This window comes from Carcharodon carcharias, chromosome 6 (genome assembly GCF_017639515.1).
Source record: "Carcharodon carcharias isolate sCarCar2 chromosome 6, sCarCar2.pri, whole genome shotgun sequence".
Taxonomy (NCBI): Eukaryota; Metazoa; Chordata; class Chondrichthyes; order Lamniformes; family Lamnidae; genus Carcharodon; species Carcharodon carcharias.
In genome coordinates, this window is record NC_054472.1 from 90,451,605 (window position 1) to 90,595,783 (window position 144,179).

Genomic DNA, 144,179 nt, shown 5'->3' on the forward strand with positions numbered 1-144,179 from the left:
ACTCTTATGTGAAAATGTTTGGCAATGTATAACTTACTTATTACCCATAAATAAGCCAATAGAATTTACATTTTAATGTAAAAATTTGTTTTTAAATTTCAGTTTGTTATACCAAGAGTGAGCTTGTGTTGCGAGTCATGGCTATAACTGCAAATTACTTTTTTTGAAAAAAAAACACTGATGGTGAACCAGTAGATAACATAAACCATGGCTTTGTTCCTTCAATTCCTGGTGTGAGTAAGGTGGGTTAAGGTGGTGGGTGGGGGGCGGGGGGGGGGGGGGGGGGGGGGGGGGGGGGTGCGGAAGAGAAAGAACAAGGTGAGAAGAATTGGAGAGGATGATTACACAGAACACTATTACATTTCCCCTGAAATCTGGTGAAAAAACTGATATTAGCAATGGTAAGGGAGCAGATGCCCCATTTTGTTGCGAAAAGTGAGGCATGTCTCAAGTTAATATGGCTGAATTACATGTTTTTAAACACACTTCGCCTTTTAAAACTAACTTTCCTTTTTCTACATCGTTCGCCTTTAGCTAAAGCTCAGATAATTTTATTGCGTGTTGGAGCTGGTACACCTTTTAAAAAAAAATTAACACCGTGCTCATCCTTCCTAACTCCACTCCACCCCACCCCCCCAACTAAGTTACACAAAATACATTACATCTAAAATCTAGATTAAAACATACTTCCCACTGTGGAAGTTAAAATAAAATATAAATTCTTCAGCATACCTACATTTCTGTGCAGGAATTTTTTTTTGTATAACAAACATGGGAATTTAAAAAAAGTGTTATACAATCTTCTTAGGTCTTCTGAAGTTAAGTTAATGTCTACCCTTATTCTATTACTACAAGTGGGTCTGGGGAATTCCAGCAGTTGTAGTGTAGTTGTAACAAATATATTTTATGCCATAAGTTACTTTGGTCCTATATGAAGCAGCACTGTACTGCAGAAGCCCTTAACTTTCCTTATTTTAAAACTTTTACTTCCAGGCTACCATCCATATAAAAATACCACTGGTATTAGACTAAGTTTTACACTTTGCACCCAATTATTAAAATGATGGAAATGCATGTCTGCTGTAACCATCTAGAGTATTCCCTTTTTTGAATAAATCATTGATGTACTGGATTTTCAGGATAGGCATTTGAAACAAGAGAGATCTACCATCAAGGCTTTTTACAAATTCGTTATCAAGAATTATAATTAACATTTCATATATTTTTTAGATGCTTTCATCCTTTAGTCACTTTTTAAACTTTGTTTAAGCAGGAAGAGCTGGTTGAAAGGAGTGAAAGTCAGTGAGGGAGGTTAATTGTAAGCAACAATAGACAAGAGATGACTCAACATTAACTGCATATGGTAGATCAGGCCTCACACCTATTACTGCAGTATCCCAGTACATCATTATCAGCGTTCATATCTCAAATAAAAAAACATAGTAAGACATTGAAAGCCTCTAACAACTTTTAAACGGGTCCTGTGATGTGTTATTTAGGTTTCAAGATAGTTATACAGCATAATTTCTTTGCCATATGACCTCATTAACTATAAATCTACAGTACTTGCTTTTAAGGGACTACCACAGCTTACTATTATTTAGATGACAATGTGAACGCCAAAGTGGAAAGAAAACACTGGCTTACTTAAAGCACAATTAAAACTACTATCTAATTCAACTTAGTCAGTCCAGGTGCCTTATTTAAGACAAATGTATAAACAACAACAATAATTTCAAACTTCAGAATTCAGCTATAGAAATGCATTCTCATTGTGAGTACATGTAAAACACCAACTGGCATATAAAAGCAAGTCAGTAAACCTAATGTTAAAATTTACATTTTAAAACCTGATTTTAGAAGTATTGCTTACGTAAACTACAGAAGATTTTGTAGTAGCAGTATTTCTTCATACTTTTTCAAGTCTAATGTGAATTGAAGTTCCAACTAGAGGAAAAGTACAAGCCTTTCCCTCCCACCCTGAGCTTCCAATCAGGACTGAGATGTATTTCCTAACAATGGTTTTCTCTTTCCTGTTGGCTTCAGCAAGTGTTGCCCAAACTATAAGAAAAATAGTATAAAATTTTATGACAAAGTCTTATGTTCTAGTTATTGTCAGTTTGCTTTATTAAGCACTTTACTATGTTAGCAGGGGAGATAAACTTTTGAGGAGTTAAATTTTTCAAATAATATAAATTCATAGGAAGCCATTATCATTTTTAACTGGACAAATCATCATAGCACCAACAACGTATAAGTAACAATTACTTGTGCTCATACCACACTACTAACATAGAGAAGTAGTTGGCAGGAACTGATGGAGTATTTCGAAAGACTGGTGTTCTTTCTATAAAGTAAAAAAGGGACTTCACAAGAGAAAGGAGAGAAAATTTAAAGGCATTACCTCAAAAATATATATTTGGCTTCATATTTCTGCAATGCTTTATTTGAAAGAACTGAACTGTGAATAACTGCCTTATATTTCCACTTACCTTTGGGGGATCTGTGTTTGCCTGGAAGTCAGAGTTTGAAGATTGATTTTCACTACAGCTATCGTTTTTGTAGCGATGTGCAAATTTTCGTTTCAAAGCTGCTGCTATTAATGCTGTTGGATCTGCTGTACATTGGTCTTGTTTGGGCTTTAAATCATCCAAAGATCTGAAACAAAATTATATTTTATTTTGCATTCAAGTCTTTTCTAATAGTACTGTAATACTGTTTCAATTGTTCTCCAATCTGAGCCACCCCCATTTATTCTAAATTTTATTTCCTGCCCAATCAACTTTCTATCCATACCACGCACCTAAATTCTGCTGTAAACTTTGTGAGGCACCTTCTAAAAATCTACATTTACACACCACAGCTACTCCATTCCTTTCATCTTTGAAATAATCTTAAATTTGTGAAATATTACTTTAATAATCTGTGCTGGCCCCTCTCCAATACCTCTTGGTTTTTTAACTGCTCGTTAATTTGAACTCTAAATGAAGTCTAAGAGTTTACCTACAACTGATAGTTTACAGTTTACCCCTTTCTCCTTCCCCATTGTATTGGCTATCCTCCAATTACCCAATATAATTTAGATTTCTAAGGAATATTGATAAATAGTCATTCTCTTACCTTTTGCCTTCCTCAACAGTGAATGGAAATACCATTAGGACTCAGTTATTTTCTGAACCAATTACCTTTATACAAATATCTCAATTTTTTCAACATTCTTATCCACCTCCATTTTTCAAAAATTGTCATGAAATGTTTAAGATCTACACAACTTCCTCATCCTTCATCACCAAAATTCCTCCTTATCCTCAAAAGGTCCTATCCTCCCATTTTGTTAATTAGATTTATGTCACAGCTTTTTATAAACATTTCCTTTTAGATCTTCTAATCTCCATTTTCACCTCCCCACTATAATCCTCATAATTATCTTTAGAATTTTTAAGTTTCAGTCTGCTTTTCATCTATCTTCAGACTGCACTATCCTTTGTCTTGCACCGCTCCATCAGATAGGAATCTATTTGGTACTCTAAGCAGATCATATCTGATAATTCCCAATGCAAAATTCTTTTGTCCGATTTGCTAAGTTTTGAGCCAATCAATGTGGGCGCAATCCCTTCGCTAACCAAACTTCATCTTTTGCCAGTCCACATCCCAATCTTAAACTTATAATTAGGTTCCATGAGGAAATAGATTTGTGTTTTTTTTTAAAAACCAACTGTTTTTTTGAATTCAGTTATTTCATTTCCAAGAATCAAATCAAGCCTCTTTCCAAGTATGAAGACACTGATCTAAGAAATACTTTTGGATGCATTCTCAAAAGTATTCTCCAGTTTTCAAAGTATGTCTTGGAATAATTAAAATCATTTACTACCATTATTCTGTTGTTCTTACACATCTCTACAAATTCTGTCTTCCTTCTCATCTCTACTCTTTGATGGCCTACCGTGCACATCAAGATTTACACTATTTACTTTCCTATGCCTCAAGGCAGAATCCATTAAAAAAAAAGCTAGCTAGAAAAACAAAGGCTGATTGTAAAAGTTTCTACAGATATTTAAATAAGAATAGTTAATAAAGTGAAGGGGAGGTGATGGCATAGTAGTATTGTCACAGGACTAGTAATCCAGTAATAAATTTTTCATTCTAATGAAACCATTATCAATTATTGTAAAAACCCAGCTGGTTCACTATTGCCTTTCGGGAAGGAAACGCGCCGTCGACTGCCTTTCGGGAAGGAAACGCGCCGTCGACTGCCTTTCGGGAAGGAAACGCGCCGTCGACTGCCTTTCGGGAAGGAAACGTGCCGTCGACTGCCTTTCGGGAAGGAAACGCGCCGTCGACTGCCTTTCGGGAAGGAAACGTGCCGTCGACTGCCTTTCGGGAAGGAAACGCGCCGTCGACTGCCTTTCGGGAAGGAAACGCGCCGTCGACTGCCTTTCGGGAAACACCTGCAAGTTTCTCTCCAAATTACTCAACATCCTGACTTGGAAATGCATCATCATTCCTTCACTGTCGCTGGGTCAAAATCCTGGAACTCCCTTCCTAAGAGCACTGTGGGTTACCTACACCACATGGACTGCAGCGGTTCAAGAAGGCAGCTCACCAGCACCTTCTCATGGGGGACCTAGAGATGAGCAACATATGCTGGCCCAACTAGTGAAGTCCACATTCTCTGAATGAATTTAAAAATTAACGTTGATCCTATAGAAAGTCTGGTATTTTAATAATGGAAAATAAGGAGATAGCAAATTAACTAAAAAGGTATTTTGCACTGGTTTGTAGGAACTCAGGAAAATTAATATCACCAGTGAAGTGGAAATTGTTGGGGCTGTGGACTGACGAATCCCCAGATTCTGATGGGCTTCATCTTAGGGTTTTTAAAAGAAGTGGATGCGTTGGTCCCAAAATTCCCTAGGTTCAGGGAAGATTACATTTGATTGGAAAATGGTAAATGTAACTCCTTTATTCAAAAAGGGAGGGAGACAGAAAGTAGGAAACTACAGGCCAGTTAGCTTAACATCTGTCACAGGGAAAATGTTAGAAGCCATTATTAAAGATGTTGTGGCAGGGCACTTAGAAAAATTAAAGGCAATCAGGTAGAGTCAACATGGCTTTGTGAAAGGGAAATCATATTTAACCAATTTATTGCAGCTCTCTGAAGTAGTCACATGTGCTGTGGATAAAGAAGAACCGGCGGATGTACTGTACTTAGATTCCAGAAGGCATTTAATAAAGTGCCACATCAAAGGTTATTGTGGAAAATAAAAGCTCATGGTGTGGGGGTAACATATTGGCATAGATTGAAGCTTGGCTAGCTAACATGAAACAGAGCATGCATAATTTTTCTGGTTGACAGAATGTAACAAGTGGTGTGCTACAAGAATCAGTGCTGGGGCTTCAACTTTTTACCATTTATATAAATGACTTGAAGGGACCGAAGGAATGGTTTGCTAAATTTGCTGATGACACAAAGATAGGTAGGAAAGAAAATTGTGAAGAGGACGTAAGGAGACTACAAAGGGACATAGATTGGTTAAGTGAGTGGGTAAAGATCCGGCAAATGGAGTATAATGTGGGCAAATATGAAATTGCCCTTTTTGGCAGGAAGAATAACAAAGCATATTATCTAAATTGAGAGAGATTGCGGGATCTCTGTCCTAGTGCATAAATCACAAAAGGTTAGTATGCAGTACAGCAAGTAATTAGGAAAGCTAACAGAGTGTTATCATTTATTGCAAGGGGAATTGAATACAAAAATAGGGAGGTTATGCTGTTGTACAGGGCATTGATGAGACCACATCTGCAGTACTATGTACACTATTGGTCTCCCGATTTAAGGATGGATGTAAATGTGTTAGAAGCAGTTCAGAGAATGTTTACTGGACTAATACCAGGAATGGGTGGGTTGTCTTACAAGGAAAGGTTGGACAGGCTAGGCTTGTCCACTTGAGTTCAGAAGAGTAAGAGGCAAATTGATCCAAACCTTTAAGATCGTGAGGGTTCTTGACAGGTGGATGTGGAGAGGGTGTTTCCTCTTGCAGAAGAATCTAGAGCTAAGGGTCATTGTTTAAAAATAAGGGGTTGCTCATTTAACACAGGAGGAGGAGAATTTTTTTTCTCTGAGGATCATGAGGCTTTGGAACTCTGCTTCCACAGCCTTTTGAGGAAGAGAGTCTTTGAATAATTTTAAGGCAGAGGTAGATAGATTTTTGATAATTAAGGGGGTGAAGGGTTACCGGGGCGGGGGTGGGGGGGAAGTTATGATCGGATTAGCCATGATCTTGTTGAACGGTGGAGCAGGTTAGGAGGAGCCGAGTGGCCTATTCCTGCTCCTAATTTGCACAATGTTTGCACAATTCCTTAATACACCCTTGCATTCAGTTGCTGTGGTACAGCACAAACAGGCCATTCAGCCCGACAAATCCGTGCCAAGGTTTTTATGCTCCACATGAGCCTCCTCCCATCTTTTCTCATCCAAATTCACAATAGAAACCATATATTCCCTTCTCCCTCATGCTTGTCTAGTTTCCATTAATTAAATGCACCTATGCTGTTCGTTTCAACCACTTCCTTTGGTAGCAAGTTCCATATTACTCAAAGAGTGGCAAGAAAGAAGTTTCTTCTGAATTTCTTGGTGACTATCTTATATTGATGGCCTCTAGTTAGGTTTTTCCCCACAAGAGAAAACAATCCTCCTATATCCTATCAAAACCTTTCATAATTTTAAAGACCTTTATTAGGTCACCTCTTGGCTTCTTTTATCAAGAGGGAAGTGACCCAGTCTGTCAATCCCATCCGGATATGTATACCCACACATTTCTGGTATCATCCTTGTAAACTCCTCATTCTCTGACCTTATTCATTAATCTGTAATGAGGCAACTTACAGAAGGCCTTTAGAAAATTCAGATAAATTGCATTATCACTGTTTACTCGGTTATCTCAAAAAATTCAATAAGGTTGATCAAGCAATATTTTCTTTTGAAATCCATTATTCATTACTATATTTTTAATTTCTATATACTCTTCTATTCTCTCCTTTAGTAAGGGTCTGTTATTTTTCCGACCACCAATCGTAAGCTGACTGGTCTCCCGAAATACATTAGCTATCCGTCAGTCCTCCGGCACTGCACCTTTTTTTAAACGAATTAATAAATAGTAATAATGCCCCTACTATCTCTTCCTTAGATTCTTTTAAAATATGTGGATGCAATCCATTTTGGGCCAGGGACTTTAACCTTTTTTGAGTTTTAGTTTATTTGATACATTCCCCCCCACCACTTTTTATTTTAAATGTACTTATCTCATAATTCAATGTCATGTCCTCCTCTGTTCCATCTCCCTGGTAAATAACCAAGCGAAATTATGGCCCAAAACTTCTGTTCAGGGTCAGAACCAGAGCCTGACACTGATTAGACAGAAAAGTGGCCACTTAACCACTTAGGTTGAAAAGGCTCCAACTTCCGATGAAGAATCCAACAAAACTCCCTCAACACAGGAATCCTTGTACAGAGCAGTGGAGAATCTGCACAGAAGCCACCACCTCTTTTTACGGCACCAGCTGCCATATTCTGGCAAATGTTTAAAGGTCAAGCTTCTAAGTGTGTTAGTGAATGGGTAAGCGGGTAGGGTGGTAGCTGGGTCAGGGTAGTTGGGTCAGATACATCAGTTCTATAGTTACACAGGAGTTAGACTAAGAATTTTCTGTCAAAATTTCCTGAATAACTTTTCAGTCAGAACTGTCCAAATTCTCCGAATCTAACTTTTACAGAGGAACCTGGAGAGCAGGGGAATTGCCCATCGGAAGTGCAAACTGCTTGGGCAATTCCCACAGTCATTGTGTCAGGGCTTCCACAAGATCCCTTAATGGTCCTATTCCCAACAAATCCTTTTTCTTAAAGACTGATGTTCTATTAAAAATATTTTACTATTTTGTTTCATGTTCCTTGACAATTTAGTTCATAGTTCCACTTTGCCTTCCTACTTTTTTTTTTACTTCTCTCCTAATCCCCTTGCATTCTCTCAACATGCACTCCTTAACAGTCTACTTTCTTAATGTATTCCTAAGAACATAGATCTTAGGAGCAGGAGAAGACCATTCGGCCATTCAAGCCTGCTCAGCCATACAATTAGGTTATGACTGAACTGGTTGTGGTCTCAGCTCCATTTTCCTGTCTGCCCCCCATAACCCTGGACTCCCTCATCTATCAAAAATCTATCCAACTCTTCCTTGAAAATATTCAATGACCCAGCTTCCACTGCTTGGTTTTCTTCACACTGAACTGTTCCCTTATGTCTTTATTCATCCATGTATGCCCTTGGTCTTTGCCCGGTATCATCTCAGATTGAGCAGCTTCCTGATTTCTATTCCAGGAGCACCATCACGGAAGATGGAGAGCATGGCGGAGAAAAATATGCTTAAGATGGTTGGCGCTCGCATGCAGCCCTGTTTTAACTCTATTAATGACTGGGAATGGTCAGAAACTTATCATCCAGGGCATGCGTAAGCATACAGTCATGGAACTGTAGAACTATGATGATGAATTTCCCAGGGCAGCCAAATTTATCCATTACTTTCCAAAAACCCTCACAGCTGATTGTCAAAGGCCTTAGTCAGGTCAACAAACGTGATGTAGAGGTCCATGTTCTGTTCTTGGTATTTCTCCTGGAGCTAACTGCAAACACTACATTAGTGATCCTTCAACCTCTTCTGAAATTCAACAGATTCTGGTCGAGACGTTGCACTAAGCGATTCAGAAGGATAATGGCGAAGCTTTTGCCAGTGATAGAGATCAAAGAAAGCACTACAAGAACGCTCTGAAGGTTTCACTTGGGAATTTTCACATTGATCTTCAAGTCCTGGGAGAAGCTCACCAGGATCGCTGCAGCTGGCACAAACAAATAAATGGTGGGGCCACTTCAAAAGCAAGCACATATCAGAGAGAAAATGCAAGGAGAAGAAATCTCAAGGCAGCAACTCTATCAAAACTCAACTATTTCGGCATCTTATCCTATTTGCAGCAGGACTTTCTGGATGCAGATCGGCAAGGGAATTCACCGATGGATCCACCAGAACCCTACCAAACACCTCAGATAAAGAACATGTTCTTCCTTTGGAGCGAAGGTGACCAAGATTCATCCATGTAGTCCCATTAGTATTGAGTTTGTTCTTTCCTTTTAATGGAATATATTTTTCATATATATGTGTCCAACACAAAGTCATTTGCTTGATATTGTTACTATATCATATCTCTCCATAGTTATCAAAATATCTAACTCAACTTTTAAGTGCTTGTAGATTCACAATCATTCCTGACTCCAATTCTTTGGCAATCTTACTCTTGCTAATTGCTCCTTCTCTCATCGCATCTTTATTTCTTTCCGGTTCTTTTCTTAGTCACCTTGAACCCTTTTTGGGCTTTTATCTTTTTTTTGTTATTCCCCAAGCATATATTTGTTTAGACATAAAAATTAAAATAAAAACAGAATTACCTGGAAAAACTCAGCAGGTCTGGCAGCATCGGCGGAGAAGAAAAGAGTTGACGTTTCGAGTCCTCATGACCCTTCGACAGAACTTCGATGCTGCCAGACCTGCTGAGTTTTTCCAGGTAATTCTGTTTTTGTTTTGGATTTCCAGCATCCGCAGTTTTTTTGTTTTTATTTTTTGTTTTTATAAAAATTAAAATGCTGCTTTTAACTTTATTCAAATACCGGACTGGAGATTTTAGAAGCAGATACAAAGTTAAACATGAGATATGCTAATTTTATTACTTAGACACGAACTTGATGGTCATAGGAGCTAAAATAGTAGTTGGTTATTAAACAACTGCTGCATTCCCAACAACATTATTTTAAAATGTTTTTCCTCTTCCCCATCTTATTTTTGTGCCTCAATAAGAAAGGGTTTTCTCCTTCCATTTATTTTTCTGTTTTAGTTTTCTTAAAATCTTTAATCATCTTTCCTTGTTTTCCCCCCATTTTGCTTTCTGCCATTCCCCTTATACTGTTGTTTATTTGCTTACAAGCACCATGGGCTGAATTTTCTGGTTGGCGGGGGAGCAGAGCAGAAGCGGGCGAGCTCGGACCCGATAGTCACCCGTGATCGGGTCCGCGCCGCCACTTTACGTTGCCGGGCCAATTAAGGCCCGCCCAACGTAATGCGTGACTCCCGAGGATAGCAGAAGTGGGCAGGCGGCGGGAGTGCATTGACCGCTGGGTCCAATGGTAACCCGGCGGCCTGTTTAAATGAAGCGCTGGCAGCCTTTGCAAGGCTGCTCACAGTGGCAAGTGGAAGAGCTCACCAGAGGGCTTCTGGTGACGAGGCCAGGCTGCAGGGTAGGGCAGCAGAGCAGGCCAGGCTGCAGGGTAGGGCAGCAGAGCAGGCCAGGCTGCAGGGTAGGGCAGCAGAGCAGGCCAGGCTGCAGGGTAGGGCAGCAGAGCAGGCCAGGCTGCAGGGTAGGGCAGCAGAGCAGGCCAGGCTGCAGGGTAGGGCAGCAGAGCAGGCCAGGCTGCAGGGTAGGGCAGCAGAGCAGGCCAGGCTGCAGGGTAGGGCAGCAGAGCAGGCCAGGCTGCAGGGTAGGGCAGCAGAGCAGGCCAGGCTGCAGGGTAGGGCAGCAGAGCAGGCCAGGCTGCAGGGTAGGGCAGCAGAGCAGGCCAGGCTGCAGGGTAGGGCAGCAGAGCAGGCCAGGCTGCAGGGTAGGGCAGCAGAGCAGGCCAGGCTGCAGGGTAGGGCAGCAGAGCAGGCCAGGCTGCAGGGTAGGGCAGCAGAGCAGGCCAGGCTGCAGGGTAGGGCAGCAGAGCAGGCCAGGCTGCAGGGTAGGGCAGCAGAGCAGGCCAGGCTGCAGGGTAGGGCAGCAGAGCAGGCCAGGCTGCAGGGTAGGGCAGCAGAGCAGGCCAGGCTGCAGGGTCGGGCAGCAGAGCAGGCCAGGCTGCAGGGTCGGGCAGCAGAGCAGGCCAGGCCAGAGGGTAGGGCAGCAGAGCAGGCCAGGCCAGAGGGTAGGGCAGCAGAGCAGGCCAGGCCAGAGGGTAGGGCAGCAGAGCAGGCCAGGCCAGAGGGTAGGGCAGCAGAGCAGGCCAGGCCGCAGGCTAGGGCAGCAGAGCAGGCCAGGCCGCAGGGTAGGGCAGCAGAGCAGGCCAGGCCGCAGGGTAGGGCAGCAGAGCAGGCCAGGCCAGAGGGTAGGGCAGCAGAGCAGGCCAGGCCAGAGGGTAGGGCAGCAGAGCAGGCCAGGCCAGAGGGTAGGGCAGCAGAGCAGGCCAGGCCAGAGGGTAGGGCAGCAGAGCAGGCCAGGCCAGAGGGTAGGGCAGCAGAGCAGGCCAGGCCAGAGGGTAGGGCAGCAGAGCAGGCCAGGCCAGAGGGTAGGGCAGCAGAGCAGGCCAGGCCAGAGGGTAGGGCAGCAGAGCAGGCCAGGCCAGAGGGTAGGGCAGCAGAGCAGGCCAGGCCAGAGGGTAGGGCAGCAGAGCAGGCCAGGCCAGAGGGTAGGGCAGCAGAGCAGGCCAGGCCAGAGGGTAGGGCAGCAGAGCAGGCCAGGCCAGAGGGTAGGGCAGCAGAGCAGGCCAGGCCAGAGGGTAGGGCAGCAGAGCAGGCCAGGCCAGAGGGTAGGGCAGCAGAGCAGGCCAGGCCAGAGGGTAGGGCAGCAGAGCAGGCCAGGCCAGAGGGTAGGGCAGCAGAGCAGGCCAGGCCAGAGGGTAGGGCAGCAGAGCAGGCCAGGCCAGAGGGTAGGGCAGCAGAGCAGGCCAGGCCAGAGGGTAGGGCAGCAGAGCAGGCCAGGCCAGAGGGTAGGGCAGCAGAGCAGGCCAGGCCAGAGGGTAGGGCAGCAGAGCAGGCCAGGCCAGAGGGTAGGGCAGCAGAGCAGGCCAGGCCAGAGGGTAGGGCAGCAGAGCAGGCCAGGCCAGAGGGTAGGGCAGCAGAGCAGGCCAGGCCAGAGGGTAGGGCAGCAGAGCAGGCCAGGCCAGAGGGTAGGGCAGCAGAGCAGGCCAGGCCAGAGGGTAGGGCAGCAGAGCAGGCCAGGCCAGAGGGTAGGGCAGCAGAGCAGGCCAGGCCAGAGGGTAGGGCAGCAGAGCAGGCCAGGCCAGAGGGTAGGGCAGCAGAGCAGGCCAGGCCAGAGGGTAGGGCAGCAGAGCAGGCCAGGCCAGAGGGTAGGGCAGCAGAGCAGGCCAGGCCAGAGGGTAGGGCAGCAGAGCAGGCCAGGCCAGAGGGTAGGGCAGCAGAGCAGGCCAGGCCAGAGGGTAGGGCAGCAGAGCAGGCCAGGCCAGAGGGTAGGGCAGCAGAGCAGGCCAGGCCAGAGGGTAGGGCAGCAGAGCAGGCCAGGCCAGAGGGTAGGGCAGCAGAGCAGGCCAGGCCAGAGGGTAGGGCAGCAGAGCAGGCCAGGCCAGAGGGTAGGGCAGCAGAGCAGGCCAGGCCAGAGGGTAGGGCAGCAGAGCAGGCCAGGCCAGAGGGTAGGGCAGCAGAGCAGGCCAGGCCAGAGGGTAGGGCAGCAGAGCAGGCCAGGCCAGAGGGTAGGGCAGCAGAGCAGGCCAGGCCAGAGGGTAGGGCAGCAGAGCAGGCCAGGCCAGAGGGTAGGGCAGCAGAGCAGGCCAGGCCAGAGGGTAGGGCAGCAGAGCAGGCCAGGCCAGAGGGTAGGGCAGCAGAGCAGGCCAGGCCAGAGGGTAGGGCAGCAGAGCAGGCCAGGCCAGAGGGTAGGGCAGCAGAGCAGGCCAGGCCAGAGGGTAGGGCAGCAGAGCAGGCCAGGCCAGAGGGTAGGGCAGCAGAGCAGGCCAGGCCAGAGGGTAGGGCAGCAGAGCAGGCCAGGCCAGAGGGTAGGGCAGCGGGACAGGCCAGGCCAGAGGGTAGGGCAGCGGGACAGGCCAGGCCAGAGGGTAGGGTAGGGGGTCAGTGTGACCCTTGTTTTTCAGATGTCTGCCTTGATGCCCGCCTCGAGCAGGTGGCAGCATGACGGGAGGTGCTGATTCCCAGGATGGGAGGAGGAAGGCCCCCCCCATGACAAAGCATGCCTGGGAGGAGGTGGCAAGCTCCTGCGACGTGGTGTGGCGCACCTGGATCCTGTGTCACAAGCACTTCAACAACTTGTTGCACTCTGGCAGGGTGAGTACAATGTTGGCTTTGGTCATTTAACCCAGTAGGTTGGCTTACCCCGCTCCTGCACCCCCCCCACCAACCCCCCAAGTCAGAGTGTAGTGACTGCATTGGATCATTGCCGGCATTTGTCCTTTGCTGGGTGGGCCAGCAGATACTGCCCTTGCTGAGGTCGGCTTGAGAAGGTGAAGAAGAGATGTGTATTGCCCCCGCAGCATGTGTTACACTGAGTCCCACTTGACTGGTTTTGGGGCAACCTGGAGGAGCTGCACCTAGGCGCTGTGTTTGAATTCCAGGGCATGTCCTAGACAGGGTGATGACCTGCTGGGAGGGAAGCTTCAAGGTGGCATGGCAACGAGCCATCTGCTGCACTCGGCACTCCACGTGCCTTCTTGCAATGGAAGGATATACCATGTGGTGCCTAATGTGATGTAGGCAGCACGTGTCCAAGGGGGGCGGTGGGGAGCCGGCGTAGTATCTTTGAGTGTTCATCAGCAGGGGATTGAGGAGGCACTGGAGCACTGATATGTCCCACTCTGATTGGGGAGGGCTGTGCGCAAAGAGAGTCCATGTGCAATTTGCACTAATCAATGCTCGCGTCTCATTTTCAGGAGAAGAATGCTCATAACGCGGCAGAGCGTGCAAAGACTGGCGGCGGCCAGGCACAGGACACCATTCTTAGTCGGTTCGAGCAAGAGGCCCTGGATCTGGGTAGGCGCCATGTGCCCAGATCCACTAGTGTCGGTGAGGCTGGTGCCACGGCCAGGTATTTATGCCCAACAGTGAGGTCAGCATTGTTCTCCCAACAGCCATAACACTGCTGAATTTAATTTTGCAACATGGCTTGACCATTGGTTATGGAAGGATGAGCGCGTAATGATCTGGGGGTACAGGGATGCACTTTGTCATTGTCTCCACGTTAACTGATCCACTGTCCATGTTCTTCCTTTTGGCATCATCGGAGCAGGGCCCGGAGGAGCAGCAGAGGCCCCCTCTCACACTTGAGGGGCCTGAAGTCTCACCAGCATCACACCATTTCTGCGAGGCAGGCATCAGCGCAGATACGAGCACCTCGGTGGGAATTTGAACATCAGCTAGTGTCCTGGGGCACCGTGGTGAGGGCACATCATAGTCACTGGAGGAGCTGGCAGAGACCGAGTGCCCATGGCGACAGGGGTCGGAGTGCTGCAGGGGACCAGGCATATGCTCAATCGGTGCCTGATGATGTGCCTCTGGAGTTGTCAGCAATGCAGCAGTGCAGGATATGCAGCCAGGTGTGTGGGAACATCTGGGGGAGATACATGAGGCTATGCTTGGCTTGGTCTCTGTGGTGGAGTCGTCTACGCGGACGATTGCCTAAGCAATGAGCCACATGGCCGAGCACCACACGTCCTCCATGGAGAGAGTGGCAACTCTTGTGGAGAGGCTACTCCAGGAGACCCAAGCCCTCACATCGGCATTGACCTCAGCTGGTCAGTGTCAGTGTGGGAGATGGTCTGGGCATCAAGTTTCCCAGATCGGTGCCCATCCATCCACAGTGAGCACGGAGGTCCGAAGCGACCTCACGTCAGCACAGCAGCTGCCTGGCATCTCTGCAGGCACCTCTCAGGGCGCTCCGGATGAGGGTGGCAGCTCCTCTGCCTCTCTGCCAATGACCGTAGCATCCGGTGAGGCTGCAACGACTGGGGAAATGCCAGCTGTGGAACTGGAAGCTCCCTCCCAGGCAGGGCCAGCACAGGCTCCACGGGCCAGAGGACGACTGCCAAGGTCAGAGGCCAACAGGACAGCAGTCAGCAGTCTGTCTCAGGTGTCACTCCGAGCAATGGGGCAGCACTGAGATGTAGCACCTGGAAACAAAAGCATAAGGCACCTTAGGCACACCACGGATTTTTCATTGGTGCTTTTGTGTTGGCCTGAGATGAGGTCCTTATGATTTTTTGATTTGTAACACTATTGTCTCTTTTTTGGAATAAGTTGGTTTGCTTGACGTATTAAATTCAGATATGTCACCATGGCTGAGGGTGCCTCTTTTCTTCTGCATGTGTATGGTTCCAAAACTGTAATGAGTACTTTGCTGGACATTCAGCTTTATTAACAAGGTCCTTAGTTACTGTTCCTAACCTGGCAGGTTTTGCATTTGAATGTCAAGTATTGAACGTACAGCCCAGGCTTGTCCTGGTGGTCCATTTGTGGTGTGCTAGCTGAAAGTCCGTTGGATTAAAGTCTCCCAGGTGTCCCTGCCTCCCTGGAGTATGCCTGGGTCAGTGTTTACCCCCTCAGCATTTCCCTGTGCGTGCTCATCCTCGGACTCACTGCTGGACTCATCATGTGCAGCTGCAGCCACTGCATCGACGCCTTCATTGTCCACTGCGTCCCCCCTTTCCAGCGCAAGATTGTGGAGAGTGCAGCATGCAACCACTATCACCGAGACATGATCTGGGGGATGCTGGAGTTCGCCCCCTGAGCAGTCCAGGCATTGGAAGCACATCTTGAGAAGAGCATTGGTTCTCTCCTTCACAGCCCTTCTGGAGGCGTGGCTCCCATTGTACCAATGCTCAGCTTCTGTTCTTGGATGGCGGAGAGGCGTCATGAGCCACCTTCGGAGGGGATAGCCTTGTCATCCAGAAGCCATCCATCAAGCCGGGCTGGAATACTGAAGAGCCCCTTCACCTGGGAGTGTCTGAGGATGTAGGGGTCATGGGAACTGCCTGAGTACCTTGCGCAAACTTGTATGCCTTGATGGCCGCATGTGTGCAGTCTATTGCACCCTGGATGCGGGGGAAGGCAGCAATCGCCATGAAGCCTCTGGCTCGCTGTGCCTGGCTTGCCTGGTCGCAGCAGTAGTGGATGAAGGTCAATGCCTGTCTGAACAGAACGTCTGTGACCTGCTTGACACAAATGTGGACAGCTGATTGGGAAGCACCGTGAAGATCACCCCCAAGCCCTGGAAGGAGCCAGAGGCATAAAGGTTGAGGCAGCTGTGACCTTCAGAGCCATTGGCAGTGGATGTTCACAAACGCAGTTAGCGGAGATCTCAGGCCCAATCATCTGACAGATATAGTTCACTGTCTCCCTTGAGATGCGGAGCCTCCTTCGGCACTGCACCTCAGACATATTGAGGTAGCTGCTTCGCCACTTGTATACCTGGCAGCAGGATAGTGGAGTCTTCTGCGACCCCTTCTGCCTTGGACTACCTCTTGGCCCTGCACTACTTGCACCTGTCCTCCCAAAGGTGGCTCCCCTGGAGGCAGAATCTGCACTCCTGGTCTCCTCCCCCTTCTAGCCCTCCCTTCCTCCTCAGAGGAGCTGCCTCCAGTGGACAGTTCAGCTCCCATTCCCAGGCTAAGGGAAGGCTTCTGGACACCTGCAGCCCAGAAAAGATTACTCACTGCAGAGTGCTGACCTGAAGGTTAAGAGTCCAGAAAAAGCAGCTGGTATGCGTTTTTAAGTACCACAGATCACAAAGGCAAGTTTCAAAAACTTTCAAGAATAAATACTTGACTGTGCACACTTGCGCCCCCAGTGAGCCTTTTTATCCCACCTGTGGATGAGGTTAATACAAATGTGTTCTACCCACCTGCCCATTGCGCCGACCCGAAGATTGAGCAGGCGCCAAAAAATCGGCGTCGAGTGGTGAGTCTAGGGCCTTAAGTGGACCATTAATTAATGGCTGGCACGCGTCGGATATCATCGTGCGCCTGCCCAGCGAAATAACACAATGATGCGCGGTGAGGTCGGGACACTCGCCTGACGTCACCGTGCGTCATTTTACACACGGACGTGCGGGGCCCACCCCTGCACGCCAACGGGAAAATTCTGCCCCATGTTTAGAGCATGCTGTTACCTGACCACTAGCTATGAAACCCTTAAACACAAGAGGTTCTTTCTATTTGCTATGCCAAATCTACCTTCCCCTCCAACCAATTAAAATTTTAAAGCATTTATTTAAAATACCCAAAATAAAAAACTAAAAAAACACTGGAAATACTCAGCAGGTCTGGCTACGTATGTGGCAGAAGAAACACAGTTAGCATTTCAGGTTGATTATCTTTTGTCACAACTGGAAAAAGTTACGCTCAACTGCTGCCTGCCAGCTAAGTATTTCCAGCATTTTGTTTTCATTTCAGAGTTCCAGGATCTACAGCATTTTGCCTTTGTATTTTGAACACCTATTGCATAAATAGATTATATAATTTCCAATAATTCTGAAATAATCTTTAAACTTGACTAGCTAAAAATAACATAGGCAATGGTTACAAGTTTTGTATGGCTTTATATATACACTCTTGCTAAAATTGAAAAAGTCTCGGTGGTAAAAATAAAATCTCTTCAGTGAACTGGGAACAAAACTACATAAGTATAAGGAAAGGAATTTTAAAAATACATACTTCCTCACAGATCGTAGTTTCACCTTATTGATGTCTTTTAGAACATCTAACATGTTTGGTATAGTTTTGTGTTTAGGACTAGCTGTAATCTGACTATCAGCTTTCTTTCCTCTTCTTTCTTTGATGAGATCAATTGCAGACGCACTTCGCTGGACCGCAGGCGGTGGTGGTAGAGGTGGGGGAGGTGGTGGCGGTGGCAGCAGTGAAGGAGCAGGAGGAGGAACACCACCAGATGTCCCTGGACCTGAGGAAAAAAGAAAAAAATTAAATTGTAGAAGTTATAGTGACTCATTCATAAAAATGCCTTGAACTGGGTACTATACCATGTTAAATTCTCCATCATAGCTACAAAATACATTTTCACCATATAGTTGTATAACAAATATTATTCATATTACAAACTTACAAATTCAGTAACCTTGTGAAAGAGCAAGGCTTCTGAAGTCTATTGCAAACTAGATAATTTTAAAGCTATTAATTCAATTCCTCTGAGAGGCAAAAAGAAAAATGAGAGATAGAAGAAAGCAGGAGCATTCAATGCATAAAATGCTAGTTTGGAGATTGGGTGGCACTATGGGTTGCCTTTTCAGCACTGGACCAAGGTTCAAATCCAGCAAGATAGCTGGGATAAAAATTCTCTGTCTGGCAGGGGTTCCACATGATATAAATATTGGTAGTGTTAAAATCTAGTTCAAGTTCACCTGCTTGTAACGTAAAACTCACAAAATTCAACATTAACTGGCAATCTTAGTAAACAAGGATACAACTTGTTTAAAAAAATTGAAACCATCAATGGTGCATTCAGAGTTGCTCCTAAGTTAGGCCCAAAATTTGCTCTGGCAACCCAATGCATAGCACCCACTGTTAGTTATGCCCTTTTGCTCAAATGTTGTTTATGTCCTGCAAATTGCTGGAAGGCAGGGAAACTTCATTTATAAAAGGGTGCGAAGAGCGGGGATGCTTTTTCTTTTTAAAAAGCACAAAGAGCGGGCAGACTATTTTACAAAGAGCATAGAGAGTGGGGAGACTTCACGTGAGACCAGCAGCGGAGTGACGGAACAAACCACAACTTGACAAGAGTGCAGGGAAAGCAGCTGACTGGTGAGCATTTCTAGTCTTTAAAGTAAAAGTAGAAGTAAGGTCTTTAGTTTGTGTTTAGGTCTCTAGTCTTTTTTCCTCTCCTTTTCTTAAAGATAGCTTGTTAAGTATAAGATTGATACTGGTGTAAAATAACTACAATAAGGAGTGGGGATACTAGAGTCATTAATTAATAAATTAAATAAAATACAATAGTGATGCAGGGTGGATGTTGCATTGTTGCTGCAGCATGAGAGAGCTGCTGGACACCAAGGTGATCCAGAGCAAACACATCTGTATTAAGTGTTTGCAGCTCGAGGAACTTCAGATCCAAGCTGAAGAGCTGGAGTCCGAGCTGCAGACATTGCACCACATCAGGGAGGGTAAAGTTACCTGGACACTTTGCTCCAGGAGGCGGTCACATCCCTCAGATTAGGTAATTCAAATTTGGTCTGTGATCAGGAACAGGAGGGTGTGACTGCAGGTGAAGCAGGATTGGGGACCCAGGGGGTAGCGTTCGAGGAGCCTCGGCCCATGCAATTGTCCAACAGTTACGAGGTTCTTGCAAGCATTGTGGATGAGAGCAGGGACTGCAGGAAGGATGAGCGAATTGACCGTGGTACAGAGAGCATTCAAGTGGGGGGAGCAATTAGGAAGGTAGTAGTGGTAGGGGACAGTAGGGGGATAAGTACTGTTCTCTGCAGTCATGAGTGTGAGACTCATAGTTAGAATTGTCTGCCTGGTGCCAGGGTTAAGGACATCTCCTCAGGGCTGGAGAGGAACTTGGAGTGGGAGGGGAGGGTCCAGAAGTTATCATCCACGTTGGTATTAATGACATTGATAGACCTAGAAAGGAGGTTCTGCTGAAAGAATTTGAGCAGTTAGGAGCTAAACTAAAAAGCAGACCACAAAAGGTAATAATCTTGGGATTACTACCTGAGCCACATGCAAACTGACACAGGGTAAATAAAGTCAAGAGGTTAAATGCGTGGCTCAAAGATTGGTGTGGGAGGAATGGGTTTCAGTTCATGGAGCACTGGCACCAGTACTAGGGTAGAAGGGAGATGTTCCAGTGAGACAGGCTTCACTTGAAATGTGCTGGGACCAGTGTCCTGGCAAATCAAATAGCAAGGGTTGTAGACGGGGCAGGTTTTGGAGAGGGGATATGTAGGGCTTACAAAGCAAAAAGGTATGGCAGCTATTTAGGTAATGATACCCAGAGTATGACAGGAAAGGACAGAGTACAAACATAAAAAAGAGCAGCAAAAAGGGTCAAAGGGGGAAAAATGGTAAAAAGGCAAAATGAATGCCTTTTACTTAAATGCATGTAGTATTTGGAACAAAATAAATGAATTAGCGGCACAAAGAGAGGTTAATGGGTATGATCCCATAGCCATTATGAAGACATGGTTACAAGGAGATCAAAGTTGGGAACCAAATATTCAGGGTGTGTGACTTTTCAAAAGGACAGGCAGGAAGGAAAGGGCGGAGAGGCAGCTTTGTTAGTATGAGATGAAATAAATACGATAGCAAGAAATGATCTTGGATCGGGAGATGTAGAATCCATATGGGTGGAGGTAAGAAATAACAAGGGGAAGACGACATTGGTGGGAGAAGCCTATAGACCCCCTATACTGTAGGACAGAGAATAAATCAGGAGATAATGAGGGTATGTAAAAAAAAAAATTCAATCTTCATGTAGATTGGGAAAATCAAATTGGCAGTGGTAGCCATGAGCAAGAATTGGTATTCCAACCAGGGATCAGGCTATTTTGGATCTGGTAATGTGTAATGAGGCAGGTTTAATAAATGACCTCAGAGTAAAAGATCCCCTAGGAAACAGTGATCATAACATGGTAGAATTTAGTATTCAGATTGAGAGCACAAAACTTGGGTCGGAAACAACTGTGCTTAACTTAAATAAGGGTCATTACAAAAGAATGAGGGCAGAGTTGGCTGTAATGGACTGGAAAGGGAGTTTAGCAGAAAAGAGGGTTGATGAACAATGGCAGACGTTTAAGAAACTAGTTTATGACTCACAACAAAGATATATCCTAGTGAGGAAGAAGGATTCTAAGAAGGGGATAAGCCATCCACAGTTAACCAAGGAAGCTAAGGATAGTATCAAATTGAAAGAAAAAACATACACAATGTGGCAAAGATTAGTGGTAAGCCAGAGGATTGGGAAAGTTTTAAAAACCATCAAAAGATGACCAAAAAAAAAGAGGGAGAAAATAAACTTGAGGGTAAACTAGCAAGTAATATAAAAAAATGGACAGGAAGAGCTTATTTAAATATATAAAGGAAGAGAGAGGGCAAAGTAAACACAGGCCCCTTAGCGAAAGAGGCTGGGGGAATAATAATGGGGAACCAGGAAATGGCAGAGGAGTTGAATAAATACTTTGCATCAGTCTCCACAGTAGAAGACACTAATAGCTTTCCAAAAAAATTAAATAATCAAGGGGCAAAGGGGGTAGGGGGGGGCGGTGGTTAGGAAACAAATACAATAACTAGTCAGAGAAAAAGTACTAGGGAAACTAATGGGGTTAAAGGCCAATAAGTCCCCTGGACCTGATGGGCTGCATCCTAGGATATTAAAGGAAGTAGCTACATAAATAGTGGGTGCACTGGTAGTAATCTTCCAAGAATACTTAGATTCTGGAAAAGTCCCAAGTTGGAAAACTGCCAATTTACTCAAAAAGGGAGGGAGACAAAAAACTAACTATAGGTCAGTTAGCTTAACATCTGTCATTGGGAAAATATTAGAATCTATTATAAAGGATGGTATAGCAGAGCATTTAGAAATGCATAATATAATGGAGCAGAGTCAGCCTGGCTTCATGAAGGGGAATTCATGCCTGACAAATTTATTAGAATTCGGTGGGGAGGTAACAAGGAGGATAGATAAAGGGGAACCAGTGGATGTCATATATTTGGATTTCCAAAAGGCATTCGATAAGGTACTGCACATAAGGCTACTTAACAAGGTAAGAGCCCATGGTGTTGGGGGTAGTATATTAGCATGGTTAGAGGCTTGGCTAACTAGTGGAAGACAGAGAGTTGGGATAAGGGGGGCATTTTCACGATGGCAACCTGTGACTAGTGGAGTGCCACAGGGATCACTGCTGGGGCCACAATTATTTACAATATATATTAACTACTTGGATGAGGGAAGTGAATGTATTATCATCAAATTTGCAGATGACACCAAAATAAGTGGGAAGGCCCGCGGTGAGGATGACACAAAGTCTACAGAGGGATATAGACAGGTTAAAAAGTGAGTGGGCAAAAACTTGGCAGATGGAATATAATGTGGGAAAATGTGAGGTTATGCACATTGGCAGGAAGAATAGAAGAGCTGAATATTATTTAAATGGAGAAAGACTGCATTTAAGCCTGCAGCACAGAGGGAGCTAGGGGTCCTTGTGCATGAATCACAAAAAGCTAGCATACAAGTTCAGCAGATTTAGGGAAGGCAAATGGTATGTTGATCTTTATTTCAAAGGGAATGAAGTATAAGAATAGGGAAGTCTTGCTAAAACTATACTAGGCACTAGTTAGACCACACCTAGAATACTGTGAACAATTTTGGTTCCCTTATCTAAGGAGAGATATATACTGTCATTGGAGGCAGACCAAAGAAGGTTCACTAGGTTGATCCTGGGTATGGAAGGATTTTATGAGGAGAGGTTGAACAGGTTGGGCCTGTGCTCATTCGGGAGTTTGGAAGAATGGGAGGCGACCTTATTGAAATATATAAGATTCTTAGGGGGCTTGACAGGGTAAATGCTGAAAGGTTGTTTCCTGTTGTAGGGCAGTCTAGGACCAGGGGGCATAATCTCAGAGTAAGGGGTCACCGATTTAAGACAGAGATGAGGGGGAATTTCTTCTCTCAGGAGGGTAGTTAATCCGTAGAATTCTTTACCGCAGAGGGCTGTAGAGGTGGGTCATTAAGTATATTCAAGGCCGAGATAGATAGATTTTTAATCAATAAGGGAATCAAGGGTTATGGGGAAAAGGCAGGAAAATGAAGTTGAGGATTATCAGATCAGCCATGATCTCACTGAATGGTGAAGCAGACTCGATGGGCCGAATAACCTACTTCTGCTCCTATGTCTTATGGTCTAAGTCCAGGTAGAAATGACATGACACTCTGTTCAGAGAATCTGAGTGAACAAGGCAAGTAATCGTGCATCGCCTTAACCAACCAGATTGAAAGATTGTAAAATTTACAGTGCAAGACCTGAACAAAAAAATGTAAACCGGAATGGTGAATTCAACGTCAAATCACATACAGAAAGAGAAATAAAGGAAATAAAGTTTGAATTCAGAGAAAGAAAAGACAACAGTAAATTTAATATTTTTTAAAGCTCCATAAACAATTGAAACCTGGAGAAATGAGGCGTTTCATTTGTAATATTTTAATTGCTGTGCAAGTTGAGAGGCAGTAATTCACACCTATTACCACATTAAGAAAGTACTTAGACCAAAATGGATAAGCCCTAATTTTCTGCAGCAAGGTATGAATGTTTTTGGTCAAACGTCCCATGTTTTAACAGTCTAATGCATATAAAAAAATTTATTTATTTTCATTTGTTTGGTGATAATCTTAACTTTCAGTTGCCAACTCACCAACCCGTGGGAACAGTTTCTTCCCAATTTACTTCATCAAAACTATTTTGAACACCTCTATCAGAACTTCCCTTAACTTTCCTTGCTCTAATGTCCTAGTTTTTCTAGTCTGTCATAGCCAAAGCCTTTCAACCCTGGTATCTTGGTGAATCTCTTCTGGACTCTCTCAATAGTCTTTATACGCTTCCGAAACAGGGTGTCCAAAACAGAGCACAACATTCTACCTGTGGCTTAAAAAGCTACTTCATTCATTTAAGCATTTTAAGTTGCTGGATTTGTAACTGCGCTTTAGCATAATGATCTAATTGACAGGCATAACAAGAATCACATAAGCTGTATTTTTCAGGCCATAAATAGAGGGGAAGTTAATAGTTTAGCTGAGTGCACACCCCTGGAAAGTTGACAGGTACAGTCAAGGTGGAACATCATCTGGTGCCTCTCAGATTTGTTAACTATCAATCTAATCAATTTGTTGACAGTTTATTAGATGAAGAACTTTACTACTTAACTATATTTATGCATGAACATTATACCAAGTATTACTTTGTAGAATCTCTTTAATAAATACTTTATACTCATTTAGTACACAAGTTGGTACCAAGGGAGACTAAGTGTATGTGGAATGTTTCATTAAAAGTTTCAAAATTAAATTGAAATAAGCAAATAACTTAACAGGGAGGAGCAAGCAAGAAGCATTATTTGCACTGGATGCAAGGATCATTGTAATAATTTAAAGTAGCTGCTAGGAGGATTTGGGGAGAGATAAAATATAATGCCAAGGTTTTTAAAAAGGAAGTACCGTATACCAAAGTTAAGCAAGAATAACATGTCATCACAACAGCCAAATGCCAGATGGTCCCAAGTAATTTTACAAAAAGAATAAGGAGCATAGATGCTGAGTCAGGGAGAATTTGAAAAATAATAGAAGGCTAGACTGGAAAGGTTCATTTTGAAGAAGTTTTAAGAACTATGAAAGACATTGAGGAACTAAGATAAGACTATAAGACCATAAGATATAGGAGCAGAAATTAGGCCATTTGGCCCATTGAATCTGCTCCGCCTTTCAATCATGGCTGATTAAGTTTCTCAAACCCATTCTCCCGCCTTCTCCCCATAACCTTTGATCCCCTTACCAATCATGAACCTATCTATCTCGCTCTTAAATACACTCAATGACCTGGCCTCCACAGCCTTCTGTGGCAATGAATTCCATAGATTCACCACTCTCTGGCTAAAGAAAGATCTCACACTTATATACTGAACAAAGACCTTTAAAATGAATGAAACTGTCTGTCTGTGACCCCTGAATAAAAGAAGCCACTTGGCAGTTTTAAGAAAATCACACCTCGTTATCTCTGTGGACTGTACAATCCAAAGAAAGCTATACAAAAGCCATCTGCATTTAATATCCCAGGCTGGCCAGAAGGAGATGGATCATCTGCTAAGGCAAAGGCCCACAACTTTCCTTTCCATTCCTAATGGCTGAGACTTTTAAGTCTCTGGAATACAGGTGCATCCTTTGTCAAAGATGGTGGAGAGGTGGGAGTCGTGTGTTATAGGCCTTTGGCTTATGGAACAAGTAATATTTCCATGCTGAACTGCAAAGCTCAGTCTGCTATTTATCATCTGACTAGCAGCCTCACAGCATAGGAGCTCTGCCCAGGTTGAACACCTGGTTCCATCTACACTGCTCTGTTGGAAGTTCTGTGCCATCGACTACAAGAGAGGCTGCATTTAATACCCCAGGCTGGCCAGAAGGAGATGGATCATCTGTTAAGGCAAAGGCCCGCAACCTTCCTTTCCATTCCTAATGGCTGAGACATTTAAGTCTCTGGAATACAGGTGCATCCTTTGTCAAAGATGGTGGAGGGGTGGGAGTCATCTGATATAGGCCTTTGGCTTATGGAACAAGTAATATTGCCATGCTGAACTGCAAAGTGAAAAGGGCTAAAACAACTGAAAATTTTGCCACCAATGGTATGGTAAACATATAAAGCAGCTGTCACTTAGGCCAAACTCAGAAGGATGCAAGGTAGAATGTATAGCTGCAAGATATTGAAAGGATAAAAAGGGGTGGGGGGAAAGAAATCAATTAAGGTGAATAACTAACGATGCGCGCGGAGTGCACATTCAAACTGAGAGGTCTGAGGCTTGTCAGAAATTGGGCCTCGGGTCTAATTTTAATAATTGCAGCAAGCTGCCACAACAAAATTCCCTCTCCAAAGACAGATTGCCATTGGAAATAGGGGCAGGGGATGAGTTCGAAATGTAGACAGGCAATTAAAAGACAAAAAATTTCTTACCTCTTTTTATGGATTTTGTTCCTCAACTTACTTCTATTTATCTTATTTTTAACTTTACAAATTAGATGCAGTGATAAAATATTACCATTTTCAGTGTTAAATCAGCTGCATCAAGTTGAAAAGCAAGAGTGTTTTTAAATAAAAAAAGAAAAGCATCTTCGGTATTTAGATATTTCAAGGTTTCTCACCTTAAACTCAGTCCCAAAAAATGTTTGGAATGGTTTACCAAAAAAAAAGTGGTAATGGCATTGGAATTCTTCAGGCCATGGTTAGATGCACTGACGGAAAAGCCAAGATAGCCAAGAGGGATAAATTTCATTCGGCTGTATGGCTTTTCTCGTCCCTTAATTTCTTTACATTTCTAAACTGAGATATAGGAACAAGGCCAATAGTGACGTCAAAGGTTTTCAAAAACAAGAGAAGCAAAGAAAATCAGATGCAGCAATTAAGTGATGAAGATTGAACAAGGAAGAATTGGTGGATGAAACTGAGAATTTCTATAGATTTAGGAAAGAATGAGTTAGAACAAGAGGCTGTATGAGACGTTGAGAAAGATAATGCAAATCATTTTGTGAGGGCTCAAAATGTTGAGGTGGTTGGTGGGGGAGAAAAAGGGGAAAGCATGCACAACATGAAAGTTTACAGACAATTCTTTTCTATCACCTGACCTATCAGAGGACAAATTTCTTACATGCCAAGGAGTATGACATGTTTCAGGATTGATTCTAAAATCTGGACTGCCCTACTGTGCAGTCCTTTGCCCTCCAGTATTCTCTCAGAACCCCTGCCTCCAACAGATATTTAAAAATTCATTCATGGGATATGAGTATCACTGGCAAAGCCAGCATTTGCTGCCCATCCCTATTTTCCCTTGAGAAAGTGGTGAGCTGCCTCTTGAACCACTGCAGTCCACCTGGTGCAGGTACGACCACAGTGATGTTAGAAGGGAGTTCCAGGTTATTGACAGTGACAGTGAAGGAACAGCAATGTTGTTCCAAGTTATGATGGGTGAAGTGGAAAGTTACTGACATCTACTACGAGATAACCAACAAAGTCCCATTTGCCTCCTCCTGTAATTCAAATCCGTGCCAACAATACCAAGTTATTACGATGTCCTAGCCAACATTCTTCCCTCAAACCAAGAGCAGATTAATTTGGAATTAATTTCATTATTGTTTGTGTTACCTTGCTATGCACAAACTCTACTGTATTTGCCTAAAATAACAGAGGAAGTTAATTCATTGTTTGAGGTGATTTGAGGGACTTCTGAGCAACATAATAATGGATTATGCATGTGCAAGTCTGTCTCTGTATTGCATAGATAGCAAAGCAGCAGTTCAATATAGGGATAAGAGCAAATAAACCTCAAAGGCTGCCCTTGCAAATTGACTTATAACCCCTGAAATTGCAATATGATCAATATCAGGGTTCTCCCAACCCATGGCATGAGTAGACGCAAGAATGTACACATAGGTACTGTTTGAAACAGTGATGCCTGCAATAATTTAAATGGCTACTGTTTATTATTACATATTATATATACCTGTCAAGAGACTGCTTTGTTCTTGTATAGTCACTATCATGGCAATCTGTTCCCGTAACTTAGCAAGCTCATTTTCCAATACGCTGATTTTTTCCAGTGCTGCATCACTGGCCATTGAAGGAGCTGCAGATTCCTTTTTACAATTCCTCAAATTTGGTAAGGAAGCTTGCCTGCTGATGGGTCTTGCAAAAGATGAAGCCTGATGCTCAGAGATGTCAGCACTTTCAGGACGAATTTCAGATCTGCAAGTACAAAAAACATTTTACTCCAAAAAAAAAAAGGCATGCTTAATTGGAATTCCAAAAGGGAACACTTACACAATAAATTCCCCATACACTTGGATAGTGATATAGATATTTATTGCTTTATTAGGTTCAATTCTTGGGCAGCACTGTTCAATTATGCATTCAAAAAACCTTCAAATACTGTAGCAAACTTTATGGATATTAAAGGCACTTTCCAGTTTGATAATCCTCAATGGAAAGAAAAAAAATATATAAAAAATTTACAAAGGATGTGTGACAGAATTGAAATCTTTATTATTTTGCCTACTTAAACAATAATTAGAACATTGTTAATTGTTTAAATGCATGTATGACTTTGTGCTTATTTATAATTTGTAAAATAAGTTAATTTTGTATTTTAACCTTAAAGCAAGGTCTGCTGTGATGTTCTATTGCTTTCAAACACTGGAGGAGTTGTACCTTATGAAGGTGCATGATAAACCCAATCAACAAAACTTGCATTTATACAGCATCTTTAACATAGAAAAAGTCCCAAGGTACTTCATAGAAGCACAGTCAAGGTGATACACAAGGAGAGGGAACTGAAAACATGATCAAAGAGGTAGGTTTTAAGAACTTAAAAGTTAGAGATGGAGGCAGTGAGGCTTAAGGAATTCCAGAGCTTTAGACCTAGATGGCTGAAATCATGTCCACCAATGGCAGAGCGCTGGGAGCAGGGGTTGCATAAGAGGACAGAATTGGAGGAATGCACCACACTTGGAGGGTTGTACGGCTGAGAAGGTTGAAGAGATAGGAAGGCCAATGCAATGAAGGGATTTGAACACAAGGATGAGAATTTTAAATCTCGGTCTTTTGTAGATCAGAGACCAAAGCAGGTTAATGAGCACAGCAACAATGGGTGAGGGGGACATTATGCAGGTTAGAACATTAGCAGCAGAGTTTTGGACAGGCTCAAAGTTAAGGAGATAAAGGATGGAAGATCGACAGGAGAATATTGGAATTATTGAGTCTAGAGGCATCTGCAATTTTCTTATCCAATTTACATTACTGCTTACATTATCCTACTTATCTTATTTACATTACTATTAAAAGTGCCAGGAATTAATGTCTGTTAGATCACAAGTTTATATAATAATTGTAAACTTACATGCCATGCACTGTAATTTGAAGAACAATTATTTGATGCTACATTTCTGCGTGTGCTTTATAACCTTATTGTTGAAGACTTATGTGAGGCGCAGCAGAGTTCATAACTGGATTGGATGCTGTGTCAGTGACACAAAAACCATTTACAACATATTGCAAGTTTATAAGCAATGGAAAAATGATTAAAAAATACCTCAACTTGGTAAATAACTGCCCCTGATCACAAACAATCCAACCTACGTCAGCCAGGGAAGCAACTGCACCATGTTCCGGCTCGGCAAGACTTTGAGCAGCTTCTCCAAAGCCATGGAAAATCTATTGGAGAAGATTTAAGATAATTATTCAGTTCTCACAATCCAAAGAACTACTTCTGAGCACCCCACTTTAAAGCAGAGAGTAAATGTGTAAGAAGAGTTGGGACCAGAATTTAGGGTTGAGATTATTTTTGTAGAGCCAAGCTTAAAATATGCAGTAATTTTTAATTACTGAATTGTTGAAGAATTCTGTAGTTATTAGACTAGAAGATTCTTTGAAAAATGGACTGTGGAACTACTGTAATCAAACTATTTTCTATACAGAAAATATCCTTCTCTTGGCAGAATTTTACATATCCCAAATAAAGAAAATCAGAGAGGTACTTATTCCTTTAATGTTTGCAAGCAAGAACTTTGTGATCATACCTCAACATAGTAATATAATTGCCCTGTCTTTTTGTAAAGCTCTCAATATTGTTAGCTTCATGTTTGCTTGAAATTGTGGGGTACACCACTCCACCAAAGACATTCTAGGAAGTAATGGCTTGACTGATCATGTGACTTACACACTGCTCCACCATTACCCAGCACCGAAAACATGTATATGTATTTATAATAGCTCATCATTATTAAATTCAATGGCGATCTTGCATTTTCTGTTTTCCAAACCAGTCTTCATGCCCTTAAACATAAAAATAATGGTACTGAAGACTTGACAGCTGCATAATTTACACACTTATGATAATTGCAGTTGCGGTGCCCTTTCTGCTTCTGATGCCTCATTTTCCACACACACAGGACACACAAGATCAATCTGAAGAGAATTCCCAGATCCATCATAAATAAAATCACTTTCCATTTCTGTCTGCAGAAGTACTTAACAGCTGACAAGTTGTCAATTAAAGCACTCTTATTGAGATACATAATTTGGCATTTTCCAATTGCACTAAGTATTAGGGTAACATGATATTGTCTGTGGCTTTATTGCTATAGAGCTCAGCACTTCTCTATTACCACCATAACAAAGAAATTACACCATTAGATGAATTTGAACTGCACCACACTATATTACATCTTAACATTTGCTGTACTGTATGTACAGGCAGAGCAAATACAATAAGCTGGTTCACATGCAGTTTCTACTTTAGGAAACTAAGCATGGCCTCAAAGTATGAAAAAAATAATAAATAGTAGCAGAACTGAGTGTCTTCCTGAACTCTCCATTGTCCACCAAAACTTCAGTGCAAGGAACTGGAATGACTGTATATGCGATTTCCCTCCTCATCCCCCCTGCAATCCATGGGCCTTCCACTGAAGTTATGGCAGACGATTGGGAAAAAAAAACCACTGCAGAAAATCGCCTCAAACATTCCACAATGTAAGTAGCTTTAGCGTTGACAGAAGAATGATCTATGGAAAGCTAATTAGATTGACATCACAGTAGAAACTGACAGACTAGATGGAGATAAGGTACTAAATGGTTTGCAAAAAAAACCTTACTAAACTGGATAGAAGAGTGGCACAGTTGGTGTGGGATTTATTATTGTTATTTTAATGGCAAGTACAGAAGCTGAAGAAATGTGTAAATCAAGAGCAACCAAATAAATAACTTGCAACTACTATCAAACAATAAAAAGCAACCAGGAAACATGGGATATTTAGTTGAGTAGGGAACAACAATGAGGGAGATTTAGAGCCTCCCAGGTAACATGCCATAGGCAACCAAAAAGGAAAGTTGGAAGTAATAGAAGTAATCAATGACTGCTTAGCATTTAAGGTATAAAAGACATATTAGATCCCATATTAAATTTAGAATTCCTTAGGTCCCCAGAAGTGAAAGTAGGTGAAGAGTTAAGGTTCAAACGATCACAGTAAGGCTGTATCATTAAAAAATATGTATAGGATTTCAAAGTAAATGGCAGGTCCATGAGAAGTATTCTATTTCTCGATCCATTTACAAGTGGGAACAGTTTCTTCCTATCTACTCTGTCCAGACCCATCATAATTTTGAAAACTTCTATTAAGTCTCCTCTTAGCCTTCTCCTCTCCACCAAGGAAAACAGTCCCAATTTCTCCAATCTTTTCTATTTACTGAAGTGTCTCATCCCTGGAACCATTCTCATAAACTTCTTCTGCACAGTCTCCAATGCGTTCACATCCTTCTTATAGTGTGGCGCCCAGAACTGTACACAATACTCCAGCTGAGGTCTAACCAGTATCTTATATAAGTTAACCAAAACCTCCTTGCCCTTATACTCTATGCCCCTATTAATGAAGTCTAGAGTACCGTATGCTTTAGAAACAGCCCTCTCTACCTGTCCTGCTACATTTAATGATTTATGTACATATTCTAAAAGTTTTTAGAATAGTTATCTTTATTTTATACAGTCTCTCCATGTTCTTTGTACCAAAAGGCATTAGCTCCCATTTCTCCACATTGAACTTCATCTGCTGCCTACCTGCACACTCCACCAATGTGTCAATGCCCTTTTGAAGTTCTACACAATCCTCCTCACTATTCTCCCAAGTTTTGTGTCGTCCACAAACTGAAATTGTTCCCCTGCACACCAAGATCTGGATCACTTATATATATCCGGAAAAGCAAGGGTCCCAATACTGACTCCTAAGGAACTCCACTACAAACCCTACTCCAGCCTGAAAAATACCCATTATTCCCTGATTCCTATCCCTCAGGCAATTTTGTATCCACGTTGCCACTGTCCCTTTTATTCCATGACCTATAACTTTCCTCAAGTTTGTTGTGTGGCACTGTATCGAACGCCTTTTGGCAATTCATATACACATCATCAACGACCTTTCCCTCATCAACCATCTCTGTTACCTCTTCAAAAAACTCCAGTAAGTCAGACAGACACGACTTTCCTTTAAGAAATCCATGCTAACTCTTCTGAATCAATCCACATTTTTCCATGTGATTATTATTCCATCCTGAATAATTGTTTCTAGAAGTTTCCCCACCACCTAAGTTAAATTGACTGGTCTGTAATTGCAGGGCAGGTCTTTACAACATTTTTTTGAACAAAGGTGTAATGTTTGCAATTCTCCATTCCTCCAGCACCTCCCCCCGATTCCAAGGAACAATGAAAGATTATTGCCAGTGCCTCTGCAATTTCCATTCTCACATTCTCAATATTCTTGGATGCATCTCATCTGGCCCCAGTGCCTTATCAGCTTTTAAGTACTGGCAGCTTATCCAATACCTCCTCATTAATTTCAAACCCTTCTAGTAACGGAGTTTCCTCCTCTGTCACCATGGCCTGGGCAGCAGGAAAAAGATTACTTTAATTTTAAAAATGGCTAGTTACAGGATGCGAGAAGGAATGAGAATGAGAACTACATTTCCAAACAATAGTTCAGTGGTACAAAAATCAACTTCAAGGTACAATAATTTACGTTGTTATGGTGAGAGACAACATCCAGAATTTTTCATACAACACTGTTCAGAAATTATGACAACTACAAATAACAAAGGTTCTTCCTGTGGGTTACTCATGTCAGCTGAAAACTACTCAGAGGGAACAATTTACATTACTCCCGATGGCCCTTGATTCTTTCTCCACATTATCCACAGATATGGGGTCAACTTCCACATGCACAAGAGCACCAACTCGCCATGTCCCTCAACTGCCTCTGCACTATTTGTCTGCTTTAGTATCCAGTCCTGGACAAGTCACAACCACTGTTGAGAAGGCCAAAGTCATTTGAGACCCCACAATAACTGTGCTACTTTGTCCTGTAACACTGGATACATCCCACTCCCAAGCTACTGCCTCAGAGTGAACCAGAATGTTCGTAAACAAAAACAGAATTACCTGGAAAAACTCAGCAGGTCTGGCAGCATCGGCGGAGAAGAAAAGAGTTGACGTTTCGAGTCCTCATGACCCTTCAACAGAACTAAATGTTCTTCAACAGAATGTTCGTAACCCTGGTGCCCTATTTGACCCTGAGCTGGGTTAGGAGACCCAACATCCTCTCTATCACTATGACTTACTACTTCCACAATATCCCTCACTTCTACCCATACCACAACCTCTCTGTTACTGAAACACACATACATGTCTTGGTCACCCTCAGATTCAGTTATTCCAGTGTTCTCCTTATTGGCCTCCCTTCTTCCATCCTTCATAAACTGCCCAAAACTTTGCTTCATATACCCTGCCCCACTCACCATTCCCTTGATTTCAGCCATTTGTATTTCCCACTCCCTTCCACCTCATCATTGATAACCAGGCTTTGAATTGCCTGAAACCTACCCACAGGAATTAATTCCCTGGTTCTCTCCACTCCTTTAACCACTTCCCTGAAATCCATCCCTTTGGTCAATATTTTGGCCACCTCTCACTATTTTTTCATGTTGGCATAGCTGCCTAGGCCAGCATTTATTGCCCATCCTTAATTAAGAGTCATCTGCATTGCACTCCCTTCATATCTCAATGCGCATCATCTCATTCATTTAATTATCTTGGATTTTTTTATATATTAAACGCACTATATAAAGGAAAGTTGTGCTGCATTCTTATTTTTGTAGCTCTCAATGACAGTGTTTATAAACTCCTTCCACCACTTTGGGCATTGCTGCAAAAGTTTCTCAGGGCTGTGTCCCAGGCCCAACCATCTTCAGCTGCTTCAATGACCTTTCCCCCATTATAAAGTCAAAAGTGGGGATGCTGGCTGATGATTAGTTTTCAGTTCCATTCACAACTCCTTTCAATGAAACAGTTGGTGCCCACATGAAGCAAGACCTAGACAACATCCTACCTTGGGTAGGTAAGTGGCATGGAAGTTAAAGTACCAGGCAATGGCTGTCACCATTGAGTCTAACTACCTCCCCATGACATTCAATGACATTACCATGGTTGAATCCCCCACTCACAGCACCCTTTGGGGCAGGGAGTCACCGCTGACCAGAAACATAACTGGAAAGAACATGTAAATACTGTGGCTGCAAGAGCAGATCAGAGGCTAGGTAGTGGCGAGTTACTCAACCTGACTCCAGAAACTTTCCACCATCTACAAAGTAGAAATCAGGAGTGTGATGAAATACTCCACATTTACCAACAACGTTGAAGAAGCTCACTACCATTCAGGACAAAAAAAAACTTGATTTGGCAACCCAACCAAAATGAACATTCACTCCCTCCACCACAGGTACAGTGCGGTTGAAATGTGTACCAACTATAAGCAGCACTGCAGCAACTTGCCAAGGTTTCTTTCAACAGCACCTTATAAACCTACAACTTCTACCATCTAAGGGCAGCAGTTGTCTGGGAACACCACCATCTCCAAATCACAGAGCAAGTTTTGGAAATATATTGCTGTTTCTCCACCACCTTCTCAAGTACAATTAGCAAAGGGTAATAAACACTGACCTTGCCAGTGACATCCCATGAATGAATGAAAATTGCAACTTTGTAAACTAGAAAGAGAAATGTTAGTCCCTTAAAGATAAGCCCAAGGGGCTAAAATCCAACAGCTCCCCAGGACATCATAGCTTACGCCCTAGGGTTCTAAAGGAGGTAGCTGAAGAGATAATGAATCTGCTATGATTTTCCAAAATTCTCAATATTCTGGAATGGTCCAAGCAGAATAGAAGTTAACAAACATAACACCAATATTCAAGGGAGATGGGAGAAAGAAAATAGGGAACTACAAGCCAGTTAGTCTGACATGAATTGTTGGGAAAGTGCTGGAATCTATTATTAAGGAAGTCTTTACAATGCATTTAGAAAATAATAGTATTATTAGAGGGAAATGAAAGCATGTGAACAAGATGATGTGCTGCAATGGTAAGTGACAGGAAGGTCTGGGTCATGCTTGTGGACTGAGCAAAGGCGTTCCCTAAAGCGGTCACCCAGTCTGTGTTTAGTTGCCCCAACATAGAGACGACTTCACTGGGAACAGTGAATACAGTAGACCAAATTGAAGGTGGTGTAAGTGAAGTGCTGCTTCACCTGAATGGAGTGTTTGGTGCCTTGGACGGTGAGGGGGGAGGAGGTAAAGGGGCAGGTGTTGCAACTTTTACAATTCCATGGTTTGCATGGGAAGGTGTGTGGCCAAGGGATGAGGAGCTGGGAGTGATGGACGAGTGGACCAGGGTGTCACAGAGGGAATGGTCCTTATGGAATGCTGTCTGAAAAAGGAGACAGAGAGGTTAAGGAAGGTAAGTGTCGGAGATGGACTATGTGAAGGAAGGAGATGGGTGGAAATTGGAAGCAAAATCGATAACTTTTTCCAGATATAGCACATTTCAACACACCATCTTGCTTGCATGCCCACATATCGATCCTTAGCCTGCTGCAATGTTCCAGTGAAGGCCAATGCAAGCTGGAGGAACAGCACCTCATCTTCCAATGGGACACTTTACAACCTTCTGGACTTAACATGGAGTTCAACAACTTCAGACCATGAACTTTCTCCTCCATCTTTACCCCTTTTAAAATCCAATTTTAATGTCTTTTTATTTATTCATTTTTCTATTTTTTAAAAATTTTATTTATTTTTTATCCTTTTCCTCAAACCCCCCCCAACCCCCACATAGAAACAAGTGACAGATGGTCCTATGTTGTGCTTTCGGAGCACTGATCTTTGTTCTGCTATTAACACATTCTGCTAGCTTAGCTTTATGCCACTATCCGCACCTTCTTTAGTCTTAAACACTACCCATTGAGGCTCCCTTTCTCTTGTGCCATAACATCTTTGTCAATATCAAGCTGTCACCTATCCCTGACCTTCTATCTTGCTCCAGCCCCTCCTAAAATGCATCATATTTCTACTTCTCTTTATCTCTGAGTCATATGGACTTGAAACGTAACTGTTTCTCTCTCCACAGATGCTGCCAGGCCTGAATTTTTCCAGCATTCTCTGTATTTAAATAGTATGATGAGAACAAGTCAACACAGCTGCACAAAAGGGAAATAGTGTTTCACAAATTTTAGAGTTTTTGGAGGATGTAGTTAGTAGGGCAGATAGAGGGGAACCAGTAGATGTAGTATACTTGGATTTTCAAGAGGCACTTGATAAGGTGCCACACTTTATGTAAGGACTCAGTAATTTACAGCACACAAAGAAGCAATTTGACCCATCAAGTCCATGCCAAAGTTGTGGGGTAATATATTAGCATGGATAGAGAATTAGTTAATGGACAGAAGAACAGAGTAGGGATAAAGGGAGCATTTTCAAGTTGGCAGGCTGTGACTAGTGGAGTGCTGCAAGGATCAATGCTGCAGCCTCAGCTAATTAATCTGCATCAATCAATGATTTAGACAAAGAGACAAAGGATAATGTCATGGTTGCTGACGATACAAGCTAGGAATGCAAACTGAGGACACAGAGGCTGCAAAGATATATAGGCAGGTTAAGTGAGTGGGCAACAAGATGGCAAATTGAGTATGATGTGGGGAAGTGCAAAGTTATTCACTTTGGTTGCAAGAACAAAAAAGCAGGATTTTTTTTTTTTATAGGCACGAAACTTGTAAATGTTGATGTTCAGAAACTAGGGTGTACGATGTTAGCATGCAGATGTAGCAAGCAATTAGGAAGGCAAGCGGCATGTTGGCCTTTACTACAAGGGGATTGGAATAAGCATTAGACAAGTATAACGATGTCTTACTACAATTGTACAGGGCTTCGTTGAGAGCACACCTAGAATGCGGTGTACAGGTTGGGTCTCCATATTTAAAGGAAGCATATACTTGCCCTGGAGGCAGTACAGCAAAGGTTCACTGGGTTGCTTCCTGGGATGGGAGGGTTGTCTAACAATGAGAGGCTGAGTAATTGGGCCTATATTCTCTGGAGTTTAGAAGAATGAGAGATGATTGTGTAGTATTCACAATGAAGTTAATTTCAATTAGTTTGAGAAATCAAACCTAGTTTTGCAGTTTAAGGTTGAATAGTGCTGTACTTCATATATTTTTTGAGTAAAACAACAGTTTTTCTCTCTTCGATATGCCATTGACACTTAACAGCTGTGACCGATAAAACAGATTGATAAACAATGTCCAGACCTCTGCTTATACCCACTCCAAATCTAACTCGATTTGAGGTACTTAAGTACAGTGAAAGATAAGCCTGGTTTCCCCTTATATTTTCAGTCCCTGACAGAGGCAAAAGAAATCTCATCAAATCTACATCCTTAATACAGTACTGCGATTCAGTTCCCTGGGGCTCCATCATGAAACACTGCCTAGCGATGTGATTTTGTGAGGTTAATCTCTTAAAAATTTCGTGCTTATTCTTAACAGTCCAAATATTCAAGCTGAACTCTATATTACAGAGTTACAATTATGTTCCAAGTAACAGATGATCAAGCACAATTTTGCATGCAACTCCAAGACAATATCTTTTGTAAACAATCATAGGCCACTGACCTGCAGCAGGAAGACTGCACAATCCAATAGGAATGTGAACAGAGCTATCAGAAAGAGACAATAAAGAGGAAAAAATGCTTGCAAGAGTAGAAAATAATCAATCACAGTTGACATTCAGATATTTCTGAAGACTTGTACCAGGTTATTGATAAATATTTTACAATAATAAATATATTGGCTTAGAAAATTTCAAACTAAAGTGTAGAGTGTAAAAAATGAAAGGCCTGAAGATGCATGCCAATGCTTAGCACTGCCTTAAAGTGATCGTAGGTTGAAGGCCTATAATATGGCTTACTCTGGGTGATTAGTTAACTATGAATCAAATGGCAGAAATTAATTATGAATCAAATGGCAGAAATTAATTATGAATCAAATGGCAGAAATTAAGTAAAATCACAATCAACTAAATGCCATTTTTTCTTAAACATTAAGGACCTTAACTGTAAGAACATTCTTAACAGTTTATAGTAGAGTTTATTCTGAAAATCAAATCAATGGTTACCAGACAAATATCAGCTTTGAAATGTTTTTAAAAATGTATTCACCAAAATTATTCACAGTAATGCAATGTGTTATATTTTGGATCAAAACTGCTTGCACTAGAAAATAAAGCAATCTCACTTAAGTCAATTGTAGCAGAAAAGCAAATTTAGCAGTTTCCAATAGCTTAACTGGAAAGATACCGATTTCTTCTGTCGCAATGGTTGTTTGAAATTCAAGAGTGAAGGTGTTTACAAAATTTGTCCAGCTGACATTGTGACACCAAACAGAACACAAACCTCAATTAATATTCAATTATTTTGCTAGCATTATCAAGCAGAAGGGTCTTGAGACCACAAGTCTAAAAAATCCTTATTATAAATGGTGCTAGACGTAGAGCCAATCTAGTTGTAAGGAACACTTACAGCTTACTTGGTGTCATACAGAATCTATTGCACCTTTGAGTGCTAAACAGTCAGTACTTCTCAAACTCCACTGGTTGAAGGCCCTCTTTACAAAAGGGATTAGTAATCAATGACCTTCCCCAATCTAAATTATACCATATTCTACTGTTGTAAAACTGCTATAATGCTTTTAAGTAAATGCCTGTTTTCTTACAGATATAAGTGAGATGGGTATGCCTGCTCCCAATCACATCGAGAATCACGAGTACAAACCAGCTACCATTGCATTCTGCCACTATCCCAATGCAAACATGTTTTAAAAAATCTTCACCTTTCTCATTTATCTTTACATTAGCCATCAGTTCTCTATTTACACCATGAGGTAACTAATAACCATTCAATGGTTTGTCTTACCTGAAAATGAACTCTTGGACATGGTTTAAGAGGCAAGCTAGAGCCTATTCTCCGAATAATACTACGAGACGAGCCATAAGGTTTGTTTGACCAAAAGGGCTGCAACTGGAAGCAATTTTTTAACATTTAGAGAATAGAACTCATGAAAAGTTAACTTTCAGCTACACTTGAGTATTCAAACTACTGACAAATCAAATTATAGAGAGATTTTCTGTATGATTTAAGACCATACAATTACCAACAAGTCCAAGAACAACAAATGCAGTGACTGAAAATCTGATGTGTTCCTTATTGCCTAATACCCGGATCCTTGTGTGTTCAGAACTGTGGGTATAAATTTTGTTTACTTATGCAATCCTAGGGCAAAGTTTATATTTTTTTAGTTCAAAATACGACAATCAAGAAGAGAGAAGTATTTAACTTACTGAATCCATGTCCATTCCAGCATATCCCAACATCATCCTAATCATCTGAATAAGGAATAGAAACATTAAAGCTGTACCACAGCTTTGCAATCCACATTAATTAGGAGTCTGGAAGCTTTACGCAGTCCCATCATTCAACTGAAGGAAAGATTTAATATAATCAAACAGCCACATACAGACATAGATATAATTTAAAAACAAAATCACGAGACACATTCCTCACCATTTTATTTTCAACCAATAAAACGGTTCAGCTTGTAACAAAAAGCTATTACACAATATGAGCCAAAAGCTGTTGAGCAAAAAAGTCAGATGGTGTATTTACATTACTACTGTAGCATCAATGCAAAATGGTATTGCTTTGGGCCTTCACACCCAATTAAGAAAATAGAAGTTAAAACTGCTTCAGTGGTGCTCAAGTTTACTTTTTAAGTAACGATCGTCCATTTGTGGAGTTACAGAATTGGCATTATATACTCAGTACATTAAAACAATGAGGTAGTGATGCTCAGTATGAGGCCATCCTATAGAAGCATTTAATGGTCACAAAATTTGCTCTATAACATTCTAAACTTTTAAATTTGAATTTGCGCACATTATGACATTAAAATTTAAAACTCAAATTTCTCAACTTTTGCCTATTTCATGCATTTGTTCCTTTTTTAACACTTAAATGTTCAGAACGACACCAGGTCTAGCTTAAGATACACAGGTAAATGTCATAGTTAGGGCTGGCTACAGTTGCTCTGTGATGATTTGTTAATAGAATGTGTTGATCACCCCAGATTGCAAAGAACTAAGCAATATCATAAAGGGTGAACCTTGAGTTGTGCAATCTAAACAAAAAGGGCCAGTTGCCTGAACAACCAGCCACAAACCAGCATTCAAGTTCTTCTGGCCATATTCAATCCAGAAGGTTATGTTACACATTGGAGCCTTAATTAAGTTGCTTTAGTATACAATATAACTATTAATTTCCCCTCAAAGTAACCAGTAACAGAAAAATTAAACAAAAATTGACATGCAACTGAAATGAATATACATGTGCTGTTAACAGAGAATTCTTAAATTTTGGAAACAGATTTGCCTGTTCATGCAATACACACCACAATTTCCCATTAAACCATAACATCATTTTAATTAGGCAAATGAGAAGGGAGTGAGGGTTGGCAGAGAAAATCACTGATCAACTCAATCTAACTATGTGCCTCCAGGCAACAGGAATTTCAAGTTTACATGGACAATTCCATTATAATAGATAATTGGCTGATTGAAAAACCATAATGCTGAATGGTGATGACAATACAAATAAAACAAGTAATCATAAATCATGACAATTATATAAATAAAAAGTATAAAATAAGATTAATAAATAAGATTATTTCAACATACACACAATTACAATACATTGCAAAATGCACACCTACTTAATTTACAGAATAGAAGTGAAAGGTTGACTGCACTCTATTTTGTATCTAGATCATTTTTGTCCATAGATCATCTTTGTCAGGTTGAGTTCATTAAATTATCAATCATTATTTATGTGTTTTATAAAGCATGGGACTGTGCTGTCTCAGTCTATTTATTCTATATCTTATTTGTGGAATGGTGTCTTTTCTCCTTTATTCCATCACTCATTTACTTTTGGGGGGAGGGGGTAGTGGTCCAAGAGATTTCTAGCCAAATCCAGGCAGAACTTCTTCCACTTTTCAGTAAGGAACCACATACAGTATTCACAGTTGTTCAACTTGTGTCCGAGTGGCTTTGTTATGCGTTACCTGTTTCAGTGTTCTTTTCTGAATGTTTTCGAACTTGTTCACGACAAGTGAATATCGTTTTTTTTAAAAAATGTGGAAGCATCAGTGCACTCATTAAAAATCTTCAGACTAAGAATAATTCACTGCCCAACATCCAAGATACTTGCAACAATGTTAAATCTTAGTAAATACGACCATCACGCTCGTTTAATCAAACGTTGCATAAGCAAATACCTAGATGAGAATTTGTGTCGGCATACAGTAATGTTTATTCAACACAATCAGGAGGCCAAATTCAATTTTCGAAAAGCCATTTTGCATACAGAACAATTCGATAACTTTAAAAAATACCTGGAAAAACTCAGCAGGTCTGGCAGCATCTGCCTGACCTGAGTTTTTCCAGGCATTTTTTATTTTTTGTTTTGGATTTCCAGCATCCGCAGTTTTTTTGTTTTTAATTCGATAACTTTGTACACACTTTGTACATAACAGGTCCCCCTGCATTCCCAAATAATGTGATTAATCTGTTAATCAGTAATGATCAGATTACACTCACTCGGTTCGGTCCAGTCACAAAAAGAAAAGACAACGCACAGAAAGAACAGATTCTTCCTTTCCCACCACCAAGAAACAACTGTGCAAAAGAAATGGCTTTAAAAGATTGAATGAAGCATCGGGTCAGACTAATAGCTGAAGCAGGCAACCTGGAGACATCTGTTGAAGGGTCATGAGGACTCGAAACGTCAACTGTGTTCTTCTCCGCCGATGCTGCCAGAACTGCTGAGTTTTTCCAGGTATTTCTGTTACTCTCTGTAAAAGGCTTGACTATAAAACCCCGAGTCCTGTCCTGCCCTCCCCTGGGCGGGGTCCTGCCCCGGGTAATGCCCTCTCACCTCAATCCTTCACTGGTTCGAGCTTCTTACCAACTGACCCTGAAGTAGCGCGAGACAGTCACTTCCGGCACGTCCCCAGTCAGCCATGGCCCTAACCGTCCATTCAACCTTTCAACCGGAATTGGATGTGTTTAATACAATTAAAATACTCTTTATGGTAAATGTTCAAAATTAATACATATTGTGTTCAAATAATTCCCATTTATTTAAAAATAAATCTGCAGAGTGGAATAAAAATACGACAATAACACAATGCCGGATAGGCTATCCTAGCAGGAGCTGCTTGAGCCAATGAGATGCCCGAAATTGAGTAAGTGCGGTGTGCAGGGCCGGGTTGGTTCAAGGCGATGCGGAGCTGCGGAGAGAACGGCATTGTTAATGCTTTATTGAGTTGTTGTATCCGTTGAAACGGAGGGGATTTGTTGGTAGCATTGACGAGTGATCGAAGGAGTAGTGAACGTAAGCAATAACCGAAGAGCCAAACAAGTGTCGGGTGTTAAGGTACGTTGAGGCCCGTGGCCACTGGAGGTTAAATGGGATGAACGGGGAGTTCTGCAATGAGGCGGCTGCGGGCGGAGGGCTGTATCTTGAATATGAAATATTATCAGGCTTAACTCTTCAGCCCATGCGTTACGTTAGCGTTTACACCTGATTTAAATTGCGTTATATTTCAGACTTCTGACTAAAGAATATTTCTGGAAGTTGGATCCTTAAACTATCCGGTGAAAATGCACGATGAACGTTTGCAGAGTTTCTTAAGTCTTGATTTTATGGTATTTTTCGCTGTATATTGATAGACATGTTTGATAGAACATACTTTTTTGTTTTTGTTTGTAGTTTTAGCATGTGTTGAGTTTGGTGTTGCATAATTTTGATTCTTAGCCTTTGATTCATAATTAATTAACATATCCGATTTTATGTTACATGGGATTCCAGGATATTTGCTGGTATAGCCATTTTTTATGAACCCCAGTGACCTTGGATATGACCATAGAATGATATGACAACTACTTGCGTTTATGTACTGCTCTTATCCTAGTAAAACACCCCAAGAAGCATCCCAGGATCCATAATCAAACATAATTTGACATCCAGCCACATAAGGGGGTATTTAGATAGTTGACCAAAATCTTGGCTGAAGAAGTAACTTTTAAGGATTGTCGGCAAGAAGAGAGAGTGATGACATTTAGGGAGGAAATTCTAGAACTTGGGCCGAAGCAGTTAAAGGGTTGGCTGCCAATGTTGAAGCAAAGTGGAGTTGTGCAAGAGGCCAAAATTGGAGGAATGCAGCTATATCAGTTTTAGTGTTGGAGGAGGTTACATAGCTAGGCTGATGTGAGACCATGGAGGGATTTCAAATAATCGTGAGAACATTACATCACAGAAGGAGGCCTATCGGCTATCCAATGGGTCTCACTCCATTTCACAGTATATGCCCTTGATTTGTGATGCTTCAACTCTGATTTTCTTCGAACATGTGATCAGTTGGGCTGCCTAATGGCTTTTTTCAATCTTGGTGTTTTCTTGCAGTATAAATCTTATTGCTTTACTCTCAATTTAATACTTTACAGGTTAAGTGCATGATAGTTGAATTTTCTTATCTGATATTGCAAATAACATTTATTTGAAAGTATACAATGTCATGAAAAACTGCCTCATCAGAAAGACTGTTGCCTACAACAATGGCTTAAGTATGAATTTAACTGGCTATGCAAGGGATTTAAGTAAGACAAGATCTGTCAAATCTGACTAAATATATTTAACTTGTTAATGGTTTAATGCATGCCTATTTTACTTCTACAGTGCATTATTGAGAAAATTGCTTAAAACATATGGCATAGTGGATGGTGGCACAATGAGTGGGGAGCCTGATGCATTAGCAGTAGTAAACCAGCTGCAAGATTTAGCATCTGACCCCTTAAACAGGCGAGCGATTGTTCAGGATCAGGGATGTCTGCCTGGGTTGATCCTGTTCCTAGACCACTCAAATCCTCAAGTTGTTTACTCTGCATTGTTGGTAAGTTAACTTATCTGCTCAATGTATTGCAATTTTCAAAATTAATTACTGATGGAAGATAAGCATCTACCCAAAATTCTTGCATTTAGTACCTTAACAGCTATTTATAATTGATTCACAACCTTTGTTAATTAAGAGCTTTAGTAGCACGAGAGAGCAAAAATCAAACAGAATTGTTGGGTGTTGTCACTTTTCTAACTCATTTCAGAGTGATGCAGTTTATAGCTGGGTTTCAGTAAATATCATCTATCTTGTATATTGCAAAAATTAACAAATGTAACAAAATTGAGACATATTGTCGAAGCATTTCATCTTGTACTCAAGAATGCCAAATTACAAACCATCACAGCAATTTATACTGCAGGAGAAAAGAGCACTGATTGTTTGGCAAGTCAACCCTGGCCAAGACGTTGCCATGGAGAAAGCAATGGGGAAACTATAGGCTCCCCATGCTCCTGGGTAATTCGAAGAAGGTGCAAGGCTTGAACATGTTCCTTTTGCTTGCACAGAATGGGCCTCTGCATATGTCACTTCTGGCAAGAGTAAATGAGCCAAGTTACAAGCTCAACTGATTATCTTAAATTGGTTGTTAGTGTAGTTATTAGCGTACTCTGGATTGTTTGGCACTCAACCAGCCTGCTCTTGCAAAACCCAAAACAAAATGTCTACTGTTAGATGTGATTCTACAATTGGGCAGCCCTTAACTCTGTCTGCTCAAAGGAGAACGATCGCCCCTCCTCTAGTCTCTCCACATAACTGAAATCCTTCATCCTTGTTATAATTCTGGTGAATCTCCTCTGCACCCCCTCAACTATTTTCATCCTTTCCAAAGCATAATGCTCAGAATTAGACACAACACACTAGCTGAAGCCTAGCAGTGTTTTATAAATGTTTGCCATAACTGCCTTCCTTTTGTATTCTTTGTCCCTATTTGTAAAGTCAAGTAACCTGAATTGTTTTTTTAAACAGCCTTATCAATTTCTGTCACTTTTATTGATTTGAGTATTCAGAGGAATTTGTGTGTTCTTGTACATGAATCGGTGAAACTTAAAGTTAATAGCAAACAATTTGGAAGGCAAATGGCATGTTATCCTTTATTGCAAGGAAGTTAGAGTATAAGAGAAAGGAAGTCTTGGCGCGTTTATACAGGGCCTTGGTGAGACCACATCTGAAGTGCTGTGCACATTTTTGATCTCCTTACCGAAGGCCAGATATGCTTGTTTTAGAAGGAATGCAACAAAGGTTCATTAGGTCAATCCTTGGTACAAGAGGGCTGTCCTATGAGGTGAGATTGAGTAGAACAGGCCTAAACCTTCTGAACCATACACAATTCTTAAAGGTATTGTGCTGAGTGGCTGTTTTCACCTGACTGCAGCATGTAGGGGTTATATTCTCAGGATAAGGCGTTGACCATTTTGGACTGAGATGGAAAGGAAATACTTTGTAGCTTTAAATTAAAGTACTTCTAGGATTACCTAGCAGAAAGATGGAATTTTGCTGGAAAATAATTGCAGTCTATCAGGTATAGAGGAAATATTGGATTTCATGTCAATGTAGCCATGCCTTGTGTATATACCTCATACTAACTAGCTTATATGACTAATGGCAGAGGAATAGGATGGAAATGTGTGCTCTTGACCAAAGACTAATATGAAGGGGAGAAACAAGATAAGAGTGTGCAGGTGAGCTGAATTCAGATTGACTGTGGTACCAGCTGGTAGCTTCTTCCTGACCATTTGAGCAGGGAAAGACAGAGCACCAGCACAGTATGTGCTGTGATTAAAATTAAATTGTTGATGAGGTAACAAAGCATAGTGGCAGAATTGTTTTGTATGGCAGGTACCCATGATGTAAAACATTCAGGAAAAAAAATCTACTTGTTCAAGTACCAGGTGCCTGCAAAATATTTTGTACTTGTGCATCTTATTGCTTTATAGAATAATATGTTAATTATGTTGAATATTGTGGAAGATGGGGAGTAAACACGTACTTCCTTTATTCTCCCTTTTCTCCCCAGCCACAACCACCACCACCCCAAGCTCCAAAGAAGGGTCTCAGAAGTTCCAACAGTGCCAAGAAAGTATTTAAATTTAGGAATAGCACTCCAAAATTGGGACAATTGACATGCTGAATCCACCATTAATAAAAATGAGGCACATAAACTGGAACTCGCTTATGTTGCCTAGCCATTTCTATTGAATTCTATAAAAATTTTAATCCCATTTTTCTTTGGCTCACCTAAACATGTGGAGAACAGTGACATTTTCTGTGGTGCGATGTAATGGGGCAGAGAAAAATAAAATGGAATGCGGAATAAACTCTCTCAACTACAATTGAGAAGCACGCAAATTGTGTCAACAACAGGACGAACAATGAATAAAAGTGTGGCAAAACTAAATGCATGGCAAATAGATCATATGCATGCATGCTGATATGTATATTCCATTCGATAAAAAGCAGTAAATTGCATTTCGTCAGCAAAATGGCTAACAGTTCTGACAACATTTGCAACTTTACACAATGAAGAAAAAATCTGAAGCAATCCATCTTGGAAATGGGGTACAATTTTGATTTGACTATAATATCCACAATGTTTAGGAGCGCTGGTGCACAGCAAAATATATTGGAAGTGTCAAAGAAAATTGCCAAAATAAAATGTAATAAGGCAGAAACGGGGAAATTCGCATGGTGAAAATGGAGATGAAATACTTTACTGTGGTACAGCACCTTGACAATCATTGCACTGTACTGAAGGGCTAACTGTAATCACATTCTATTGTGACAAACATGATGAGAAAGTACTAGCAAACTTTGCTTCACTTGCAAGAAGGAATCTTTAAGGTATTCCAGCAGATCTCTCGTGGAGTTGCTCGTCTATAATTGTGGTTTGGACGATTTTGCTATTTAGCTGATGAGCTGGCAAATTCATTAAATACTTCCTATGCAGAAGTTATATAAACATGAAACCCAAGTAGTTGTGACTATTTTGGAACTCATGGGACCATTAACAGTTTTAATAGTTTGTCAATTTCTCTAGGTCAGAAAAACCCATCATGACATGTCTGGCTTTCATTTTTTTTAAGATTGTTACGGATGCAAAGCAGTGTGATGACTAATTTTATTCCATGAAAACGTAGAGAATGAGTTGTCCTGGTAATAAATAATTCCTTAACATTGAAAAGTATGTCACACCCTAGTCTGTTGACCATTGCTTGTAATTTTCCTGCAGCTTGCAATGACCTTTTAAAAATCCTGGCATATTTTTCAATAGAATTCCTTTGTATTTCCTTGGTAACTTTATCATCATGAGTATTGCTTCATATCATGCCTATCCTTCCATGTTGTTTGTGGATGCAGAGATTAGTCAGATTGCTGTGATGTTTTGAGCAACTTAGAAGTATAGATGGAAACTCCATATTCAAAGCCATGATTATAGTATGAGTTGTTATATAACCTGAAATGTAATTTGCATAGTTCCATTATTTGGATTGTCATAAACTTAAAACTACTTTTGTTTCTGATCTTGACAGCAAGTCTGAAGTGAGTTGTTTTTTTTCACACCCACTATAGTAACTTTGATAGTCTAACAGCATCACTATAACACTAATTTAAAGGAGAGAAGTTGTGCAGAAAATATGACCTCATTTGTGTTCTCCACCTGTCCTAATTGGTTTTCTCAGTTGTTATTGTAAAATGTTGTTTTTCCTATTGTCAGTAATGACTAATGCAGCTACGTTTTTTTTTTCCCTTCTACACCTCAGGCTCTGCGCTATCTGGCAGAATGTCGTTCCAGCAGAGAGAAAATGAAAAGTGAACTAGGCATGATGCTGAGCTTACAAAATGTGATTCAAAAGTAAGTCTATATTCCCAGGTTAATTTGAAAGTTGAAAACAGCATCTTCCTTGGGTTTTATAAGGATTCCATTCTTGAATGTTTTCCTAAGAGTTTTTTAAATAGTCTTATTAAGGACCTGAATTCTTATGTTCCTATAAATTATGAAAAAACTGTTTTGGATAATGGTGTCCCTTTCCTCAAAGGAGATGAATATTGCAGCATTTGACATGACCAAACTTGCACTTTGAGAATAAATTTGCTAATGTCGTATGCTTCATATTGAATAGCAGAAATTGCATAATACCATCAAGTTATGAGGAATCCATGAGAGTTTTGATGTTGAAACACCACTCATAGGTATAGCACACGGTGAATATAGACATTTTTATAATGGGATATTTCATAGGAGATTGAGGGAGGAGTGTTAATGGCATGTGCTACTCCACATACCAAATTTAACATGCCATAGATTTCAGTTTTTCTTTTTGACTTGTTTTTGGGATGTGAGTATCACTGGCAAGGCCAGCAATTATTGACAACCCCTAGTTCTCCTTGAGAAGGGGTTGGTGACCTGCCCTGTTGAACTGTTATAGTCCATCTAGCCTAGATGATGTTGTGGAGTTTCAGGATTTTGACCTAGTGACAGTAAAGGAACCACAATGTAGTTCCAAGTCAGGATGGTGTGCAGCTTGGAGGAGAACTTGCAGGTAGTGATGTCCCCGCATGTCTGCCCTTATCCTTCTAGGTTTTTTATTATTCTTTCATGGGACGTGGGCGCCACTGACTAGGCCAGCATTTTTATTGCCCATCCCTAATTGCCATTGAGAAGGTGGTGGTGAGCTGCCTTCTTGAACCGCTGCAGTCCAGGTGGGGTGAGTACACCCACAGCAATGTTTGTGATTTTGACTCAGTGACAGTGAAGGAACATCGATATAGTTCCAAGTCAAGGTGGTGTGTGTGGCTTGGAGAGGAACTTCCAGGTGCTGCTGTCTCCATGCATCTGCTGCCCTTGCCCTTCAAGCTGATGGAGGTGCAGGCTTGCAAGGTGCTGTCGAAGGATCCTTGGGAAATTGCTGCAGTGCATCTCGTCGATAGTACGTGTTGCTGCCACTGTGCATCAGTGGTGGAGAGAGTGAATGTTGAAGGTGGTGAATGGGATGATCAAGCAGGCTGCTTTGTTCTGGATGATGTTGAGTTTCTTGAGAGCTGTTGGAGCTGTACTCATTCAGGCAAGGGAGGAGTATTCCATCACACTCCTGATTTGTGCTGTGTAGGTAGTGGACAGGCTTTGGGGAATCAGGAGACAGGTTACTAGCCTCTGACCTGCTCTTGTTGACATAGCATTTATGTGGCTGGTCCAATTCAGTTTCTGGTCAATGGTAATTTCCAAAATGACGATGGGAGATTCAGTGAAGGTGATGCCATTGAATGTCAAGGAGAATGGTTAGATTCTCTCTTGTTGGAGAAGAGAGTTGCCTGGCACTTGTGTGGTGTGCATGTTATTTGCCACTTATCACCCCAAGTCTGAATGTTGCCGAGGTCCTGCTGCATGCGAGCATGGAATGCTTCAGTGTTTGAGGAGTCGTGAATTGTATTGAACACTGCAATCATCAGTGAACGTCCTCGCTTATGACCTTATGCTGGAGAGAAGGTCTTTAGTTTATTATTAACAGGGTTTGACTTTGAATGAGTTTAAAACATCTTTAGCAGAGATTTGACTTTATGTAATTTCATTTCAGAACAACAACGCCTGGTGAAACTAAGTTTTTGGCAAATGAAGTGTATGAAATTTTGCAGTCATCGAGCGGTGAAGAGTCTGATCAGACGAATGATCATAACTCGCATAGACGCAAACCACAGTTTTTCCTGGGAAGTACTAACAAACGTGCAAAAACAGTTACTCTGCAGATAGATGGTTTAGATGATGCGGTAAGAAATCCAATCAGTGTGAACTATTTCTGCTTATTTTTAATTGGGGTTTGGAAATGCATTTTTCAGTTGAGTATAAATAAGGAGCTAAGTTTGCTTTAGTGAACCACTCCACTTTAATTGTAATTTGATTGACAAGGAAAGGCACAGTTAAAGTGCCATGAATGACGTAAAGTGTTTTTCATTGGGTACATAGTAATATTTTGGCAAGTTGATGAGCATTATTCAATTTGAATTGCTATGTAAAGTTCGAGTTAATGCTTCTGCTGTGACTGCACAGTGCTATCTCTAGTGCTGATTGCACAACAAGTCTTGACATTGTTTTTGTGGCTTTGTTTATGTATGCTAATGGAAAACTGGTTCCCTTTTTTAGTAAAGATTTTATATGGCAAAGTGGTGCAGTTATCAACGTTAAATAAGCAGGACTGTCGAACTGCTGGCAACTTAGTTGATGGTTTTACTTCGGCCCCTAAAATGAATACAACTGAATTACACCCTTCTGAATCCATTTTTATTTTATTCGTTCATGGGATGTGGGTGTCGCTGTCTAGGCCAGCATTTAGTGTCCATCCCTAATTGCCCTTGTTCAGAGGGCATTTAATCGTCAACCACATTGCTGTGGATCTGGAGTCATGTGTAGGCCAGACCAGGCAAGGACAGCAGATTTCCTTCCCTAATGGACATTAGTGAACCAAATGGAATTTTACGACAATTGGCAGGGGTTTCATGGTTATCATTAGACTTTTTTAATTCCAGGTGTTTATTGAATTCAAATTTTACCCTCTGCTGTGGTGGGATTCAAAGCTGGATCCCCAGAGCATTACGCTGGGTCTTTGGATTACCAGTCCAGTGACAATGCCACTATGCCACCACCTCCCTGGAACTCCTCCGTGTTGACTGATATTTACTAATTTGTTATCTTGAAGGTTTATCCATTAATTTGTCTAGTAGTTTTATCTCAATACTAACAAAGTCATTAATTTTCTCTGCATTAACTCTTTGAAGAGAGTTTAGCTGAAGGCTCCCCTTGTAACCAGTCATTCATAATTTTACTATCTTGTGCCCGTCCTCTCTTCAAATTGTTTGCATGTTTTATTGTTCTTGCCTATTCTCATACTTTTGAAGTACTGAAGGAACTTCTTACTGATGTAGTTTTGCATCTTCAGCACTACTTTTTCTGCGTCATTCTTTGCCCTTGGTCAACCTTTTGACATGTAGCTATATAAAATATTCATTCCTGTGAACTCCATCCAGCTTTCCCTGAAAGATTTAGAAGTGATTTTTCCTTGTTATTTCATTTAAGGTTGCAACTATAAACTCAAGCCAGCAAGTTCACAATTAAGTTTGCTAAGCATTAATCCTTGAAAAACTCCATTTGAACTCTACTGAGATGTTGAACAACCTTCCCCGAGTTATTTTGTTTAAATTATGCCCCCCATGTATGTGAAACTAGACCTTTGATTGCTATAGAATCAGCTCTTGCTTTGTGGTTTATCTGCACCCTAGACCTGGCGAAACATAATTTTGTTTTAGAGAGGGTACAGAAAGGATTTACGAGAATGGTTCCAGAGATGAGGGACGCTAGTTCTTTGGATAGATTGGAGAAACTCAGGTTATTTTCCTTAGGCAAGAGAAGGTTGAGAGAAGATTCAATCAAGGTGTTCAAAATCAACAGAGCAAATAGGGAGAATTGTCTGCATTGTTGTAAGGATTGTAATCAGAGGACCTCAATTTAAGGTGAATGCCACAAAAGCCAGTAGCAACAAGAGGGCATGGTTAGGATCTGGAATGCACTGGCTGCTTCAATCATGGTTCTCAAAAGGGAATTGGTTAGCACCTGATGAGAAAAATTTGTCGGGCGAGAGAGTGGGATTGGCTGAGTTGCTCTTGCAGACTGCAAGCCAGCATATGATGGGCTGAATGATCTCCTCCTGTGCCAGAACCATTCTGTGATTCTATTTGGTCGCTGTGCCCTCACAGTACCATGACAACTATTTTCTGGGTGTTGTCTGGATCATTCACAAATATCAGGGCAAGATGAACGCCACCTCTGGTGAGTGGGTTAAGAAATAATCATGCATCATATTTATCAATTGGAACTCTTAAACCATTTAGGTTTTCTCAATTTATATTAGGCTGAGGCATCTGTCTTTGTCAGCAATTGGCTAGTTATAATCAAAGTCTCTCTGCCTATCTCAAAATCTTGTGTATAAAGCATGTTCATAGACCATAATTCCCCAAAAGTGTCTGAGGAGAAAAAAACTCAAAATTTGAAGAAATCCTGTTACCTTTGCAATTTTTTGATGTAACTTAAGCATATGAGGGGCATTACAACGCGTTTGCCCAAGGAAATTTGCACATAACTGATTTACACAGGTCTTACACCAAAAATATTGGCATGCACAAATTTCTTCTATTGTTTGTGCTGCTTCTGGAACATGTCTGAAGAACCGCTCAATAACCTAGCTCCTTCCCATGATAAAAGATTAACTCACGAATTTCCTACATTTTAAACAAGTAATGTGCTGGTGATGATTTAAACAAGAAAAATGTATGTGCAACAAAATCCCTTTGGGTTTGATTACATTTTTCTTTGATATTTTAACACTGATGCCTGTACCTAACTAAAGTGTCAGTCTCAGTGCACCATAAAAACCCCCACCCTACCAAAATGCATCTCCGTGCAACTACCTGATCTTCCCAAAGAGCTGGAGAGGGTTACAGAGATAGAGAAGGGGTGAGTCCTGGAGGGATTTGAAAACAAGGATGAGAATTTGCAAATCGAGGCATCGTTTACTTGAGACCCAATGTTGTTCAGGGAACACGGATAAGGAGTGAATGGGATTAGCGTGAGTTAAAATATTTGCAGCAGAGTTTTAGATGATCAAGTTTACAGAGGGTGAATTGTGACAGGCCAACCTTGAATTGGAATAATCAAGACTAGGGGTCTAACAAGGTATGAATGTGGGTTTCAGCAGGACCGGAGGTGAAAATGGGCAGCAGTCGTGATGACACAACTGTAGTTGGAAGCTCATCTTAGTTAGATATGATATCACAGTTGTGAACAGTCTGATCCAGGCTCACAGTTGCCAGGGTGAGGGCATTTGATGAAGTTGGCTGCTACAGAACAGATTTTGTGGCAAGGACCAAAGACAGTGTCTTTGGTCCAATATTTAGACTTAAGAATTTTCTGTTCTTCCATTGTTGGATGTTGGAAAAGCAGTCTGACAATTTAGTGACTGTGGAGGAATCGAGAACAGGTGGCACTGGTGATGCAGAGTTCGGTATCATTAGTATACTGTGTGAAAACTAACGGCGTGTTTTTGGATGAAGTTGCAGAAGGACAGCATATGGATAGACGCTGGGGACTGTGGATAACAGTGTGGGAGTGGGAAGAATCAGAGAATCTTAGAATGATTACAGAAAGAGACCATTGTAGGTGATTAGCTATGATTGGATGGATAAGAATGGAACTGGGAAAGAACTATTCCATCCAGTTTGTTCACTATGGGAAGGTGTTGAAGAAGGATGATGTGGTCACCTATGTCAAAGCTCGAAACAGGCGAAGGAGGAAGAGGGATATTTTCCTTTTTTTTATATATAGTTTGTGATATTGCTAAGAGCTGTTGCACTGCAGCAGGGGCAGGAACCTGATCTGAGTGATTCAAACATGGAGTTCCAGGAAAGATGGCCGTGGATTTGGAAGGTGACAAAACAGTTAAGGCCTTTGGAGAAGAAAGGGAGGATTGAGATGTGTTGATAGTTTGCAAAGGTGTCAAGGGTTGTTTTTTTTTAAGGAGATGGGTGATTGACGGATTTAGAACAAAGAACAAAGAAAAGTACAGCACAGGAACAGGCCCTTCAGCCCTCCAAGCCTGCGCCGATCATATTACCTGTCAAACTAAAACATTTTACACTTCTGGGGTCCATATCCCTCTATTCCCATCCTGTTCATGTATTTGTCAAGCTGCCTCTTAAACACCACTATCATACCTACTTCCACCACCTCCTTTGGCAGCAAATTCCAGACACTCACTACCCTCTGCGTAAAAAAAAACTTGCCCCGCACAAATCCTCTAAAGTTTTCTGCTCTCACCTTTAAATCTATGTCCCCTAGTAATTGACTCTTCCACCCTGAGAAAAAGCTTCTGACTATCTACTCTGTCCATGCCACTCATAATTTTGTAAACTTCTATCAAGTCTCCCCTCAATCTCCATCACTCTAGTGAGAACAATCCGAGCTTCTCCAACCTCTCCTCATAGCTAATAACCTCCAGACCAGGCAGCATCCTGGTAAACCTCCACTGCACCCTCTCCAACGCCTCCATATCCTTCTGGTAATGTGGCGACCAGAATTGCATGCAGTATTCCAAGTGTGGCCTAACCAAGGTTTTATACAGCTGCAGCATGACTTCCCAGCTTTTATACTCAATACTCTGCCGAAGAAGGCAAGCATGCCATTTGCTTTCCTGACTACCTTATCCACCTGCGTTGCCACTTTCAGTGACCTGTGCACCTGTACACCCAGATCCCTTTGCCCATCGATGCACTTAAGGGTTCTGCCATTTACTCTATAATTCCTGCCTGTATTAGACCTTCCAAAGTACATTACCTCGCATTTGTCCGGATTAAACTCCATCTGCCATTTCTCCGCCCAAGTCTCCAACCGATCTATATCCCGTTGTATCCTTTGACAATCCTCTTCACTATCTGCAACTCCTCCAACCTTAGTGTTGTCTGCAAACTTACTAATTAGCCCAGTTACATTTTCCTCCAAATCAATTACATATACTACAAACAGCAAAGGTCCCAGCACTGATCCCTGCAGAACACCACTAGTCACAGCTTTCCATTCAGAAAAACACCCTTCCACTGCTACCCTCTGTCTTCTATGACTAAGCCGATTCTGTATCCATCTTGCCAGCTCACCTCTGATCCCATGTGACTTTACCTTCTGTACCAGTCTGCCAAGAGGGACCTTGTCAAAGGCCTTACTGAAATCCATGTAGATAACATCCATTGCCCTTCCATCGTCAATCATCTTTGTCACTTCCTCAAAAAGCTCAATCAAGTTAGTAAGACACGACCTCCCCTTCACGAAACCACGCTGCCTCTCACTAATACGCCCATTTGCTTCCAAATGGTAGGAAATCCTGTCACGAAGAATCTTCTCCAATAATTTCTCTACCACTGACGTCAGGCTCACCGGCCTGTAATTTCGTGGATTATCCCTGCTACCCTTCTTAAGCAATGGAACAACGTTGGCCATTCTCCAGTCCTCTGGGACCTCACCCATAGCCAGTGAGGATACAAAGATTTCTGTCAAGGCCCCAGCAATCTCCTCCCTTGCCTCCCTCAGTACCCTGTGGTAGATCCCATCTGGCCCTGGGGATTTATCCACCTTAATATTCTTAAAGAGGCCGAACACCTTTTTTTTGATCTCAACTTGATCCAGGCTATCTACACACACTTCCCTAAACAAATCGACCACTAAGTCCTTCTCTTTGGTGAATACTGATGAGAAGTACTCATTTAGTGTATCTCCCATTTCTTCTGACTCCACACACAGATTCCCACCTCCGTCCCTGAGTGGGCCTACCCTTTCCCTGGCTACACTCTTGCTTTTTACATATTTATAAAAGGCATTGGGATCTTCCTTAATCCTAGTTGCCAATGAATTTTCATGACCCCTTTTAGCCCTCCTGACTCCTTCCCTTAAGTTTCTTCCTACTTTATATTCTCCTCAGGCTTCATCTGTTCCCAGCCTTCTAGCCCTTACAAATGCTTCCCTTTTCTTTTTGACTAATCTCACAATATCCTTTGTCATCCAAGGTTCCTGAAACTTGCCATACTTATCCTTCAACCCAGCAGGAACAAGCCGGTCCTGAATTCTTATCAACTGATGTTTGAAAGCCCCCCCACGTGTCAGTTGTTGATTTGCCCTCAAACATCTGCCTCCAGTCTAGATTCCTCAGTTCCTGCCTAATATTGTTATAATTAGCCTTCCCCCAATTAAGCATCTTAACTCGAGGACTCCTGTTATCCTTATCCACCAGTACCTTGAAACCTACTGAATTATGGTCACTTTTCCCAAAATGCTCCCCTACTGAAACTTCGACCACCTGGCCGGGTTCATTCCCTAATACCAGGTCCAGTTTTGCCCCTTCCCGAGTTGGACTATCTACATATTGTCTCAGGAAGCCGTCCTGGATGCCCCTTACAAATTCTGCACCATCCAAACCCTAAGTGATTCCCAGTCAATATAGGGAAAGTTAAAATCACCCACCACAACAACCCTATTGCTTTTACATCTTTCCAAAATCTGCTGCATAACTGTTCCTCAATCTCCCGCCAGCAATTGGGAGGTCTATAGTAAACCCCCAACATTGTGACTGCACCCTTCCTATTCCGGAGCTCTACCCATATTGCCTTGCTGCATGAGAACTCCGAGGTATCCTCCTGCCGTACAGCTGTGATATTCTCCTTAACCAGCAGTGCAACTCCCCCACCTCTTCTACATCCCTCTCTATCCTGCCTGAAACATCTAAATCCTGGAACGTTTATCTGCCAATCCTGTCCATCCTTCAACCAAGTCTCTGTAATAGCAATAACATCATAGTCCCAAGTATTAACCCAAGCTCTAAGCTCATCTGCCTTGCCTGTTATACTTCTTGCATTGAAACAAATGCATTTCAGACCCCGAGTCCCACCGTGTTCAGTAATTTCTCCTTGCCTGCTCTTCCTCTTAGTCCTACTGGCTATATTCACCAGTTCCCAGTCATTTATTTCACCTGCTGACCTATTGCTCTGGTTCCCACCCCTCTGCCATACTAGTTTAAACCCTCCCGAGTGACACTAACAAACATCGCAGCCAGGATATTGGTGCCCCTCCAGTTTAGATGCAACCCATCCTTCTTATACAGGTCCCACCTGCCCCGGAAGAGCTCCCAATGATCCAGATATTGGAAACCCTCCTACACCTTCTGTTCAGCCACATGTTTCGCTGCACTATCTTCCTATTTCTAGCCTTACTGACACATGGCACAGGGAGTAATCCTGAGATTACAACCCTAGAGGTCCTGTTTTTTAACTTTCTGCTTAACTCCCTGAACTCCCTCTGCAGGACCTCATTACTCTTTCTGCCTATGTCGTTAGTACCAATGTGTACAATGACCTCTGGCTGTTCTCCCTCCCCCTTCATAATGTCCTGTACCCGATCAGAGGCATCCTGGACCCTGGCATCAGGAAGGCAACATACTATCCTGGTGTCTCTTTCACAACCACAAAAGCGCCTATCTGAGTCCCCGACTATAGAGCACCCTATGACAATTGCTCTTCTGTGCTTTGACACCCCCTGCTGCACAACAGAGACAGCTGTGGTGCCACTACTCTGACTACTGCTGTTGTTTCCCCCTGATAGGCCATCCCCCCCCAACAGTATCCAAAATGGTATACCTGTTAGAGAGGGGGACAGCCACTGGGGATTTTTGCACTGACTGCCTGCCCCTTCTAGTGGTCACCCATCTATCTGGCTGTACCTTGGGTGGGACCACGTCTGCAAAACTCCTGTCTATGATGCTTTCCGCCACCTGAATGCTCATAAGTGCATCCAACTGCTGCTCCGACCAATCCATGCAGTCTGTGAGGAGCTGCAATTGGGTACACTTCCTGTAGATGTAGTTGTCCGGGACACTTGAAGCGTCACAGATTTCCCACATCCCACAGGTGAAGCACTTCACCCCAGCAACTGCCATTTCTAGAACTATTTAATAAATTAATTTAAACCTAATAACTGCTTATTAACTCCTTATTAACTATACATTCCCTAGAAAGAGAGCGGGATAGTAACTGAATAGAGAGAACATTCAACAATATCAGCCAACATGGAGGGGAAATTAGATGGTCAGCCGTTAAGTGGGAATAGCATTGAGGGTGTTGGAGGTGAATCTCATGGACAAGATGAGCTCAGGCAGGGCACGAGGGGAGATAGGAGGGAAACTAGAGAAATACATGGCCAGGGCCAGAACTAGGTGTTATTTTAGAGTAAGTTTAATTCGGTGGACTAGAGAAAGGAAGGGAAGCAGCAGAGGCAGATAGTTGAATCTCGATCTTAATGACAGGCAAGTCCATGAGTTCCTCACACTTTTGGAGGTGATGCTGGAGGAGACGGGAGAGGAGTTTAATAAGACAGTTTGAAATAGAGAAAAGAAGCTGAGAGTTATCTTTGCATTGCCAGATGATTCTAAAATATTGAGCAGTTTTTACAAATGAGATCTATGGGCATAATGGTACTTAATGTGGCCCATTGTTGGCAATGAAGAGCTAAACGTGTTGCCCACCATATCACTTCAAGTCGGTATTCTTTCGACATAAAAGAATGGATATTTGGGCCATAGGAGTGATAGAGGTCATGGTGTGAGAGCGTGATAGTTTTTATTAGGGCATAGGACACCAAAAGTGAAGGTTGAGGGTGTGGTTGAGCGGATGGGTAACTGCAAAAATGTCACTGAATGGAGGATGAAAAGCTAGACAGTCGTAATTTTCAATTTTGAAAGTTCAGTTGTAAATGATACGAGAAATTTTTCCAGGGTGGCACAAAAGCAGATGGGTTTAGGAGATGGAGCAGGATGTGAGTGCAGAGCAGTATAAGGAAGAAAACTCTTTTCTCTCAGCTTCTTTCAGTACTTACATTGGACACTGGCCAAGGAAGCAATACATTCTGGCCAATGATATTCATTTATACATTTAAAAAAAAATCTTGTTCCCACTTTTTCTCTTTCATCATTTCTCAACTTTTGTCTTTCTTGCCTTGCCTATACTTGCCTCTGTCCCATAAGTGGACACTTCATTCTCCAGGAATGGGACCAAAGTGTTAATTCATTCTGAAGCCAGATGGTGAAGTAGGAAACCAAATGCAAGTCTTGTAATTAATACTAGATTTGTTTGTAGAATACAACATTACAAATGTCTGCCTCCTCCTTAATCAACACCCAATGCCCCAGAAGTCTCTTTATACCTCTTTTGATACTGATAAATGAATTAATCACCCCATGTGAAAGGACACAGGCTCCTTCGATCTGGAATTGAACCCACAAATTGAAGATGTCAGCTTTGCTATCCTTTATAGTCCTTCATCCTCCGAGCTGAGATATCAAAGGGAAGCAGTAAGTCTCTCTTACTCTGAGTAAATCAAATAAAATAATTAAAGAACCACCTCTTAAAGGGACATCTGTCTTAATTCTATGCTCAGGGTACTTAAGCAATGCCTTCAAACTATGTATGCTTAAATTTAATAATACAATTAATATACCATTAACACAAATATTCTCAGCTCTTGATGGCTTGGCTTCCTTTTCCTTTTTCCAGTTTGATGAGCTCTAATCCCTGAATTTACTTTGAGTGAGGATTACTCTGGAGTTTCCTTCCTCTTGCCAAAGCTAGGCAAATCTTACAGCCCTGTTAAAATCCTCTCAGATTTGGTCCCTTCAACCTGAGCATGACCTCCCACCCACATTCTGTGTAGTGAAAAATGAAGAATGGCTGATTCTATTGCTCTCGCTCTGTGCCACCCCTCCCCCTCAAAAAAGAAAGTTAGTAATTTTCTGCTGGCTTTTTCTGATTTTGAAAAACTTCATACACGCACAAAGCTAGGAGCCAGGGATTTGCACACAGCTGCCAATTTGCAGAGATTTCCTCAACATAACAAACGAGCCCATAATCAACCTTTGTTTGTACCGATTAACAGCAATTACACTTTGCTCCATTAAAGGGATAAGACTTGTTTAATATAGCTCCACTTTTAGCAGAAGTTTATAAAATAAATCTTCTGGATCTGTCGTGGTGTTGCTCACAAAGTTCCTCATGCCATAAGTGTTTATAAGTTTATCCAGTGTTTATAAAGACGTCAAAGTGAAACTAATGAACTTTACGACATGATGAAACATCTCAAATTAATTGTCAGTTGGCTTAAATGTTCTTGTTTTCTTTTAGTCACGGAGGAATATGTGCGAAGAAGCATTGTTGAAAATTAAAGGTGTCATCAGTTTTACCTTCCAAATGACTGTTAAGAGATGTATTGTGCGGATCCGATCTGATCTAAAAGCGGAGGTAGGTTCTGTTTAAAAAAAAAAAACCCTGAGATTCTGGTAGGGCCATTGTGTGATATTACCCAAGGTAAGTTTAGCATCCAAATTTTTAAAAAGGTTAGATGACAAGTTACGGCCTGAGGTTGAGGAGAATGATGGGCAAGTTGAGATCAGTCAAGAGCTAGGGAAGACTGAGTGAAAGTAAGAATTTTCACATTTTTGAATTCCTGATTAAGAATAAGCTTAAAGGAAGAAAAATTCATACTACTTCCCACCTCAAGGATGATGCTTGTGGTTGTTGGAGGTCAATTGTTTCAGCCCCAGGACATCGCTGTAGGAGTTCCTCAGGGTAGTGTCCAAGGCTTTACTATCTTCAGCTGGTTCACCAGTGGCTTTCCCTCCATCAGAAGGTCAGAAGTGGAGATGTTCACTGATTGTAGTGTTCAGTCCCATTTGAAACGCTTGACGTAATGGCAATCAGTGTTTGCATGCAGCAAGACCTGGACAACATTCAGGCTTGGGCAAATCAGTGGCAAGTAACATTTGTGCCAATGACCATCTCCAACAAGAGAGAATCTAACCATCTCAACTTGGCTGAATTCCCTGCTATCAAAATCCTGGGGGTGGTTACCATTAGATAGAAACTTAACTGGACCAACCATATACAAGGCATAAGCAGTTAATAAAGCAAATAATATCCTGGGCTTTATTAATCGGGGCATAGAGTACAAGAGCAGGGAGATTATGCTGAATTTATATAAGATACTCGTTAGACCTCAGCTGGAATATTGTGAACAGTTCTGGGCACCATATTATAGGAAGGATGTGAACACATTGGTGAGAGTGCAGAAGAGGTTTACAAGAATGGTCCCAGGGATATAAGACTTCAGCTATGAGGATAGATAGGAGAAATTGGGACTCTTCTCCTTGGAGAGAAGAAGGCTGAGAGGAGATTTGATAGAGATGTTCAAAATCATGAGGGGGCTGGACAGAGTAGATAGAGAGAAGCTCTTCCCACTTGTAAAATGATCAAGAACGAGAGGGCACAGATTTAAAGTGACTTGCAAAAGAAGCAAGTGTGATGTGGGAAAAAACTTTTTCACACAACGAGTAGCTCGGGTCTGGAATGTACTGCCTGGAAGTGTGGTGGAGGCAGGATCAATCGAGGCACCCGAAGACATTAGATGATTATTTGAATAGAAACAATGTGAAAGGAAACAGGGAAAAGGCAGGGCAATGGCACTAGGCCATAATGCTCATTTGGAGAGCCAGTGCAGACATAATGAGCCAAATGGCCGCCTCCTGTGCTGTTAAGGTTCTGTACTTCTGTGAAGTCAGGAGTGTGATGAAATACTCTCCACTTGTCTTAATGAGTGCAGTTCCAAGAACACTCAGGAAGCTTGACACCATCCAAGACAAAGCAACTCACTTGACTGGCACTCTATCCACCACCTTAAACATTGACAACCGCGCATGGTGACAGCAGTGTGTACCATCTGCAAGATATACTGCAGCATCTTTCAAAATCGTGACCACCACCACCTAGAAGGACAAGGGCAGTAGATGCAAGGGTTTAAAAGAAAGCTCCTTGCAGTCTAAATATAGATACTTTAACAAACATTGTTCTCTAGCTAATGTGACCTAGGCCCTAATTTTTTGGTGTTGAGGTCATTTGGGCTGTGTCCTCCCAAAAAATTTGATTCCCAAGAGGTATGTCAGAATTATTATAACTTAGCTTAATATTGCTATCGACGGAGAACTGTCGATAATAAAATTCTTGATTAAGTAATATTGCACAGTCTCTGTTCAGTGAATCAATAAATGGTACTATAATGGTAGCACCTGTTACCATCTCCACAAGCTCTTTAGCAAAAAATGGCATGGCCTGTTATTATTCATTCAGGAGGTAGCGCTAGAACCTGTTCCAGGCCGTTACAACAAATATTGCTAAAAGGCATGCCATTTCATTCATCTAACTATGCTTTCAAGACTATGAAAAATACATGTACTTAAATATATCTGCTTTGCACCCAAGTTACATCCTTGTATGTTATATTTAATATACAAATTTTGGGTCACACTTATACCTGAGTGGCTGATATCTTTTATTCTTATAGCACTGAAACAAAGAATAACTAAGCAGATAAGTAACATACCAGTCAAAAACATATAAATCAGATACATAAGCTTCCAATGAAAATTTACTAAGAACAGTTTAAGATAATCAGACAAAAATGAATAGTTGGCAAAATTTACCAATACAAAATAAGTTAAACCAACTAAATAGCACCACAGTTTTTGAAAATCCTCAACTGTAATTTGGACTATCATTAAGTTGAGAAATTTAGGATTGAAGTGAGGATTATGACAATTAAGGTAACAAATACTATGTTTATAAGAAAGTTATTACGCTTAAAAGCTTAACAATTCCTGTGTTTAACACATGTCTATCAACGTTTTCAGTTGACATCTCTACATCTTTGATAAACCTAGACTTGAGTTCATGGAGCATGGTGGAGCCACAGTTGAATAAAGAGCCTTAAGGTAGTGGGATACAATTGAATATGTCTCTATAACATCCAGAACAACAACTGCTTTGACAACAACAGTAGTCATTCATAGAGCATGCTAGAATTAGCTAGGACCAGCACAATGTGTCTCAATAGAAGGTTACTGAGGCCAAGAAATCATCTTTTGTAGCATTGAAAGTGATCAGTTTTGTTTTGATGTTCTACGCAATATAGGTAATTCTAGTTTTGCTTTTTAGCTAACTGTTTAGCTTTTTCTGAGGTAACTTCCCTGAAAAGAAAGGTAGGATACTACTTAGTGATCTGTTTATTTAGCAAATGCAGTTATGTCCCATGTGTGACAAATTGAAACTTTGGACTAAACTTGAGATTAGTTAATATTTTAATGTATTCTTAATGGTTAAACAGAATTTTTAAATTTGTATTTACCTTGGAACTCAACATAGCAAATACTTGGTATAAACAGTTGACATTCTAGCATTGTACCCTACTACAATTTGTTGGAAGGGTGGTTCTGAATGAAAGTCCTAATTTAAATTTGTTGAGTAGAATATTTTACAAATTGTTCCAGAGATGCTTTTTTGTCAAAAAAGATTGAAATTAGTTTAATATTTTCTCCTACTTTTGACAGCCACTATACATTTAAAAAAAAACTTAGAAGGATCATAAGATAGAGTTGCTGTATCAAATTATATATAAATTTATATAACTTATTTATTCATCTTCTTGCATTGGATAAGAAAAATGCTGTATTTCAGAAACCAATCAAAAATGATCAGTATTTCTGTGGTCTCTTGCAAACTGCTATTGGATTCTTTCAGTGGGAATATCAACCCCTCCCTTGCATCAATGTTATCTCTGACTCACCATGAGCCTTACTACTAGCATTACCTATATTAATCTTTTATTGTAGGCACTGGCATCTGCTATTGCAGCAACCAAAATTTTAAAAGCACAACAAGTGATCAAAAATGAAAATGGAGAGGAGGTAAGATAAATGTTTGTCATTGAGATTTTAGAGACCATTTTGAAGTGCTTGCACTTTTGTCCTCCGGATTCCAAGGCCATGTGCCATTTGTGACAATATGAGAGCCAACCCACTGCAAATATTCATAAATATTCGTGAAATCAAAGATCAACGCTTAGGAAATATGTGGGAGCAACTAGATCATGACTTTGGCTTTTATTTCTCTTGCTTTTCTCCCTCTGGGTAAAATTTGCTTTTTCAGCCAGTAACTTGCCTGATGTTGGCCTTAAACATGGCTGTGTTCCCATGAGTGTGAACTAAGGCCTACATTTTCTTGACGCTATACATTGAAGCTCTCATAACTGCACGACCAATTGAGACAAATACAAGACTGAAGGCACTCTCTATATAATTTTTCTATAGACCGATACTCATTTGACATTTACACAATTGTGTTTCTATCATCTAAAATTAGCGTTGAATTTCCTCCAACCATTCGTTTGTAAATGGTAGATATTTTGTTATTAATCACAAGATTTTCTAGGTTTTATAATTTAGAATTAGATTAGATAATTAGAATAGTGAAAATGGATCAAAATGTCCTCCTCTCCATATAGAGGGAAGTTTAAGGTTGATGTATAGACACATTCACATTAATTTATAATGTCCAGATTATCTAACGAGTATTCTGTGATTTATGTATTGAACATGTCATAATTTTTTACAGATCGTTATTTTTGTCCTAAATGGTTCTCATTAAAAATGTAAGCTCTTTGTGGCCTTTATAGAGATAAATGCTACAGTTAAAGCTCTTAAAAATTGTACAGTATAGGTCAATGTACTTTGCTAGCTTTTTAAAAAATAAGTTGTCTTTCTCATGATAAAATTGTTAATCCTTGAGGACTGACGGGTTTGTCAGAAACCTGAGTCAGAGTTTGTAGAACTACTGTTGAAAATCAGGTGAGTGGTCCCATTTGCTATTGATGAAATTATGCTGCATCACTTAACCTTGCTCCCAGCAAGCTTTTAAAGTCTGATGAAGGTTTACAATACTATCCACAAACCTGTGTTTGTTTATTTTTGTACTATTTAATGATCAGGTGAAATATCTGACTGACTTTGCAATACCCAAAGATATGTAAGTTTTAAAATACTGCTGCTGTGGGGCATTCAGAAACATTTGAGCTCCAGCTTGTGTATATCGCCTTTTTATTCTACAATTAATGGGTGCTTTTTGAAGTCATTGAAATTTTCTCATTAGATTTCAATTCATATTTAGGAGGAATAGTGCAATTTCATTGTTGGTAAAAAGGAAGCAAATGTATGCTTTCAAGACCATATTTAAGAAAAAATATTTTAGCAAGAGGAGAATAAAAATTTCTAACAGTACCTTTTTTATTCATTCACGGGATGTGGGCTTCGCTGACTGGGCCAGCATTCCTTGTTGCCCTTGAGAAGGTGGTGGTGAGCTGCCACCTTGAACCATTGCAGTCCATGTAGTGTAGGTACACCCACCGTGATTTTAGGAAGAAAGTTCCAGGATTTTGACCCAGCGACAGTGAAGGACTGGCAATATATTTCCAAATCAGAATAGTGAGTGACTTGGAGGGGAAATTCCAGGTGGTGGTGGTGCTCCTATCTATCTGCTGCCTTTGTCCTTCTAGGTGGTAGTGGTCATGGGTTTGGAAGTTGCTGTCTAAGAAGCCTTTGTGAATTCCTGCGGTGCATCTTGTTGATGGTACACGCTGCTGCTGTGCGGCAGTGGTGGAGGGAGTGAATGTTTGTGGATGTGGTGCCAGTCAAGCAGACTGCTTTGTCCTGGATAGTGCCCAGCTTCTTGAGTGTTGTAGAAGCTGCACTCACCCAGACAAGAGGGGTGTATTCCATCACATTCCTGACTTGTGCATTATAGATGGTGGACAGGCTTTGAAGAGTCAGGAGGTGAGTTACTCGTCGCACGATTCCTAGCCTCTGACCTGCTCTTGTAGCCACAGTATTTATATGGCTAGTCCAGTTCAGTTTCTGGTCAATGGTAACCCCCAGGATGTTGTTAGTGGGGGATTCAGTGATGGTAATGCCATTAAACATCAAGGGGTGATGTTTGGGCTCTCTCTCTTATTGGAGATGATCATTGCCTGACACTTATGTGGCACAAATGTTACTTGCCACTTGTCAGCCCAAACCTGGATATTGTCCAGACCTTGCTGCATTTGGACATGGACTGCTTCAGTATCTGAGGAGTCGCAAATGGTGCTGAACATTGTGCAATCATCAGCAAACATCCCCACCTCTGACCTTAAATTGGAAGGAAGGTCATTGATGAAGCAGCTGAAGATGGTTGGGCCGAGGACACTACCCTGAGGAACTCCTGCAGTGATGGCCTGGAGCTGAGATGACTGACCTCCAACAACCACAACCATCTTCTTTTGTGCTAGGTATGACTCCAGCCAGCGGAGAGTTTTCTCTCTGACTCCCATTTGCTAGGGCTCCTTGATGCCACAATGGTCAAATGCTGCCTTGATGTCAAGGGCAGTCACTTATCTCACCTCGAGAATTCAGCTCTTTTATCCATGTTTGAACCAAGGCTGTAATGAGGTCAGGAGCTGAGTGGCCCTGGCGGAATCCAAACTGGGCATCAGTGAGCAGGTTATTGCTAAGCAAATGCTGTTTGATAGCACTGTTGATGACCCCTTCCATTACTTTTCTGATGATAGAGTGGACTGATGGGGCGGTAATTGTCCGGGTTGGAGTTGTCCTTTTTACGTACAGAACATACCTGGGCAGTTTTCCACATAGCCAGGCAGATGCCAGTGTTGTAACTGTACTGGAACTGCTTGGCTAGGGGTGTGGCAATTTCTGGAGCACAAGTCTTCAGTACTGTTGCCAGAATATTGTTAGGGCCCATAGCTTTTGCAGCATCCAGTGCATTCGGCTGTTTCTTGATATCACGTGGAGTGAATTGAATTGGCTGAAGACTGGCATCTGTGATGCCGGGGACCTCTGGAGGAGGCCGAGATAGAACACCCATTCAGCACTTCTGTCTGAAGATTGTTGCAAATGCTTCAGCCTTATCTTTTGCACTGGTGTGCTGGGCTCCCCACCATTGTGGATGGGGATATTTGTGGAGCCTCCTCCAGTGAGTTGTTTAATTGTCCACCACCATTCACGACTGGATGTAGCAGGACTGCAGAGCTTAGATCTGATCCATTAGTTGTGGGATCGCTTAGCTCTGTCTATCACTTGTTGCTTATGCTGTTCAGCATGCAAATAGTCCTGTGTTATAACTTCACCAGGTTGACACCTCATTTTTAGGTATGCCTGGTGCTGCTCCTGGCATGCCCTCCTGCACTCTTCATTGAACCAGGATTGATCCCCTGGCTTGGCGGTAATGGCAGAATGGGGATATGCTAGGCCTTGAGATTACAGATTGCGTTTGAGAACATGGAGACAGATTTTTGACTACGTTTTAAAAATCTCTAGTCTAAAGAATCATAGGAAAATCTTGGAGCTTGTTTACTGACTAAAACATTGCTTTCCTTTCTCCACTTCCTTTTTCATTATCTTCATAAAGAAAAACTTACTGATATCTAACCTAGTCTTATGCTTATTTAGCTTACATGCACAACCCCACATTTTCGCTAACCTATTGAGTTCAAATGGTTGGTCTACACAACACAGTTTAGTTTCTTCTTCATTTTGAATACTTTATGGGGAGGCAGTGGCTTAGTGGTATTGTCGCTGGACTAGTAATCCAGAGGTAATGCTCTGGAGACATGGGTTCCAATCCCGCCACAGCAGATAAAAATCTGCAATTAGAAGTCTAATGATGACCATGAAACCATTGTCAATTGTTGTAAAAAAAACCATCTGGTTCACTAATGCCCTTCAGGCAAGGAAATCTGTCGTCTTCACCTGGCCTGGCCTACATGTGACTCCTGACCCACAGCAATTTAGTTGATTCTTAAAAACCCACTGGTAACAAGTTGCTACAAAGTCACAAAAATGAAACCAGACAGACCACCTGGCATCGACCTAGGCACCGGAAACAACAATGGCAATCTCAGCTCTGTTGACCCTGCAGAGTCCTCCTTACTAATGTTTGGGGGCTAATGCCAAAGTTGGGAGAGCTGTCTCACAGACTAGTCAAGACTAGCCTAACATCATCATCCTCATGGAATCGTATCTTACAGGTAATGTCCCAGACAGCACCCCCACCATTAAAATCCCTGGGTATGTCCTGCCCCAGTGGAGCAGAGGTGGTGGCACAGTGGTATAGTCGGGAGGAAGTTGCCCTGGGAGCCCTCCACATCAATGCAGAATCCCATGAAGTCTCATGGCACCAGGTCATACTACCCTGCCTCAGCTGATGATTCAGTGCTCCTCCATGTTGAACACCCCTTGGAGGAAGCACTGAGGGTGACAAGGGCTCAGAATGTACTCTAGGTGGAGAACTTCAATGTCCATCAACAAGAGTGGCTCAGTAGTACCACTACTGATTTGAGCTGGCCAAGTCCTAAAGGACATTGCTGCTAGACTGGGTCTGTGGCAGGTGTTGAGGGAACCAACAAGAGAGAAAAACATACTTGATCTCATCCTCACTAACCTGCCTGCCGCAGATGCATCTGTCCGTGATGCTATCAGGAGGAGTGGCCACCACACAGTCATTATGAAGATGAAGTCCTGCCTTTGCATTGAGGATACTCTCCATCGCGTTGTGTGGCACTACCAGTGTGCTAAATAGGATAGATTTAGAACAGATCTAGCAACTCCAGACTGGGCAACAATGAAGTGCTGTGGGCCATCAGAAGCAGAATTGCACTCGAACACAATCTGTAACCTTATGGCCCAGCATATCCCCCACTCTACCATTACCATCAAGCCAGGGGATCAACTCTGGTTCAATGAAGAGTGCAGGAGGGCATGCCAGGAGCAGCACCAAGCAAAACTAAAAGGTGTCAACCTGGTGAAGCTATAACACAAGACGGTTTGTATGCCAAACAGCATAAGCAGCAAGCGGTAGACAGAACAAAGCAATCCCACAACCAACAGAAGAGATCTAAGCTCTGCAGTCCTGCCACATCCAGTCGTGAATGGTGGTGAACAATTAAACAACCCACTGGAGGAGGAGGCTCCACAAATATCCCCATCCTCAATGATGGAGGAGCCCAACACAGCAGTGCAAAAGATAAGGCTGAAGCGTTTGCAAAAATCTTCAGCCAGAAGTGCTGTATGGATGATCCATGTCAGCCTTCTCCAGAGGTCCCCAGCATCCCAGGTGCCAATCTTCAACCAATTTGATTCAATCCACGTGATATCAAGAAATGGCTGAAGGCACTGGATACTGCAAAGGCTGTAGTTCTGAAGACTTGTGCTCCAGAACTTGCCATGCGCCCTAGCCAAGCTGTTCCAGTAGTGTTACAACACTGGCATCTACTCGGCAATGTAGAAGTTTGCCCAGGTATGTCCTATACACAAAAAGCACGACAAATCCAACCCGGCCAATTACCGCCCCATCAGCCTACTCTCGATCATCGGTAAAGTAATGGAAGGGGTCATCAACAGTGCTATCAAACAGCATTTGCTTAGCAATAACCTGCTCACTGATGCCCAGTTTGGGTTCCACACGGGCCACTTCGCTCCTGACCTCAGTTCAAACATGGCCAAAAGAGCTGAACTCCCAAGGTAAGGTGTGAGTGACTGCCCTTGACTCAAGGTAGCATTTGACAGAGTGTGGCATCAAGGAACCCTAACAAAACTGGAGTCAATGGGAATCTGGGGGGAAAACTCTGCTGGTTTGGAGACATACCTGGTGCAAAGGAAGATGGGTCGAAGGGCCTTTTTCTATGCTGTGGACTTCTGACTCTATGACTGTAAGATGGTTTTGGTTGTTGGAGGTCAGTCATCTCAGCTCCAGGGCATCATTGTGGGAGTTTCCTAGGGTAGTGTTCTCAACCCAACCATCTTCAGCTGCTTCATCAATGACCTTCCTTCCATCATATGTCAGAAGTGGGGATATTCGCTGATGATTGCACAATGTTCACCATTTACAGATACTGAAGCAGTCCATGTCCAAATGCAGCAAGACCTGGACAATATCCAGGTTTGGGATGACAAGCAGCAAGTAACATTCATGCCACAGAAGTGTCAGACAATGACCATCTCCAACAAGAGAGAATGTAACCATCGCCCCTTGATGATCAATGGCATTACCATCACTGAATCCCCCACTATCAACATCATGGGGTTACCATTGACCAGAAACTGAACTGGACTAGCCACATAAATACTGTGGTTACAAGAGCAGGTCAGAGTCTAGGAATCCTGTGATGAGTAACTAACCACCTGACTCCCCAAAGCCTGTCCACCATCTACAAGACACAGTTAGGAGTGTGATGGAAAACTCCCCACTTGCCTGGATGAGTGTAGCACCCACAACACTCAAGCTTGATACTATCCAGGACAAAGCAGCCCTGTTGATAGGCACCACATCCACAAACATTCACTCCCTCTAACACCAACACACAGTAGCAGCAGTGTATACCATCTACAAGATGCAGTGCAGGAATTCCCCAAGTCTCCTTCAATAGCACCTTCCAAAGCCACGACCACTATCATCTAGAATGACAAGGGCAGCAGATAGATGGGAACAACACCACCACCTGGAAGTTCCACCACCAACGCACCCCCCCACCCCCCCCCCCCCCAAAAAAGTCACTCAGCTTGCTGACTTGGAAATATATCACTGTTCCATCACTGTCGCTGGATCAAAATCCTGAAACTCCCTTCCTAACAGCACTGTGGGTGTACCCACACCGTATAGACTGCAGCAGTTCAAGAAAGCAGCTCACCAGCACCTTCTCAAGGGCAACTAGAGATGGGCAATAAATGCTGGTCCAGCCAGTGAAGTCCACATCCCGTGAATGAATATTAAAAAAAAGTTAAATCTTTCCAAAGTCTGTGTTTACCTCCCGGTTTAAAAAAAAAAAAATCCTGGGCTGGGATTTTCTGGCCACATCACAGGTGGGACCTGCTGCGGGCAAGGTGGTCCTCCAGACAGAAGTCCATTGACTTCTGGCAGAATTGGAAGATTGCAGTGGGCGGGTGCGCAAAATCCTGCCACTGGCTTCTTATGTCTGTTGTGATAACTAAGGGTTTTTAAACCAGGAACAATTTTGTTGGTCCTCCTTTGAATCTTTGCCAAGGGTTCTATCACCATCTGGTCAGGGTGTCTTAACCTATTACAGTATTCCAGATGAGGTTTAACTGGCGATGTTTCCATTTGAATTCAGCTGAGAAGTCAGACCCAATATTGTATTAGCATGTTCTGAGTTGCACGTCTCATTCAGGCAAAAGTAGACCCTTAATATAATTACGAATTCTACAATATTCTTTTCTTCTGGTGGTGGTTCTTTTGGAGGGGAAAATAATGATGCATGGAAACACACATGGGTAAATAATTTAGGTATTTATCTGTGCCCAGAAGTCTTTAACAATTCAAAGGTTTCATGTTAGATGATGAATTAATGGAGACATCAGAAATAATGGGCGAATAATGAAACCGGGTGAGTGGAGAATTATAATAACATTCTTGAAAGTTTGGAAAAGAATCAGTTCCACCAATTTAATTAGGAAGAGGCCTCTGTATCCAGCAATGATCCCTAAAACAATTCTCCAAAACTGAGATATATGTGAAATAATTTGAGAAATCAATTGCATAACCACAATAGATTATTTAATGAAAGCATTTGTAGGTAAAAGTGAAACCTTTGATTTTTTTTGACTGTAACTTGAATTAAAGTTCAAAATACAACACTTCCACTCCCGCCTTCTGACTCAAATACCCTACTGCTTTCTTAGCTGGCGTCCCACTCTCCACCCTCTGTAATCTTCAGCTCAGGCGAAACTCTATTGCCTATATCTTATCCCACATCAGGATCCACTCACCCATCACTCTGTCCTTGCTAACCTACATTGGTTATCAGTCCACCAGCGCCTTAAATTTAAAATGATTTTGCTTGTTTTTATTTAAAATCACTTCAAGCCATTGCTATCTCTATTTATAGGGACATTATTTAGCCCTACAATCCCAAAACAGCCCACAAACTCTCCATTGCATTGCCTTTCCAGGGTAAATAGAAGTAGACCAGTCACTTTTCAGATCCGAAAATGTCAACCTTTGGCCCATTTGCAAGTTTGCATGATACACAGATAGCAGTGATCTGATTAGGATAGCTTTGATGTGTTCTATTTCTGCATTAAGCTTGCAAGGTGAGTAAATGGCTTTGCACAACACATTAAGCAAGCCATTTCATGCTACTGCTATGAAATGGTTACTCGATTGGTATTTTCAGTAACGGGATGCTGCCATCAATCCAAAAAGACATTCTGCCTATCACATGCATGAATTTCGTTGGTGCGATGCCAGGTACATAGGCTGTACTCCTCAGCGATTGGCTGATTAAATCAAACATTGTGTTCCTTTGGTTGTTTGTAATAGGCTGAGTACAGATCATTCTCAACTGGGTTCTGCTTGCACATCTATTGTTAGATGTGATTCAGCAATTGAGCAGCACTTGCTGAACCATCCTGAGTGCACTTATATTTACAACCAATTTAAGATAATCAGTTGAGCTTATAACGTGGCTCATTTACACTTGCTAGAAGCAACATGCGTTCATATGCAGGGACCTGTTCCCTGCACACACACAATATGTTGCATCTTTTTTGAAATACTCAGGAGCTTGGAGAGCCTATAGTTCCCTTTTGCTTTCTCCATGGCAATGCCTGGGCCAATCATCGTCAACTTGCCAACTAATCAGCATCCTTTTCTCCTGTAGTACAAAGTTTAATGATTTTTTGAAGGTAATCATTCTTGCACTTATCCTGATGAGTACAAGACAGAAAGCTTCGGCAACATGTCTCTCTTTTCAACAATATTCAAGTTCTATGCTACCAAGTGACTTCAATGACTCATTTGATATTTCTGTGTGAAATTGCATTTGCTCTGTGTCTACCCATTTCATCAATCTGTCTGTCCTCCTGGTCTATTGCCATCTTCCTCATTCTGACTCAGCTGCAAACTTTGAATGTATACTTCTTATACTCAAGCCCAGGTTGTTTATATATTTTGACGAGCATTATTCTTAACAATGATCCCTATTGCTTCACATGTGCATTTCCAGTATTTTCTGTGCCAGCTTTCACTTTTTTTTGAAGGTGGTGGTGCTGGGAAATTGCAGGTGATTTCCCTATTTATTGTGTTTTGCATTTTGTGCTCGTCCATTATCGAGCAAGAGTGGTGTTCAAACAAAAGTGATGGATTTAAGTCTAGATCATCCATTTCTGTCATAAGTGCTTGGGGCAGCAATGGGGCTATAATTATGCTAATTGTATTTTAGCAAAATAATGCCACATTTGCAAAATCTTACACTGGAACATAAGCTTTATGAAAGAGTTGAAATAAATTATCTGATTGCTGTGTTTTATTGGCATCATATCTTATTGCCATTCCTAGTGAAATATTTATTATATTTTAAAAGAATACATTAAGAACAACTGAAGGAAATGTTTCCCCTCCTTCCCCAGATGCTGATTCCGTTCCAAGGTACACCGGTCGAAGTTGAGGAAAACACAGAATTACCAGACTATTTACCTGAAGATGAAAGTCCAGCGAAAGATGGTGACAATGCTGTGTCCCGTGTTGGGAGTAAGCAAGAAGTTGGTGGCGGCTGGTTCAGTACAGCAGCAAACTTTTTATCAAGGTCATTTTATTGGTGACAAGTGGTTGTAGCTGCACCAAACTTGGGTATGAGTAGGACTGTGGAAACAGGGAGACCTTTTTCCCGTTGTTGTGGTGAATTGTCAAGTGCAATTTGCAGTAATGCGAAAACTATTACAGTTTATGGAGGCTTTAAGTATACTGCATTTTCACTTAAATGAGAAGTTAAGCCATCAGCAATAGAAGAGATCCCTACTGCCTTTATCATTAAATTGCCTCACAATCATGTGTTTATTATTTTCCTCCAACGGGTCCTCATCAATACCAAATGACATGAAAAGTGAAGCTTAAACAACCAGAGTTTGGATGGATTCTTCTGCAGCATCCTACGTAGGGTACCCACCTTGAATATTGTACAGAAGACCTCTTTGAGTTATGTTAATATAAGGAATATTGTGCATGAATTATGCTTTTTTTGATGTTACACATTGCAATGACATTTGCAAATATTTGCAGTTTGCTTAAGACCTCAATGGTTGCATACACTTGCCTTACATTTTTTGTTCAAATTCTAAAGCCTTTATCGTAAATGCCTTTCTATTTCTGTTTTCCATCTGCCAAAATTCATGATGCTCAGTGAAATTTGTCCTTGTAACTTATTAATATTCAACCATTTCTGTACTAAAAAGTTGCACCCTACTTATAGTGTACAGTAAATGAACTGACATGTTGCCTTCTAACCTGGTTTTGCAACATTTAAATGAATCTGTCAAAAGCTCATTAACTGCACTTTGAGTAATATGTCTTGATGTTACAATGCAATGATTTTATTTTATTGTCAGACATGTATTAAAACCATAGTTTTTGAAATTCAAATGTTTGTTTGAAGTGATAGGTATGTATAGTATCCAGCATAAATCTTTGTTGTTACTAATTTACATTCATGTAACTAACATTTAGTTTGTGCCAATAGCCTGTATGTTATTCCACCAATGCGTTTATCCCTGTAACTACATTTTCCATTAAACATATGTATATGGACTACATTTCCACATTTTAAAAGATGTGTTTCTTTGTATTATGTCACATTTTCTGGTACATTTTTAGGAACAATAACTCAATTATACATGAAACCCTGCAAGCGGATTATGATTGGTATTGTCATGTTCAGCCTCGCAAATCACATGTAAATGAAAGATTATCTGCATTTCTACCTGATACAGATCAGTTGGTCTGGTAATGCACCACACATTAAAGATATTTGTTCATCGACTGCGGGAGGAAAATGATCAACATTTTGTAACTCAGATTTTGAATGTTGCTTGCAATTTGGCTTTAGTTGCAATCTTACATTCATTTTTAATTTTGTTGGTGTAAAAAGAATTATGCAATTCAAAATCATCGATTTTTTAAAAAATCTATTTTAAATAACCGAGCTGGCACCCTTGTTATCAAGTTAAGAGACAATCCATTTCCATGCAAATAATTTCTGTTCTACTACTTGAAATTGTTCTGTTTCTATTGCTGATTGTTTTACAGCAAGATGCACTCATTATTTTTGCATTTGTGGTATGGATTAATACTGATCTCCATAATCTGCATTTTATTTTTTTAATGTAAGAATGAAGTGAGATTTAGTTTAAAGTTGACAAGATGTTTGCAGTTGTAATGTTTTGTTCTTAATGTGTTGCTAGCTAATTTGGTGGCTCTGCATTGACATTGAGAAGTGTTTACTGACTTATTTGTTGAGCTTGTTTAGAGCTCTTTTAGAACAATTTGAAGAATTAAACTGTATTCTGTACTCATGATGACTTAACATAGATCAGTAATACTACTTGAGAAATGCAAATTGACATTTCATTTTTTCTCACAGTAGAGTGTTGATATTCCCAGCATATAACAGCTGGCCTGTCAATTTGAATATGCTTCATTCTTGTAAAGGTGAAGTGTTTTCAAAGAAGGTAAAACATTATATGCTTGTGTTTTTAAGTGTGATTTCAAAATTGATCAGTTCCATTAAATTTACTGTTCTGTAGTTTTGCTATCAGTATTATTGCAATACCTTTGAGAGAAGAGGGGACAGATAAAAGTTGTATGGGCCCAGGGTTCTTGTGTAAACATGATCTCAGCTTGTGCGTTATGAGCTATGATCTGTGTAATTTTGCATCAAACTGCAAGTGGGAGAAAACACTTCTAAGTGGTATAGCTGCCAATGGCATTTTCCACAACATTGATAGTCTTGCTCTGCATGTTTAAATTTGAATGTATGACATTAATGCTACCTTATGTATAGCTGTTAACAACAACAATAACTTGTATTTATATAGCACCTTTAATGTAACAAAGCATTCCAAGAAGTTTCGTAGGAGCATTATCAATCAATCAATTTAACACTGAGCCATATGAGATACTGGGTAGATGTCCAAAAGCTTTGTCAAAGAGTTAGGTTTGAAGGAATGTCTTAAAGGCAGAGATATTTAGGGAAATAATTCTACAGCTTGGAACCTGGGCAGCTGAAGGCACAGCCACCAATGGTGAGCATCTGAAATTGGGGATGTTCTACTGTCCAGAATTAAATGAGTGCAGATATCTTGGAAGTTTGTGATGCAGGAGATTACAGAGGGAATTGGATGAAGCCATGGAGGGATTTGAAAACAAGGATGAGAATTTCAAAAATCAAGGTGTTTGTCAGGTAGCCAATATAGGTCAGCAAGCACAGGGATGATGAGTGAAAGATTTGGTTTGAATAAGGCCATGGGCAGCAGAGTTTTGGGGATGACATTTTTAGGGAGGATAGAATATGGGAGACCACAATTAGAATAGTTAACTCAAGGGTTTCAGCAGCAGATGAACTGAGGCAGGGGTGAAGTAAGGCGATGTGTCTGAGGTGGAATTTGGCAGTCTGAATGATGGCACAGATCTATGGTTGACAGCTCATCTATGGATTAAGTATGACACCAAGGTTGTGAACTGATTGGTTCAGTCTCATACATTTACCAGGGAGGGGGGGTGAAGTTGGTAGCTAGGAGCCGGGACTGAAGAAATTAACTTCAGTCTTTCTAACATTTAATTGGAGGAAATTTTTGTTCATTCAGGACTGGACGTTGGATAAGCAATCATATAATTTAGCAACAGTGGAGGAGTTGAGAGGAGTGATGAAATAGACCTGGGTGTTGTCAGCGTACAAGTGAAGACTAATGCTTGGCTTTCAGATTATGTCACCAAGTGGCAGCATGTAAATAGGGTTGTTCCTTGGGCGGCACCAGATGTAACGAAGAGGAACCATTGCAAGTGATAATCTGGGTACAAATAGAAGGATCAAAATGGAACTGGTCAAAGGCAGTCCAACCCAACTGGCTGATATTGAGAGGCAATGCAAGAGGATTGTGTATGTAGATGGGTCAAGAAGGACAAGGAATTATAGTTTAACTTTATTATAGTCATGTAAGATGTCATTTGTGACTTTGTAAGAGCTGTTAGCTACTCTGGCAAAGGCCACAACCTGATTAGAAGGATTCAAACATGAAGCTGTGGGAAAGAAGGGCATGGATTTTGGAGGTGACAGCATGTTCAAGGACTCTGGAGAGGAACAGGAGGTTGGAGATGGGACAGTAGTTTGCAAGGACAATATAATCTAGGATGGTTGTTGGAGTTGTAAGTTGATAAAAGCAGATTTAAATGAGGGAGGGACAACACCTGAAGAGAGAGCTATTAACAATATCAGCCAACATATGAACATAATTCTCCCCACCCCCCGGCTCCTAGTTTATTAGGGATAGGGTTGAGGGAGCGTGAAGTATCTCCCATGTATAAGATGAGCTCAAACAGGTAATTAGGGAAGAAACTAGAGAAAGATGCAAGTTTAGGACAAGGGTGGGGATCTTCACGAAAAATTTGATTTGATATGCTAGTGGAAGGGAGGGAAAGGGCAGAGGCTGCTGATTGGATGGTCTTGGTGACAATGATGTCCATGAGCTGTTTGCCAGAGATCAAAATTTTTTGAGGGGTTGAAAAAAAACTGCCAAGCTTAATTTTGTTGTGGGCTACCCTGCACAGAAACACAAACATTCAAAATTACAAAGAATGTGCTCTCCTCTCACATTGTCACAGGGTTGGTTGCGGGGATGGGGGGGGGGTGCGGGGGGGCGGGGAGGTAGGTGTGTGGTGGAGGACTGACAGCTGATGTTAATTTAATTTACTGTAATTTACAAGGCCCCAACAACAAACCAGTGGTGGGGGGAGGTGGAGAGAGAGAGACAGCATTATCAGCAGCTCACAAATGAAAATAACGAATAACAAATTGCCCAGACTTTGGAGAGGAGGGCAATTCAAAAAGGTGCTGAAGCAGTACCACAGCATAGCCACCCAGTTGTGAGTGTGCACAGATTCACGGAGAGGGTCCAACACAGGATACATTAGATACACAGAGTAAGGAGCAAAAACACTGCAAAGTTAGAAGCTACCTTAGCATCAATTCAGGGGTCCAGGGCTGTTGCAGTGCAGCACAGCAAATCGGAGAAATGTGGCGCTGACTGAAAAACTTCTGGACAATTACTTTCTGGGTTTCAGGGTTCCAGACTCAAAAGTTTAGTGTATGTACGAGAGTGATCTTCCTTTCAATATTTTGAATTTTTTTTTTGCCCCATCTTTGATTTTTTTGTGGGCTCTTTTTGAGGTTTTGAGGCCAAATTTGCATGCTGTCCCTGTGTATTTTAAACTATACTGCTCGCACTTATTAGAAGTGAGGGTGGAGGAGACTGGGGAATGGGGTTTAAGAAGTCAGCTTGCAGTAAAGTATAGCAGCTAAGGGTTACCTTTGCAGGCCAGGATGACCCAGGAATAGTGAACAGTTTTAGCAGACTAGAGCAGGATCTGATAGTTCTTTAATGTAATCCAGCCAGATCTAGTGGTGAATGGCTAAATCACAGGGGAGGAAAAGAGAGTGATTCTCCTGAGTATTTGTAGGAGCAAGACCTACAGTTTAATTCAAAGCTTGATGGCCCCTGGTGCCTCAGATTTGAAGACCTTCAGTGAGTTAGTAAACCTGGTTAAGGGACATTTCCAAACCAAGCCCTCAGTCACAATGCAGAGGTTCAGGTTCAATTCACGGAATAGGGCCCCGGGGGAGACCATTGCTACCTAAGTGTTGAAATTAAAACAATTATTTGAATTAAAACAATTAAATTAATGGAATACTGTGATTTCAGTGAAACCCTGAATGATATGCTCAGTGATCGTCTGCTCTGTGGCGTGCAAGAGAATGCTATTCGGTGAAGATTGCTGACTGAAGTGGATCTCGATTTTTAGAAAGCATTGTAAGGGATTCACAAGCAATTCAAGGTGCGCAAAATGGTACAGTTTTCCTAGTTGGGTGGGAACAGTCAGCCGAAGTTGGTGCAAAAAGGCAGGACTCTGCTGCAAAGCAGGAAACAGCCCCCGCTAACCAAAAATATAGAAGAAACACCTTAGCAGCAACTTTGGAAACTAATTTTCATTGATGTGGAAAAAGCATACTCTTAATGATTGGCAATTTAAAAAGTTCGAGTGTTATTTTTGTCACAAAAGAGGGCACATATTGAAACATTGCAAAGCGAGATTAAAACAGGTTCCAGGCAAAAAAAGTCCAATGAAGTATATAGTGTAGAAGAGCCAGAAACACCAATTCTGACATTTAACACATGAAAGCTGGGAAGACAGGGTCAATTACTGTCACATTACAAGTGAATGGTAAACCCTTAAAAATGGAAGTAGACATTGGTGCTTCTACCACTGTAGTAGGGGAACAGACTTTCAGATATTTAAATAAAAGTGCTTAACAATTAAATTTGGAACAAACCTTTGACAAGTTGAAAACGTACACAAGCAAAGAAATCCAGGTAAAAGGTAGCACCAGAGTATCTGTTTATTATAAACACCAACCAGCACAACTACCAGTGATGGTATTAGAAGGCAGAGGACCACGTCTTCAAGGTTGAAATTGGTTGAGGGAAATTAACCTCGACTGGCCAGCAAGATTTCAAAAGGAAGCTGGAAGAGTCCCTGAGTTGGAAAAGGAACAAGGCAAGGCACTTCAGAAAGAACCTGGAGAGCCCAAGGACCCGAACTGGATGAAAAAGGAATGTGTGGCTATTCAGCAACTTGAAGAAATGATGACTATCTTAAACAACGATAATGAAGAAAAGCAGAAGAAACTTAAGGAAACTCCGCCGAATGACAGAATTCAAGATGGAGCAAGTGAGCTTCACAAAGAAAAAGAAAACCTGTTGAAAGACCTTCACACACTACAAGGATCCCTTGGGTCAAAGTTTGTGCCTCTGGGAAAATTACAAAGAGAAACAGGAAGAATTTAACACCACTCTGAACAAACTGAAGGACTAGTTGGCAAAGAAGATGCAGCAATGTTGAAGATTCCAGGAGGAAGCCACCAGAAGGAGACAGAAGAGCTGAAGAACCAGCTGAATGAAGCTAGAGGCTTTGAAAGCAAAGTCATGGAACTTTCCAAGATGTTGGTAGATAATGAAGCCATGTGGAGCTCAACTACTGAACTAAGACAAGTTGAGATTTCACCTGAGAGAAGTCTGGTCGATAGTGAATACAAAAAAGACCGAGACTAAACTCTGGCAGAAAGAAGACGTCAAAAAAGGTTCCAAAAAGACAACAAAAAGTGGGAATGATAAAGTTAACAGGTGAATTGTTAGAAACTAAACTTTTGCATTTCCTATTTCACTACAGAACAGCCCCCCAAACAGTGGCAGGTGTAGAATTACTGATGAAGCACCTGACTGAAACAAGACTGAACCTGATACTTCCCAATTTGGAGGGTAAGGCGGAGAAAAGTCAAGGGAACCAAAAAGTGACTCATGATTTGCATAGTTGTGAATTACAATTTACTGTTGGAGAAGCAGTATATGTAAGGAATTCCAGCTGAGGACCAAAGTGATTACCTGGTGAATTAAGCTCTGTGACTGGACCATTATCATACCATGTGGAAGTGGAGGGCCGGATCACCTATAAGCATGTGGATCATTTAAGAAGAAAGGAGATACCCCAACAAAATGATGTTCCACCAGTAACCATTGCTGACCCTATGGTTCCTGTTGAAATTGCTCAACCAAGGATAGATATGTCCAATGTTTGTTTCTGTCAGAGTGGAACACACTGAACTGCCTGGGTCTAATGAGTTGCGGTTCCAGAGAATGTGATTCCTGCCAAAGAATCGCAAGTCGTAGGGCTATGGTGCTGTACACAGATCAGGAAACCACCTGAAAGGCTGAACTTGTAATTTCTAGACCTGTGTAAATATCATAATGTCATGAGATAAATATCCTTGTAAATACAAAATGTATGGAAAAGTCAAAGGGGGAGGAATGTAGTAATTATAATTCTGGTAAACGTAGGACTGATAGACATAGGACTGTAGCTTTAAGAATAATCCTGTGCTATAAGTTCACATTATCTGTGTAAACCAATGAGTTAGCAGCACGGGGAGCCTCTAGGAGGGAGTTCTTCTTTAGTTGTAGAGTTAGATGCACAAATGTAGCTGCTGCTGTCTTGTAAATAAAGTTCAATGTTTCCACCAAGAAAAGTTGCCTGGAAAATCAACTGTATAACAAAAAGATTAATACTATTAATGTATTAAATTCTTCACCACCTTCAGAAGATTATTAATGTATTTAATGCCTCACTCGAGTCTCCATAGTGACAACTGGATAAAATCCTTACCTACAGGTCAAATTTGCCTCTCAAAATCTAGATATATGAATACAGCATGTTTGTGCCACATCCATGTCTACACAATTATTGCTTGTTACCAAAGGTTAAAACTAATATTTAATCCTTCAAAAAGGAACTGGACAAGTTTGAGTTTCAAGGACACCTTGAATTAATGAAGGTAGGTGACACATTGCTGTATCAACTGATGTGAGTTGATGCAGTCTCCTGAAGACTAATAAAGCACATACACTAGAAACTTCACAGTGCAGAAAGAGGCCATTTGACTGATCGTATCTATGGAACAACCTTGATGAGCCATTTAGTCTTCTGCACAGGTTCGTTGAACAGTACCAGAGAAGCTTTTACATTTATAAGACTGGCAAACAGGTTTTTAGTTTACTGCCTTATTCAACAGATGGTGCTCTGTAAGTTTGTCCATGCAGCGCCCAATTTCCAGGCACTGAGTGGCCTACTAAATAGTATGCTGGGTATGTGATGTACACATATTTCAGGTCAGAAGTGATTCAGCTGCCGTATTGGCGAAGGATTAAAAATGTGCATCAGAGGCCCATGTCTGAAGTAGCTCTTGTTCGTATTCAAATAAGGGGCAGTTTGAAGCTCACACTTCAAAACTAGTTTGATCTGAGGCAGTAGGCACCAGTACTAGCTGGCCCCCATAAAACCAGAGCTTGGAACCATGCGTTGCCCACAAGTTAAAGTCTTTCAAATTTACTTACTTGAACGTGGAGACTGGAGAAGCAAAATGAAAGTTCATCTTAGATCCCGACCCACCACATCACTCCTCTTAAACAACTACATTTGAGGCAGATTATTGGAGAGTAATTTACTGTGTCAATGCATCTAACATGCCTACCATTTATTAGACTTTCCCTTGCATGTTTAAGTTATGTGGAAAATTGAAGAGAAATTTATGGCACAGGTGGTAACTAGCAGGGTACCGCAAGGATCAGTACTTGGGTCTCAGCTATTTACAATCTATGTTAATGAATTAGATGAGCAAACTGAGTATAATATGTCAAGTTTGCTGATGATCAAAGTTAGATTGTAAAGTATGTGATAAGGTGGGTACAAAAGGGCTGCAGAGAGACATAGAAAGGTTGGGTGAGTGGGCAAAAAGCATCAGATGGAATACAATGTGATGAAATGTGAAGTTTTCCACCTCAGTAAGAAAAGTAAAAAAGCAGAATACTTTTTGAATAATGAGAGACTAGGAAATGTTTACATTCAGAAGGGCCTGGGGCTCTTTGTGCATGAATCACAAAGTTAGCAATCTGGTACAACAAGCCATTAGGAAGGCAAATAGTATGTTAGTTTTTGTTACAAAGCGATTGGGGTATAAGAGCTAAATGTCTTACCACAACTGTGAGGCCACACCTAAAGTACTATGTGCAGTTTGGTTGCCTTACCTGACGAGTGACAAATTTACCTAAGAGGGAGTGCAACAAAGGTTCACTCGACTGCTTCCTGGTAGGAGGGTGGTCATCATATGAAGTGAGCTTGAATAAATGGCCTGTATTACCTGGAATTTTGAAGAAAGAGAGGTGATTTAATTGAAACCTATAAAGTTCTTAAGAGTTTGACAGGTAAATGCTGAGATATGTTTCCCCTGGCTGGGAACGCTAAAGCACACAATCCCAGTCCCTGAATAAGGGGTTCAGGATTGAGATGAGGAGAAATTTCTTCACTCAAAGGATTGTGAATTTTGGCTGTGTATGCTCAGACGTTAAATATATTGAAGACAAAGATTGAAAGATTTTGGGTACTAAAGGAATTAAGGGACATGCGGATAGTGTTGGAAAGTGAAGTTGAGATGGAAGGTCAGCCATGACCTTGTTCAATGGTGGAGCAATCTCGAAGAACCAGATGGCTTGCTCCTGTTCTTATTCTTTATGCTATATAGAAGGAGGCCATCATACCCATAAAAGATCTATCTAGCCTTATGCCATTTGCCAGCTCTTGGTCTGTAGCTTTGTACTTGAAGTACTACAAGCTACATATCCAAATGCTTTTTAAATGTGATGAGGTTTCGGCCTCTACAACGTTTTCAGACAGTGATTTCTAGACCCCTACCATTCTCTGGGTGAAAAACTTTCTCCTCAACTTCCCCTTAATCCTTTACCAATTGCTTTAAACCTATGTTGCCTGTTTATTGACTTCCCTGCTAAGGGAACTAGGTCCTTCCCATCCAGTCTATCTATGCTCCTCATAAAAGCAAAGAACCTAGTACTGACCCCTGGGAAATCTACTGGAAATAGCCTTCCAGTCAGAAAAACATCCATGCACCATTATTCTCTATCGCCTGCCACTGAGGCAATTTTGGATCCAATTTGCAGCCCAGATTTTCATCACGACAGATGGCAAAGCTCCTGGAAATGGCTGAAAATATTAAGTCCTGCCCCCGAACCCAGCATTTTCCATCATCGCGGGGGTGGGACTGGAGTCGGGCCGGGGGTTCGCGCATGCATGATTTGTGGAGGCAGCTGGCCATTTAACTCACCAGCTGCCTTCATCGAAGTGGGGTTTTGGAAGAACGGGTGTGAAATCCAGAAACTGTAGATTAGAACAGGTAAGAGGAGCTCTGAACTTGATGGATTCTCATGGATAGACAGAGTACCCTTTGGAGAGGCAAGATGACCTTTGGATAGGATCCTGAGGATCTTCCAGGATCTATGATTTACCTTGAGGAGAGGTAAGGCACCCTTTCTAGAGATAAAATGCACCCCTTTGGCATTGTTAAACATGATTATGTACTTTTTACTCACAGACTTATTGGAATTGTCAAACTATAAAAGAACTATCCAGCTGTCAAGGAAATGTCTAGCTGTCAAGAAAGTGCTGGCTGTCAAAGAGCTGGCCAACTATCAAGGAAATGTTAAGGAGTTGTCCAGCTGTCAAAGCTATCTAGCAAGTGCCAAAGCTCTCAAGGAACTGTCCAAGGATACTAGGTGAATTAGCATGGAGGGCTCAAGGGCAAAGGGTGGTGGGAGGCATGGGTTGACATAAGTTGGCATGGATGGAGCATAGGGAGGGTGTGAGGGGTGAATGGAGGAATTTTTTTTCTATAATTATGATTTATTTAAACACAGTGCCAGAATACAGAGGCAGGTCTCATGTCCAGCCCACCTCTGCACTCAGCAGCCTCCAAACTTAATCCAGGGTGGCCCGCCCAATTCCTGTTTCAGGCTGCCCCACTTTGACCAAAAATATGACCTGCGGGCAGATATTTTTAAGGTCAGGTTTGCCGAGCCAGAAAACACCCCAACTCTGTGAACCCGAGTTAGGGACAAAAATCCGGTCCTGTCACTTTGCCTTGGGTTCCATGGGCCTTACTTTTCTAAGAAGCCTATCATGTAGGGATTTGTCAAAAGCCTTGCTAAAATTCATGTGGACTACATGAAATGTGCTACACTCCTTCCTTGCTTTTTCCTCATAATGTTCCATCAAATTAGTCAGACATGAACTCCCCAGTACAAAGTCATGCTCAATCTCCTTGATTCCTCATCATCATCATCAGTCCCTCAAAACGAGGATGACATCCTCCAGGATCCATGATTTGTGTGTCCTCGGGTGACTCACTAGGCCAATCCTAGAGCCACATGCCTTTGCAGAGACATGGCAAGAGTTGCTCTGAGAAAGGGGAGTTCTCTGTGGCATGGTTAGCAGCAAGTTCCCCCCATGCATTTCTATCAATTTGTCCCTTTTTCAATGAAGCCTCCAGAATATCCTTTAAATGTTTTCTCTGTCTTCCTTGAGGTTGGGTGCCACCCTTAAGTTGTGAAGAAAGGACTTGCTTTCAAAGCTGATTAACTGGCATGCAGATGCAGTGTCCAGACCAGCAGAGCTGATGTTGCTTGATCATGATTGTAATGCTGGAAGAGCCATTGTTATTGATTGAGAGACTTCGGAAGTCATTGAACACTTCTCATATCTTGGCAGCTACCTTTCTCAAAAGATCACCTTCAAACTGGAGATCCAGCACAGAATCAGCTGTGCCAGCGCATCCTTCCAAAAATTGCACAAAAAATGGTTCTTTGACAGCAGTGATCTCCAGAAGAGAACAAAAGCTTTAGTCTACAATGTTGTTGTCACCAACCTCCTATATAGCAGTGAGACTTGGGTCACCTATCAAAGGACCTTCTGGCAGCTGGAGAAATTCCACCAGTGGTGCCTCCGCAGAATACCGCAAGTCAGGTGGGAAGACAAGCAAATAAATTCCAGCATCCTCACTGAAGCCAATTCCTCCAGTACCTCCTTGAATAATCCGTGACTTTCCAAACAACAGTTAATATTGTTCCTCTGATTTTTTCCCAATAATTTGCTGACCTCCCAAGTTAGCTTGGCCTATACTCAGTTTTTCCCTTTCTCCCTTCTTAAACAATGGTCCAACATGGGAATGCAAGCTGTGAGGAGGGCACGAAAAGGCTACAAAGAGATATATACAGATTTAGAGAGTGGGCGACAAGGTGGCAGATGGAGTATAATGTGAGGAAGTGTGAGATTATTCATTTTGGTAATAAGAATAGAAAATCAGAATATTTTACAAATGTTCATGTTTGGAGGACTTGGGTGTGTTTGTACAAGGGGCACAAGGTTAGCATATAGCTACAGCAAGTAATAAAGGAGGCAAATATCTTGTTGGCTTTTATTACAAGAGGATTTGGGTACAAGAATAAATACGTCTTGCTACAGTTCTACAAGACTTTGGTGAGGCCATATCTGGAGTACTGTTCCCAGTTTTGGACTCCATATTTAAAGAAGGATATACTTGCATTGAAGGCAATACACGTGAAGGTTCATTACGTTGGTTCCAGGAATGAGAGGTCTGCCTCAAGATGACAGTCTGAGTAAATTGGGTCCATATTCTCTGAAATTTAGAAGAATAAGAGGTGATCTCTTTGAAACATACAAGGTTCTGAAGGGACTTGACAGGGTAGACATTGTGACATTTCTTCCCCTGGCTGGGAATCTAGAACATGAGGGTGTTGTCTCAGGATAAAGGGACAATCATTTATAGGACTGAGATGAAGAAAAATTTCTTCACTCACAGGTTTGAGAGTCTTTGGAATTGCCTATCCCAGAGGATTGTGGATGCTCCACCATTGAATATATTTAAGGCTGAGATTGATGGATTTTTGGTCTCCCAGTGAATAAGAGATATGGGGAGTGCATGGGAAAGCACAGTTGAAGTCAAAGGTCAGCCATGATCGTATTGAATGATCGAGCAAGCTCGATGGGCTGTATGGCCTATTCCTGATTCTATTTCTTATGTTAGCAGCCCTCTGGCACCATGCCTGTAGCCAGAGAGAATTGGGAAATGATGGTCAGACCCTCGCTCTTTCCTCCCTTCTCTTAACAACCTCGGGTATGTTTTGTCTGAACCTGTGATTTATCTACTTTCAAAGATGCTAAACCCCTTAATAGTTACTTTCTCAGTATGTTTATCCCATCCAATAGTTACTGCTCCATTTCCTTAACTACAACATCTGCTTCGTCCCCCACTTTTGTGAAAACAGAGGCAAAGTATTAATTAAGAAACATGCCCATGACTTCTGCCTCCACAATTGTTACCTTTTCAGTCTTTAAGGGGCCCTCATATTTCCTTAGTTATTCTCTTGCTCTTCATATGTTTGTCGTGACCCTTGTGATCATATTTACATGAAAACAAAAGAAAATAACATTGCATCCGCAAATACTTCAGCAAAGAGCAATAAATTTAGAAGTCTCTGAAATGTATTGGCAGCTTGCTTATCCATCCAGACTTAGTTATGGTGATCTTTGCTGGAGGCTGTTGAGCATTTTCAGAATGCTGTTTAAGAGTGCTTTGTTTGCATTGTGTCTTAGATCCTGTTTTATTCACAATAGGCTTACTCAGTGTTTCTGTTCTCAGAGGTATTGATTTGACATGTTTCACCGCACTCTCATGCCATTTGGTATTCGTATTTGATATGATCTTGGTTCTGGGTATATGCTGACGATTTCCGTTGAATTCCAAGTGCCATCAGTTGGGTGTTGGACTCATACTTTCTGTCCCATGTTCCAATTGGGTAATTCATCACCCACCTGCCGGTCGTGGGCATCTTTCATCTTCCCCTGTTTGTTGAATAATACATCACGTGCTCCTGGGAGTATCATCGGATGATGACTGGGGAGATTTGTCCGTATTTGTCTACCAAATAGTACTTCTGCATTGGTTCTGCAAGTTTGCAAGCTCGGAGTGGGTGTATGTGTTCGGTTCAAACAGTATCATGTAGCCAGTTGGCTAATGATCTCATTGCAGAGTTAGGTGATCTTCTCCCAGTGTGAGCACAGGGTTTCCAATGGTGCTCCTTATGGTCTCTGGTCCTCATCATGGTCTTGACATTGCTATGGATGGTGACCAAGGATGGGTCCTTGCTTGCAAGAATGCCTGTGATCACTGGGCCTGTGGTGTCCACAGCATAAACATCTGGGGTCATAAGGTTGGGTTTTTTTTTTCAGCAACGCTTGAGGGTAACGGATCCCAAGGACAGAATCTCCAAGCCATTGTACACAGTGAGCTTGGTAGTGGTTGGTTGAATCATCACTTGCCACTTCTGTGGAATTATGCATTTCAGTGTGCAAAGAGGAATGAGGTTTGCACCTGTACCTGCATCAAGTTTTCCATATAGATTATGTTGACCTTTCATCTGTGGGCATTTAAAGTGGATGGCCGCAAAGACTCTGTTGGTACCATTGCGTCAATGCATTCTTTGATGTTCACCAAGCTGAATATCTGCTCACTTTGAGTGTCTGGTCATCCTCATCTTCCGACCATATTGCTTGGCTAGACATCTTGTGGATCTTGCCTTTACACTGTTTGGTACATGTTCTTGGTTGGCTTGAATGCTGTGCCTATTTGGCTTCAGGTTGTGGCTTCTCATGATGTCAAACCATATGTTCTGGTCTTTGCTTTCTGCATTGGCACTTGCTTGGCCAATTGCCTTGCATACAGCACTAAAAGGTGGACAAATTCTAGGTGCACTTATGAGGCCGCATCGCCTGCATTACTTACTAGGCTTGCCTGCATGGTTATTGTGCCAATGGTGCTTGAATTATGCAAACCCTGTAGTCTCTATCTATCCATTAGCATGGCTTCATACCTGTGTCCACTTTGCAGTAATATTTCCATGGTGTAACCTTTGGTTTGGTCCAAAGGGGCCATTTTGGAACATTTCCATTGGGGTAGATGATATCACAAACTAAGTTAATCTGTTGGTAATCTCAGCTGTCTTGAATTCCCAGTCATTTTCCTTGTCTCTGAATCTACTTATGAATTGGTCAGTGGTCTCTGTTGGTTGTTGCCTTAAAGACATGCATTCCAGGTGACGTAGTCTGAAACTGAATTTCACTCATAATTGATCTTTGAGTGTTGACCATATTTTTCCTGGATTTTTCGGATGGTCATTGGGCAGACCTGATGTGTCAGTCTGAGGAGGCTTTCATTGCCTAAAGCAATTTTAATTTTAATAACGTGTTTATCATGTTTGGAAATATTGAGATCTAGAAAACACAGCTCGACATGTTGTCAGAAGAAAATAAATTCAGACAGGAGAGCTGTTGCCTTTCATTTGAGCATTTGAAATTTTACCATCATCTTTTAGCTTTTTGCAGGTTTCTAATGCTATCTGGAGATTTTTGAAGACTATTCAAGCTTCGTCCACCTCTTTTAGAGTTAAATTAGCTCTGAGTTGCTGTACCTTTGTTGATCACTATCTTAGCTGGTCATAGGTTACTGCTTGACTTCAATGATGGCATTGTTGAGCTTTTACTCATTTTTCCTGGGTTGATTTAAGCTCCACCCACAAATCAATGATTTAGTTGGGAAAATGACTGCAGAACTTCAAAAGTGAAAGCAAATAGTGAAAAAAATTTTTTTTTTTACAGGCTTCTTGTAGCTGTTAGAGACTGATACTGGATAGATTTTTCTTCCCAGCCCAATCTGCAGTATTTAGGTTCCTAGACACCCTGCAGGGGACTGTAAGCAGTAATGAATTTTCGTGTCTGTGGAGTTCTGATGAAAGCAAGGCCACCTGGAGTCTGCTGTTTAATTTCTGTTCCTACTTAAACTTCACAGCAGGTAGACTTTAACTACTTAAGCTTTCCCAGATTTGAACAATCTCACCAGGACCTGATGCCTGCTGCTTGGAGCGAGGTGTGATCCCAGAATGGAGATATGGTGGGTATAATTCCTACAGAGCTTCAGAATCACTTACCCATGGTAAGTTTTGATAGTTGTTTCATTTTCACATCAGTTCTTTTCTACTGCTGGATGTGGAAGGGTTGTGTTCTGCTCAGTCAAATCTTCAAAACATGCTGCCACTCTGCCACCATGTTACGTTCTTCTTCTCTTCAATGTAAACATGCCAATCGTTCACAAAGATTGGTAGAACAATAATGTGGGTTCTTTATTTGAAGATAAGATAATATAAAGCTAGAATTAACCTGGAGACTGTGGATATTACATCTAATCTCTACTATTGCTGCCTGCAGACTGACTACAAATCACAGGGCTAATACAACACATCCAGTTGAGGTAGTAATGATTAGCAGCAGTTTCAGATATACTCCCTTAAATGTGCATGTCATCCTATCATAATAAATTTGTTACAATAAATTATTGTACAGTGAAATTTTGTCCATCAGTTTTTCATCCGTTGACTTCATGTGGGTTCCTTTCTTTTTAAACATCTTCAGTCTCTACAGGGATCGTGCCATATTTGTAAAACTTCTTGGAGTTTTCCTTGATTTTATTTGCTTATATTTTTTGTACCTCTCTTTTATTTTCCTAATTTTCTTTTTAATTTCACTTCTGCATTTTCTTTGCTCTTCTGCACTTTCTGCAGTAATGAGCTTTCACTGTCTGGCATAAATTTCCCTTTTTTGTCTTATCTTACCTGTATGTTCCTTGACATCCAAGGGCTCTAGATTTGGGAGGCCCACTCTTTATCATTGTGGAAACATATATTTATTTTGAACTCTCACTATCTCCTCCTTGAAAGTCTCCTACTGCCCTGCCAGCGATTTGCTTCAAGTCGTTTTTTCCAGTTCACTTTTGCTAAGTCACATCTTAGCTTAGTAAAATTGACTTTTCCCCAGTTCAAAAGTTTTACTCCTGGTCTGTCTTTGACTTTTTCCATAATTACTCTAAATCTAATTGAATTATGATCGTTCCCACCAAAATGCTCTCCCACAGATACCCCTTTGCCCAGCTTCATTCCCTAAAACTAAGTCCTGAACTTCCTTTTCTCTTGTTTTGGCTGAATGTGTACTGGCAAAAAAAAATCTTGTGAATGCTTATAGGAATTTTGTGCTGTCTATGCCTTTTACCCTAATTCTATCCCAGTTAATATTAAGGTAATTGAAATTCTTCACTGTAACTGCCTTATTGTTTTTGCTCTTGTCAGAAGTTTGCCTATCTATTTGGTCTTCTACCTCCCTCTGACTGTTTGGGGGCCTGTAGTATACTCTGTGCCATGTGTTTGCCCTGTTTTTGTTCTTCAGTTCAATCCATATGGCCTTATTTGATGCTTCTCATAATATCTCATCTCTCCTCACAACTATAATTGCTTCTACAAACAATGGCAGTATTTTATGCTGACCGAGTGGGTGCGTGCCTGACCCGATCAGAAGTCAAATTGTGCAAGATGATGTCAGGAGAGCATCCCTATGTTCTCCACTGCTCGCGCAATATTTTGGTCAGCAGGCGCGCGTGGGTGTCAGAGCCGCACCCGCCATCAATTACGATGCTAATTAGGGCAAATAAAAAGGTAATCGACCAAGGTTTTAAGTTGCCTGTACAATTTTGCACTCGCTGCACAGGCAAAACGGGCAGGCAACAATTTGCAAAACCTCACCCAAGGGCGGCATTGCCAGTGTGAATAGTGAGGAGTTTAGGAGATAGTTCGCTGCCGGTTGCTTATTGGTACTTGGCAGCTTCATCTCTGCTCAGGGATGCATTCTCAGCATTTCCAGCCTTCATTTCAGGATTCATTGTTGTCTCCAAGGACTCCGGAGGATTCAGACTGTGTGGATCCTTCCAGGTATCAGACAGCCTTCTGTGACCCTGGTAATGGGGATTGTGCTCTCTAATGGTGGCACCACCTCTGAGGAGGAAGAGAAGGGGAAGGAGATCAGGTGTCCCTATGCAACTCCCAGGGGAACGACCTGTGAGAGGAGAGGCTCAGGCACAAGGGCGCAGGGTCAACAGACAGTCCAAGGTGTAAGGGGCCACAGAAGATGCCACTATCCAGGTGCCAGGCTGTTTACAGGTGATGATACATCTACCTCAATATGTCTGATGTGCAATGCTGAAGGAGGCTCTGCCTCTCAAGGGAGACAGTGACCTCCATTTGTCAGATGATTGGGCCTGAGATCAGCTCCGACTATGTGGGTGGACACCCCATGCTAGTGTTCTGAAGGCCACAGTGGTCCTCAACTTCTATGCCTCCGGCTCTTACCAGGGGTCAGTGGGGGATCTTTGTGAAGTCTCCCAATCAGCTGTTCACTGTTGCGTCAAGCTGGTGACAGATGCTCTGTTCAGGCAGATAGTGACATTTATTCATTTCTGTACAGATGAGGCCAGTCAGGCTGAGCGAGCAGAAGCTTCGCAGTGATTGCTAGGTTCAACCACATCCAGGGTGCAATAGACTGCACACATGTGCCCATCAAGGCGCCAGCAGGTCAACCGGGTGCCTTCGTCAACAGGAAGTGCTTCCATTCGATGAATGTCCAGATAGTATGTGATTACAGGATGCTGATTCTACAACTCTGTGCAAGGTACTCTGGCAGCTCCCATGACGCTTACATCCTGAGTTACTCCCAGATGCCGAAGCTCTTCAGTGCTCCAGCCCGGCTGAATGGATGGCTGCTGGGTGACAAGGGCTATCCGCTGAAAAAGTGGCTCATGACGCCTCTCCGCCACCCAAGAACAGTGGCAGAGCAGCAGTATAATAGGAGTCATGCCTCCACAAGGGCGGGGATAGAGAGAACCATAGGTCTTCTCAAGATATGCTTCCAATGCCTGGATCATTCAGGGGGAGCACAACAATATCTCCCAGATCATGTGTCACTGATAGTGGTTGCAGGCTGCACCCTCCACAGTCTGGCCCTGGAAAGAGGGGTCCCACTGGAGGAAGAGGATCTTGAGGCAGCTTCACAGGCCAAAGAGGATGCATCCAGTAATCAAGTAGTAAGTCAGAAGAGGAGCATGGTGAGGAGAACGCTGAGGGCATGGAGGCGGACCTCTGTATCCTTCAGGGAGACAGGGACACCAGGGACTCCTTGATCCAATGCTCCTTCAGCTAAGCTGCCAAAGATCTGTTTCCATCTCATGCCAGGGCTGCTCCCTTCACCCCGGATGTTGAAATGACCCTTTCGTTTGAACCCAAAGGCAACTCAGTGCCTGTGCAATAAAGTATAGAGCCACTCATTACATATTGGCATACCCTGCACCAAAAATAAAAGGTGAAGCATACCGGGCCATCACAACAAAAGCAAATTTAATGTTATTGTCACATTGAAATCACATTAACATGACCATTACTGGTGTTGATGCCCACACCAGTAGACATATAAACCAAACATAACTGAACAGAAGATCACCTATGAACAATCCCTCTTGTGCTCACGGTGCCTTAAGCTTACATTTGCGAGTGTTACGCCTTAGTAGCTCCCCCACCTCGCTGGCACACGACTCTGCTGTCTTGTTAGCCTTGATGACCTTGGCAGTCGCCCTCTGACCAGTGGAGCCTGTGCTGACCCCGCCTGGGAAGGAGCTGCCAGTCATCTCCCCAGTCATCGCAGCCTTATTAGATGCCACAGTCACTAGCAGAGGGGCGGAGGATCTGCTGCCATCATCTGGAGTGCCCTGAGAAGAGCCCACAGAGGCAACAAGCAGGTCGTGCACCAGTCTGAGATCACTCTGGGCCTTCCTGCTCGCCATTGATGGATGGGCATCTAGCTAGGATACTGGGTGCCTCATCCATCTCCCACACTGGCACTGACCACCTGAGGTCATTTCCTATGTGAGGGCTTGTGGGTCCGAGTACAACCCCAGGAACTCCTGATTCTGTCCTTGGTGCTGCCTCTCCGTGAGAGTTGCCGCTCTCTCAATGGAGGAGGCAGTGCGCTCGGCCATTAGAGTCAACGCAGTGCTCAAGTTCCGCATGGACTCCTCCACAACGGAGACCTTGGCACACATACCCTCAGGGATCTCCGCTAGATCATTCTGCACATTCTGCTGGACATCCAGCATCTCCCATCTAACAGATGACACCAGAGACTCATCATCTGCCTTTGACTCAGCATCATCCTGGTCTCCATCAGTCCTCTGACTGCTAGCACTCTGGGCACACTCTGCCTCCACCTGTACCTCAAGTGAGTGTGAAGTGCCCTCACCAATGTGCACCAATATTCTAGCTGACGATCTAACACCCACCGAGGTGCTGGTATATGCGCTGGTGCCTGGTTCAGAGTGCAGTTGTGACACTGGTGAGGATGAAGCCTGGCAGTCCTGTGGCGTCATGGGTGGCCCTTTGGGGTCCAGAGAATGTGTGCCCACTGGCAAAGCTAAGGGAGAACAGGGACATGTCATTAGTTAAAGTCTTCACACTGTCACTGTGCATGCCAGGCACCCTGGTGAGACAATGGAGATCAGCATCACGGTGTCATCGTCTTTCAATGATTAATGGGGGGTCCAGGTTTGAGGATCCCACAATGATGAGACCACACTAGAATGGTTGCATAATCCGAAACTCTCAACTCTGTGCACTGATCTCTTTGCCTGACACCCCAGCCTCCCCTCAACTGGTTACACGGAGAGTGTGCTGGCTCTCCAGCTAAAGAATGTCCTGTTCAAACCTAGTCAGCAGCAGCAGGTTGAGCGGGCCTCCGCCTGTACGTGACCTCTTCAGTTGGTTATGGCTCATCTTCTCCTGAAAGGACAGAGGAGTATTGATTAGACCACTCTCTACCTGCAGCTCTATTGCAGCCTTGGCAATCCCAGTTGAGAAACACCTTGCAGGGCACATCTGAGTCACAAGGCACTCAGCACAAGCAGCCAGAGCTCACCCCTTGGCCAGCTCTGGCATCACTGACAGTTGGCACTCAGACCCTTACACCCCTGAGCTCCATGTGAGTACAGCCAGCCCTTAGCACTTCTGCACACTGACCCATACCAACATGGTACTCACCCTTCCTGAGCACAGCAAGTCATTGAAGCGCTTCCGGCACTGCACCCATGTGCGCTGCCCCACGTTATGGCTGCTGACCTGCACTGCCACCTCCTCCCATGCTTTCTTCATGAGGCGCAGTAGCCTCCTCCTTCCATCTCTGGGGAAAAGGGTGTCCCTCCTGGCAGGCACCTTCTCCAGGAGCACAGCGAGGCTCTCATCAGAGAACCGGGGGGCTGAGTGCCCAGCCGACCTGCCCTCCCACCTGGCATCTCCAGCCACCCTTGATTCCATAACTTTACTGTTGAAAACGCAGCAGAGGTGTTCTTCCATGGCAGCCTTCAAGGGGCTGTCTGTGCTGTTTTTAAACTGGCCGCCATGTCATCATTGGACTCGGTGGCCGAGAGGCCCCCGCCCCCACCCATCCCTTCCCGATCATTGGGCAGCCACGTTTCATGCTGGATGGGCCTTATTGCCTGCCAGCGTGAAATAGCAGTTGTGGGCCGATCATGGGCAGCGGTTCGTTTCCCGGCCGACCCCAGGTCCGTCAATCGCGCTGCCCACTGACCTGAAAATTCTGCCCAATATTCCTGTCTTTTTTATTCACTTTTCTGTCCTTTTTGAAAATGCTGAACTGTCACTTCTGTCCTCCTTTGAGCCATGTTTCAGTGATAGCTATGATACTATACTTCCAAATGTCTACTTGTTCTCTATGCTCATCTGCCATAATCATTAGTTTCCTTATGTTTAAGTATATCCCATTGATCACTACCAAATTCCTCTGTCTATTTGTTAGCCTTTGTTTCTACTGCTTTCTACACTCAATTACTAAGTTTCTACTTTCAGTTTCCAGCTTTGCTTTTCCTCCTCCTGAATCTATGCTCAGATTTCCATCCCACTACCAAGCTAGATTAAACTCTCCGCCAGCACTAGAAAACTGCCCTATAATTAGTTGAAGTGCAAAACATTTGGTTTGTACAGGCCCCACCAGCCCCCAGAAACTGCTCGTAATGCCCCGGAAATCTAAAGTCCTCACTAATATGCCGTCTCTCCAGCCACATGTTCATCTGTACCACCCTCCTATTTCTATAGTCACCGAAGGGTAACACCAGGAATAACCTGGAAATCACTACCTTTGAGGTCCTTCCTTTTATTCCCAACTACCTAAAATCTATCTGCAGGACCTCGTCCCTTTTTCTACAATGTCTTTGTTAGCTATGTGTGGACCATGACCACCGGCTGTTCACCCTCATCCTCCGAACATTTCACAGCTGCTCAGTAACACCCTTGATCAAGCACAAGGGAGGTAATATACAACCTTGGAATCATGGCTGCAGAAAGAACTGTCTGTTCTTCTAATTATTGAATCGCCTATTACTATTTCTTTTCTGACTTTCCTACTCTCGCTCTGTACAGATGAATACACACCCCAGACGAACCATCGCTCTCACCAGTATTCAGAACTGAATATCGGTTGGAGAGCAAAATGCACTGGAGAGGCCTGCCAGTCCTCCTTGTCTGTCTGGCGGTCACCCTTTCCCTCTCTGCCCTCTCCTAAGAACAGGAATGTCCACCTCCTGAAATATGCTACCTACATTGCTCAAGCTTTGTGGATGCACTGCAGTGACGCCAATGGCTGCTTAAACTCCAAAACCTGGATCTTGAACTCCTCCAGCTGACACTTCCTGCACGCTTGGTTGCCCAGGACACAAGAGGCGTCCTGGAGTTCCTACGTGGCACAGGATGTGCATTCAATGGGCCTGAGGTACTCTGCCATGCCTCTATTTATTAGACAGTTATGTAAACTTACCAGCAATAAAATTTAACACTTGTCCCCATTCTGGAAGAAATAAAACACTCACCAACTCCTCACCAATCAGCAGCTTCCCTTGTGCTTTAGGTATATTTTTCCACTCTCTTTGACACTTGCAGGGAGTTGCTGAAAGTGCAAGGTGATAACATTACAGTGAGGGAGACTGGACAGCTGGGACCTGAGTAAACAGGGCAAGCAACTGCGTATCACCTTCATCAATCAGATTGAAAGATTATTAAATGAATAGTATAAGGCCAGAAAAGGAGGTGTGGGCTCAGTGTCAAATCATACAGAAAGAGATGGAAAGTAAGATTGGATTAAGTGTCAGAAAACAAGAGATAGAAAGTGAAAGTAAACAGAAAAGAAAATTTAACATGTTTAAAATCTATGACAATTAAAGTCTGACCGAATGGGTGGAATCATCCCAGATTTGCACTAAGTGTGGTAACAGGCAGGCAAAACTACGTTTTACTCCCCAGTCGCGATGGCAGGTTTTCATGCCATATCATCCCAAAACTGCCACACTATTTATGCATTCCCGGGAAACACACCATTTCCATGGCAGACGGCCTTTCCATTCACCTGCCCACCATCACCTCACCGCTTTAAAGTCCAGCCCTCCTGCACCTCACCTCAGTGGTTCCAGCCTATGACTGCTACAGGGAAGATGTCCACAAAAGGCAAGAAGACTGCAGCCCCAGGTTTAGCAACATATCACTGGAATGCTTCTTGGGCACCGTGGTGGCCCGCCGTGATGTCCTCTACCCCCGCTTTGGCCACAGGATTGGCAGTGATGTCACCAACCAGGCTTGTGAGGTGGTGGCAGTGGTAGTCAGCGCCAATGCCCTTCAGAAGAGGACAGCCACCCAGTGCCGCAAGAGGATGAATGATTTCTGTTCCGCCAGGGTAAGTCAATCTTCTCATCACTCTCAATGCACACACTCACAAACCCATCACACATCCACAGGGCCCTCACTCACTGCCTGTGCAAGTCACATCACCAGTCATTCTTTCACACATACCTTCATTGCCCTCATCCCATTCAATGGGACCACTCACCACCCAGACATACCAAGCATACTTATCATCTGGCCTGGCAGGCATCCTGCATACACTCTCTCCATCTCTATTCACGCAGGACAAGCTGGCACACAACAAGAGGGAGAGGTCGCTGACTGTTGGAGGAATGCCTGAAATCAAGGTCCTCACGGATTTTGAAAACTGAGCCATCCAGCTGGCCGGCGAGGATCTGGACTTTTCCTGTGTTGACGGTGAGGTCAGTAGTGCTTCACCAAGTCCAGGTCTCGGCCCTTCAGAGGACACCTGCCAAGGTCATCACAGACAGGGATTTGCAGTTAGCAGGCTACCTCCACCTCTGCTGTGGATGTCTGGGGAGCACCAAGATTTAGCGGCAGGGTTAGGAAAGTTAGTAAAAGTACTTACACAGCTTGGCCATGGGTTTGAATCACTTGTACATCAGACAACCATACTGTGAGTGATATGTCCTCTTTCACAGGCCACTGCCATGCACTAATTATCTCCCCTTGCTTTCGCAGGCACATCTGCCAAACAGCCGACAGAGTCCATGACCCAGGGTCTCCAATCAAGCTCCGAGGAAACTTCTGAAGAGGATTCTGGAGTCCCATCACAACACTCACCCACATCATCCACCAGTGCAGAGACATAAAGCTCGGTGGGACCTAGCTTTAGAGTAGCCTCAGGGTCACAATCTGGTGAGCACGTCGCACTGTCTGATCCATTTCAGGCGGCGGCAGGGACTTCCCAGGCCCCCTGCACTCAGAGGACTGCTGGAGGCCAGAAATTTGCTGAGTCCAAGTCAGGTGACGAACCTCTGGACGCAGTCATGTCACAGTTGCTGGAGCTGCAAAGGCAAGTCTGGGAACATCAGGAAGGGATGTCTGCTGCACTCCTCAGGTTGCAAGGCACAATGGAGGAGTCCATCTGCCTTCAGACTGAGGTGATAGCGCTGGCATGCCAATGCATGTGCTGCCATGGAGACCTTGGTTCAGGACTTCACTCCTGCACTGCTGTGCTGGCTCAACTCCATCGCTGATGCCATATTGGCCTTCAATAGTGTGTGTGCGAGAGGGGTGTGGGGCAGCTCGATCTCACTCCAGCTTCCCCTTCTCAAGGAGTCAGCTAGGGGCCCTCGGGCACCCATAGGGAGGAGGATCAGCAGGTGCACACCCTGGAGCCATCCATCCAGGTGATTCCAGGAGTGTCCGGCCCATCTGAATCACCTCTTATTGTGCCTTCAGCAGCTCCACAGACTGAGGAGGATGCCACTGCCACACAACAGGACCCCAAAAACAGGCTGGGGCCCTCCAGGTCTTGGCCCTTCAGAGGACACCCGCCAATGTCATCACAGACAGGGCTTTGCAGTCAGCAGGCTACCTCCACCTCTGCTGTGGATGTCCGGGGAGCACCAAGATATAGCGGCAGGGTTAGGAAAGTTAGGTAAAAGTACTTGCACAGCTTGGCCATGGGTTTGAATCACTTGTACATAATGTTCACTACTGTAAATAAACTCCAAAGAATGTCTCCCTGCTTATGGCTTCTTGTTCTGGTGAGCAGTGTTCTTGTCACTCAGATGTGAAACCTTTCTGCACAAGACAAAATGCAGGTGTCTCTGTCCAGGGCCTCTTCCCTGTGCTCTGTGTGGCCTTCAGACCCACTGATTGTCTGGCTTCTCACTCCCTGGAAACATTATTGATGCCTGCACTTCGGCGGCACTTGTCATTTTTGCCAGAATGTAGTGGGCAGGTGTCACAGATCTCCCTCATTCTCTCTGTGTGCTCTCAGCACCTTTCAGTTGGGGCTGGTCCCATCTCTTCAGCCTCTGTGACAGGTGACGCTGTGCTCCTGAAGGGGTCAGGTGTTGAAGGCTGACAAAGGATCAGATGCTTCTAAAATTTCATAGAGCGCAAGCGAGCTGCCCTCGTCCAAACAGGACTCAAATATTCTCAGAGGACGTTTGAAGGTTTATGGAGCACCCTCAATGCATGTCCTCATCATCCTCCTGGAACTGAGCGACGATTAGGGTCTCCATTACATCTCCATGACAGGAGCATCCTCACAGAGAGTATGGGTGCTGCCATAAGCCGGACTGGAGTCGAATGTTCACAGGTGCAATGTGGGGATCTATGGTGTCTCCTCACATGTTATCATCCTCCACAAATCTGGCAGCTATGAGTGCCTCCCGAATGCGCCTGCCTCGTCTGGCTGGTGCGAGGGACTCATCCCCGTCATTGTCGCCTTCGAGGACCTCCTCACCCTCATCCAAAACGATGTCCTCCTCATCGAAGTAGACCTCCAGCTCCTGCAACTCCTCCTCAGCCAGGTCATCTCCCTGTTGCAGTGCCAGGTTGTAAAGTGTGCAGCAGGCAATGATGGTGCGTGACACCCTCTGTGGACTGTATTGCAGGGCTCCACCAGACCGGTCCAGGCATCAGAACCTCATCTTCAGCATCCTAATAGTCTGCTCCACCAAGTTGTGAGCTGCTGCATGAGCCTCATTATAGCGTCGCTTTGCTGCTGTCTGAGCTGCCGCACGGTGTCATCAGCCACGGCCTCTGCGGGTAACCCTTGTCCCCAAGGAGCCAACCCTGCAGATTCTGTAGATGCTGGAAGGGTTCAGGGATTTGTGAGTGACTTAGGATGTAGGAGTTGTGTACACTCCCTGGGAACGGTACGCAGCCCTGCAGAATGCTTTTCTGATAGTCACATACCAGCTGGACATTCAATGAGTGGAAACTCTTGTGGTTGTTAAAGTTCATCAAGTGTAGTGACGGAGAGCTGAGAGCCACATGATTGCAATCAATTGCATCCTGCACCTGTGAGAATCCCGAGACCAGGGCAAATCCAATTGCCCTTGCATCCTGGCTGTCCCGGTCCTTGGCAAAATGCACAAAGCTGTGTACCATGGAGAAGTTGGCACCTGTGACCTCATGGATGCAATTGAGAGTGTGGATGCTTATGAGATCCCACGAAGATCACCTGTGAAGCCCTGAAAGGAGCCACTGGCATAATAATTGAGCACTGCGGTCACTTTCATGGACACTTGCAGTGGATGCCCTCCATGTCACACCAAATTCTGCAGTAACTGGCAGCTGTGACTGAACAGTTCCCTAGACATGTGCCGTCTTCAGTGACACTAGTTGTCAGTCATCTGCAGGAATGAAAGGCGGCGTCTATAGAGCCTGGGTGTCGCTAGGCACCAACCAATGATGGTTCACTGTGGCTCTTTGGCGGCTTGTTTGGGAGCCCCAGACATCCCTTCTTCCTGTGGTTGCTGCTCCTGCCTTTACGCAGCCAGGAACCTCAGTTGCTCCCTCCTCCATCATCTTCATTTTCTATTGACCATCAGGCATACAACTAGTTCACCAGGGTCCATGATCCTGATGTACTCCTCCTGCAGGATGAAAGATAGAGACCCGTGGATTGGCATGGATGTACTAAGAACCTCTCTTGGTTAAGTGTGGTGGCCATCACTTGGATGGCCAGAGATTAGTGCGCTGCCCGAAACCCTACCTTTCTCCGCCCCAATCCACCTGACTGATTGGTGGCAGCTTTGTCCATTGGACTGCATGCTGTGCTCTCAGCTCAGGCGCAGGCATTCTCCTAACCTGCACTGCAAGGCTGCACTGTTAGCTTGAACCATGGGGGAGACTGGTCCAAACCGGGATGATGACATTGCAAGGAGCTGTGAACACCTCCACCAGTGACTGCGCCATGGCCAGTTTTAGCAAGGAGATTGTGGAATGAGTGCAGTAGTCAAATGTTCTGCAGTCCACTAAAACGCTCATGATTTTGCAGACTGTGCCGGGGGGTGAAAATCTTTGGAGCACTTGGTGGCACTTTAATGCCTCTGCATTGCTTGAATGGGCAGAGAAGCTAGAGGCCCAACTCCAATCATATCAAAAACAGAATTACCTGGAAAAACTCAGCAGGTCTGGCAGCATCGGCGGAGAAGAAAAGAGTTGACGTTTCGAGTCCTCATGACCCTTCGACAGAACTTGAGTTCGAGTCCAAGAAAGAGTTGAAATATATGCTGGTTTAAGGTGTGTGTGTGGGGGGCGGAGAGATAGAGAGAGAGAGAGGTAGGGGGGTGGTGTGGTTGTAGGGACAAACAAGCAGTGATAGAAGCAGATCATCAAAAGATGTCAACGACAATAGTACAATAGAACACATAGGTGTTAAAGTTAAAGTTGGTGATATTATCTAAACGAATGTGCTAATTAAGAATGGATGGTAGGGCACTCAATATATAGCTCTAGTGGGGTTTTTTTATAATGGAAATAGGTGGGAAAAGGAAAATCTTTATAATTTATTGGAAAAAAAAGGAAGGGGGAAACAGAAAGGGGGTGGGGATGGGGGAGGGAGCTCACGACCTAAAGTTGTTGAATTCAATATTCAGTCCGGAAGGCTGTAAAGTCCCTAGTCGGAAGATGAGGTGTTGTTCCTCCAGTTTGCGTTGGGCTTCACTGGAACAATGCAGCAAGCCAAGGACAGACATGTGGGCAAGAGAGCAGGGTGGAGTGTTAAAATGGCAAGCGACAGGGAGGTTTGGGTCATTCTTGCGGACAGACCGCAGGTGTTCTGCAAAGCGGTCGCCCAGTTTACGTTTGGTCTCTCCAATGTGGAGGAGACCACATTGGGAGCAACGAATGCAGTAGACTAAGTTGGGGGAAATGCAAGTGAAATGCTGCTTCACTTGAAAGGAGTGTTTGGGTCGTTGGACGGTGAGGAGAGAGGAAGTGAAGGGGCAGGTGTTGCATCTTTTGCGTGGGCATGGGGTGGTGCCATAGGAGGGGGTTGAGGAGTAGGGGGTGATGGAGGAGTGGACCAGGGTGTCCCGGAGGGAGCGATCCCTACGGAATGCCGATAAGGGGGGGTGAAGGGAAGATGTGTTTGGTGGTGGCATCATGCTGGAGTTGGCGGAAATGGCGGAGGATGATCCTTTGAATGCGGAGGCTGGTGGGGTGATAAGTGAGGACAAGGGGGACCCTATCATGTTTCTGGGAGGGAGGAGAAGGCGTGAGGGCAGATGCGCGGGAGATGGGCCGGACACGGTTGAGGGCCCTGTCAACGACCGTGGGTGGAAAACCTCGGTTGAGGAAGAAGGAGGACATGTCAGAGGAACTGTTTTTGAATGTAGCATCATCGGAACAGATGCGACGGAGGCGAAGGAACTGAGAGAATGGGATGGAGTCCTTACAGGAAGCGGGGTGTGAGGAGCTGTAGTCGAGATAGCTGTGGGAGTCGGTGGGTTTGTAATGGATATTGGTGGACAGTCTATCACCAGAGATTGAGACAGAGAGGTCAAGGAAGGGAAGGGAAGTGTCAGAGATGGACCACGTGAAAATGATGGAGGGGTGGAGATTGGAAGCAAAATTAATAAATTTTTCCAAGTCCCGACGAGAGCATGAAGCGGCACCGAAGTAATCATCGATGTACCGGAGAAAGAGTTGTGGAAGGGGGCCGGAGTAGGACTGCAACAAGGAATGTTCCACATACCCCATAAAGAGACAGGCATAGCTGGGGCCCATGCGGGTACCCATAGCCACACCTTTTATTTGGAGGAAGTGAGAGGAGTTGAAGGAGAAATTGTTCAGCGTGAGAACAAGTTCAGCCAGACGGAGGAGAGTAGTGGTGGATGGGGATTGTTCGGGCCTCTGTTCGAGGAAGAAGCTAAGGGCCCTCAGACCATCCTGGTGGGGGATGGAGGTGTAGAGGGATTGGACGTCCATGGTGAAGAGGAAGCGGTTGGGGCCAGGGAACTGGAAATTGTTGATGTGACGTAAGGTGTCAGAGGAATCACGGATGTAGGTGGGAAGGGACTGGACAAGGGGAGAGAGAAGGGAGTCAAGATAACGAGAAATGAGTTCTGTGGGGCAGGAGCAAGCTGAGACGATCGGTCTACCGGGGCAGTTCTGTTTGTGGATTTTGGGTAGGAGATAGAAGCGGGCCGTCCGAGGTTGGGCGACTATCAGGTTGGAAGCTGTGAGAGGGAGATCCCCAGAGGAGATGAGGTCAGTGACAGTCCTGGAAACAATGGCTTGATGTTCAGTGGTGGGGTCATGGTCCAGGGAGAGGTAGGAGGAAGTGTCTGCGAGTTGACGCTCAGCCTCCGCGAGGTAGAGGTCAGTGCGCCAGACAACAACAGCGCCACCCTTGTCAGCGGGTTTGATGACAATGTCAGGGTTGGACCTGAGAGAATGGAGTGCAGTAAGTTCAGAGAGAGACAGGTTAGAATGGGTGAGAGGAGCAGAGAAATTGAGACGACTAATGTCACGCCGACAGTTCTCAATGAAAAGATCGAGAGAAGGTAAGAATCCAGAGGGAGGGGTCCAGGTGGAGGGAGAATATTGGAGATGGGTAAAAGGATCCATTGAACTGGGAGAGGACTCCTGCCCAAAGAAGTGAGCCCGGAGACGAAGACGGCGGAAGAAGAGTTCAGTATTATGCCGAGCCCGAAATTCATTGAGGTGAGGGCGTAAGGGTATGAAACTAAATCCTTTGCTGAGCACTGAACGTTCAGCATCGGAGACGGGAAGGTCAGGGGGTATAGTGAATACACGGCTGGGGTTGGGATTGGAAGAAAGGGTGGGGACGGAGGGACAGGCAGGGGTGGAGGGTCCTAGATGGGTGTTGGTGTCGATGAGTTGTTGGAGCTTGCGTTCCTTAGCACTTGAGGGAAAGACAAAAAGTTTCTTGTTGAGGCGTCGGATGAGCCGAAGGATAAAATGAAACTGGGGGCACGCGCAGCTTTGAAAAAGGGTATGGCGGTGCTGCTGGAGGGAGAGGTCGAGTGTGTTCATATGGCGGCGCATGGCACTGAGTGTGGATTTCAGTATTCACTATACCCCCTGAACTTCCCCTCTCCGATGCTGAACGTTCAGCGCTCAGCAAAGGACCTAGTTTCATACCCTTACGCCCTCACCTCAATGAATTTCGGGCTCGGCATAATACTGAACTCTTCTTCCGCCGTCTTCGTCTCCGGGCTCACTTCTTTGGGCAGGAGTCCTCTCCCAGTTCAACGGATCCTTTTACCCATCTCCAATATTCTCCCTCCACCTGGACCCCTCCTTCTGGATTCTTACCTTCTCTCGATCTTTTCATTGAGAACTGTCGGCGTGACGTTAGTCGTCTCAATTTCTCTGCTCCTGTCACCCATTCTAACCTGTCTCTCTCTGAACTTACTGCACTCCATTCTCTCAGGTCCAACCCTGACATTGTCATCAAACCCGCTGACAAGGGTGGTGCTGTTGTTGTCTGGCGCACTGACCTCTACCACGCGGAGGCTGAGCGTCAACTCGCAGACACTTCCTCCTACCTCTCCCTGGACCATGACCCCACCACTGAACATCAAGCCATTGTTTCTAGGACTGTCACTGACCTCATCTCCTCTGGGGATCTCCCTCCCACAGCTTCCAACCTGATAGTCGCCCAACCTCGGACGGCCCGCTTCTATCTCCTACCCAAAATCCACAAACAGAACTGCCCCGGTAGACCGATCGTCTCAGCTTGCTCCTGCCCCACAGAACTCATTTCTCGTTATCTTGACTCCCTTCTCTCTCCCCTTGTCCAGTCCCTTCCCACCTACATCCGTGATTCCTCTGACACCTTACGTCACATCAACAATTTCCAGTTCCCTGGCCCTAACCGCTTCCTCTTCACCATGGACGTCCAATCCCTCTACACCTCCATCCCCCACCAGGATGGTCTGAGGGCCCTTAGCTTCTTCCTCGAACAGAGGCCCGAACAATCCCCATCCACCACTACTCTCCTCTGTCTGGCTGAACTTGTTCTCACGCTGAACAATTTCTCCTTCAACTCCTCTCACTTCCTCCAAATAAAAGGTGTGGCTATGGATACCCGCATGGGCCCCAGCTATGCCTGTCTCTTTATGGGGTATGTGGAACATTCCTTGTTGCAGTCCTACTCCGGCCCCCTTCCACAACTCTTTCTCCGGTACATCGATGATTACTTCGGTGCCGCTTCATGCTCTCGTCGGGACTTGGAAAAATTTATTAATTTTGCTTCCAATCTCCACCCCTCCATCATTTTCACGTGGTCCATCTCTGACACTTCCCTTCCCTTCCTTGACCTCTCTGTCTCAATCTCTGGTGATAGACTGTCCACCAATATCCATTACAAACCCACCGACTCCCACAGCTATCTCGACTACAGCTCCTCACACCCCGCTTCCTGTAAGGACTCCATCCCATTCTCTCAGTTCCTTCGCCTCCGTCGCATCTGTTCCGATGATGCTACATTCAAAAACAGTTCCTCTGACATGTCCTCCTTCTTCCTCAACCGAGGTTTTCCACCCACGGTCGTTGACAGGGCCCTCAACCGTGTCCGGCCCATCTCCCGCGCATCTGCCCTCACGCCTTCTCCTCCCTCCCAGAAACATGATAGGGTCCCCCTTGTCCTCACTTATCACCCCACCAGCCTCCGCATTCAAAGGATCATCCTCCGCCATTTCCGCCAACTCCAGCATGATGCCACCACCAAACACATCTTCCCTTCACCCCCCCTTATCGGCATTCCGTAGGGATCGCTCCCTCCGGGACACCCTGGTCCACTCCTCCATCACCCCCTACTCCTCAACCCCCTCCTATGGCACCACCCCATGCCCACGCAAAAGATGCAACACCTGCCCCTTCACTTCCTCTCTCCTCACCGTCCAACGACCCAAACACTCCTTTCAAGTGAAGCAGCATTTCACTTGCATTTCCCCCAACTTAGTCTACTGCATTCGTTGCTCCCAATGTGGTCTCCTCCACATTGGAGAGACCAAACGTAAACTGGGCGACCGCTTTGCAGAACACCTGCGGTCTGTCCGCAAGAATGACCCAAACCTCCCTGTCGCTTGCCATTTTAACACTCCACCCTGCTCTCTTGCCCACATGTCTGTCCTTGGCTTGCTGCATTGTTCCAGTGAAGCCCAACGCAAACTGGAGGAACAACACCTCATCTTCCGACTAGGGACTTTACAGCCTTCCGGACTGAATATTGAATTCAACAACTTTAGGTCGTGAGCTCCCTCCCCCATCCCCACCCCCTTTCTGTTTCCCCCTTCCTTTTTTTTCCAATAAATTATAAAGATTTTCCTTTTCCCACCTATTTCCATTATAAAAAAAAACCCCACTAGAGCTATATCTTGAATGCCCTACCATCCATTCTTAATTAGCACATTCGTTTAGATAATATCACCAACTTTAACTTTAACACCTATGTGTTCTATTGTACTATTGTCGTTGACATCTTTTGATGATCTGCTTCTATCACTGCTTGTTTGTCCCTACAACCACACCACCCCCCTCCACCTCTCTGTCTCTCTATCTCTCCGCCCCCCACACACACACCTTACACCAGCTTATATTTCAACTCTTTCTTGGACTCGAACTCAAGTTCTGTCGAAGGGTCATGAGGACTCGAAACGTCAACTCTTTTCTTCTCCGCCGATGCTGCCAGACCTGCTGAGTTTTTCCAGGTAATTCTGTTTTTGTTTTGGATTTCCAGCATCTGCAGGTTTTTTGTTTTTATCCAATCATATCAATATGGCTGCACCTGATCTGTCTCAGCTGCAGAGGAATGGTCACTCTATACAAGGTTTCCCTAATGCGTGGCCAATTCCCTCTCCCAACCTACGCCCCACCCTGAATGATTGTGTGCTATATTCCACAGCAGGGCTGTCCTTGCACCCCCCCAAAGCCACCTCAATGGCAGGGCTGCCTTGACCCGCCACAATGTTCCTCCAGCTTGAAATCCAACAGGCAACCCTGGCGAGTGCTGCACATTGTTGCTGTGCTCTCACCTCCTAGTTCACCTCAAAGTGTAGCCCACCAAGTGCACACGACATGTTTCACAACAGCATTTAAAGCCAACGTGGATGGACGATCCAGCAGGTTGAGGGGGACAATTCCGGCGTGCAGGCCTAATAATGATATATTGATGCATTACAATAAGGTTCCCGATGTCCGATGGCGGGAAACGCAGCCCGCTGTAGGCAGGCTGAGCAAGTGATCGCAAACTGGTTTCACGCCATCATGAAACTGTTCACACCATATTGTCCGCTCAGGCCACCGAGCATGCCCAACGCTGGCGGGTAGGGAAAATCCTGGCCAACGAGTCTTGTAATGGTTAATTTTCAGTGCCAGGAGGCTGACTGACAGTAATTAATATATATCACATTGTTAAAAGGGTACTAAGACTGAAATGGGCAAGACTTTCTGTAGCATGTTTAGTTCCTTTCTATCATGCAACTGCAGCAACTTCATACCATTCAGCACATTTCAATGATAAACCAGGCAGTGGGATACAGTTTTTATGAAACTAACAGTAGGGTGCTGCAACTCTGACTGCAACTTTGAGTTGAAATGCTGCCCCTTGCCAGAGCATAGATCATAAGGAACATTGGGCTTAAGAGCAGGAGTAGTACATTCAAGCCCTTTGAGCCTGCTCCACCATTCAATATGATCATGGCTGATCTGCTTGTGTTTCAACTCCACTTTGCTATCTGTCCCCCCATAACTCTTGATTCCTTTGTCTGTCAAACATCTGTTTAATTCTGCCTTGAATAAATTCAATGACCCAGCCTCCAGTGCGTTCTGGGGAAGAGAATTGCACAGACCCTTTGAGAAAAAAACTTTCTCTTCACCTCCATCTTAAATGGTAGACCTCTTATTCTTGAACTGTGTCTGTTGGTTCAAGTCTCTCCCACCACGGAAACATCCTCCCAGTATCTACCCTAACAAATCAGGATCTTATGTTTCAATAAGATCACCTCTTATTGATGGACAACTTGCCGACATTTTGAACAATTGTTGGCAAACTCCTCCCAGTCATTAGTGTCAATGCTGCCATTTTTTGAGGAGAGCTTCAGAGTGTCTTTGAAATGTTTTCTTTGGATGCAATTTTCCGGCCCCTTTGCTGCAGGGATGGGGCAGCCCAGCCAAAAGTCCATTGAATTTCAGCAGGACTGGGCGACCCCGGTGGTGGGCAGGGCTGGAAGATTCCACCCATTGTCCTCCCCTGGAATGTTACCCATTTGAAGGCTGAGAACATGGGACCCAGCAGGAAAACACTTTTCTGTTACCCAGGCACAGTTTCCTGGCAAGTTCTGTCGAAGGGTCATGAGGACTCGAAACGTCAACTCTTTTCTTCTCCGCCGATGCTGCCAGACCTGCTGAGTTTTTCCAGGTAATTCTGTTTTTGTTTACAGTTTCCTGTTCATCCAAGTTTATTTGCAATGTTTTGCCTGAATGCTTGTGGAGCTAGCTTCAAGAAAGACACTAGCGTTTGTTCGCTGGCTCGCCCATTGAATCTGGAGGATGTGGCAGAGACACTGTTAATGGCATATCTCTAGCACTGTTAACATTTTGCTGATACACTGTCCAGGTCTCACTGTAGTGCAGGAGTGTGGTGATGGCAGCTCTGTATATTAGGACTTTTGTTGACTTACGGAGGTCTGAAGTTGCTGAACCATTTATGCATAAATAAGGGAAGTGCTATTAGCCTCACCGTCATTTAGACAAAAATTCTGGCCCAGTAACAGTGGACACCTTGAATAAAATAATTAATTGTCTGTGAAGCACTTTAGGATCACCTGGGGACATGAAATATGTGTTGTGCAAACACAAGTTCTGTCTTTCAGCTTTTTTCAAGTTACTCCTTATTTAATGATTAGTACTTGGTTATAGGACTGCAAAGTATCCATGAACATTCTCAACTTAAACTCCATGCGTTTTATATAAAAAATAGCACAATAAGAATTGGTAATGTTTTGTTGATATTTTTCACTATTTAACCCAACACATTTTACAAAAAATTCATTACAAGTTTAGAAAACCCATTATGTGCATGTTTTATATTCATGTCCCCTTTTTTGGTGTCCCATCTCCCAAATGAAATGTCATGTATTTTAATAATTGCAATATAAATATGCTTTTCTTAAAATAAGATTTTTAATCTGGTCACTTGTCTGATTTGACCTTTATTATTTGGTACAAAAAAACAACTTTTTATTTATTTTTTTAAAAACATGTCTTGTCCCTATTGTCTTGAATAAGCATTTTTACTGTATTGTTTCAGGCTAGGCTTAGCCACTGTTCATTGTGCATGAAGCAATAGTTTGGTAAACAAATCCATTGTAACCACTGCAGCCACTCTCATAGAATGCTCACACGATGAAACATGCTATTTTTCATTATTCAAGTCATGGCAATGAACGTCAGAAATTCTTAATGATGAAAAACAATTAAATTTATAATTTACAATTTTCAATATGTATAAATGTTCAATGTACGTGAAAATGAACATATATTTTAAATAAACTGTTTATAAATTTGGCAAAATGAATACTATTAAAATGCATTTTGTTACCATATTATTCATCAGCAGAGCGTGTCACTGAGATGATCTTACTTTAATGTTTTGGAGTACTTTTTCGGCATATAGTGATGGGATGAGTCTGGGACTCGGGTCTTTCCTCAGGATGAATTGGTACGCAACATTAGATTGAATTATTGAGCAGGTGCCTCTAATTGAATATGACAGTGCAATCAAAACAAATATTAGTATTTGCATGACAAAACTGCAGTTAAGATTCTTTGAAATTTGTGAAGTTCTTTAGCATATGTGCAATGCAGAGGATGCAAGGTTGAATTGTAAATCTTTGGTAATGGGGCTGCAAGTCTTTGGTCCCTCTGGCACATTCTTGCCGTAAGCATGCTGACAGTGTGGCAGTAAGGCCATGCCCAGTCCAAAAACTGGATAAGCTGTTAAAATAGGGAGGAGGAGTCGGGTTTAAAAAGATTTAGCACTATGACCTTGGGTTTCTGGGGCCCAGCCCTTAGGGCCCACATGCACCATTTAGGAGGCTGATGTACCCGAATCTACTCAATATATTAATTCACTGCTTCAAACCAAGGAAGCCTTGGCCTGGAAGCCATCTCTCAGCCATGTTCGTCCCTTCAACACTGATCTTGTTTGGGTCGCACTAATAATGTTCTGTGGAAACTCCTGGGGCAAGCTGTATCCAATGTATCTAGATTCTGGTCCTTCTGCTACATTGTCTCTGAATTTGTAGCAGAAGTAGGCGAGAAGGACTGCAGATTTTCAACTGCACTATATAATAGTCTGCACTATATATTAGCCGCTTAGCTTGCTCATAAGAAAGAGGCAAGCGAGGTGTCTATCAGGACATTGTGCAGCAATGTGTATCGGATTACAAAGTAAATCTCATTACAAGGTGGCATATGCATATCCTTACTAACATTGCAGGAAACACTGGCTTGTTGCATTACTGTTTCCACAGAATATCTTTAGGTCCTGGATGTAAGGAAGCAGAAAGCTAAACTCCCTGATATTTATTTGAGTCATGGAACCAGGAAAAGAGTCAAAATAGAGTAGGAACTTGCTGATCGAGGCAGGAGACAAATGCGGAAAGTTTATATATTGCGAGGCAGAACTACATAAAAGGACATGAATGCAACAAATGCTGACCACATTTCTATAATGTATTTAGAATGGATATAGTGGTATTTGATTCATTCTATTTTTAATATTCTATAAAGCAAACTGATGAATCAGTGAAGTTTTAATGGTCCGTGCAGGGGATGTAACTATATATTTTTCAGTGAACCAATTATGATAAAAAATAGATCTGCAGTTTCAGTCCTCCCTGGTACCCCCATACTGGATATGTAGTAGTCTATAATGTAGGGTAATTGAAATTATTTTATATGCTCTCTGCATGTTTTTCACATGCACAGGAAACACTGCAGCATCCGTAGTAAGAAAATCCTGTATGCAGCAGTTCTTAAAGGGCTGTTGCATTTAAATGCAGGCACATTCTTCACACTCCCTTGCATGGCTACCCATACAGCAGTCTCCACAATCACCATCATAGAAATATCCACTGCAGGGGAATCAGGTGTGGAGAAAGCATAGGAACAGAAATAAACCATTTAACACTTTGATCCTGTTCCTCCATTCAATGAGATCATGGCAGATCTGTGAGTGGGCCAGGAGAGATCACTGAACACCCGATGAAGCACTGAGCAATCGTGAAGAGCATCAAGTGAGGTGGCAGCAGAAAAGCTGCAATGGAGAGTTAGAATCCACAGGGCTGTATACTGGGTTATGCTGATTAATTATCCAAAGCTCTTCTTTCACACCTTTGACCATCTTTAAAGCTCCCTGCTTGGAATGGTGGCAAAAATGCAGCTATGCTGTTCTATGTAGCCATACAAAGAGGGCTTTGGGAACCAGCAGAGCCCCTTGAGCAAGTGACAGCTGCAGAGGCCCAGCAGTTTTGCTAGCCAATGCTGTGTTTGCTTCTGTTAAAGCTTTGGGCTCCAATTTGGATCTGTGTCACAACTTTCGTCTAAATAGGCTAGAGGGCTAGTTTAAGAGAACCTCAAGACCTTGCTTCACATTCTGTAGTGACAGTCAAGGGTCTGTTCCCACACAGATCCTGGATTGTTCACCAGGGCCAGCTATAAACTGAAGTATGGCAGAAGAGACATGAGGACATGATCTCTCAGGGTGTTCACCATCCATCCTCCCAGTTTTGTGACAAACAGCAGCAATCAGTGAGCACAGGCATTGGGCTGTTGACACTGGTAACATGGTAATCTCAGGACCCAACCGAAACAAGCTATTTGTATGGATTGCTCATCAGTTCTTCAATGAGGAGCAGCAGAATGACACCATCCTCGGACTTCCCATTGAGGTGGAACTTCAAGGGAGGAGATCAGGAACTAACAGCAACAGCTAGTACTGTGGAAGTGAACAATAATGCAGAGACACATGAAGTAGAGAAATTAACTATTTGCATTTTTGCAAAAAAAAATAATCTGAAGCATTCCATTTAATGGGAATGTGAATTTTGGTTTTGTGGGGTACACAAAAGGAGGGAAGGATTCAAGCAAAATGTAGGTTTGAGGCCACTACACCACAGAGAGAGCCATCAGACTGTTTGTGAGAGAGTTCAATGACTACTTTCACAAAATCCTGTCAAATACTCGGTGCCACATCCTGCCTGCTTGTACATGTGCCATTTCTCTCACTCCTCTACTGACATTGATATAACCAAGGTCAGAGGCCCACCGTCCATTTTATTTTTGTTTGAATGGGATCCCAACAACAACAACTTACATTTATATGGCACCTTTAATGCAATGAAACATCTCAAGGGGCTTCACAGGGGCATTATAAAACAGAGTATGACACTGGGCCGCATAAGGAGATATTAGGTCAGATGACCAAATGCTTGGTCAAAGAGGCAGGTTTTAAAGAGTGCCTTAAAGGAGGAAAGTGAGGTAGGGAGGTTTAGAGAGGGAATTCCAGAGATTGGGGCTAGGAAACTGAAGCCACAGCCACCAATGGCGAAGTGATTAAAACTGGGGAAGCTTAAGAGGCGAGAATTGGGGGAGTGCATATACTTCGAGGAAATTACAGAGAAAAGTGGGGCGGGGGGGGTGCTAGAACATGGTGGAATTTGAAACAAGGATAATAATTTTAAAACAAAGATGTTGCCTAATTGGGAGGAGAGTTGCTTGCTGCAGAATTCCTAGCCTCTGACTTGCTTTTGTAGGCCAAGTATTTATATGGCTGGTTCAATTAGGTTTCTGGCCGATGGTAACCCACAAGATGTTGATGGGGGGGATTTCAGCAGTGATAAAGCCATTGAATGTCAAGAGAGGATGGTTAGATTCCGTCTTGTTGGAAATGGTCAATGCCTGGCACTCATGTGGCATGAATTTTACTTGCCACTTATCAGTCCAAGCCTGAATATTGTTCAGGTTTTTTTTGGGAAAAATATACTTTATTCATAAACTATCTGAAAGAACATTGCAAAACATTTCAAAATGGCCATCACAAAAAGTGCAGTCATATTCAGCTTTTCCACATAGATCATGAGGTGCTTCAACACAATAGATGAACATTACAGACATTTCAATATGGTCGTTACAGACAGTCAGACAGTACAATGGTATTGGAGTTATTGACATAGATCATGTTGCACTCTGAGGCAGATTTTTAAAAAAATATATACTTTATTCATAAAATATCTGAAAGAACATTACAAAATATTTCTAAATTGCCATCACAAAAAGTCCTATCAGATTGAACTTTTACACATGGTTCACGAGGTGCTTCAATACAATCAATGAATATTACAGTCATTTCAATATGGTCATTACGGACAGTCAGACAGTGCAATGGTATTGGAGTTATCGACATACATCATGTTGCACTCTGAGATGCTTCAATACAACTATAATACAATTCGTATTCACACATATACTTATTGTGAGCCATACAGCCCGAGGGTCTATACAATTCCCAGCCCCTCGGTGCATTATGGCAGAAAGGCCTTAGACAGTGACCTTTCCCTATTGGGCCTTTGCTGTGGCTACCCCAAGCTTTAGTTCATCCCCCTAGCACCTAGACCTGGACCTTGGAATGTGCCAGTCTGCAACACTCGGTCAGGGACAGCTCTTTGCACTGGAAGACCAACAGGTTTCGGGCAGACCAAAGAGCATCTTTCACCGAGTTTACGATCCTCTAGCTGTAGTTGATGTTTGTCTCAGTGTATGTCCCTGGGAACAGCCCGTAGAGCAGCGTCCCATTTCACGAACTACTCGGGATGAACCTCGACAGAAACCACTGCATCTCTCTCCAGACCTTCTTTGCAAAGGCACATTCCACAAGGAGGTGAACAACAGTCTCTTCTCTACCACAGCCACCTCGAGGGCAACGTGCAGAGGGGGTGAGACTCCTGGCGTGTAGGAAGGATCTGACACTCGGTTGGCGAAGATTTTTTTTGAAAAAGTACTTTATTCATAAAATATCTGGAAGAACATTCCAAAACATTTCTAAGTCGCCATCACAAAAAGTCCAATCAGATTTAATTTTTACACATGGATCACGAGGTGCTTCAATACAATCAATGAATATCACAATCATTTCAATATGGTCATTACAGACAGTCAGACAGTGCAATGGGATTGGACTTATCAATATGTTGCACTCTGAGGTGCTTCAATATAATTATAATACAATTAGTATTCAATACATACATTCATTGTGAGCCGTACAACCCGAGGGGGTTATACTTTCCTAGCCCCTCAGTGCACTATGGCAGAAAGGTCTTAGACAGTGGGTCTTTTTTTTTTTGCAAAAATATACTTTATTCATAAATCTTCAAAAACATTTCGAACCATTTCAAATCACCATTACAAAAATACAATCAGGTTCAACTTTTACAACATGAATCACAAGGTGTATCAGAACGAACAATGAATATTACAATCATTTGCAGACATTCATTTTAAGCTGTACAGCCTGAGGGGCTCTTTACAGTTCCCAGCCCCCCAGTGCACTGTGGCAGAAAGGTCTTAGGCAGCGACCCTTCCCCATTGCGTCTTTGCGGTGGCTGCCCCAAGCTTAACTGTGTCCCTCAGCACGTAGTCCTGGACCTTGGAATGTGCCAGTCTGCAACACTCGTTCGGGGACAACTCTTTGCGCTGGAAAACCAACAAGTTTCGGGCAGACCAAAGAGCGTCTTTCACCGAGTTGATGATCCTCCAGCTGCAGTTGATGTTTGTCTCGGTGTGTGTCCCTGGGAACAGCCCGTAGAGCACAGAGTCCTCTGTCACAGAATTGCTCAGGATGAATCTCGACAGAAACCACTGCATCTCTCTCCAGACCTTCTTCGCAAAGACACAATCTACAAGGAGGTGAACAACGGTCTCTTCCCCACCACAGCCTCCTCGAGGGCAACGTGCAGAGGGGTTGAGACTCCTGGCATGTTGGAAGGATCTTACAGGGAGGGCCTTTCTCACCACCAGCCAAGCTACATCTTGGTGTTTGTTGGAAAGTTTTGCTGATGAGGCATTCTGCCAAATGACTTTGTCAGTCTGCTCAGGGAACCATCCCACAGGATCCACCCTCTCCTTTTCCCTCAGGGCCTTTAAGACGTTATGTGCCGACCACTGCCTGATGGACTTGTGGTCGGAGGTGTTTCTCTGCATAAATTTTCCCACGAGGGACAGGTGGTACGGCACGGTCCAACTACTTGGAGCGTTCCGCGGCATCGTGGCCAGACCCATCCTTGGCAACACCGGGGACAGGTAGAACCTCAGCATGTAGTGACACTTGGTGTTTGCATACTGAGGGTCTACGCACCGCTTGATGCAGCCACACACAAAGGTGGCCATCAGTATGAGGGCGATGTTGGGCACGTTTTTTCCCCCTTTATCTAGAGGCTTGTACATCATGTCCCTGCGGACACGATCCATTTTCGACCTCCAGATAAAGCGGAAGATGGCTTGGGTGACTGCCACCACACATGAGTGTGGAATGGGCCAGACCTGCGCCACGTACAGCAACAGCGAGAGTGCCTCATACCTGATGACCAGGTTCTTACCCGCAATGGAGAGGGAGCGTCGCTCCCACATACCCAGTTTCCTTTTCACCATAGACACTCGCTCCTTCCAGTTTCTAATGCGTGCCCTGGTCCCTCCGAACCATATCCCCAGCACCTTCAGGCCGTCAGCCCTGACAGTGAAGGGGACAAAGGATCGATCAGCCCATTTCCCAAAGAACATAGCCTCGCTCTTCCCACGATTTACCTTGGTTCCCGAGGCCAGTTCAAACTGGTCGCAGATGTGGATAAGTCTGTGCACCGACAGCGGATCCGAGCAGAAAACGACGACATCATCCATGTACAGGGAGACTTTGATCTGAGTGCCTCCACTACCTGGGATCGTCACTCCTCTTATGCCCGGATCCTTCCTGATGGACTCAGCAAAGCGTTCTATGCAACACATGAAAAGAACAGGCGAGAGAGGGCAGCCCTGCCTGACTCCAGATTTAATAGGAAAGCTATCTGATTCCCACCCATTGATTGAGACTGCACTACTGATGTTAGTGTAGAGCAGTTGGATCCAATTGCGAATTCCCTCCCCAAACCCCATTTTGGAGAGCACATCCACCATGTAGGTGTGCGGTATTCTGTCAAAGGCCTTCTCCTGATCCAGGCTGATGAGGCAGGTGTCCACACCCCTGTCCTGCACATAGGCAATCGTATCCCTGAGCAGCACGAGGCTGTCAGAGATCTTCCTGCCTGGCACAGTGCAGGTCTGGTCAGGGTGGATCACCAATTCCAGAGCGGATTTGACCCGATTGGCAATGACCTTGGACAGAATTTTATAGTCCACATTCAACAGTGAAATGGGTCGCCAATTTCTAATTTCCTCCCTTTCCCCCTGTGCTTGTAGATGAGGGTGATAATGCCTTTCCTCATGGATTCTGACATACTGCCGGCCAGGAGCATACTCTCGTACACTTCTAGCAGGTCTGGGCCGATCCAGTCCACAGAGCCGAATACAACTCCGCCGGTAAGCCGTCGCTTCCGGGAGTTTTACTCTTCTCGAAGGACTCAAAGCCTCAGTCAATTCGTCAGGAGTTAGTGCTTTGTCCAGACTCTCCCGTGTACTGTCGTCTAAGACCTCCATGATAGAGGACAGGAAGGACTGGGAGGCCGTGCTGTCTGTGGGCTTCACGTCATATAATCCGGCATAGAAGGATTTGCTGATCCTCAAAATGTCGGACTGTGATGACTTTACTGAGCCATCTTCTTCCTTCAGGCTGCTAATCACAGAGCTCTCTCTGTGTACCTTTTAGAAGCAGAAACGTGAGCACGTCTCATCCTGCTCCACGGAGCGGACTCTGGAACGGAAGATGATCTTGGAGGCCTCCGAGGCAAAGAGCGAGGCTTGCTGGCTCTTCACCTCTTGGAGTTCCTGGACAAATCTCTAACTTCTGTGTTCTAAGATTCACATGTCTGGAATGTTATTAATGCACCTACACAATGCCATGGAGTTCATGACTTGCAGGAGCTTCACTCTGTTTAGTTCCAGGTGGTTCAACTTCCCGCAACACTGTCTCAGACAGTGGGTCTTAATGCATATGGATATGGACTGCTTCAGTATCTGAGAAGTTGTGCATGGTTCAATGACCCCTGTATAGCCTGGTCCTCCTCATAGTCATCATTATAGTCAAAGAGGAAGAAATGTATTCCGTGCCTTTTCTCCTTTTAGTCATAGTCTTCTTACTGTTGCAGAGTAGAAGTTAAGATTGGGTAAGCTAAAATAAGAGTTGGAATATCAGCCTGCTAAAGTAGAGGGGGGGCGGTTTAGGTTGTACTTGTAATTATTGCCATAAAAGGAGCTGTGTAGACATAGCTCAAGATTCTGAGTTAGAGATGCATCCTAGAGAGCGATATGAGGGATTAGTTGTGCAATTGTTGATTTAAGATGGCAAAGATTGTGTTGGTGACCAAGCAAGCATGATAAGGAAGATTGTCCAGAGTTACCTGTACTGCCCTGATGAAGTAGCTGAATTTAATTTGACACTGGTCTGCAGTCTTGAGGCACTCTGTGCTGGTCCTCCCTCTTTTTGGGTGGCATGTGATATTCCTGGCAGGCAAAGACTGTGGGAAGACTTGGAGGCCTTGATGTATCAGACATTGATTTGTATAGCAGGGTAACCTCAGTTGCTGCATTAATATTTTCTGTAGCTTTCCAGGTTAAGGGGTAGATAATTTGTTCACACTTAGACCTATTTTGTTTACATTTTGACAACAAAACTGTCAACTAGGTTTACATCAAGCCAGCCAAAGTAGTCTGAAGTGGTGCAGTTTTGCATTTAAAGATAATAGCAGAATGGTCTTAGCCATTGTGATATTTTCAATCTTGACATATTTCCCGTCCATCAAAGAGACCTAATTATGATTTAGTATTTTCAGAGAAATTGGCAGGGGTCGTTGGGGAATGGTTGGGGGTAGGAGGGGGAATATGACATCTGTTAGTTTAAAGAAAAGTTAATCTCTGTAAATGAGTGGAGTGAGTAATCTTGAAATGCCTAATTTTCAAAATGAGTCTTTGTAATAATTAATCCACCAGCTGTATAGAGTGGATGACAAATAAATGTTTTGCTACTTGAATCATTTGATTTGTTTTCACACTTTAAGGTTACAAAGACCATCATTGTTTATATGCATTTCTTAAAATGCTGCATAACTCAAAAGTATTAAATACTCAAAACTCCTTTGGGTGTAAGATTATATTGGCAGCAATACATCTCCAGCCAAAACATAACTTGACATCTTGGATGCTTTTAAGGATGCAGTTGCATTCATCAAAGTTACAAAGGTCAGACTAGCATTCTTTTAAGATTAAAAAATAATTATAAAATATTTGGAAACTATACTTATAATGTAATAGTTCTAAACTCAGGAATAAATATTTTAAGATAATAAGACAATTCTTGAGCTGAGACTGTTAAACTTCTTTCATATGTCCACCAGAGGGTGATGTTTCATTGCCTTTATATGACATGTTCAATTTTAGTACTCTATCTGTGAAGATATATTTTTTGTAAATTGTTAAACTATTATTTATAATTAAGATCAAGATAAATCCTTATATTTGTTATTAAGTAGGAAAAACTGCTTCACAGGTTTCTTCATTGAAAATCAGTGTTGGCTGATTTTGGACAAATCTCTAACTTCTGTGTTCTAAGATTCACATGTCTGGAGTGTTATTGATGCACCTACACAATGCCATGGAGTTCATGACTTGCAGGAGCTTCACTCTGTTTAGTTCCAGGTTGTTCAACTTCCAGCAACACTGAATCATGCTGGTGAATGTCTGCTTCCCAGCTACAATTCCTTTATCCTTCATCCCTGGGTTATATGAAGGAGAAGGCAGACTCAAATAATATATTTTACTTCCTTGAGCCCTGATTCAGCATAGCCACTGACCAGGTAGAGAAGGTCCAACCAGTGTAAAGGGTAGGGGGGTGGCACTGACAATGACTTTGAATGATGGCATGGTAATAGTGCCTTGGGCTATGCTTAGATGACACCTTCCCCACGTGCCTCAGCTGCCTCATTCAGTAACTGTTTTGTGTACAATGTAGTAACCCAGTACCCCATCACCAACAACTTACCCCTTCACCTTATACAATAAAGTTATTAGCCATCCTTCGATTTGTTATTACCTTCAATAGTACACTCTTGGGATAAAACTTAATTAAAGTGGGAGCAGATTTCATACCCTAGACATGATCAGTGTACGTGTCTAGTCCAATCCCTTTTGATGATAGTGTATGCTGTCTGTCTTCTGGAACCTAACCCAGTGGCTATGAGTTAGAGCTGTTTGGGACTGAGTTGATGAACTGTTTTCTTGTGTTGGATCATAAGTTGGCTCAGTCCGATGCTGCAGAAGTTGCCCTCTTCCAGCACACTTCCAGCCTTTGAGGGAATGAGATGGGTGGGTAGGAATGGAATTGTCCTGTGTCATGAAGAGATATTAATATCTATAATGCTATTGGAAATTATTTTTAAAATGGAATTGTAGTGGGGTCTGAGCCTATGCATTTGACTGTGTGTGTCTTAATTGGATTAAAGACAGCTAGTCTGGATGCTTTGAGGTATAGTAGTTTTGAGATGTTAATTAGATAAATGTAAGGAGGATAAAAGGTAAAGCGTAAATTTGCATTTGTTGAATAAAGCATTCAAGAGTGGGAGTAAAATCTTGCACCTATTTGGTAGACACAAAGCAATGTGTTTTTATTACTAATAAAATTGATGGAATGAAAGGATATTATTGCTCGGAGATGTAAAATTAAAAACCTAAGGCTGGATTGGCAGCTCAACATTCCAGATATAGAATTTTCAGGCGAGACAGGGGAGTGGCTAAAAGAGGAGGGGGCATTGCATTATTAGTTAAGGAGTCAGTTACTGCAGTAAGGAGAGATGATATCTTGGAGGGGGCATCGAATGATTTGTGGCTAGAGCTTAGAAATAAAAAAGGGGTGGCCATATTGTTAGGTGTTTATTATAGACCCCCAGATAGTCAGCGGGAAATTGAGGAGCAAATATGTGCACAATTTGCGGAGGTGTGTAAAAACAATAACAATAGGGCTGTAGAGATAAGCCAGGGAACTACAGACCAGTGAATGTCACATTAGTGGTAAGGAAACTATTGGAGAAAATTCTGGAGGAGAGAATCTATCTCCACTTAGAGAGGCAAGGTTTGATCAGGGATAGTCAGCATGGCTTTGTCAGAGGGAAGTCATGCCTAATAAATTTGATTGAATTTTTTTGAGGAGGTGACCAGATGTGTAGATGAGGGTAGTGCAGTTGATGTAGTTTGTATGGATTTCAGCAAAGCCTTTGACAAGGTCCCACATAGGAAACTTATAAAGAAGGCAAATGGACATGGGATACAGACTAATTTGATAAGGTGGGTTCAAAATTGGTTTAGTTGTAGGAGACAGAGGGTGATGACAGAAGGCTGCTTTAGTGACTGGAAGCCAGTGTCCACTGGCGTACCACAGGGATATGTGCTGGGTTCCCTATTATTCGTCATTTATATAAATTACATAGATGACTATGTAGGGGGTAGGATTAGTAAGTTTGCGGATGACACAAAGATTGGCCGGGTGGTTAACAGTGAGGTTGAGTGTCTTGGGCTACACGAAGATATAGTTGGGATGGTCAAATGAGCAGATAAGTGGCAGTTGGAATTTAACCCTGAAAAGTGTGCGGTGATACACTTTGGAAGGAGTAATTTGACAAGGAAGTATTCAATGAACGGCATGACACTAGGAAGTTCTGAGGAACAAAGGGACCTTGGCGTATGTGTCCATAGATCTCTGAAGGCGGGGGGGCATATTAGTGGGGTGGTGAGAAAGGCATATTGGATACTTGCCTTTATTAATCGAGGTATAGATTACAAAAGTAGGGAGGGCATGTTAGAGTTGTACAGAACGTTGGTGAGGCCACAGCTGGAGTACTGTGTGCAGTTCTGGTCGCCACATTATAGGAAGGGTGTGATTGCACTGGAGGGGTTGCAGAGGAGATTCACTAGGATGTTGCCTGGGATGAAACATTTAAGTTATGAAGAGAGGTTGGATAGACTTGGGTTGTTTTCGTTGGAGCAGAGAAGACTGAGGGGCAACCTGATCAAGGTGTACAAGATTATGAGGGGCATGGAGAGGGTAGATAGGGAGCAGCTATTCCCCTTAGTTGAAGGGTCAGTCACGAGGGGCCACAAATTCACGGTGAGGGTCAGGAGGTTTAGGGGGGATGTGAGGAAAAACTTTTTTATCCAGAGGGTGGTGACGGTCTGGAACACGCTGCCTGGGAGGGTGGTGGAGGCGGGTTGCCTGACATCCTTTAAAAAGCACCTGGATGAGTACTTGGCATGTCATAACATTCAAGGTAATGGGCCAAGTGCTGGTAAATGGGATTAGGTAGGTAGGTCAGGTGTTTCTCACATATCGGTGCAAACTTGATGGGCCAAAGGGCCTCTTCTGCACTCTGTGATTCTGTGATTCTGTGAAGAATATTGAACTCAGCGGGCAGGGGTGTGCCTGACCCGGTCGAGCGTAAAATGATGTTTTGGGTGGGAGTCCCGACATCATCGTGTAGTCCTGCGATATTTCGTTTGGCAGGTACGCACCAGAGCAATGTGACCACCAACAATTAAAAGGCCTACTAAGGCTACTAAGAAGGTAATTGCATTCAAATTTACGCTGCCTGTCCAACCTCATGGTTGGTGTGCAGGCAAAAATGCCAAGTGGCCTTTGCACTTTTTAGGAAACCTCCTCCATGGGTGGGATGAGGTTTCCTAAAGCAAATAAAAATAAAATAAAAACTTTACACTTGAATTAAAAACATGTCCCTGCTCATGTGACAGAGTCACATGAGGGGACATGTTTTACGACCTTGTTATTGTGTTCATTGGTTTTTTTAAACAGCAATTCACCTCCCTGAGGCAGCCCCATGCCTCAGGGAGATTGAAGCGCTCATTCGCGCACATGCACAAAGTTTGCACTAGGCTTGCTCGCTCTCCTTCCCCGCCTGCACAGGCAGCGCTCAGCACTGCTGCTTACGTTCTACGCTGGGTGGGCCTTAATTGGCCGGCCGGAGTAAAATCACGGTGCGGTGCTGATTGTGGATGGCAGTCACTTCCCGACCATACCTGCCCACCCCCACTGAGCACCCCCGCCAAGGGCAAAATTCTGTCCCTAGTAATACAATGGAAAATTTACATTCAAAAGAAAAACTAGCTATAAACAGAAAGGAGTTTGTGTGTATAAGTCAGAGGCATTTAAGATCTAACCAGCCTATAAGCCTACAACAGTGTTTGCAAAAGCACCAAATTGCAAGGAACATCATTTTGAATTTGTAAGGTCAAACGTGCTTTGCCTGATGCCTGTTTAAAGTCTATGGGTTATTATTGCCTTGGTGAAGATTTACTAGGAGTGATTAATTTGGGGATTTGTTAAAAAGTTATTATGGTAGTAATTTGTAAACATGTGTATGTGTTTAATTTGTTTTTAAATTAATAAATGTTTAATTTAGTTTTATATAAAAAACCTCTGATGGTCTTATTCCTGAACTCAGAGCTGCACCTCCAACATTCCAACTGAAAATATAGGTTATGACAGTTGTTCAAGTTTCCCTCTGGGATTTAAACAACTCAGCCACTACCAACTGCTGTGTCATAACATCTGCAAAAGCAGTTTCTTCATTGTGCCTACTGTGTCCAGATCCTTACTACCAGGCATACCTTCAACATTCCCACTGATCTGCATAGAAGCAACCTGTGATTAATGCTGAGGTCAGTTTGTGCCCCCATAAAAGGAGTTAAAAGCATTGATGTCTCCCTGTATGAAAGATCTTCATGGCTGGAGGCTACATTGCAGAAATCTATTGAAATTAGACTTTAGACAGCAGTTTGGCTTGATCCAAATGCCTAGATAATGACTGTGCTCAGATAGTCACTTTTATTCATATGCAAACCCTGTGAGATCTAAATAGGGAAGGTCATGAGCAGCTTGCTGCTAATGTATTGCCACGACTACATACTTCTACTCATGTGCTTCACTCTGACCTCAAACTATGCCTGGATTATTTGAATGAGAAAACAGACTCCCAAGAATCAAAGAATTTGGAGACCTGACAGCCAAGAACAGAAGCTGAATATAGATACAGAAAGGCCTAGCCATGGAGCAGGTGGAGGAGGCATTGGATATACAATGAAACCTGTAAATAAAAAATGCCTAACAGATTAGTATTTGTTGTCATTTTTTTTGCAGTGTCCTTATTTTTAAAATGGTCATTGTATGTACTGTAAACATTTTTCTAGCAATCTTGAAGAACTAGAATTACACTTATGATCAGCACCTAATCAGTTGTGGCAATGCTAAGAAGATCAATTTAGACGAAAACTGATGTAAGTGCCGTGCCTGTAGAGTGAAACTTGTTCCTTACGACACATTCAGATGACGGTTAATTATGGGGTGGGGTGCATGCGCATTTTCTAGGCCCATGTGGGATCAGTATGTGTGCATCTTCTGCCAACCTTGTCAACAAAGTTCCTTTTGGAGTCAGGCGAAACAGCTCAAGGGATAATTTAAGCCTCACTACAAGCAGGACAAAAGGGAAGTCAGTAACAATCTATTGATCATCATGACCTTTAAACAGCATGTACTTTGACCATTTTAAAATGTGACATCAGGGCTTGGTGCTTTGAAGGCTGCCCTTAGTTAATAATTTGGAAGTGTCTGTGGTTTCAGAATGTCACTTGTGTATTTTATTATAAGTGTCTTTATTTGGAAATATTCACTTATACAGTCCACTTGGGGTAGAATTAACGGCACTAATGCTTCTGTCAGGTGGTATTAATGACACTGGTAGATGTTGGAGGGGCCTCTACATAAACTGTAAAGAAATACAGACTAGAATTATGGCAGCAAAACACCCCTTCAAATATAACTGGCATGACGATGTATATCATGGTGTAGTTTTTGAATTTGTAAACAGAGGGATAAAGGGTAACAGGAAAAGGGTGGTCCTGACTCCTGAGGGAGGCCTCACGTTTATCCTTCCCACACTCCTCTGATCTCAATCTCTGAGATTTTGACAATAGTCTTCAAGTTCACTTAAAGCCCTTCTTTGCATGTAGTTTTCGCCCTCCTGTTATGCATTGCTTTCTTAAATATATTATGAATGCTGACAGTTAAGAAAAGAGAAATAGTTTTTTGAGATGTTACAAAGTATACAACAATGACACCTAGGTTCCTTTACCACATTCCAGTGGGTGTAAATAAACAAACGTGCATCACACAGCTATGTTTATCTGAAGTTTACTTTGAGGCACCTTTATCAATGTAAATGCAACAATTGTTACAGTTCAGAGTCATAGTTCAAAAATTTGCTCTGGTACAGTAAGGATAGATGTGTTAAGCTATGAAAGAGCTATACAGTTCTCTTAGGGGGGGGACTTTATGGCCCTGCTGTGGCGGGAGCAGGGCTGTAAAATGCAGTGAGCTATTCTGAAGTCCATTGACTTCGGCGGGACCGTAAAATCCCGCTGGAGTAAAGTTCCGTCCTTAGTGCTTTTGTGTGTCCTTAATCAAGATGAACAGGTAGAAATAAAACTTATTGTAGTATTTTTGACCATCCAAGTGTTAGCTTGTTACAACTGGATGGAACCTTGACAAAGGCTCAGAAAGGTGTGAATTCAAGGCCCACCAGAGGTTTAATCCCAAATTAGGCTGGTAGATCAGTTAGATACTGAGGGAGCACTATATTGCAGAGATGTAAACTTTTTAGATGAGGCACTAAACTGAGGTTCTAACTGCTTTCTCCTATGCACTGTTTGAAGAAGAGAATTCTTGCAGGGTTCTGTCCAATTTTCTTCCCTCAACCTACATCACCAAAAAAATGATTAACTGGTCAATCATGTCTTTCGCTGCTTGCCGTGTACATATTGTCTGTCTCATTTAGCTATAGTAATTGGATTTCAAAAAGCAACCATTGATTGTAAAGTGCTTTGGGAAATCCTGAGGGCAAGATAAGATGCTATATAAATGCAAGTGCTTTCTTTTACTTGGTATAGGGAAATGATGACTCCTGAGAGATTCTGCAACAAAATCTTCTTCCTCAGGCTCTCTGAGTGGTGGATACTGCATGGAGAATTTCTGTTACCGCCTCCCAAGCAGACTGGATATCTTTTCCATGGGGTGGGAATCAATCAAAGCAACTGGTTTTCTGCTAGTTTCTGGGGGTTGGTACTGTTGGGTTTCCCACCAATGATTGCCAGGATCCTAAGGATTTTTTTGCCCCTGGGGATGTTGGGTATTTATTGAAATTTTTTTGATTTTTCAGAGATGACTAACAGCCCATAGTTAGTTAACAGGATCCTGGTGTCAGATCAGCCAACTCAAGAAATATTTAACATACTGTATAATCAATGCTACCATCATGGGGGAGAGGCTGGCACAGTTGTATCATCACTGTACAGAGGACTAAGCTAACACTCTGAGGACAGGGGTTTAGATCTCACCATGGCAGCTGGTGGAATCTGAATTCAATTAATAAAACATATAAAGCTGGTGTCAGTAATGGTGGCCTTGAAACTATCATTGACATTTTGTAAAAACCCATCTGAATCACTAATGTCCATTAGGAAAGGAAATCTTCCATCCTTACCTTGCCTGGCCTACATGTGACCCCAGACCCACAATGTCAACCACAGCAATATGGTTGACTGTACTCTGAAATGGCCTAGCAAGCCACTCAGTTCAGGGGCAATTAGGGATGGGCAACAAATGCTGGCTTTGTCAGCGACGCACACATTCCATTGACGAAAGAAAAGTTCACTGCAGTGTGAAGTACCTTCAGGTGTTTCAGTAGCTCAATAAGATGTGAAAAATGTAAATATATCTTTTATTGCTTACGCATTAAAATAATTAGATTGGCTATGTGAATAAATAAATAGGGGTTAAAGGGATTTAGGGGTAGGTAAATGTGGTTAGAACTGTTTGTTTGTGGAGAACTGTTTGTTTGTGGAGAGTGCAAATACCAGCATTGGACTGGTTGGGTCAAATGGTCTGCTTCTGTTCATAATGTGTATGTATTTCTATGTATTTAATGAAGAGCAGATTTGCACGATTTGTTTCCTACAGTAGATGGCATAATGAAAACATCATTCAACTTGGATCACAGCTTTACTGTCAAAAATACATAGTCCCCGCAAGCAGTTAAGTTTTATTTATAAATAGCTCACAGTAAACAGTCTAACATTGATTTTAGTCACATTTGAAGGCATACATGACTGTTAAATGATTCTAACAGTTGTCATTCCCTACAATTGTTTGAAATGACCTTTATTTAATAATAAAACAAAACCACCTTTCTAATTGTTATTTTATGCTCTAAAGTTGCCTTCCCATCGTTTAAATAAATTGTTCAGAAACTAAGAAAGTTAGACATTTCTCAGTGCAATTCAAAATAAACTCCAGGTATCATTTCATAAATATAACATACTTATGAAATCCTTACTTTTCAAACTTTAAGCTGAATTAATCAACCTGGACATACTTATAAACTTGGAAAAGAAAGGATATTTTCATTTAATAGTAAACTTATTTTTGTGAGAATACAATTTTTGTGGTTTCTGCAGGAGAAATTAGAAATTTTATTAACATGTTTGCCCTATAACACTTTGTACTCACAAGCTTTGCTGACCTCTGTTCTGAAGTATGGTACAAGAACTATTTGTAATTCTATTACTCCAGTTTTGCATCTGGGTCAATAGCAGATTCATCCCACGTGCCAATGTTAAAAAAAAGTGATACTGGAAGGTCAACAACCAATGACGGCAACTTACACTAAAACTGAGGCTAGAAACACATCAAGGCATTATGAATATGAAGGTAGGTAAGAGGATAAAGGCTGAGCCATAGTGGGAGGAAATACTAGAGTAGGCAGAAAGTTTGGTTGAAAAAGGGATTTTGGGAAGGCTTTAGAAAAGGGGAAGAGAAGTGGAAATGTGGAGGAAATTCCAGGGGTTTAAACTAAGCAGAATGTGGGCTTCAGCAGCTGTGACAGAGTGAAGGGATGCACAAAGGGCAAGAGTTGGATGGCCGAAGGGTGCAGTAGTGATATAACAGGAGAGGAGGTTTCAGAGAGAGTGTGGAATTTGGGTGCAGAGACAGCTGACAGTAAGGATGAGGGTTTCAAATTTAATATATTGGGCAATTGGAAGCCAATGTAGTTCATGAATTTCAAAGTGATGGATGAGTGGGACTTAGTGTAGGACAGGATATGGTCAGTCTGCACAATGAACATGTTGGAGTTCATGGAAGGTGCTCTGTGGCTGCAGTGTGTAATATCTACAGGATGCACTGCAGCAATTTGATAAGTCTTTCTCGAAAGCACCCCCACCACCTAACCACCTAGAAGAACACGAGCATCCGATACATGGGAACACTATAAAGGCCAACATCCCCTCATAATCATACACCATTTTGGCTTAGGCATGCATCACCACATATTCATGTTCACTGGGTCAAAATCCTGGAATTCCCTACCTCAAAACATTGAGCAAATGCCTTCATCAGAACGATTACAATGTTTCAAGAAGGTGACTCACCATCACCTTCTCAAAGTTAATTACAGGTGGGTAATAAGTGCTGGCTTTGCCAGAAATGGCCACATCCTGAGAGTGAATTAAAAATAATTTCAGTGGGGCCCTGCATCGTGGGTCTGTTCTTCCACCCAGCATTTTTACTTAAAAAGTCCCTCTAGACACTTGGTGGGATGAAAGCAACATCTTCAATTTCTTCACAATAGCTTTGAAATTTTAAACAGATATTTACCACTCTCATCAGCTTTGAAAAACTATATAAGAGCAAATACTATATAACATAGTAATGCAATAAAGACAGTATAGACTATATTCTAATAATAGTGATGTGTAAAATGAGTTTATTAGTGAGATATACAGATTGATACTAATTACAATATGTTTACAAAGATGTTTCCAGATGTGCAATGCATTAATTATTAGTGAAGACCAAGTTGTTCTGAAGCCCTAATTCTCATTTTGGCTAATCTGGTTTGGAATTGATGTGATTGATAAAGGAGAAACATATTAGATCAAATGGTTTTATTTTTCTGTTAATCCCACTGTCAGCTAAGTACAGCTGTCAGAATGAACATGGGTCTTCCAAGAGTGCCATAGAAACATATAAGATTCTGAGGGAACTTGACAGGGAATGCAATCAGAGGCTGTTTGCCCTCATTGGAGGATGTAGAATTAGGAGGTATGGTTTCAGGATAGGACTGAGATGATAATTTTTTTTCATTCAGAAAGTTGTGAATCTTTGGAATTCATAGAAACATAGAAACTAGGAGCAGGAGTAGGCCATTTGGCCCTTCAGGACTGCTCTGCCATTCATTATTGGCTGATCATCCAACTCAATAGCTAGCTCCCGCTTTCTCCCCATATCCTTTGATCCCTTTCACCCCAAGATCTATATTTAGCTCTTTCTTGAAAACATACAATGTTTTGGCCTCAACTACTTTCGGTGGTAACGAATTCCACAGGCTCACCACTCTCTGGGTGAAGAAATCTCTCCTCATCTCAGTCCTAAATGGTTTACCCCGCATCCTCAGACTGTGCCCCTAGTTCTGGACTCCCCCATCATCGAGAACGTCCTTCCTGCATCTACCCTGTCTAGTCCTGTTAGAATTCTATAGGTTTCAATGAGATCCCCCCTCATTCTTCTGAACTCCAGCGAATATAATTCTAACCGACTCAATCTCTCCTCATATGTCAGTCCCACCATCCCAGGAATCAGTCGGGTAAACCTTCGCTGCACTCCCTCTATAGCAAGAACATCCTTCCTCAGATAAGGAGACCAAAACTGCACAAAATATTCCAGGGTTGGTCTCACCAAGGCCCTGCATAATTGCAGCAAGACATCCCTGCTCCTGTACTCGAATCGTCTCGCTATGAAGGCCAACCAACCATTTGCCTTCTTTACTGCCTGCTGCAACGGCATGCTTACCTTCAACAACTGGTGTACGAGGACACGCAGGTCTCATTGCACATTCCCCTCTCTCAATTTATAGCCATTCAGATAATAATCTGCCTTCCTGTTTTTGCTACCAAAGTGGATAACCTCACATTTATCCACATTATGCTGCATCTGCCATGCATTTGCCCACTCACTCAGCTTGTCCAAATCACACTGAAGCATCTCTGCATCCTTCTCACAGCTCACCCTTCCACCCAGCTTTGTGTCATCTGCAAATTTGGAGATATTACATTTAGTTCCCTCATTTAAATCATTAATATATATTGTGAATAGCTGGGGTCCCAGTAGCGAACCCTGCGGTACCCCACTATCACTGCCTGCCATTTGGAAAAAGACCCGTTTATTCCTACACTTTGTTTTCTGTCTGCCAACGAGTTTTCTATCCATCTCAATACACTACCCCCAATCCCATGCACTTTAATTTTACATGCTAATCTCTTATGTGGGGCTTTGTTGAAAACCTTCTGAAAGTCCAAATACACTACATCCACTGGCTCCCCCTCATCAACTCTATTAGTTACGTTATCGAAAAATTCCAGTAAATTTGTCAAGCATGGTTTCCCTTTTAAAAACTAAGAGACACTTTGCATTTGGTCTTCGATCCAGACTGCCAAATGTCTTTCTATGTTGTCCATTTTGCTGCTTCTAGTCTGACCTACCTTGGTAGAGTTTAAAGATGTAACACTTTGCTTGTTTTCTTTGATTGTTTGTATTGTTGTAAGGGGGTCCCAAGAAAAGGAATTTGTGGAATGTCTATGAGATGGCTTTTTGGCGCAGCTTGTAGTGGAGCCCACTAGGGAACAGGCAATTCTAGATTTGGTGATTTGTAACGAGGCAGATTTGATAAGGGAGCTTAAGGTGAAGGGATCCTTAGGAGGAAGTGACCATAATATTATAGAATTTACCCTGCATTTTGAGAGGAAAAAGCTGGAATCAGATGTAACGGTATTACAGTTGAATAAAGGCAACTACAGAGGCATGAGGGAGGAGCTGGCCAGAATTGACTGGGAGATGAGCCTAGCAGGAAAGACAGTGGAACAGCAATGGCAGGAGTTTCTGGGAGTAACTTGGGAGACACAACAAAAATTCATCCCTAGGAAGAAGAAGCATACTAAAGGGAGGACGAGGCAACCATGGCTGACAAGGGAAGTCAGGGACAGCATAAAAGCTAAAGAGAAAGCATACAATGCGGTGAAGAGCAGTGGGAAACCAGGGGATTGGGAAGCCAACAAAGACCAACAGAGGACAACTAAAAAAGAAATAAGGAGGGAGAAGATTAAATATGAGGGTAAACTAGCCAGTGATATAAAAGAAGATTGCAAGAGCTTTTTAGATATATAAAGGGTAAGAGAGAGGCAAAAGTGGACATTGCTGCCGCTGGAAAATGACGCTGGAGAAGTAGTAGTGGGGAACAAAGAAATGGTGGAGGAACTGAATAGGTACTTTGTGTCAGTCTTTACAGTGGAAGACATGAGTAACATCCCCAAAGTTCAAGAGAGTTGGGGGGGGGTGGTGGGGGAGGGGGGGTGCGGGGGGTGGGGGCAGAGGTGAGTATGGTGGCCATTACCAAGGAGAAGGTGCTAGGAAAACTGAAAAGTCTGAAGGTGGATATATCACCTGGAGCAGATGGATTACACCCCAGAGTTCTGAAAGAGATAGCTGAAGAGATAATGGAGGCGTTAGTGGTGATCTTTCAGGAATCACTGGACTCAGGGAGGGTCCCAGAGGACTGGAAAATTGCTAATGTAACCCTGCCTGTTTAAGAAGGGAGTGAGGCAAAAGATGGGAAATTACAGGCCGATTAGCCTGACCTCGGTCGTTGGTAAGATTTTAGAGTCCGTTATTAAGGATGAGATTTCAGAATACTTGGAAGTGCATGGTAAAATAGAGCAAAGTCAGCATGGTTTCATCAAGGGGAGGTCATGCTTGACAAATCTGTTAGAATTCTTTGAGGAGGTAATGAGTAGGTTAGACAAAGGAGAGCAAATGGATGTTATCTACTTGGACTTCAAGAAGGCCTTTGACAAGGTGCCGCACAGGAGGCTGCTCAGTAAGATAAGAGCCCATGGTGTTAGAGGCAAGGTACTAGCATGGATAGAAGATTGGTTGTCTGGCAGGAGGCAGAGAGTGGGGATAAGGGGGTCCTTCTCAGGATGGCGGCCGGTGACTAGTGGAGTTCCGCAGGGGTCAGTGTTGGGGCCACAACTTTTCACTTTATACATTAATGATCTAGATGAAGGAACTGAGGGCATTCTGGCTAAGTTTGCAGATGATACAAAGATAGATGGAGGGCCAAGTAGTATTGAGGAGGCGGGGAGGCTGCAGAAGGATTTGGACAGGTTAGGAGAATGGGCAAAGAAGTGGCAGATGGAATACAACGTGGGGAATTGTGAGGTCATGCACTTTGGTAGGAAGAATAGAGGCATAGATCTAAATGGGGAGAGAATTCAGACATCTGGAGTGCAAAGGGACTTGGGAGTCCTTGTCCAGGATTCTCTTAAGGTTAACTTGCAGGTTGAGTCGGTAGTTAGGAAGGCAAATGCAATGTTGGCATTTATTTCGAGAGGACTAGAATATAAAAGCAGGGATGTACTGCTGAGGCTTTATAAGGCTCTGGTCGGACCACATTTAGAATATTGTGAGCAATTTTGGGCCCCGTATCTCAGGAAGGATATGCTGGCCCTGGAGAGGGTCCAGAGGAGGTTCACGAGAATGATCTCAGGAATGAAAGGCTTAACATATGAAGAACGTTTGAAGACTCTGGATTTATACTCGATGGGGTTTAGAAGGATGAGGGGGGATCTGATTGAAACTTACAGAATACTGAAAGGCCTGGATTGAGTGGACGTGGGGAAGATGTTTCCATTAGTAGAAGAGACTAGGACCCGAGGGCGCAGCCTCAGAGTAAAGGGAAGACCTTTTAGAACAGAGATGAGGAGAAACTTCTTTAGCCAGAGAGTGTTGAATCTATGGAATTTGTTGCTACAGAAGGCTGTGGAGACCAGGTCATTGAATGTATTTAAGACCGAGATAGATGGGTTCTTGATTGGTAAGGGGATCAAAGGCTACGGGGAGAAGGTGGGAGAATGGGGTTGAGAAACTTATCAGCCATGATTGAATGGTGAAGCAGACTCGATGGGCCGAATGGCCTAATTTCTGCTCCTTTGTCTTATGGTCTTATGGTCTTATGGGATAGCCAAAGTGCTCTACCAATTTGGGTGCTTGTTCTCCAGCTTCAAAACATTTTAAAACCTCTAATTTCAATAGCTTTATTGTTTTCTTAGCAGCAACAGGTTCACGAGCATCACTTGCTAGGCTTTTTTGACACGTATTTAAGTGTAATTCCAAAGGTTTGAAGTGCTAAATCACAAGCTTCAGACAATTTCATTCAACTTTAAAATAGCGTCTCTGCTTCCACCTGATGTAAGGTTGAAAAATGGTTGCACTTGGGACTCAAAAATTAATCAGAAGATTGCGGAGTCAGCACCTGCTGGCTTCCCCTTTCCTCCTGAAAGACTTTGTAATTTTTGCTAATAAAGTCCCTGAGCCAAAGACAGCAATTTAAACTGCAGCGAATGCCTCTCTCACTGACTTAAAAATGGCCTCTCTGCTTCACCCAATTGAACAAGGGCCACACTTGGGGCTCCGAAATTAATCAGAAGATTGCAGAGAAGGCTCCTGAAATGTAAGTAATTGTGCTGCATGCTGTGAGTATTGAGCCAAGGAAAGCAAGTTTACCTGCAGCAAATGCCACTCTCACCAACTTAAATGGCCTCTCTGCCTTACCTGATGCAAAGTTCCACAGCAGCCACACCTGGGCCAGGATTTTCTATTCGTCGGGCGGGCTTGGCGAGAGCGGACGGGGGGGTGGGGGGGCGTCCTGAAGCCACGCACCACCCGCCACTCGCAATCGGCTCCGCACCGTGATTTAATGTGGGCCGGCCAATTAATCCTTGCCCTGCGTAGATTGCAAGTGGCAGCGCTAAGCGCTACCTGTGCGGGCGGGTGGAGGAGGGAAAGCCAGGCCTAGCGCACAGTTTGCACACGCGCGCAAAAGAGCGCTTCAATCTCCCTGAGGCACGGAGTTTCCTCAGGGGGATTGAAGCGCTTTATGAAAAAATTTAAAAAGAACAGAAAAATTCAATGAAACATGTCCCCTATGAGATGGGGCATGTTTTTAAATTCAAATGAAACTTTTTATTTAATTTGTAATAGCTTCAAGAAACCTCATCCCGCTCGTGGGTGAGGTTTCCTAAAAAACGTTAAGGCTGCTTCGCTTTCTCGCACCGTAAAATTCAGGTTAGTTAACTGGTTAATAGCCTTAATAGGCCTATCAGTTATCGGTGGATGCACAGCCCACCGTGGCGCGTGCTTGCTGAATGAAATATCGCGCAAGTTCACAATGACGTCGGGATGCACTCTTGATGTCATTGTGCGTCGTTTTACATTCTGGCATGTCGGGTGCGTGCCCGCTCACCAAATGTAAAATTCTGCCCCTGGGGTTCCATAATTAAAAAGAGGACAGCTGAGTCAGGAGCTGCCCCTGTACTGCACAGAAGTGAACAGTCCACGTTACCTTACTGCTGAAAAAAATAATGTTTATAGTGTTTCTTTGTACAGTACTGTACTGTACAGTTTTCAGCAAAAGCTGCTGTTGCCTTGAACGTGATTAAACGCCACTCACTTGCACTCGTACTCACTCCAAGATGGCACCAATCAGTTCATGCGACGCCCAGCACAAAACAAGGTTAATACGAATGTCAAGATGTTCAGCATGCACCTCATTTCCATTATAAATGTGATGTTAAAGTGGAAAGACGTGAAATGAGAAAAGTTAAAGCGAGATTTACAGTACTATAATTTCCCAAGTGCATTGTTAATAGATCACAGACTAACACATAGGAAGATGTCTGTGGTTGTTGGAGGCCAACCATTTCCATCCCAGGCCATAGCTGTAAGAGTGCCTTGAGGCAGTGTCCTAGGCCCGACCATATTCACTTGCTTCAATGACCTTCCCCCCATCAAAGGGTCAGAACGTCCAATGTGGGGATGTTAATTGATGATTGCAATGTTCAGTTTCTTTCGTAGCTCCTCAGACAGCCCTTGACATCAAGGTGGCATTTGACTGCGTGTGGCATCAAGGAGCCCTAGCAAAACTGGAGTCAATGGGAATCAGGGACGAAAACTCTCTGCTGGTTAGAGTCATGTCTAGCACAAAGGAAGATGGTTATGGTTGTTGGAGATCAGTCATCTCAGCTCCAGGACGTCACTGAAGGAGTTCCTCAGGGTAGTGTCCTTGGCTCAACCATCTTCAGCTACTTTATCAATGACCTACCTTCCATCATAAGATAAGAAGTGGGGATGTTCACTGATGATTGCACAATGTTCAGCACCATTCGCGACTCCTCAGATACTGAAGCAGTCCATGTCCAAATGAAGCAAGACCTGGACAATATCCAAGCTTGGGCTGACAAGTGGCAAGTAACATTCGCACCACACAAGTGTCAGGCAGTGACTGTCTCCAGCAAGAGAGAGTCCAACCATTGCCCCTTGATGTTCAATGGCATTACCATTACTGAATCTCCCACTATCAACATCCTGGGGGTTACCATTGACTAGAAACTGAACTGGACTTCCCATATAAATATTGTGGCTACAAGAGCAGGTCAGAGGCTAGGAATCATGAAATGAGTAACTCACCTCCTGATTTCCCAAAACCTCTCCACCATCTACAAGGCTGAGGTCTGGAGTGTGATGCCATGCTCTCAACTTGTCTGGGTGTGTGCAACTCCAATGGCACTCAGGAAGCTTGACTATATCCAAGACAAAGCAACCCCCTTGATTAATACCCCATTCAACACAATAAACATTTACTTCCACTATTTGCCCACTGTGGCAGTCGTGCGTACCATCTTCAAGATGCACTGTAGCAACTCACTGTGGCTTCTTTGACAGTACCTCCTAAACCTATGATCCATGCTGCTTAAAAGAACAAGGGTAGCAGACACTACCCATCTCCAAGTTCCCCTTCAAGTCACATACAATCCTGATTGTCCTTCACCATCGCTGAGTCAAAATCCTGGCACCCCTTTCCTAACAGCACTGTGTGAGTAACTTCACCACATGGACTGTGGCAGTTCAAGAATGGAGTTCACCACCGTCTTCTCGAGGGCAATTAGGAATGTGCAATAAATTCTGGCCTTGCCAGCAATGCCCACATACCTTGAATGAATAAAAATTAACAAGAAAGTCAGAGGCTCTTCTCTTTAGTTAAAGAAGCATAGTTTCCATTAAAAGGGCTTGAGAAATTTCTTCACAAATGTGATACAATCACTTAAATAACATCTGTATGCATCATCATGTCATTTGCACGTAAATAAGTGTAAAATAACTTGTAAGGGAACACTGCAAGAAAAGTGTTACATGGAACAGTGGCACAGCATGCTAATCATGAGAGTTCTCAGAGTTATAGCCGATAAATCTATGGAACTGTCAGCACAGTGCTTAGCTGCAGTTAATAAAAGAGAAGGCAAATGAGGTACAGGGTTGCACTTGCAGAGGAACAGAGCACAAATCTAAAATGGTTGTATTGATGACAGGACCTTATCTAGAGTACATTGTGCAGTTATGGACACCTATTCATAGGACAGATATTATTGCCCATGAGAGGTTACAGACATGTGCAGCTAAGATGTTGCCAGAAGGCCAATTCTCTGAATGACACTTGCACCAGGCCAGGCTCTATGCAGGAGTGCATCTTTGGAAAATAAACTCTCAGGTATCAGAATTTAAGTTATTAGGGAAGAAGTTGGAAGATTGTTTTATTTTGGAGAAAAGGTGACTTTGAGGTGACCCTATTGAAGTTCTCAGGATTATGAAGGGAATGATAAAATCAACCTGAACAAGTTATTACCTGTAGCAAAGGACTCAAACATCAGGGGAAAAGTTAGGAGTAAGTGAGGCAGATTTATTTTAACCAAGGGATAACAAAAGTAATACATTAACAGATAAGGGTATTGAAGAAGATACCTGATTTTAAATAAAAGCAAAATATTACGAATGCTAGAAATCTGAAATAAAAACACAAAATGCTGGAAAACCTCAACTGGTCTGGCAGCAGTTGTGGAGAGAGAAACACAGTTAACGTTTTGAGTCATACAGACTTGAAACATTAACTGTTTCTATCTCCATAGATGCTACCAGACCTGCTGAGTTTTTCCAGCATTTTCTGGCTTTAAATGTTAATTAGGTACATTTCTGGAAAGTGCAGACAAAAGCAGGTTGAGTTTTTTTGCAAAAAAAAAGCCATTGCTTATGAAAATTGGCTTTTCCCTCTCATAAAAGACTCTTAAATCATGACCAAAATTAGATGAGACGGTCCAGCACCTTTAACATATCTTGAAATTCAATATGTACACATTTTTAATGTAATGTAATTAATTTAGGATTTTTTAAAGAAATGTTGCACCAAGAAGTGATATCACTGAAAATGAATTGAAGGGTTTGGTCATTTAATGCTAATATGAGTTCAAATCCACATACATTCATCATCAATCTTTCAGTTAACTAAAAACTGAGATATATCCCAATTTCTCAAATTTTCTGCATAAACCCCAGTTGACTGTTTCTGTGGATGCTGCATTCCAGCTATTGGGGTAACTTATTTTTAGGCAACATTTGTTCTGGTGCAAATTCAATCCCAATTCATTCTATAGCTTAGATTAAGAAGAATGATTGGACATTAGAGTGCAGCACTATCAAAAACCAAACACTGATATAAATATAATTACAAGCATATATATATTTTCAGTTGATTCAAGTGAAGCCTCAAGGCAGCTATTCTATTCCGATTAAAATTTGAGTGATAAATTTCCATTTCAGTTTTTAAAATGACTCTGTTGGCATCCGCAAATTGATTTATTTTTAGCAGTGCAATCCTACATATTTTAAATTAAGATTATGCAAGTATACGTAGGGATGAATTTTAGAGCAGATGTATTCCTTGTCCTCCCCCGCCCTGGTTGAAAAGTTGGTCCGGTTGGCACCTTGTCGACTTTAAATCTGGTTGCCCTGCAGCGATAATATGCTCCCAGCCTTCGCAAGCTCAGAATGGGATTTGGAGGCCAATCAAACTGGCCAGCAGCTCTGTAGTCCCAGCAGCACCAGAAGGAAATAGTGGCCACTGCTGGAGTAACAAGCACTCCCCAGGAAGGAAGAAGTTGGATACTGGGCTTGAAGGTAACTGTGCATTTTGATCAGGCAAGGATTGGAGGCCCCAGCGAGGTGGGGGTGGGGTTGGGGGGGCAGGCATGGGGTATTGTTTTAGAGGTTAGAGGGGGAGGCACAAATTGAGGGGGTACAATCATTGGGCAGATGGTCCTAATGGACAGAGGGGAGCCCCCAAATGGGATACCCCCTTCTTTCCTGCCTTAACCCATGCAATAAAACCTACTGGGCTGATCTCCTTCCTTCTTGCCTTCCCCAGCCACAAGTATTATTGTAGCAGAGGTGGAATGGGGCCTTTAAGTGGCCGCTAATTGACCACTTAAAGGTCGCAGTCGCCCTAAGGACATATGGGCTGCCTGATGCCTTACTGACCCATTTAACATGGAGACAGGTTGGCGATGGGTGTGAAGGTACTGGACTGGCCACCTGCTTTATTTTATGTGCCTCCCTGCCTTCCAGTATACTGGCAGGGGGCTTCAGCCCATAATCTCAGTACTCTTTCATCTATTCATCACTAGTCTATTACAAATAATAAATGTTTCATGCAGCTCCCTTTTGTTTAATTTGGAATGCAAAGATTACCAATTCCGCATAGATTTATTTTTATAAACATTTGTTAAAGCACTAATTAGAGTTGCACGTTGTAGCTAGTACTTCAAAGAGAAAATAAATTAGCTACAACCTCTGTAGATCTTTTATGTGGGGGTATTGGATTTTATTTTATATTTCTTGTTGATGATTATAAACAGTGTTTGTTGTGGCACAGATTAGAACAGGAATTAAAACAATTTTTTTCATTTAGAGGGTTATTAGAATATATCATGCATCACCACAAGTGGCTAGTGAAACAGAGTCCATCACTTTATTTAAAAGGGATTTAGATAAACACTTGAAGGAGAAATAAATTAGAGGATATGGATTGACAAGAGTGTAGATAAGCCCAGTGGGGGAACTAACACTGGCACAGCTAGGGTAGGCCTGAATTTTCCATGATACCATGCTATGATTTTTGACATAGTTACAAATAAAGTTGATATTTTTAAAATGTCTTTTCAGCAGGACTGCATTGTCACGCTAGAATGAGAAAGAAATTGGGCAGAGTTTTACCCTGATCAGGCAGGCGCCGCTTGACCGAATCGCGAGTGATGATGTTGGGCAAGCATCCCGATGTCATTCTACGTTCGCGCGATATTTTGGGCAGTGCGCGTACGCAGAAGTTGGAAGCGTGCCTGACAAAAATTAGGAGGGCAATTAAGCCCATTAATGGTCTGTCATTTTACATAGCCCGTCCAACCTTATGTTGGCAGATGGGTGAATTGGCCAGGCGGCCTTTGCATTTTTCATTAAATCTCATCAACGGGCAGGATGAGATTTCTGTGATGAAATGAAATATAGATAAATTTCTGTGGACAACATTTTCATTAGCTAAATTTTCAGGTGACTGATTATGGTGCATGGACACTTTTTTTTCAGCTTTTGGAACCTTTATTTTTGCTGTTTCATGTCTTCAGCTCCCTGAGGCCTTTAGGGGGCTTCCTGTCAGCACTAGCCCACGCTCACATTGATGTTATTGCCCGCCCTCTTCCAGCCCCCACCCCGGCTGCGTTGAGATTTTCAGCACGGGTTTCATGCTGACTGGCCATTAATTGGCCAGCAGCGTGAAATTGTGGTCAGGGGCCAATCATAGACCCGCCAATCACGCCTGCCTGCTGAGCTGAAAATTCAGGCCAATAACTGTTCATATGATATAGCTTCAGGGTATCATGTAGTGTTTCACAATATGAATTGATTTTGAAGTGTATAGGGTCAAAGAATGATTCAGCACAGAAGGAAGTCATTTGGCCCATCATGTCTCTGCTGGTTCTTTGAAAGAGCTGTTGACAAAAGCCCACATCCTTGCTTTTTTGCCACACTCCTGTGATTTCTTTCCCTTCAAGTGTTTCTCCAATTCTTTTTTGAAAGTTTCTATTGAATCTGTTCCTACCACCCTCTCAAGCAGTATATTCTTCCTAAAATGTGGTGCCCAGAACTGAACCAATGTTTTATTAAGGTTTAGCACCACTCCCTTGCTTTTGTATCTAATAAAGTCAAGTATCCCATATGCTTCTTTTCAGCCTTCTCAACGTGTCCTGCCATCTTAAAAATGTTTGTATACATGCACCCTTCAGTATCCCTGCTCCTGAATCCCTTTAAAACTGTAACATTTTGTTTATATTGCCTCTCTTCAGCCTTCATATCAAAATGAAGTTGTTATGAAAACAAGTAGCTAACTTGTGCAAAGCAAAATCCTGAAAACAGTTAATCAGATGAATGACCGGTTCTTCAGCTTTTCTTCAGTTGTGTTTGTTAAGGAAAGTATGTTGGCCAGGACAATTTGGAAAACTTCCTCTTCACTGAATACTGCTATAGTACCATTTACATCCACCAGAACAGGCAGATGGGCCTTTGATATGAGAAATCATCCAAGGGATGGCACCTTCAACAGTTCAGCACTCCCTTACTGCTGAACTGAAGCAGGAACCAATATTATGGCGGGGAATTTCCTCAGAGGTGCTGCTTTGCTAGAAGTCTGGCTGCAACATTGCTTACATGTGTTTCACTTCTGGCGAAATTATGGTGACAGAGTGGGAGCAGCTTTCAGGAGTTTATGGGCATTTTTGTTCAAATTCTGCATTCATAGAATCATAATTTCTTTTTTGGAAAAATATACTTTATTCATAAAATATCTGAAAGAACATTACAAAACACTTCTAAATGGCCATCACAAAAAGTGCAATCATACTCAACTTTTACACATGGTTCACGAGGTGCTTCAATACAATCAATGAATATTACCGTAATTTCAATATGGTCGTTACAGTCAGACAGTGCAATGATATTGGAGTTATCGACATACATCATGTTGCACTCTGAGGTGCTTCAATAGAATTATGATACATTTATTGTTCAATGCATACATTCATTCTGAGTCGTACAGCCCGAGGGGTCTATACAATTCCCAGCCCCTCGGTGCACTATGGCAGAAAGGTCTTAGCAACCTTTCCCCATTGCGCGGGATGCGACTGCCCCATTTGCAGTGTCTGCCCCAAGCTTTAGTGCCTCAGCACCTAATGCTGGACCTTGGAACGTGCCAGTCTGCAACACTCAGTTAGGGACAACTCTTTTCACTGGAAGACCAACAAGTTTCGGGCAGACCAAAGAGTGTCTTTCACCAAGTTGATGATCCTCCAGCTGCAGTTGACGTTTGTCTCAATGTGTCCCCCTGGGAACAGCACGTAAAGCACAGAGTCCTGTGTCACAGCACTGCTCAGAATGAACCTTGACAAAAACCACCGCATCTCTCTCCAGACCTTCTTTGCAAAGGCACATTCCACAAGGAGGTGAACAATGGTCTCTTCCCCACCACCGCCACCTCGAGGGCAACGTGCAGAGGGGGTGAGACTCCTGGTGTAGGAGGGATCCGATGGGGAGGGCTTTTCTCACCACCAGACAAGCTACATCTTGGTGCTTGTTGGAAAGTTCTGGTGATGAGGCATTCTGCCAAATGACTTTGACAGTCTGCTTGGGGAACCACCCGTCTCCTTCACCATCAGGACGGATGGCCTGAGGGTGCTGGGGATATGGTTCAGAGGGACTGGGGCATGTGTTAGAAACTGGAAGGAGTGAGTGTCTATGGTGGAAAGAAAACTGGGCATGTAGGAGTGACACTCTCTTTCCATTGCGGGTAAGAACCTGGTCATCAGGTGTGAAGCACTTTCGCTGTTGCTGTATGTGGCGCATGTCTGGCCCATTGCTCATTCCTGTGCGAAGGCAATCACCCGAGCCATCTTTCACTTTACCTGGAGGTCGAAAATGGATCATGTTTGCAGGGATGTGATGTACAAGCCTCTAGATAAAGGGGGAAAAAACGTGCCCAACATCGTCCTCATCCTGATGGCCACCTTTGTGTGTGGCTGTATCAAACTGTGTGTAGACCATCGGTACACAAAAACCAAGTGTCACTACGTGCTGAGGATCTACCTCTCCCTGGTGCTGCGAAGGATGGGTCTGGCCACGCTGCTGAGTAATGCTCCAAGTAGCTGGACTGTTACGTACCACCTGTCCCACATGGAAAAATTTATGCAGAGAAACACCTTTGACCGCAAGTCCATCAGGCAGTGGTTGGCATGTAACATCCTAGAGGCCCTGAGGGAAAAGGAGAATCATAAAATTTTACAGCACAGAAAGAAGACATTTGATTCATAACATCTGTGTCAACTTGCTGAAAGCTGTCAGCCTGGTCCCATTCCCCTGCTCTTTCCATCACCCTTTCAAATCTTGCTTTTTAAAAACATTTCAAATACTTGTTATGTTTTCTGCTTCCACTACTATTTCTGGTGGGGCACTGCAATTGTAACAACTCTCTGCATAAAAATGGATCCTAACCTCTCCCTTTGTTCACATGCAAATGACGTTGGGCCATAATTTGCTGTCAGCATAATAGTGAGGCTAATGGTGCTCACCGTCATTTATAGGCAAATCCTTCAGCAAGTGCAGACGAGAACACTTGGTGCGGTCAAATATAGAAATCCAACGTTGACATCTGAGATGTGCGGCTCTGCCTTTCTCTTTAATACATTTGACTTATTTTGTTGAACTTCTTTTAAAAGTCCACACAGAAAACATCCACCACATTTCCTTTAATAGTACATTCCATGATTTTGTCAAGCGCTATATTAAATTTGTCAGACACAACTTACCTTATACAAGTCCATGCTAAGTTAACCCTATCTTAGTGCGTATTGATTTTAGCCTGTACTTAGGCCTCTAGAATCTTACCCATTATTGACGTTAGGCTGACTAGTCTATAGTTATCTGGTTTATTTATTTCTTCCTATTTAAATAAAGGTGCTATACTGGTAACCACCCCTCCCCACCTGCCCTATCCTCCGAGGCAGAAAAATGTAAAGGAGGGGATGGCTGAGAGATCATCATAGCACAATCATTATTTACTCTCCCAAGATTCTCTCCATATTTCCTGAAGGACTCATGCATTGTTGTCAAGGATTGCAGTCCTTCAATACCAATAGCTACTCTTCACTGTGAGCTCACATGATCAATGCTAAAAGACCCTCGGACTACTGGGACATTCTAGGATTGTAGAAAAGAAAACCACTTCAGATTTTTTCCTTGTCTTGACAATGGAAGACCAAGGCCAATGGTAGTCCCCCTACAGCTGCCTTGGCTGGGATCAGCTAACTCACCAGAGACAAGGGATGAAGCTCGTATCTCCATGATCTATATGGGCCAGTTTCCCACTTGATTGTGTATTAACTGACAGAAGTAGATACTATTTACATACATGAGATCAAGCTAAGTGCCTTTCAGTGAAAAAGGATCCAAAATTATATATGGAAAAATATCTTTCTGGGTTATTAGTGTTGACTTTGATATTAAATCAGTTTAATACTACCCATGTATGGCCGTGTCCACTGTGAAATTTCTGCTTGCTGAAGTTATAATTAAATGCATGAATATGGGAAAGAATAATAATTGATGTGTTAGCTCATTACAGCTCCCTGATGATTTGCCTCTGTCAGAAGAGCACGGTCCTCTGACACCCCAGAAAGAGAGCAGCCTCATTGACTTGGGTCCTGATTGGTGGGATGAAATATTGCTGGTGAAAATTAAAAGGTCTCAGTGTCAAAATAATTCATGATATGCATATCTTCCATTCTGATGAAATGGCTGATATCTGGATTAGCAAGATAATAAAACTGATCAGGCTACAGTTAAACAATTTAAGCTCGAGAGCTGTTCATTTTGCAGGTGTCACATTCCGGATCAAGAGGTCAGAAAAAATGAAAAGCTCTGCATTAACCTTCTGATGGTTTGATCTGGAATATTCTTCACAATTTGCCAAAACTTTTCGTCTGTGTGATGCTGTCTGGTATTGCTGCGATGAAATACGATATGACATCCAAATTCTAAAAAATGACAGGTTATTAGCAGCACAGAATAGACTGTACATATATTAAACACTATATTTCTTTTCTGTAATTTGAACTGATAGCAATGCTATAATTGAGTGCGGAGAAGGTAGATTTCTTTGTTAAAGCATGTGGAGATGAAGAAAATATTCATTTATGTAGGATTATCAGATCTTACCCAAAGTTCCACCAACAGGGAGAACATCTGTAATAATATGGAAATGTGGAATAGATTCAAAGCCTTTAATACTATGATAGCTTAAAATAAAATATAAAAAATGGAAATAATGATTGCTGACAGGGAAGCACAAATAGCCCTTAGTTAATGCAATATTTGCTGAATGTCCATGAAAGGCAGTTTAACTTCTAACCACACTAACCCAATCTCTTTCCTTTTCATAGCTACGACAGATGGTCCCTTGATGAATCCTTGGTAATACTGTCATGTAAGGCAGTAAGGCTGGAAATCATCTCTCAAAAACATTTCATCTGACAGAAAATTACACACAGATAAATGTTATTAACACTGGGAACAAAGAAAATATCAAATTCCTTTAGCAAATAAGTTTTCATTTACCTGCATGGCCTTTGCATGCAGTTCAATATTCTTTAGGAAGATTTTTAATTTTATCATCATATTTCCAGGCATGTAATATCACTTAACCTAACATTTCATTTGTTTGTCTTTATGCAGGTAGTTTTGAATGTACTGTTGCATTCATTTTTGAGGACATTTCACAATTCCCTGGTTTCTCCCTTCCCCATTAGGTTCTCATAATTGTGGATCAGGTGAAGTTTGCTTCACCTCATTTCAAGGTCATGCACCACTAGGACCATTTTACCGACTGAGAGGGCACATAATTTCACAGACGTGTACTCCTCATTAATCCACTCTGAGTGGGTGCTCTGAAAGTTCCAAATCACAGATTTGTTTTTGTCTTGTTTTCAAACTCATTGCTTTGTCAGAATGTAAATTAACCTCTTAACTTCCATCTCCATTGTGTGCAATTAAGAACAAAATAAATAACATAACTGCCTCCACAGCAGCCTGATGCTGCTATCAAAGGAAATGTATCATTTATCACAGTGTACAGTGCATTAGACTGGATACAGAGATAAATATTATAACGATGCACAGCTAGTGTAGAATAGGATAATGATTTCCTGAAAACTATCAACGATATTTTAATGAGAACTTTAAGCAGATGATCCTATGAGGAGTTGAGAGAGTATAATTCAATACTCACCTTTCTAGACTAAATGCACTGTCTACTTAACTCTTTGGATATTGCAGTATATTTGCATTAACAAACTAAAGAAAATGAATTATGATTTTATGTATACTGCAAATTGAGAAGCCTTTTGAAGTTGGGCACTATTGATATTTTAATATCTGGAAGTTCATAATATATCTCAGTTAATAGAAATTATGCAATTAGAAATTGGTATTCAAAAGGTCAGCAGCAAAAACAGCAACAGGAAAAACAACAACTGTGGTTACTTGCATTTACATAGTATATTTGAACTTAATAAAGCCCCAGAACAGTATACAAGTGAGCATAAGGAGGACAACTACCTAGTCAGAAAGAGGAAGAATAGAAGAGTGAGCAAAGATTTAGTGAAAGATGGATGCTGAAAAAGCTTTTAAAGGAGGAGTGAGCTGGTGAGCCCCAGAGGACAGGAATGATAGAGAGTAGGGACCAGGCAGGTACTCTCTCTGCGACCACTAATGGAGCAAAAGGAT

The 144,179-nt window shown here is 42.9% G+C and overlaps 2 protein-coding genes across 9 annotated transcripts; one reads left to right on the top strand and one right to left on the bottom strand.

Moving 5' to 3' along the window:
• Nucleotides 1-294: 294 nt before the first annotated feature.
• mtfr1 (mitochondrial fission regulator 1) lies at nucleotides 295-41,507 on the bottom strand. Of its 7 annotated transcripts, XM_041190400.1 has the most exons (9): nucleotides 41,083-41,485; nucleotides 38,770-38,907; nucleotides 38,345-38,449; nucleotides 37,047-37,090; nucleotides 28,599-28,720; nucleotides 27,015-27,256; nucleotides 17,460-17,703; nucleotides 2,493-2,658; nucleotides 295-2,061 (listed from the first exon to the last, which is right to left on the bottom strand). In XM_041190400.1, exons 3-9 carry the CDS (start codon nucleotides 38,364-38,366, stop codon nucleotides 1,993-1,995), a joined length of 909 nt encoding a protein of 302 aa, XP_041046334.1. In that variant the 5' UTR covers nucleotides 38,367-38,449; nucleotides 38,770-38,907; nucleotides 41,083-41,485; the 3' UTR covers nucleotides 295-1,992. The 7 variants fall into 7 exon arrangements, with proteins under 7 accessions (XP_041046334.1, XP_041046330.1, XP_041046328.1 ...); XM_041190396.1 differs by lacking the exon at nucleotides 37,047-37,090 and having other exon boundaries at nucleotides 41,420-41,507; XM_041190394.1 differs by lacking the exon at nucleotides 37,047-37,090.
• Nucleotides 41,508-41,715: 208 nt separating this feature from the next.
• On the top strand, nucleotides 41,716-73,543 carry armc1 (armadillo repeat containing 1). 2 transcript variants are annotated; one of them, XM_041190140.1, is made up of 8 exons: nucleotides 41,718-41,920; nucleotides 42,094-42,192; nucleotides 43,223-43,436; nucleotides 47,198-47,289; nucleotides 49,010-49,199; nucleotides 59,190-59,306; nucleotides 62,726-62,800; nucleotides 72,365-73,543. In XM_041190140.1, the coding sequence occupies exons 3-8, from the start codon at nucleotides 43,275-43,277 to the stop codon at nucleotides 72,554-72,556; spliced, it is 828 nt and encodes a 275-aa protein (XP_041046074.1). In that variant the 5' UTR covers nucleotides 41,718-41,920; nucleotides 42,094-42,192; nucleotides 43,223-43,274; the 3' UTR covers nucleotides 72,557-73,543. The 2 variants fall into 2 exon arrangements, with proteins under 2 accessions (XP_041046073.1, XP_041046074.1); XM_041190139.1 differs by lacking the exon at nucleotides 42,094-42,192 and having other exon boundaries at nucleotides 41,716-41,920.
• The last annotated feature ends 70,636 nt before the right edge of the window (nucleotides 73,544-144,179 follow it).

What these genes read in the sequence shown, in the direction of transcription:
- mtfr1 (XM_041190396.1), bottom strand. Translation starts at nt 38,835, where the DNA reads ATGTTTCTATTCCTTATTCAGATGATTAGGATGATGTTGGGATATGCT. An exon ending in CAGTTATTTACCAAGTTGAG is followed by an intron (nt 27,257 to 28,598) that starts GTATTTTTTAAT and finishes TTGTACTTGCAG; the next exon opens with ATCTGAAATTCGTCCTGAAA. An exon ending in CAAACACAGATCCCCCAAAG is followed by an intron (nt 2,062 to 2,492) that starts GTAAGTGGAAAT and finishes TTTTTCTTATAG; the next exon opens with TTTGGGCAACACTTGCTGAA.
- armc1 (XM_041190139.1), top strand. Translation starts at nt 43,275, where the DNA reads ATGAGTGGGGAGCCTGATGCATTAGCAGTAGTAAACCAGCTGCAAGAT. An exon ending in TTGTTTACTCTGCATTGTTG is followed by an intron (nt 43,437 to 47,197) that starts GTAAGTTAACTT and finishes TCTACACCTCAG; the next exon opens with GCTCTGCGCTATCTGGCAGA. An exon ending in TTACAAAATGTGATTCAAAA is followed by an intron (nt 47,290 to 49,009) that starts GTAAGTCTATAT and finishes ATTTCATTTCAG; the next exon opens with AACAACAACGCCTGGTGAAA.